This window comes from Anastrepha ludens, chromosome 6, assembly GCF_028408465.1.
Source record: "Anastrepha ludens isolate Willacy chromosome 6, idAnaLude1.1, whole genome shotgun sequence".
NCBI classification, from domain to species: Eukaryota; Metazoa; Arthropoda; class Insecta; order Diptera; family Tephritidae; genus Anastrepha; species Anastrepha ludens.
In genome coordinates, this window is record NC_071502.1 from 99,729,251 (window position 1) to 99,873,429 (window position 144,179).

At 36.7% G+C, this 144,179-nt stretch overlaps 2 protein-coding genes across 2 annotated transcripts; one reads left to right on the plus strand and one right to left on the minus strand.

Moving 5' to 3' along the window:
* Nucleotides 1-6,195: 6,195 nt before the first annotated feature.
* LOC128867194 (uncharacterized) lies at nucleotides 6,196-91,680 on the minus strand. The gene is made up of 5 exons (XM_054108296.1): nucleotides 91,402-91,680; nucleotides 38,409-38,531; nucleotides 33,233-33,914; nucleotides 32,632-32,969; nucleotides 6,196-8,234 (listed from the first exon to the last, which is right to left on the minus strand). The coding sequence occupies exons 1-5, from the start codon at nucleotides 91,678-91,680 to the stop codon at nucleotides 7,779-7,781; spliced, it is 1,878 nt and encodes a 625-aa protein (XP_053964271.1). The 3' UTR covers nucleotides 6,196-7,778.
* A 6,027-nt stretch (nucleotides 91,681-97,707) lies between these two features.
* On the plus strand, nucleotides 97,708-98,447 carry LOC128867195 (jerky protein homolog-like; the record flags this gene model as incomplete). Its single annotated transcript, XM_054108297.1, has 3 exons — nucleotides 97,708-97,759; nucleotides 97,834-98,174; nucleotides 98,232-98,447. Coding segments are annotated over exons 1-3 (609 nt in total), but the record flags the coding sequence as incomplete, so codon positions are not given.
* Nucleotides 98,448-144,179: the final 45,732 nt, after the last annotated feature.

Sequence of the window (144,179 nt, forward strand, 5' to 3'; positions counted from 1 at the left end):
TAAGTATTACATATACATTTATGTATATTATTTATATTTGATTTTTGTGGTTTTTGTTTTTTGTTTTTTGTTTTTTCAAGAAAAGATTACGTAATATATCATATAAGTATAAGCATATATATTGAGTAAATATTATGTATGTATGTATACATAGAGGCATGTATACGGGTAACATTTATTTAAATTTGATTTGCTTTGTCTTCTTTTTGTTTTCTCTTTCTCTCTTGTATACATATACATATGTACTAATTTTGTGTGGCTGATGTGTTTTTTGTATTTGTAAATAAATTATTGACGACTTCAGACTTCTAATGAGTGTTATTGAATGACGTATGTCAGTATGTCTTAAAGTTGTTACATACATATGTACATATACATATGTATTTGTTGTAGGTAGGTAGGTATGTATATGTATATTTGGTTGTTGTTTCAAATTGAATAAATACGTACACATATGCATATTTGTTATTGTCCATCGGTTTACAACAATGTTTGGTTGATTTTAATTGAAATTTTTTAATTTTTTCAAATTTTTTGAATAGTAAATTTTTAATATATTTTTTGTTTTTTAGCTCAAATGGTTAATAAAGAAGCAAATATGTATGGTTTTTGTTTTCGAATTTTTTTGAAACACATCGAAATCGAACTTTTTTAATAGTTTTCAGATTTTTGGGATTTTTCATAATTTTTGTTTTTGTTCTTATTTTATGTACACGTGTTTTTATGTAATTAACATTGAACGCTTACGTTTAAAAATAAGTGCATGCGCCTTTTTTTTTTTGGTATTTTTTTAAATTTATTTTTCAATAAAATATTTTGTTATTTATTAATATTTGTTTAATATATATATCTTCTTTTTTTTTTGTTTCTAATTATTATTATTTAATTTGCACAAGTTTACAATATTTATTGTCGATTTTAGCATTCAATTTGCCTTTCAAAAATTGCATGACATTTTTGCTATGCCAATTTAGCATTCCTTCATTACGTTTTCACAAAAAATCAGTTTCCATTCCGTTCCGTTCCATTTTTCCATTTTTTATCCTTTTCTAAACTTAGCATAAAAGTAGGTTTTTATTGTATTTTTTTCATAACATTTTTATTGTCATTTTATCGGTATTCGCGTGTATTTTGTACACACGAGTATTATTGTCTTCTTCGCAGTATTGTCTTGGTGCCAGATATACATCAGTATGTATATGCATTTTTATGAAGGTAGCAAGAAAGAGCCATATTTCATTTTGTCTTCAAATTTTTGCGCTCTAAAACGCTTACTGATTTCTCAGTTTAGTTTTTAATTTTTAATTTTAAGTTTCTTTTTTCCTAAATTTATTTACCATTTTCCAGTTTACTTATGCTTAAACTGTTTTATATATTTTTCATATCCAAACCAAAAATCTTGAATTTGTAATTTCAAGTTCAAATCTACAAAAAAAAAAAACTTAAATTTCCTCTTCCTCTAATCGTTTTTCATTTCCTTTTGAAACGAAATAATCGCCATCTTTCCTCCAAAGGGATCGTGACTTTTTCAAGCACCTATATGCGCCTTGATAAATTCAAACCACTTTCCGCATACCACTGGTGCGCATGGTGAATAAGTTAACGAAAGCAGCAGTTAGTGCTGCTGTTCAATCTTCAGCTACTAGCACCCTAAATGTAGGCAACTAGTTTTAATTAGTCGTCCATGTGTATGTGCATATAGGTTATTTATATTTGATTTATTTATTTTTTAAAAAAAGAAGCATTTTTTTTATGCAAATAAAATTCATTTTTATGTAATCATAAGCGCAAGGCCCTAGCAGCCAGCGCTTAGTGCTCACATGCAATTTTATATAACAATTTTTAATTCTTACTCTTGTAAATAAATAAATAAATAAATAATGTATTTTCTTAAAAAATTAATATCCAATAGAAGAATCTAGCTGAATTTTAATTTGGATAATTTAGACTAATTTGAAGTTTTAATAAACGAGCATTAAATTAGAATATTTTGTGACGAATGGGTAAATATTTCTATGAAGATAAAACTATTTTTTTAAAATAAAAATTAAAATATTATTTATTTGTTTTATTAATTAAACATTAAATTATTTTTATTTTGAAATAAATTTATATTTTTATTTTTTTTAAATTTCAAAAAAAAACTAAATATTAAAAAAATTCTAAGCTGCACAATTAGCAGTCTTTTCCACGAAACACGCTATTTTTTGTATGCAGTTTTGTTAATTTTAAAAATAGACTTTTAATTTTTGAACTTTATTCTTTGTTCTAGTAATTTTACACATTCACCGTTATTTGCTAAATTTTATAATTTTTTTCTCAAATGGCTTAAAAATGTTTAGCTTAAAAATTGCAGCAAAAACATTTATATAGAAGCTTTTTAAGATATTAAATAGTTTTGGAAAATGTGAATAGTTTTTCGTTAGTTGTTGTTGTTGTAAAGAGTAATTACAACTAGAACATGCAATATGTTAGCAAAGATAAGTAAGTTAGATATGGCATACATATAAAATGGTCGTGATCATGAAAAATCATGAAATGCTTGAGAAAACTCAAATTAAATGCTGTTTAAACCACTATTTTTTCACCACAATTACAGGGCCTTTTAAAAAAATTATATACTTTTTTTGGGGGACAAATAACGTATAAATGAATAAAAAACTTGTTGTGGCGATACGTTCGGATATATAGCCTTGATATTAAGTAAATTAAAAAAAAAGATTTAACACGTTCCCGCCGGCGCTGGTATTCATGGTCTTCACCCACAGACGTCAACGTTTACATCCTTTCGCTCTATCGGAAGCGATTGCAGGTTATATAAAACGAAATTTTTTCATAAGGGTAGCCGTTTATGGCTTCTCATCTCATAGGTACCGTCTAATAAAGTACCATTGGTGGTACACGCCGTCCCATGAAGCAATCTTGTGCGGGCCACCGCTGGTACCCGCCGCCTCATGAAGCAATCTTGTGCGAGCCACCGCTGGTCCCCGCCGCCTCATGAAGCAATCTTGTGCGAGCCACCGGTGGTACGCGCTGCCCCATGAAGCAGACTTGTGCGAGCCACCGGTGGTACGCGCCGGCGTGAACGTGTTAATATAAAAAAATCCAGCTGAAAGTGAAATTTTTTCAACTAAAGCTCTTTTACTAACTTAAGTGTGTGCATAAGAGTTATGCTGATTTTTTTTTTCAAAAATTTTAATTGACATATTTTTTCTGCAAATATATTTGAACTAAAAAAAATTTCGGAAAAATTTGCTCTCTATGAAAAAAACAATAATTAAAAAAAAATGCATTCATGAAAATGTAATATAAGAAAAATAAAAAAAAAAAAAGTTATTGAAACAACTTTTTATTTAAAAAATTAAAAAAAAAAATATTTATTTAAAAAATGTGTCTCTTATGCTGATTTCTGCTCAAAACATTGATTAACACACTCTTCGGAGAAATTTACTCTCCATGACAATACAAAAAAATATTTAAAAAATATAATACAAAAAATTAAAAACAATTTATTTAAAAAAACTATTAATTTAAAATTTTATCTTTTATTTGAGAAACATTTTATTAAGACTCTGTTTAAAAATTTGCGTACAGAGCTTTAAACAATTATACGAAATTATATTTTAGTAAATTATCAACATATTTAATCGCAATTTAATCACTGAATTTAATTTTTGTATCTTATGCGAACTTTTTCTAAATAAAATTAATTAACATACCTTTTCTGTAAATATATTTAAACTACAATAAAAAAATACGGAAAAATTCTCTCTTTATAAATATAATAATATTTATTTAAAGCTTACTTAGGTTACTTGGTTGGCAACAAGCCACGCATAGACCTTTTGGTCCCTAGCGATACCAGACGGAGTAAATTCAAATAAAAAAAAATTTTATAAAATTTAAATATATTTTTATTAAAAACAATTGTATTTAAATAAAAAAATGTAAATTAAAATTTTATTTATTATAGAAAAATTTATTAAATAAATTCAATTTTATTTTATTTATTTAAATCAAATTTTATTTTATTTATTTGGGTTTTTAAGCGGAAAGAAATTTTGTAGAGTGAAAAGAAAAATAGATTTAGAAATTTATTAAATTCACTTTCAATTTAAAATTTATTATTATTTATTTAAAATTGTATTAATTTTTATTTAAATTAAATAAAATATTTACTTAAAATTGCTTAAGCGGAAAAAATGTAGTAGATTGAAAGAAAATGTATTTCAAAATGTATTAAATTTTTTTTAATCTAAAATTTATTATTTTTCATTTAAAATTTTATCACTTTTTTTAATTTCAAAAACAAAAAAAATGTATAAAGTGAAAAAAAGTATTTAAAAATGTATTACAATTTTGTTTATATTAAATAAACAGAAAAATTTATTTATAGAAAGTGAAAAAAGTGTACTTAAAAATTTAATAAATTTTTTTTACTAAATTCACTAAATTTTGAAATAAAAAAATTGTTTAAAGTGAATAAAAAAATTATTTTAAAATTTTTTACAATTTTTTTCATATTAAATAAACAGAAAAATGTATTTATAGAGAGTGAAAAGAGTGTATTTAAAAATTTAATAAATTTTTGTTTAATTAAAAGAACAGAAAAAATGAGTAGAGTGAAAAAATGCATTTAAAAGTTTATTAAGAAACAGAAAATTTATTATTTTTCCTTTAAATTTTTATTAATTTTTATTTAAATTATATAAAATATTAACTTAAATTTATTAATTTTTATTTAAATAAAATAAAATATTTATTTGAATTTTTTAAGCAGAAAAAATTTAGTAGAGAGAAAAAAATGTATTCGGAAATTTATTAAATTTCTTTTTAATTTAAAATGTATTATTTTTCATTTAAAATTTTATTAAGTTTTTTTTAATTAAAATGCAGAAAAAACAAAAAATAAAATGAAAAAAAAGAATGTATTAAAATTTTTTTTATATTAAAGAAACAGAAAAATTTCATTAAAAAGAGTGAAAAAGTGTATTTAAAAATTTATTAAAATTTTTTTTATTAAAATAAAGTGATAAATCAAATATTTCATAGAGAGCGAGTTGAAGATTTTGTATACATACCTTGAAAAATTATACGAGTTTATATTTTTTTTAAATTGTAGTATATCATAAACATTTTTATTTATTTTTTTTTTTTTCATTTCTTGCACTAAAATTTGTTTTTTAGAAAAATTAAAAAAAATATAACAGCTTTGTATACTTTATTTATTATAAATAGATGTGTATATTTTTAAGAAATTATAAGAAAAAATATGTACTGACATCTCTAAATTAGTCTTGTAGCAGGAAATTCATCTAAAGAATTAAGAAGGTAACACAAATTCTTTTAAAAAAAATTATATTTTTTTATTTATATTATTAAGTTATTTCACATATACGCAATTTAATAATGTTTACTGATGTTGCAGTAAGTTCATGCATAAAATTTGAAAACCCAAAAAAATACAAATATTAAAAGTTTAATGAATAAATATCGTAGTCCATTTATGCTTTGCCAGATATGTCGAGTTATAGAATATGTATAGATATATTATATATGTAAATTGAAAATTTATAAATTCAAACATTTTTTTGTTTCTATTTTTAAAAGTATGTGTTAAATTTTACTTTTTTTTAATTTTTTTTTGTTTTTTTTTTTAATTTTTGTTTTTTTAGTTTGAGTTCTTGTTTCTTCTAGTACACGTTATTTCTGTATAGTGTATAATTTGTAGACTGCCATTTTGATATGCTGTGCTTTTTTATTGAAATCTTTTGTTGATATAGTACATACAATAGCCCACTCTATAGCAGGGAAGTCGAATCGTGCGCTTTAGGTAACCGGAAATTTATTTATTTGATAATTTTGAAATTTTACAAATTTATATTAATAAGTTTTTTGTAACTTTACTGTGATTTTCATTGCATTTTATTTTTTTTTTTTGTTAAATTTGTTTATTATTAAAATTTTGTATTATTAATTTTTTTTATTTATTTTAATTTTTTATTTATTTTTTTGAATTTTTGTTTTATTTATTTTATTTTTTTTATTAATTAATTAATTTTCTTTTATTTAGTTTTTTATTTATTTATTTTTATTTTTATATTTACTTTTTTAAATTTTTTTAAATTTATTTTTTTAATTTATTTATTTATTTTAATTTTCATATTTTTTTTTTTTAATTTTTTTATATTTATTTTTTATTATAGCTCTCATTTAACGCAAACGCTATATAATGCGCTTGAAGTGGCTTAGAACCTGTTTAGTTTTGGTTCGCCGTTAATCTGCAGTTTAGGCTTATCGCAACTACACAGCGACTTTCCAGCGCTTCAGCACAGCCAATGTGCATGCAAACCTCTGCAAATATCTGAACAATTGCATTTGCTGTTAAACTGTGTGCTTTTTAGAAGCTTGTCGCATTTTTTATTGTACTAAATTTCCAACAAACTTAATACTTCAAAACAAGCATAGTTTTAGCTCCAAAAAAAAATTTTTTGTTCCTCATTTTTAATATTTTTGATATTTTTTCACCTGTATATTAAAAGAAATAATCCACCTCCTTCTATGTTGACGGCCCTTACCTTTTCTTTTTTTTTAGAAACTTTTCCTCTAGCATAGCGTCGCTGCAATTTCAAATTAAGGTCTTATCTTCCATTACTCTGACCAAAATGCAGTGATGTCTGGCGACAGGGCACTCGAAATCATCTGTACGCTATAGCAAAGCTTGTGTTCCAGTTAAAAAGCGACATAAGTAGAACACAGGCTCCTTTATGCCCACACTTCCTTGCGTGTTTATATATTTTATTTCACAACACTGACTAGCTGTCGAAACCTTATCAAAATGAAATACACTTCATTGAAATGGGATGTGAGAAATTACCCCTGGAAGTATACTTCATTTCAATTTTCCCCTACACTTCAACTAACTCTCGGAACAAAAGAAAGTTTGAAACTGACAAAATGACGCCACAATATTATTTTTATTTTAAGCTCATAGCCGCAATCGTAATGGCCATTTTTTTCTTTTTTAATTTTCTCATATTCATACTTCCATTCTCATAGGTGCTTCTACCTTCATGGCCGATTGAAAAAAGAAACAAAGAAAATTGTTTGCATATTTTTATTCTCATAGCTGATGTTTGGAAACTTTTTCCTACTCCTATTTTCTTCCCATAGCTGTTTTAATCCTCATGACCAGTTTTGTTTTTAAAAATTGTTTTTCTATAAATTTTTTCACCCCCTGCGCTACAGTTCGCCCAACTTTCTTGCTATAGAGTGGACACACATAAATTTTAATATAATTGTTTTATTAATGCGTTCAACCACAAGTTTTCTTCCAATAACTCTAAACTTCGCTTGTGTGCTTGCGTTTATGTTTGTTTGTGTATTTGTTTGTTTTGGTGGTTGTTATTGTCTCTCATTTATTGTCATTTCACTTTGTTTAGCAAAACTTTCATATTTATTTTTTTATTTATTTTTGTTTACATTTCTTCAAATACACAATTATTGTCATTTTAACCTACGAACTACAATAAAATACTCATTTTACTCATTCGTATATATTTCGTTATTTAGTATATAGAGTACATATATTTTTATATATATTTTTTCTTTTGTGCTTCAAGAACTTTCAACTACTTCGGTAATATGTTTTTATTTTTATTTTGTTTTTCTTTGTCATCATAATTATTGTCATATGTATGTATATTTTTGTATTGTTTTTTTATTATTATTATTTTTTTTTTTGGTATTTTTTCCGAAATATTTTTTTTCATTCGCATTCAGTTAGCATCATTTTCCATGGAATCCGTGTCGGGTCGTCGAAAACTGCGACGATGCAATGCTGTTATACGCGGCGGTGTACCCCAGTGTTGTTGCTTGCCGAAACTCGAGCTGCCCGCACCGGCTGATCTGGTACGCGCTCGATAGGCGCTTTTGTTGTTAATAAACCGTCTAATGTACTTGTTGTTGTTGTTGCTGGCACTGTTGTCGTACAGGCTGTTGGCCGTTGAGGCATAGGCGATTGGTGGCCGATTGATCGATGTCGGCAGCGCGTTGCTCACTATGCTGCTGTGCGCACCATCGGTGTAGGCGTAGGGGTAGTGTTTAAAGGATTGACGGCCGCGTATACCGGCAGCACCGCCCCAGTGCACTACTGGGCGGTAGGGTAGGAAACAGCGTTTACAAACGGCTGCGATGGGTTGACGCAGTCGCTCGTGTGGGGGGTAGTATTCGACCTGTTGCGTTAGATTGATTGTTTGGTGGTAGTAGTAGCGCGTTGCGTTGTTGGGAAGAAGAAGAAAATAAATTTCATTCAATTATTTGTTGAAGAGCATCGTACAAGTGTTTCGAACTAAGTAGTTAAGTTTTTATGTAAGTAGACACACGTTTAATTATTTACAAAATGACAGCGAAAGCGTTTGTTTTTGTTTTTACAGATACAGCCACAATCTAGCTACTTCACAGTTAAAATTTACATAAAGACATACGGACACTTAAATATATAACTACTAACAATACAGTGATAATTTTTAGTAATTGCAAAAGTCACATAAGTACATAATTTTCAGTTAAACTTAGTTAAATTCAGTTAGAATTTGTAGTTTGACCATTTTTTAAAAAATTTGTGGAGGTGAACCTCATTCTTATTGATTGTATATAGGGTTGTTAGTATTCGACGGACCCATCTTTCAATCCTGTATCTTTTGACAGAGACGTCAGATCGCTTAATGACATACCAAGTTGGAAGCGTCAGTCCAAGCAGATTTTTATCATGGAACAGTACACGCCACGCGAGCGCTCCCAAATTATTGAAATTTACATTCAACAAAAGAAGTCAATTGTGAAAACTCAACGTGCGTATAAAAAATTAAATAATGTGAAAAGTGCGCCTTCTAAGAACACCAGTAAACGTTTGTACGAAAGGTTTTCGACTGGTGATGCCGCCAAGGCGATCGGATGAGAATATTGCTCTTGTACGGGCCAGTGTTGAGACGTCGCCAAGGACATCCCAAAATCGCCGTTCTCAGCAGTTGGGCATTGCTCGGACGACTTCACAACGAATTATCCGCATTAATTTGCATTTATTCCCTTATAAGATTCAATTGACGCAAAGATTGTTGCCTGCGGACAAGCCTCGTCGATTGGAATGGGCCCGAAAAACACATGGGTCCGTCGAATATGGGCAACCCTGTACTAAACAGTTGCATTGAGGGGGAGGAAAAAGTATGCACGAACAGTTCGAAGACCTTGCCTACGCAGCTGATATATGCCTTTTCTCCGTCAAACACATCGGACATGCAGAACAACCTTGCCAGGAATGCACAACTAAAAATAATTCACGAGAAAATGAAAGCCATGAAAATTCGTTCGACGAGCAGCCGCCCGTTCCTCGTGAATGGTGATCAAATTGAGAACGTTGACATTTGCACTTACTTGTGTAGTTCATTGCCGATGTCGATAGTGCGAAACTAGACGTTATCGCCAGAATAAATAAAGCACAGCTTCGAGCTATCTGGTCGTCGCGCATCCTCAGCTTACACACAAAATGATGGTCTTTTTAGTGTAATGTACTAACAGTACTCTTGTATGTATCGAAAACATGGGAGCCAAATGGATTGAAAACACAACTTTCAGAATTCACAGCTGTGTGAACAGATCTTCACGCAGGATAGTGAAGATCTGGTGACCCAACATCATGAGTAACGACGATCTATACGAGAGGTACCAAATTCAACCGGTAGATAAGATGGTAAGACTGCGAAAGTGGAGGTGGTTTGGGCATACGCTTCGCAAAGACGCAAGTGAAATCTGTCATCTGAATTGGAACCCATAAAGAGTTAGCAAAGTTGAACGTCCAAAAATATCTTGGAGGGAAACGGTCTAGAAGAAAGTTGAAACGTCAGGAAAAACTTGGGACGAAATCAAGCAAAAACAGAAACGGATGCAGGTGTTTTTTTGAGGCCCTATGGTCCAGTGGGAGGAACAGGAACCGATGAAGATGATGATTATGAACCTCATCAAGATATCCGGAATAGTAATATATATTGAAATATTGAAAGAAACTCCATAAACCACCTTAATCGAAAAGTTTTCGGAACAGCCGCCAGCTGACGCCCTAAGCCAATTAAGTTGAGTTCTGTTTTTGTTTTTTTTTTGTCACGCTGCCACATCGCTAATTAACATTTCCACGAAAATTTTATCGCCATTGCTTGAAACTTGAAAAAGTCACGCCGAAGTGAGTAAATGGTGCCAAAATCTTAAAAATGCTGGGAAACTGTTTCGGTAATAATCCTCTAAAGAAAACAGCCGTTTACGAATGGCATGAACGCTTCAGAAAAGATCGTTAGTCCATCGAGGATGATGAACGTAGTGGCAGGCCGTCGACATCGTAAATTGATGAAAACATTAATAAAGTGAAAGAAAAGTTGATCAATACCAGTAAATTATCCAACGAAGAGTCGGCAGAGGGCTTAAATATTACTTATAGATCAGGGCATTTTAGTTAATCATTTGGGTTTGCGGCAAAGTTGGCTCCAAAGAAACTGAATTCCATGCAAAAAAGGGAGCGCGTTGATATCGCTAAAGACATGATTTTCAAGGCTGAATTCAGCAATAGTGAAGGTGAGACGTGTGCTTATGTACATTATATATATACGAAATAAATCAACGCCACCATTACTCAACTCCTAAACAACGACTGATTGGACGAAATGAGCGAGCAGAATTCTGTTTGGTGCCGTGTGAGATGCTTTTTGAACGGCAGAAAAGAAAAGGTTTTCTGCAACGCATCGTCACTAGAGATGCAAAAAGGATCTATTATGATAACCCTAAGCGTCGGAAATGTTGGAGCTTGCCAGGTGAACCAAGTCCATGGACAACGAAAAAAAATATTCATGCTTCAAAGGTTATGTTGAGCATCTGGCAATCGTTACCGACTGCAGCTAATGCGTTTGAATCGACCCACAGTGCGGCCGATTCCCAAAAAGCTGGCCAAAAATCGAAAAAAAAAGTTTCTAGATAGAGTTTTTTTGTCTTTGGGTTGGCTACAGTAATGCCTTGAGTAGTGAAAACCGTTCATAGCAACGTCCTGTACCCTAAGTATCCTCTGTATTTTCAGTCCCAACGTGGCCTTCGTTTGAGCATCGTATTACTGTCGATGAATAGTGAAAGTTGTACACATTTGAAAAATTTTGTAATGGAGTAAATTGAACAAAACCAAATGGAATCATCTTCGGAAGGTTAGTAAAATACGAGAAATCTTTAGTACATATCAGAGAACTGCACCGGTTGAGTGTAAAACATTCATACGCTTCGCTTGAACAAAAAAACAGGCCTTTGCGTTCAAACGATCGAAGTTGTTCAAATAAGTTATTGTCATTGTTTATTTCAGCTCAATCAAATCATGTGCTGCGTTTTAGCTCTCCGATGTTATCACCAATCGTCTTCATAGCAGCCGTTTCGGGTATTTGCTCGTTCGGCTGTACATTCATTTTTTTGTGCAAGAATAAAAGGGCTATAGAGCCAAATGAGCCGGCTTGAACACGAACATAGCAAAGTAAAAGCAAAATTTTAAAGCAAAACCTTTATATTTTCATATTCGTTTTTTTTCTTAAAACTTATAATAATCGTTTGACATTATTTTACAACGGCTGAAACCAACTAATCCTTTCTAATACGAAACGCAATTTACAGCGTACATTGTACGCCAACGCTCGTTTGCTCGAACATGTGCTATTTATAATAATGACAATTACTTCTTTGAACAAGTTTCATCGTTTGAACGCAAAGGCCGATGCTAATTCATTCAATGCTGCTTTTTGTTCAATGATCATTAGATCATACGTGTTGACTGAGCTGAACTACGCGGTCGCCTGCATGAGCTGACTGCACTTGACCAAATATATTGGTTCAATTGACTGAATGTGAGCAAGAAATTTAGCGTATGAACAACTCAAGAAAACAGTGAGCCATGCAGGTCTCTGGTGCATATCAATACCTCGACACAAAATTTTTAGCTGCAGCAATACGTAGATAAATTTTTTTCAATTTTTTTTATAAAATTTGAGTTTTCAAACTGTACAGTAATACAACGCCGTCATATGCTGCTTTGAAACCTATTAAAGGTTACTCAAAAAAGTAATGGTTACTGAATAAAACAAGATTCAGCTGCTACCACTTGCTAATCAGCGACCCCGAAAACATATAAATTTACATGCATCTTGATTATGTTCTTGAATATACGCTATTTCACGTGAGGGGGTGGCCAATAGAGGTGGAAGGGGGTGGATTTTCAAAATTTTAAGATCAAATTCGTAATCAGCGACCCCGACAACCCCCGAGTAAGAAATTTTGAATCAATTACTTAATTTTTTGAGTTTTGGCCAGCTTTTCGAGAATCGGCCGCACTGTGCGACCTCTCAAAGAAAAGCGGCCGGAATGGAACGGTAGGTCAAAAGTTACTAAATCGGTCCAGAAATATTTAGAGGAACTGAATTGGAAAATATTCTCCTACCTGCTGTATTCCCGAGACATTGCAATTTCGGATTATCATCTGTTCCGATCAATGCAGTCAGCTCTTATTGGAGGTCAGGGGACTTTTTACCCCGGAGTTCTCAGAGAGGCCCGGACTCGAGAGTAATTCGAATTATATGAATTAGGCATAATTCGAATTACGAATAGGGCCCGCATTTGCAATTTTCCCCTGGGGCCCGGATATGCTTTCTACGGCCCTGCTTATAGTAATCGTGTTTAACAGGAGGAATGAATTGTAGCAGGTTCATCATGTCTCTCCATTTTTCCTTTGTCACAGTTCTACCTTTAGGTTATAATAAAGGCTGATCTATGTTTTTCAAACTTTGCGGTCTACCCACTACAGATTTTCTTATATTAATGGCTTGAAATTCTGTATCTTCATTATAGTCTCATTTGAATTGTATGAGATAGGGTTTGGACCTTTCTAATTTTATCCAGCATATTTTAAGCCAAATTACTGGAAGCCCTGTGACGATTACTTTTCTGTTAATGATAGACTTTTCTAAAGGTTTTGTTGACAAAAAATCTTGGTGAGTCCTTTGGATTAGATGAAAAGGCGCTTTCTTTTTTTTTAACATGTTTTGTTTATATGGTGCCACTCATCTGGTGAAAAAATGTTTTGTTTTTCGCACATGGCTCAATAATGGCAAAATCTGAGTCATTGGGCAAATAGCTGTGTCCACTTAACAACAATTTCATGTCAATTGGTTCAGCTTTGATTTCCGTGCTTTGAACAAGTTTCAATAAACTGAAGACGGTTTTAATATTTCTGTTTTGACCGGTACACGAATCCGAATGTGTTATTATTTTTTCGAAGTTTGCAGCGTAAGTCTTTATGTACTGAACCGATTTATATTAGAGTATGGAGTTAAACGAAATGGCTTCTGAAATAAATTACTTATTATTCAGTTGCCAAAAAAAAATTTGCCATTTAACTATGCTAATATTTATTATTCAGGAAAGTTATCAGGTCAGTCCATAAGTTCGTGCGTATTTTACCCATAATTTCACTTTTGTACGATTTTTGTATACAAATAATTATTCGCGGAATATAACGGAACTATTTATATTTTCTATATCAAAGCATTGTGCATTCAACAAGTGATTTTAATCGCGAATATAAGCACGTGTTGTTAAAAAATAAAGTTGAATCTTCGAACGCGTTTAAGAGGCAATTTTGTATTTTTTTTATAAAAGTGGTAAAAATGCAGCAACTGCTGCTGCAGAAATAAACACTGTTCACGTAGAAGATACCGTGAGTGTTAGGACTGCGCAAAAGTTGTTTTTGAAATTCCAAAGTGGTAACTGCGACGTGAAGGATGCACCGCGCGCTGGTCGTCCTGAAGTCTTTAGCCCCGACACCTTGCTCGAACTCGTGGAAGCTGAGCCAATTTTGATAGTCGATTTGATAGCTCAGAAGTTAAATTCATCGCATGAAACAGTTCACAGACACCTGGTTCAGTTGGAAAAGGTTTTAAAGGTGGGAAAATGGGTTCCGCATAGACTTTCCGTCGCAACCTTCAGCAGAGAGCGAATGTGTGTTCTCAGCTGCTGCAAAGGCTTGAAAATGAAATTTTTTCGTACCGTATCGTTACTGGTGATGCAACACAGGTCCTTTACAATAATCCTGTTTGCAAACGCCAATGGTTAGATAAAGATGAAACACCAGAACCGACCTCTAGAGATGGCCTTCACCCCAAGAAGATTATCCTGTCTATTTGATGGGATATGCCGGTATTGTTTATTATAACTTCTGGAACCAAAGCAGACGATAACTGCTTATTATTATTCCCTTCAGCTATCAAACCTGAATGAGGCACTTAATAAAAATCGACCGACGTTTAGTGAATAGACGCAAAGTTTTGTTTCACCACGACAACGCAAGACCTCATACCGCAAGGCAAACATTAGGCAAGCTGAACGAGCTCGGATGGTAGCTAATGCCGCATTCACCATACTCTCCGGATATTGCACCTTCTGATTATCACCTGTGCCGTTGACTTCAATCCCATATGAGTAGCAAGAACTACTCCTCAAAAGAAGCTATAAAAAGGGATATCGAAGCGTATTTTGGCTCCAAGTACAAACATTTTTTTGAGCAGGGAATTAATTGGGAGATATTGTAAATAATGAAGGAAAATATATTATTGATTGATAAAGACTGCAAACATCTTTTTATTAATTTTAAAAAACTCACGAACTTATGGACTGACCTGATATTATAAATATAAAAAGTTATGACTATACCAAGGGCTTTGACACTTAAATTTAAGATTTTTCAAAAACTAGAGTTAATCGATGTGTGCATTGAGAGGCTCAAATATCAATAAAAATAGTGTACCTTCACGAATTTCCCTTGAAAATATAAAATTTGTTTGTGTTATTTAATTTTCAATTTGCATTTAGACTCTTTGCTTTTGGGTCAAACTTCAACTGTCCCTTCGCCACTCCCACATAAGTGTCGACCCAAGTGAAAAATGTACATTAAACGGCTTTATCTTTGCGCCACAGAGACTTCAATATACACACATACATATACATACATATACAGATGAACAAATATTTAATTGTTTTACTTTAAATTAATTTCATACTATTTACAAAGCGTATATCCGTAAGTTGTTATGTATGTGAATGTGTGTGTGCATGTATTGTTATGCAGTATGCAGTTATTTATTTAATTTTACATGTTAAAAATTTATGTGTGCACTTGTACGATAATTTACGTATACATACATACATACGAGCATGTTTTTGTGTGAGTGCAAATGTGAGACATTAACGGTATTTTAAGCATACTTATGTAGATTTGAAAGTATGTGTGTGTGTGTGTGTGTGCCGAATGGCCACTACAGCCGAGTGTGCTTATAGGTGGTGGTCTCTCCGGTGTTCTGGTGAGTGTAGACAAGGAAATGGCACAGCCAGAATGCTGGGGAAATTGTTTTTCTAATAGCGCTCGCTCGCCCCCCGCAGGCAAAGGCAAAACCTACGAGTGCAAATCTACTTTCCCATAAAAGCCATCTGCCGTGCGGAGACGTCATAAAATTGTACGGACCTCCGTTTGTAGGAAAACAACCTAGACACTCGCCGCAAATTGGAGGCTGTATGTGCCACATTATTATACATTATTGTTATTGTTATTCCGTACGTGTGTGTGTATGTTTGTGTTTGTAAGCTGAACATATTTGCATAATTTCATACATGTAATATAGGTATGTGCGTGCTTATGTGTGCGTAAGTGCATACATTTTTGTGTGCGAGACAATCCGCAGGTGCTATTCTTACGCGTTGCTACAAGGACAAGTACGAGTATTGTATTTTAACAGCTTTGAGACACACAAATTCTAAAAAAAGATTATTTGTTCTAGAGAAGCGCTTAAATATTATGTTAATTTTAGCTTTATGTAAATTTTTCACATTATTTTAACTTTGTGGATACAGTTAAGTGTGTGCATATTAGGCCGGGTCAGTTTTTTTCTTTCTCGTTTTTTTTTAAAGGCTGGAATGAGGAAGGAGTCGCTCTACTGGGAATATTTTCTTGTGCATGAAGAAAAACACAATCTCGCTCTGTACTTTTCGCTACGACCACATGGTTTTCGCTTCATGGTATACACCCACCTACAACCAATGACGTTTTTATGCTTTGGTCGGTCCACCAACACCCACGTATTATTTTTAGTAAGCGAATCGAACTCTATTTGCATGGCTTCCTCCCAATATTCGCGCTCTGGTGAAGACAAAGTTTCTTCTACTGTTTCCGGACTCTCAGCAATGTAATTTAAAACCTCTATATCATTATACCGTCGTTTTGGCCTACCAACAGTACCTGTTCGTAATAATTTGGGTCTTCTTTGACCTCTTTTTCGCATAACTGCCGGGTCGTTTTCTTCCTCTAAAGAATACTCCTCATCATAATCGTCATTGTTTTCGAGTTGATCTTTAATAACACTTTCATTCTGAATTTCACCGCACTTGCCATCATCCGATGGAGATGACTCTTTAATTTCATGGTTGAAAGGTACTTCTTCACTAATATCTTCTTGTATCAAAATTGATTCCAAAGACGTTTCAAAAAATATGCAATCTTGAGCTATAACAATGCTTCGCTTATTTTGATTACAAAGTCTACAGAGTTTGATTGAAAAGAAACGAGCCTTATTTTTTTTAAGCAGTTTTATTAAACCTTTTGGCTTATATAACTAATATTCTTCAAAATAGGTCCCTTGAGCGTCAATACACCGCTAGTAGCGGTCCTTCCACTGCAAGAAACATTTTTTAAACTCATTCGCCGGAAACGCGTTCAGTTCGGCTGCAGCTTTCTTTTCAGGCGCGGGAACAAGAAGAAGTCCGGAAGGGACAGTTCTGGGCTGTAGGGAGGGTGGGGAAGCACCGGAACCCCCATCTTGGCCAATGCAGAGGTACAGAGGAAGGCGGTGTGCGCCGGCGCATTGTCGTGATCAAGGGTCCAACTGTTGGTGAGGTCGGGCCGAACCCGGGCGCGCCTACTTGAATCGTGGCGACTGGCTCGAGTGCCACCGGGCACTGGACAGAGATTGGTCGCCGTAAGCCTCCTTGTGTAGCCCAATGGTTTTGGTACTCGTTTTGTTTAGCTTTACGCAAAATTTGATCGAGTAACGTTGCTCCAACGATCGCTGCATTTTCGCCACTGCAAAATCCTAACACACTTTTAAAACAGCTTTCACGCGTGGAGCGATGTTGACTGCACCGCTGTTGGCAGCGATTCGGTTGATCGCTTGGCAGACGCTCCGCGCGGGAAGGCTCATTACTTTTCAATCAAACTCTGTATAGCCTTTAGCACTTCCGGCATAGCCAACAAATTTTAGTTTAGTGTCTCTTGTAACGAATTTGCCGCCCACAATTTTTTATGTGTATTAACTAGCTAGGTTTTGCGCGCACTGTAATTGTTGCCAATGTTTTCTAGTCACTTTTTATCCAGAGCGCCCTTGTAATCTCTTCGTCCGGCTTTTTGCCAAACACATATTCCACAAATCTTGTGTTAGTAACAGGCTTTTTACCTGTACCGACCACGTCGCGTAATTGTCCGGACAAAGTTTTTCTATATTTGCGATTGCACTCATTTTTTCCAAATCAACGGTTTAACGAAAAACAAAATCAATTGCCCAAGTGATCTGGGCCCATAACCATTGTAAGGTTATGTTACCTTAATATGTCATAAAATGAAAACGCGCGTGGCTGTTTTTCGTTTATTCCATTCAGTTCTGAGTTACCGGGTGTTAACAATGAAAGTCAATAAGAAGAAAATTCGGTACATTTTACAGTTTTTCTTTGATAAGGGTGAAAATGCCAGCCAAGCCGCTGAAATGGCGAAAGGTGTTTTTAGTGTCGATACTGTAACAGCTGATTATGAGCAATTTTGGTCTCGTCGATTCCGTTGAGGCATTTTTGGTGTTAAAAAAATATCAATAATGTCAAAAATGTCAATAAAATTGTAGAAATAATAGAAGTTGACTGGCTTGTTAATAGTCGTAGCATCGCTTAGGAGCTAAAAACTGATCATAAAACATTTTTAAACCATTTGCGTAAAATTTTTACGCAGAAATAATGACTGAAGTATGAATGAAGTAATTGTTGAAGGTTTTCGAAAAGGGCTTACTTTGAAGAGGTGACAATAAATTTGATTGAATAATAAATATTTTAAATTTTTGAAGCGTTTGAATAAAATCTTTTTCACGACAGACATTTCTTCAAATTGGAGAAGCAAAACTAGTCCGAAGGAACCGAGAAAGCCAACTCTGGAGAATAGGGGGGTGTCAAACGAGTTAGAGCCCTATTTCCATTAATAGTGCGATCACAACTGCTGAAGCGTGAGCCGGTGCGCTGGCGTGATAGAAAAGGGAAATCTCTCGACTTACTCGATTCAAGTGAATGCCAAACAAACGAAACAAATAGACCGATCTGGCTGAAACATGGTGTGTGTTCTTCTAAGAGTTGCCGCTAACTAACCATCTCCCTGAATTTGCGCGCACTTTTTACAAAGCATTGCTACTTACGACACGGTTCTTACAGGCGGTTCTACGCAACCGGAACGACCAGGATTTATATCCGGCCAAGAGTTCTCATTTCAGCAGCATTTTCCGTGTATGTATGGGGAATGTTTATGCTGCTATAATAACAACAACGACAAGTATAAACTCACTTTTAAAATATGCATTCAAAAACTTCTTTACAAAGCGTTCCGCATTGCGTTTAGTGAAGGGTCTCACCTCTTTCTGCCTCAGTTGTTTTGTGAATAGGCTACTTCTGAGATGATAGTAATTGACAGATACTTCATTAGCAGCCAGCTTGGCATGAAAAATGTATCTGCGCGATTTTAGCTGCTGAAGGCAAATCTCGGGTCATACAAGGTGAAGTCCAAAATAAACAAGACTGGCGTCATAAAAATGTTTTTGATGGCGCCATCTTTAAAATGAGTTAGTGCGTTGGAAATTACATCTCTAGCTGACTTCCAGAGAAAGCTTGGTGACATTCGGTTCAGTGGAAGCGAAGTTATTGCGTCTTAAGTGTCAGTATGTTTGTGTCATCGGTAAAAAATGAGTTTCGAATAAAGAGCTAATATCAAATTTTGTTTTAAAATCACTAAAACGTTTACCGAAACATTTGAATTTATGAAAAAAGTTTATGCCGATGATTGTCAATGAACATACGGACCGCCCAAAATCCGTAAACACCGAAAACTCCATCGAAATTGTTCGTAAACTTATCAAAAATGAATCGAAATCATCGTTGTAATTTATGGAATCGGAGTTGAATATCTCCAAAACATCGATTTATCGCATTTTAACTGATCATTTGGGCTTACGAAAGGTCTGTGCACGTTTCATTCCGCACAAGTTAACTGAGGACCAAACATTGCTCTGACTTCAACATTCGAAAGACCTCATTAAAGAGACGAGAAAAGACGACCACTTCCTTTACAACATTGTAACTGGTGATGAAACTTGGTGTTTCCAACATGAACCTGAAACTAAGCGTCAAAGTGGCGAATGGAAGGCCCCAGACGAGCTACCACTAAAACTATCGCGTTTGGAGACGTCAAAAATCAAGTCGATGCTCATTTGATTTTACGATTCCAAGGGAATTGTTCACAAGGAGCTCGTGCCAATGGCCCAAACCGTCCATGCAATTGTCTATCTTGGTGTTTTGAAGCATTTGTTGCATCGCATTTATCGAATTCGTCCCGAATACCGCGAAGGAGAAAACTTGCGCTTATTGCATGTTAATGCACCATCTCATCGATCCACTCTGGTGACTAAAAATCGCATTTTAGCCATCCACCTTTCACCGTATTCGCCTAATATGGTTCCCTGTGACTTCGACCTATTCGGAAAATTGCATTTGGTCATGAAAGGAAAACGTTTTGCGTCCGTAGAGGCCATCCAAAAGGCTTGTACCGACATGCAGAAGGACATTCCGGTCAATGACCTGAAACACTATTTCGAAAAGCTTTTAAGTCGCACTGTTTTGAATAACTAAAGTCGAAGTTATCAGAACAAAGCTCCTGTCGTTTCTATTTTAGCTCAGTCGTGTTAATTTTGGACTTCACCTTGTACGTCTTTAAAAGCGAAGGAATTTGCGGAGTCGTCGTTAAGCGCAGCCGGTATTACACGCCCACAACAGGCGATTCTATTTATCGATTATTGAAATGTACTGAACTTTTAAGTGTTTATGAAATGTTTAAAAGCGACTGTTGCCCACAATGCATAAACATGCGCTGGAAGGCCAATGTTGCCATATGGCAATCTGCACGGAAAATCGTAGACTTATGGGAAGAAGTATTCGGAGGAAAGACTTTCTCAATAGACTACACCATACGCAATGTTCTATTGATTTGAATCATTTGGACTATAGTTTTGGGTATATTTGTGCAGATATCTGAAGCCATAGACATCACATACAACCAAGTGAACAATTTAAAATATATTCCAGTCTGCAAAACTATTATCGAATCCAGTATTCTTGACATATGGCCTCAAATTTTCAAAAAAATTGTGAAAAATTGCTGTTCTAAGAGTATGAACTTCAAACGTCATAGTGTTGCCCGTATTCCTGAGATAATTTTGCAATAATAATACCTCCGACCTAACTACTGTTTAGAAAATTAAATAGCCCCTGCTTTTCATTTTAATTTTGAATTCTAAACCTTTTACACAACACATCTTGCTTTTATAGACAATTTTGTGGCACCGAAATAACTCCCATGTAAGTCTTCCAATTGGGTTCTGATGTCATGAGAACGAGTAAAATTCTTTCTCTCAAACCAGAGAATATTTTCAGATTTGCCAAGGAATCTGGAAGTTTCTTACAGGTCTAGCTCTCTCTATGGTTCTATTCTATCCTATCTCATTATTTTGGGTTACTTTTCTCCTTTCCTCCTTGACTGCCTACCATTCCACTTTCCAGAGCCTTAAATACAATTAGTGCTTTTGGAGTTACCAAATCTCTCGGTGCTTCTTGGCTCGACTTTTTCAAATTTCAATTTCAAGACTTCCAAAGAGGTGATGGTTAGTAATTTTTACGACCCGTCCTAATGTGCATGTATATATGTATGTTTTAATCTAAGACTAATGTCAAAGTACGCAATACAGCTTTTCTAAATGTAGCTGTGTGGGGGTGTGAAGAAGCGCAGCTGCATAGAGAGTAAAAATAAATATTAATCCAATGAGTATAAATAACATAAAAACAAATAAGCAAAAACAAATTTAAATTAAAAAAATTAAATGAGCTTAATAAGATACGATCACGATAAACCTCCTTGCTGAGTCTGCAGCTTCCACTTGCGCAGCTACCCAGAAATGATATCACTAAAGTAATGAAATTCGAAAAGAAGTTCAGAATTGAACTGGACGACTGGGTAAACGTGTCCTCGCTGCACTTGAAAAGAAACTCCAAAGAGTGCATCCTGCATTTGCACACAGATGACACGAAGACCCCAAAAGGCATAGGCACTGGAATATATGGCGCCAGAACCAAGCCTTCTCTACCGGTGGGTGGTTTTTCAAGCATTTTCCAAGCAGAGGTGTGCGAGTATGCCAAGTGTAGTGAATAATTTAGACAGGAATCTTCGGAATGAGCAAATTGACATGCTGAGCGACAGTCAGGTGGGAGTTTGCAGCAAGAATATTAATAAAACTTCGAAATTTAGAATGAGAGCGCAAAGCGAATGCGACTGATATAGAATACCCAACAGATGCCCAGATGTGTCGCCGAAAGAAGCCATTTTGAAACAGATCTCCTGTGGGGTTGACTGTAAACACGAACAGACCACAAGCAGGAACGCGTGAGGTAAAGCCGCATGATGAAACCAAACAGACGACAAATCGATATCGAGTAACGATATTGCAATTATCCGATGCCGCGTTGGTGACAATTCAATGGATGCTATCGATAGCGTAAAACCCCAATTCGTAATTACGAGAGGAACCTGGACGCAGGTACCTGGTGTTTTTAAAAGGCATAAACACAGCTCCACCTTGATGAAATTGCTTTTAGCAGTCCCAGCGTGGAATTCGGCCCAAAGGGGAGGAATGTTAAAGAGTTAGTGCGAGCATGCCCCCCATACCACTGGTGTGACGGCACCTTTGATGATGTTTCTGACATTTTCGATTTTAACCTCCTCTGAAAAAATTAAAACAAAGACAGGTGGCATTCAAGGCACACTGCCAACCAGTGAGAATAAGTCCTCACTGGTCCTTGAGTGTGTCGAGAAACTCAATTTGTTAGGAACGCGCAATCGTATCCGGCTAATTAGGGTCGCAGGACACAGAGTTATAACCGGGAACGAAGTAGCGGACGCATTGACAAGAGAGGCTGCGGTCTCGTTAATAATAGAACCCGAGCTCTTCCTTGCTATGGGTCGACATATCATCATGGAGATGCTTAGGAATGAAAAGCTAAGGCTATGGAAGGTTTGCTGGCACAAAATTATCGGAAATTATTATTATTATTTTTTTTTTTTTTTCGAACTCCATTTATTCCATACAATATGTCATAACAATAACAATAAGTACTATTTTTACCTACAATTTAAATAAGAATAGGAAATTATGGTGCGAAATTTTTACTGGGCGGGCTACAACCAAAAGTGGCTTAGATAACTCACAACCCGCCCTCTGAGGATGGGTCATTGTATATTACGCAGTCATCTCCATAGGATTGGGATATGGTCCAGTGACTCTTGTCGTTGCTGCGACCAGTCCCAGGAGACTTCAATGCACCTTCTCCTTGAACGCAACGCGGAGAAGGTTGAGACATCTCGGGCAATTGTAGCCAGAAAAAAGGTGCGTACGCTCAGTGCAACCCAGCTCAATCTTGAGTTTGATAAGGGAACTGGGTCTGGGTGGCGCAGTGTGATGAGTAGAGGGCACGAAAGACGACGAGGTTGAAGTGCAAATGTCAAATCAGATCTAATCGAATCGGTAGTTGGCTGCGAGAAATGCCAAGGTTCTAAATATTTGCACTACTTCCTTGGCATATGAATAGCCATCGTACCTTTGAATTGACGCCAAATTCTATTATATTATTATATATATTATATTATTGTATATACAGTGAAACCTCGCCTTGCGGACACCTCCAATAAGCGGACACTCCCATAACCGGACAAAAACTGAGGAACCAACCTATATGTTGAGTTTTTAGAACGAATTCCACTCTAATAACCGGACGCGGACACTTTTTCTCATTTTTTTTTTGTTCTAATCACCTCTCGAAAGCAGACGCGGACCTCTCGGTAAAATATATCACTGAACAAATGTGTAAAGACAACAATAAAAACCTCTCATAAGCGGACGCGATACTCTAACCCGCGGACACCAAAGATAGTAGATAAACTAAACACACGAATCTACATGCTGAGACATGTGAAGCTTTTAGCATGAAAAGAACAGAAATTTTTTAATAATTTGATTTGTGTTTTGCAAAACTTTTATATTGTGTTAATTGTTTCAATAAGGAAAATGTCACAGAAAAAGAAAATGCTTTCCATTAAGGAAAAAATGGAAGTTTTAAATGTGGTTGATAAGGAAAATTTATCTGTGCGTGCTCTAGCAAAGAGGTTAGTACTACACAACATTTTAAATATCTTTTCAACAGGTATCCTTTTGTTTTGCTTTTAAAGGTTCAATATTGGAAAAACCCAAGCTGCCACTCTCGTGAAACAAAAGGAAGATATTAAAAGAATATGGATGGGCGGTGATAACGTCAACAAAAAGAAAAAATTCTTAAACGCGGATGGCTCAAAAATTGACCATTTGAGTTTCGAATGGTTCGTTAAGGCCAGAAGCCAAAATATACCAATATCGGTATTATTATAAAAGAAAAAGCAAAAGAAATCGCTGGCCGATTAGGTGTTCAAAATTTTTCTGCGTCAAATGGATGGCTGGAGAAATGGCGTAGGCGTCATAATGTGACTTTCAAAAGAATATGGGGGAATCTTCCGAGGTTAATTTCGAGGATGTGCAGTAATTTAAACAAAAACTACCAAATATTTTATTAGGCTACAGCCCAAAAGATATTTACAACGCGGATGAAACTGTACTATTTTTCAGCTCTGAAGAATGAAAAATGCGTGGGCGGTAAGTTATCAAAAGAAAGATTAACTGTGCTATTGTGTGTAAATTTGGTTGGAGATAAAGAAAAGCCATAGGTTATCGGAAAAGCAGCATGCCCACGCGCCTTTAAAATAGGCAATATAGGAAGTTTGCCAGTAGATTGGAAGTCAAACCAGAAAGCTTGGATGTCTCGTGAAATTATATGTGAGTGGCTAGAAATGCTTGATAAAAAAATGGGCTGCCAGAAGAGAAAAATTTTATTATTTTTGGACAATGCTACAACTCACCCTCGAGATATTAAACTAGATAACATAAAGTTGATCTTTTTCCCTGCTAATACAACATCCGTTTGTCAGCCCCTCGATCAGGGTATAATTCAAAATTTTAAGTGTCTTTACAGATGCCATATAATCAAACATATTTTGACAAAATTAGGAGACATTCCAATGGGCAGACTTTCAAAAACTTTTGACATTTTGGAGGCTCTTTTTTTTATTAAATCTTCATGGGACAACGTAACGGCAGAAACAATTAAGAATTGTTTTTCGAAAGCCGGGTTTCAAAAAGCTCCGCTTGAATGTTATGACTTCGAGGCAGAGGATGATATTCCCATATCGACACTAGCGGCTTTGATAAAGATTTTAAATGAAAATCAGCAATGTCAGTGTACAGAAGAGTTTTTGTTAATCGACGAAGTTGTTAATACAGAAGACAATAATATTGACGTTGTCATTGACGAAATTAATACTAAGGAATTATCTGACGGAGAAAGCGAAGACTCAAATCATGTATGTGTCCAGGATGAATGTCAGATCAAGTCATATCCTGAAGCATTAGAACAACTGCGTCGCATTAAACAATTTCTAAGAGACGATATTACTGGTTTCCAATACGCCAAGGCTTTAGAATGTCATCTTGAAAACCTTTTTCTGAAACATAAACAGGAAAATCTACGACAGACTACGGTATATGAATTTGTAAAGCCTAAAATATAAATATGTTCAATAAAATATGTATATTCAAATGTGTAAATATACTCATTGTTCCCAATATAAAAATGTACATACATAATATTTTTCAATAAATATGAAAAAAACTGAACGTACCATAAAAAAACATAAAAAAAAAATACCAGTCTAACGGTTAGACGCGATAGAAGTGAAACCTTCTGTAAAACAAACTGAGAGAGAATGAGACGAAAGCAGCATTAGGGGCGGGATAATTATAGGTTCATTATAATATTGCTATAAAGTTCATATTTTATTTTCTTCATTTTATTATTATTCATCCTCAATGTTTTCAATTTCAACAAATGATACGAGTGACTTATGATAGCTAAAATATGATACAAATGCTTTGGTTTCGATGTTGTCAACATATCTTTGAAATACCGCGTCAATTGTTGTTTCAGTGCGATTGTTACACCTTTTTAAATTGAATGTTGTATTGAGAAAGTCAATTAAAGGAACCGCTGTGTCCAATGCAAAATTTACGTTAAAATCGCCACTTAAAATCATTGGAACTTTATCGTAATCTTTTCTAAGTATCCGCGATACTTCTGGTGTATACTTAATTAAATTTTCGTGAATGAATTCCGTGATGCTATTTATTGATTTTTTTTTCTGTCGATATTCGCGACACTTTTCTGCATTATATTATTTTTCGGCATAATTGCGGTAAATATTTAAAAATGAAAATATTTACGAATATAAAAATACACACGCGGTTGCTATTATGAGCGTCCCCAGCAAAACCTGCGTGACCGAAACTCTAACACAATTACATTTTTTTGAATGTTACAAACACATATGCACGCAGGTTTTGCTGGGGCGTGACCGAAACTCTAACACAATTACACATATGCACTCGTATTTGTTTGAAAATCGACTTTTTTTTTTTGGTTCTCCGTCACCTTTGGAAAATGTGTAAACAGTAAGCAAACTTTATTCAAATATTTTCCCTCATTTTTGCATCAGTAAAATTAAACAAACGCCGTAGCCGAATGGGTTGGTGCGTGACTACTATTCAGAATTCACAGAGAGAACGTCAGTTTGAATCTCGGTGAAAACCCCAAAATTAAGGAAAACTATTTTTCTAATAGCGCTCACCCCTCAGCAGGCAATGGCAAAACACCGAGTGTATTTCTGCCATGAAAAAAAGCTCCTCATAAACATATCATAAAATAAAATAAAATAACTGTATAAAAAAAATTTTTTTCTTGTGATTCGAACCAAGGATTTTGGATCGGAAGCTCACATTGTTAGTCGCTCGGCTACCGCACCATGCTGTCGGCGCTGGCCTAAAAGTTATTTAGTTCGTCGCTACGTTTATATCAACATATAATATAACGCTTCGTAGCCAAGAGTGTCGCTTTTTTCGTTTCACTTTTTCTCAAATCACTCCCAACTATTCTAAAGAAGTTTTCACTTCAAAATTGTTTAAAGAGGTAGGATAGTAATTTTAACTTAGAGTTTTTTTTCAACCCCCATAAGCGGACGAAAATTGTGGAACCGTGAGTGTCCGCTTCTGGGAGGTTTCACTGTATATATATTATTATGTATTACAAATAGGTTTTACAAAAAAAAATAAAAATAAAAAAATCTCATACAACAATGTTCGCTTATTTTACAGCCACTGCACCGCACATTTTTCTTGAACAGTATACTCGTACTCGTACATCGCGTTCAAAACTCACAACACCCGCCAAAGGTTATAAAAAATAAAAATCCTCCACTACATACACATAATCGAATAATACCACTTATCCTTCATCCCAATCAAGCTAACCACTGGTTGGAAACATAACTAAGCCAGCGTAAAATTCTTTAAACCTGTTTCGGACAGGAAATCATTAAACATAATTTAAACGAGTCAGCCAAAATGTAGGCAACGCTTTATACACCAAATGCGCACTGCAGTGAAAAACCACTGGAGGCTGTGAGCGGAAATCGGTTGCCAATGCAAGAGAACTACAGCCACTAACCCGCTCTATAATTAACTGCAGCTGCACGCTGCCAGGCAACTGCTTACAATGTGAATGGAGAAGAAGAGCAAGAACACGGAAATGAAAAAGAAAAACCTGACAATATACGCCATACACAAACGAGTGAAGTGTGTAAAGGAAACAAGAAAGAAAAAAAGAAAGAAAACTAATTCAAAATAAGCCAAAATAAGGGGCAGCAAGAGGGGCGCGTGACTTTGTTAAACTTGTAAAGCAAAAGCGGGCTAAAACGCTCAGAAGTTTACGGTAAAGTGATTTAGCTTGTTTGACAAATTGAAATTAAATTAAATGCAAAGATGTTGGGAAAAGGTGTTTGCTAGAAAATAGAATGGAAAACTTGCGTCTATTTGTGACGAGTAAATGTAAGTGTGATGCATGTGTGTATGAGTGCGTAAGCAATCGCTGGCAGGTGTATTGTAAATTAAAGTTTTGACAGTTGCCGAAGATGTGCAAAGCAAACTTTTCTATTATGGTGGTAAGGGTAGGTGTAGCAATTGACAGCGAAATATATACAGATATATACGCCTATGTATGTGTAGGTATATACATACATACATATATAAGACTCTTAGTAGACACGCTGTGCAATTTTTTATATCTACCGCATTAAGTAATTGAAAATTTGCAGCTTATCTTTGAAATTCTATGAACTAAAAATTCACTGCGTATTAAATTAACGATAATTCGCTTAATTTAAAATATTTTTTGCATTTCTACTTATTGTGAGTCACTGTAACTTTCATTACTTTCCAATTACTCAATTTACTATACCAATACTCACATTAACCTCATTGTAATTCTTCTGCCGCGAAATGTGTCAATAATACATTAAAATCATTTTGCCTTGCCCATTTGGCAATTACTATTCAATTAAAGTCAATTAAAGTTTGCCAATGGCAACGCAAATTTGTTGAAGTGCAATGATAAATTTCTGTCTGGCAGTCGCTAAGTCAATGAATACGAAATGCATGAGGAAATAAGTATTACAGATATCTCATTTAGCAATATGTTGCAGACATTTTGTTGCGCAACATTGTTGACAAGCCCAAGTTTTTGGTAGCAACACGTATCTGGATGCTGCGTTCGACTACAGTCAAGCAATTGTCGCCGGATGTTGCACTTTACTTGGAAAGAGCACAGCTCTCAGCAGATATTTGACTGGAACCTAAGAAGCAATTTCGACCAAAGCAACAAAATTTAGAAGGATACCGGCAAGATGGGCCCGCTGCAAACGATAATGAACTAGTGAAAGTAAGAAAGAATTTGTTTCCTTGTAAAATTCAAACCAAGCCTCAAAATACTTCACAGATTTGCGAATGCGTTTGAAGTTCTACCAGATAATTTCTCGAATGGTAGCAGAGCTAGGTTAGGTTTGGTTAGTCTGGTTGGCAATAAGCTACGCATAGACCTTTTGGTCCCTAGCGATACTAGATGAAGACCGACCTCTATGAATACCTAAAGCTTTTGGCGAATCTAAGCAGCGCTGGGAGATCCGCTTTTGAGACGTCCTCCAGACCCTCAAACAGTGGGACTTCCAGACATTTTAGACGCGTTTTTAATAAGGTCAGACAAACGCGCAGAAGTTGTTCTAAAGTTTCCTCAACATCCTCTCTGCATTTCCTGCATTCGTCCGTGTTAGCAATCCCTATCTTGTACGCATATGCAGCCAATAGATTGTGGCCTGTTAGCAAACCTATGATAGTTCTGCAGTTCTTTCGCGAGTGCGTAACTACGAATTGAGTCAGTTTTTTGTCGTTAGTTGTACACATAACTTTTGCTGTTTTGCATGTGTTCAGATTAGTCCACCTAGCTTCCACTCGCCTTTTCATGTAGTTTTCCATTTTATTGTATATTGTATTTAGCGGTTTTGGTATTCCGTTCTCTTGTTCAAATGGTAGTCTAACAGCACTTTTTGCTATCTCATCTACTATTTCGTTCCCCATAATGTCTTTGTGACCAGGTACCCAATAGATACGCAGCCTACTGTTTGCGGCTAGCCTTTCTATGGCCTCTTTGCTCCGTCGAACATTTTTGGACTTTATACAATATGAGCTTATTGCTTTTATTGTAGGCTAGCTCCGCGGCTTTCCCCACAGCAAAAATTTTCGCTTGGAAAATACTGCTGTGGTCTGGCAGCTTGATAGGCTGTCTTATCCCTAGTTTTGAGCAGTAGATACCCGCTTCCACTCCATCTAAAGTTTAAGAGCCGTCTGTATAGATATGAAAAGTTCTATGGCCAGGCCTCATGCCTTTGTGCCATCCCTCCTCTTCAATTATAAGGCGAAACCTTCTCTCCCAACTAAAGTACGGAGTCACGTAGTCCGTGCAACCTGAGCTTCACTTTCCTATTGAGCTGTGTCCGAAGGTTCTGCAGGTGAATACTCCAGCAGCCACCAACCTCCTCGCAAATTTCGCTGCCAGGTTTTCCGCCATAAGGACAATAGGTGGCATGCTGAGTATCATTTCCAGCGCCGCCGTTGGAGTGGTTTTCATTGCTCCTGTTATGCACAGAGCAGCGAGTCGTTGAATCCTTTCCAGTGGCATTAAGTATGTCAGTTTTCTTGTCGCAACCCACCATACTAAGGCCGCATACAGCAATATCGCTCTAACTACTGCCGTGTAGCACCAATGCATCTAGCAGAGTTCGAAACCATACTCAAATTAATTTTTGTGTCAGACAAAGCCCATTTAATCATAAACAAGCCCTGAAAATTAGCGAAATTGTTAAATGTGATATATAAAATATTCTAACACCTAATTCTCCATGAGAGGAAAGTTTATACTGGCAATGCTTTAGTTAAAATTTTAAGATACACTTATTTCCTAAGCTGTTTGGCCCGTCTAGCCACACTATATGGTACCAAATTTTTTCACCAGGTCTAAGTGCAATCAAAAAGTATGCAAAACGAAGTCCTCAATTTGAAACATTTTACCCCGCTCTTGTACTCATATATTCGCGTCTATATTTTTATTCATAGAGAATATTTTCAAAAATAAAATAAAATAGGTCCCACGAAAAAATGTTTCTTTATCAAGTCGGAACCTTTTCTCCCCGGCCTAGTGCTCGCATATTTGTGTCACGCTTTTGTGATGGAGTACAAATTAAAAAATTTAAGTGGCAAAACAAAACAAAAAATTAAATGTTTTTCTTTATCTCGCCGAAATCTTTTCACCCCGCAAGAGTATCCATGTATTCTTCTCTATATTTGCCTCTATCAGGCTGGAAACCTTTCCACCCTCCTTTGTACCGTATATTTGAGCTATACACTTTTCAAGGATAATAAATTGAAACTCAAAATGCAAAGAGTATACAAAAACAAAAAAATTCTTACCGCGCCCTCGTACGCTTTAATCCATTTTTAAGGAAACTTTATTGTAAAATAAAATAAAAAAAATTAAAAAAGAGAAGTTTTTCCTTATCGGGCAGAAAACTTTTCATAAAGCCCTCGTGCGCATATATACCTTTATTCATGGAAAAGTAACATGAAAAAAATTTAGAAAAAGAGCCTAGTAATATTAGGCTGCCCATGGATTTTTGAAAGAGAAACTTTTTACTGGCCCCTCGTACGCATACATTAGCGTATTTTAATTTTTATGGAGAATTCATTGAAAAGTGAAAAGAAAATATCCGAAAGAATAATTTTTTTCTTTATCCGCCTGGAAACTATCCATCCCACCCTCGTACTAGTATAAATGTGTACATAGTTTTGAAAAGAGATATTGAAAAATTATATGAAAAATCCAAAAAACTTGTTTTCCTTTCAGGTAACAAATAAAAAAAAAATGTTTTTCCTTATCATGCCGGAAATTTTTTATCCCACACTCGTACGCGTACATTAAGGTCTATCAATTTTTATCGCGAATTTATTGAACAATGAAATGAAGAAACACAAAGTTCTTTATCAGGCCGAAAACTTCCCACCCCGCCCTCGTACTAGTATAATCGTATACATCATTTTTGAAGAAATTGTATATGAAAAATCAAAAAAAATATTTTTCCTTTCAGGTCGGCAATATTTTACCCCACCCTTGTACCGGTATATTTGTGTCTATGCATTTTTTGATTTAGATTATATTGAATAATAAAATGAAAAGTTCTTCACCTTATCATTCCGGAAACTTTTTACTCCACCCTCGTACGCGTACATTAATGTCTGTAAATTTTTATCGGAAATTTATTGAAAAATAAAATGCCAAAACCCAAAGAAACATTTTTGGAAAAAAGAGGAAACTTCTTCATCAGGCTGACAACTTTATATGCCACCCTCGTGCTAGTATAATAGTGCTCATGCAATTTTGAAGGAGATTATATTGAAAAGTTATATGAAATCTCCAACAAAAAAAATTTTCCTCTCAGATCGGCAACATATTGCATCTCCCTCGTACTTGTATATTTCTGTCTATCTAATTTTGATTTATATTATATTGAACAATAAAAGGAAAAACTTAAAAAAAAATGTTTTCTCGTTCAAGTCAGCACAACATATTACCCCACCCTCGTACTTGTATATTTGTGTCTATCTAATTGTGATTTATATTATATTGAATAATAAAATGAAAAACTTAAAAAAATGTTTTCTCGTTCAGGTCAGCAACATATTACCCTACCCTCGTACTTGTATCTTTGTGTCTACCTAATTTTGATTTATATTAAATTGAATAATAAAATGAAAAACTAAAAAAAAGCTTTTCTTTATCATGCCGGAAACTTTTTACACCCCCTACGTATTTGTATACTTCTGTTTATGCATTTCGAAGAATTTTATATAGTTTGTCGTGATTTTACATTCAGGATTCTTTTAATGCTAACCTAAAAGCACAGCACAGCACAGCTATGAATAGTTTTAGAACAGATTTTCAAACATTATTGACATTTATTGCCACATTCCGTAAAAAGCAGCGCTTAAAAGAGAATGCAGTAAAACTATCTACGAGACGAAAGTAAATTTCTAATATTGTATTAGAGTTACATGCCAATAAAATAATCTTTACTACTCATACACGTGCACAACCTACGCTTCCTCTTACCACGCACAAACATACATACCTACACAGTTATTCGATTTAAATTTTTTTCTTGTTTTTCTATTCTCTATTCTCTATTTTTTTTTTTTTTTGTTTTTTAATGCACTACACACGTAGATGAAGAATAGTTTAAGTAGGCAGAATAGGAAAGGAATATGTACATATATAAGTATAGTGGCATGTAAAAAATGTAAAAGTCAAAATGGCAATAAAATAAAAGTGCATGACATAGAGTGTAACGAGTTTGTGAACGAATGAAGTGAACATAAGAGGCAAGTTTCAAATTACAGGATGCTTCTAGACAGGACACAGTAGAACATAATGCGACCATCATTCGAATCAGCATCAGTGCAGCTACATGTTTTACGAGGACACAGTTCAAACGACTTTTTACGAGTTACAATTAAATTCTAGGTATTTATGTATGTATGTAGGTAGGTTCATCAGCAATTAACACACAAATTCACCGCCATTTACTCATACAAATTGCCTCGCGCGCCCAGAGCGACTAAAACGAACGCCACCGCCACCGCCGCGGACACCACCGCCGCCGCTCCCATAGCCGCCATAACTGCCAGTAGTGCTGCGTAGTGCACGATAAGAAGGTAAGAAGCCTGAACGATAAACGGAACCAATATGTCGTTTCTGTTGTGGCGGTCCGTAAGGGGGGTCAGTGTCTGGTGCCTCTGTAAACTCCAATGAGTTCTCATCCTCCATGGGCACTTTGTCCGGTTCAATACTGCCAATTAACGCCATAAAATTCGCTTCGGGCGATGGTTGATTATTTTCGATGCCAAAAAGTTCGGGATCTCTGGTGGTATCTTGAGACGAATGTGCATAGTGGATATATATTGGATTGTATATAGTTTATAATATATTACAAAGTATGTAAATGTATTGTCTAATAATGTGATAAATATGCATACATAGGTAGATATGTGCGTACGCGCATATATTTACATATTTTCAAGCCGTTCAAGCTAACTTTCACTTATTTACACTTCTGCGCTAACTTATGGGCTCTGCCTAATTTACAATCCCTTCCTAGTAACACAATTTTACGCAATATTTTTCCATCACTTACCTAAGAAGCGTTTTTGTGCGCGTCCAAAGTCACCCCAATCCAAATCAGCATAGCTGGGATACAACCAATAGTTGGGTACAACATCGACATAATCTACTTCTCTACCAAACATATTTGCTGGCAAGTAAACCTCATCCTCATCACGTTTCTGTTGTATGCCATGCACCGGTGAGCCCTTCAATGCGCCAATATTACGTTTCTCAGCCGGTGAAATGGTTGCCTGTCGTCCGTGTGAATTATAACGTGCCACAGCAGCCATATTGCGTTTGCTGCCATCGCCTTTGGTAAGCAGTCCGAGTCGTGCAAGTGTAGCCAGATTGCGTTTGCCATTCTGTGGCAACTGATAGTCACGTGCTAGTGTGCCGATGTTGCGTTTGCCGTAGATGGCGAAGTCACCGCTGCGCGCCAAAGCGCCCACATAACGCTTATCTTCGTTTGGCATTGTTGGATCGACTTCGTCAGGATCTGGTAATGAGGGCAATTGTCCATTCTTGGCGAGTGTTGCTAAGCTGCGTTTGGGATGTAACATACCTTGGGCGGCCAAAGCGGCTACGGAGCGCTTGTCCTCGTCGAGGTAGTCATAGTCGACGGCTTCCGAGTTGGTGGATTGGTCGTTTTCATTGGCGGCAGCTAGTTGACGTTCGCGTAGCAAATTACGCAATTGATTACGTAGAGCGGAGGCCTATGGAGGAAAGAGAGTGGAAGTGAAGAGAAAGGGTAATTAAATATTAAGCAACTAATTTATATAAAATTATATATTTTAACATAAACTTGTCTCTAAACAAATTTCTGATTTCTTAGTAACTGCGTGCAGAACGAAAATCTGCTGGCTATGCGTCTTCAAAAATTTCTTTAAAAAGCAGATTCAGGCTTGAAATTGAAATTTGAAAATGTCGAGCCACAGAGCACCAGGAGATTCGGTGGCTCCTAAAACACTCAGACTAAAAAGCCCATTGTATTTGAAGCTCTGGAAAGGGGGTAGATAGTCAAGGAGGGAAAGAGAAAAGTATGAGAGAAAGAGATAGGAAAGAATAGAGACAGAGATATGGATAGTTAGTCCTGTGAGAATTTTCCAGATTCTTTGGCAAAAAATTGTAAATATCCTCCAGTTTTAGAGAACGAATATTACTCATTCTCATGACATCAGAACCCAAAACTCGTAGCCGTGCTCTAGCAAAGGCAGGACACTCACAGAGAAAGTGCTCAGTGATATCCGCCTCCTCCAAGCATAACAGGCATACTGGGTCCTCATTGATTCCAATGGTGGTCCTATGCTGACCCCATGGGTTCTGTCCTGTAATGATACCGACCATCAACCGAACGTCTTTCCGTTATTTATTCGCTGTATTAGCAAAACTATGCTTGAATGAGTATAAAAATGCAGAAGATTGCAGCTCTCGCGGCTTGAAAAATGAGTTAATATTGCTTTTGGGTATGTAGGCCTCTTTGATTCGCCAAGAATAAATGAAGCAACTGGTATAAATAAAACTATGTGGATAATGCTGGAAAGTGCTGCCAAAAATTACAATTGTTTGTGAAAATAGTAGGTTATACCAGTTTTATGAGGTATAACCATACTTGCTAGCAGCAAATCTTGCTCCATAACTTTGCTGTAGCTTTCACATGCAAATTTTTCATCTAGTGGGCAGCGTAGAGAAGTGGCGAATCGAAGAGGTCTATAGCTACATAACCACACCGAATCTCAACTCCTACTCAACATACGGCGACGCCGAGCAACATTTGCAAGAAATTCAGTCTTTATGTAGGGCATAAATATGAAGATTTGAGATAAAAGATGTGGATATTCCAGTTAAGTACTAACTAAAGTATGTACTGTTCGCCCACGAAGAGACGGGACAGTCTTTTAAAGCAAGTTTATTATTGCATTATAAAAATTATTCTGAAAGCAGATGCAATTACCCAATTAAACATTTGAAGGAAGAATACTGAGAGAAATACTGGCTCCAGTACAAAAAGAAAATGGTCTCTAACGCATCAGATATAAGGAACTCGTACAAGGTGCAAACGTCGTGTGGCTTATTAAATCACAGGACACCCGATGGCTAGGACATGTTTGCAGAATGCCACATGAACGAATGCCTAGCAATGTTTCGGATGCATGGTGAAAAGCGAATAAAGCTACCACAAAAAAGCTAGTTAGACGACGTTGACGGCGATCTAAGAAGCATAGGGCCGGCCAATTACCGCAGTATGGCTATGGGCCGAGATGCATGGGCTAAAAATTGTGGACGAAGCTAAGGCTCATACCGAGCTGTAGTGCTATGCATCATGATGATGATAAACATTCTTTTTCTTCTTGATTGGCGCCATAAGCGCTTAAGCGATTTTATAAACATTACCGAGCAGAAATTCCTTCAATAGGCGGTTGTGAGTTGATTTCGAAATAAACTACGTAAAAATTACTGAAAATCAGAAACTGGCAAAATTTTCATGATTTAAGAGTGGCCACTTAAAATATTCAGAGCCTTCAGGGGGAGACATTCTTGGCTGGTTTACATCCTTGGATTGTTTATGACCACCTCCGCAGACGTTCTTATTTGAATTTTTGCCTAAAGTAGTTGACTATAAGTCTAAGCTGCATTTGCTGTTTATTGACTTTGAAAAAGGCGTTCAACAGCAACAATTCAGAAAGCATCTGGTCTGCTCTGCGAAAAAGAGGTGTCCCAGGTAAGCTGACTGCTCTGATAAGGGGGACCTACAGAGACGCGAGCTGCTACGCCTTGCACAAAGGATTGCTTTCTGAGCCTTTTCAGGCGTTGAGAGGTGTACGACAAGGATGCATATTGTCATTAATGTTACTTCTCCTTGCCATCGAGGACGTCATGTGCGCTGCTTCTAGTAATGAAAATCAGCATACAGATATTCAGCGGCAGATACCTGAATATATACCTGCTTTACGCGGATGATAACTGCTTACTATATTAGCTTATAAACTTTGCGACCTGAAACTGCTTACTCAAGCCATGCAGGAAAAACTTCAAGGTACCGGCCTCAATATCAACGCTATAAAAACGCAAGGGCTGCATCTCACTGAGGTCATACCAGAGCCGGTTGAAGTGGGCACACTGCAGTATGTAGAGAAATGTTGCTACCTTGGCTGCATGGCCACCCTCGAAGGCGACTCTGAAGTAGATGTTCGGTGTAGAATTAACAAAGTTATTTCGCCATTTGACATCCTCACGCCGTTGTATCAAAATAACAATATAAGCATACCAAATTGCGAATATGTAACGCAAATGTTTAATCCGTCCTCCCTTATGGTTGGAGACTCTGCAAGCGTTTGTCAACCTCCTAATATAAGTTAACACATGAAAACCCTCACCACCGTGACACATGAAACCGTTTGCTGCAGGGCAGACGATAGCTTAGGAATTCTGCCAAAATGCAAGCGCGTGAACTGGTCGCATCAGCGTATTCCCACGCCTTATGAATCCAAGCTTACCTGCGAATGCTACAAGCGCAACCTGAACCAAGAATGCCAGCGCGAATGCTACAACAACAACGTAAGCGCAATCTGAACCAAGAATTCCAGCGGGAACGCTGCAACAACAACGCAAGCGCAACCTGAACCAACAATGCCAGCGGAAACGTCCACAACAACAACGTCAACGCGAGCTACACCAACAGCTACACCGTCGCCGAATTGTGCCATATAAGTAGGTGAAATTATTCTTAAGTACTCAGTTGTAATTAGCTCTTTAATAAACCAACAGCGCATAGCGCTTAAAAAATAACTTAGTGTTTTCAATGAGCACATAGTGCTCAATAACCACAATAATAGTTTGTTTCAATGAGCACATAGTGCTCCATACCAACAAACCATAATTTATATCCAACTCGAACCTGCTAAAGCTAATCTGCTTGACGTGTCAATTGAAATTCGAAAAAGTAAGTGGCAGTGGATAGGAAATACGCTTAGAAAAAGTGGTGATAATGTTGCTGGGCAGGCCCTACGTTGGAACCCTTTCCAATAAGCTGGCCGGGTGGGCCATGTACCATCAGATGAAGCTCAACAGAAGCTGAAATGAACTCTCTTGACCTTTCATGGAACGAACTGGGATATATAACTGAAAACCGTGTCCGTGGCGAAGAGGCGTAGTTGACGATTTATGCTCCAATAGGAGTTAAAGAAAAAGTACATTAATATAATATAATGATTTATTAGCTCTAATAATTCTACTGTAGCCAAGCCATTGCCATTCGCTCTGTGGATGTGAAACATTAAGTAATAGAAAAAGGGGTTTCTACCAGCGGTCCCCTCTTCGCCGGCAATAACAACTTTCTCGAGTATATTTCTGCAAGGAATAAGGTCTTTATAAGATGTCTCTCGGAGACACCTGAAATTACACAAATTGAAAGAGAAGCTCGTCGAAATAGCTTTCCACGTTGTCTGTATTTGACTGCTCTATGCCAATTGAGGCATTTTTTCAAGCCTAGGTGACCGATTTTCAGTGGTGGTCAAAATTCTTAAGTACTAAATTCAATATACTAAATATTGCTAGTATTAAAAACTTAGCTTATGGTGTTTACTTCTTATTGTCGAGTGCCTTTTTGTTAGAAAAATAAATGTTATTTTTTTCATTTTCATTCATCTTTACTTTCAGTTGTCACTTGAAATACTGAACCCGACCAATATCACTTAGCTTTTTACCGCAGTAATGAAGAGAAAGAAGAAAAAAGGACTAAAATTTAGGCAGAGAATACTGTGGGCATTATTGTGTTTCCCCCTTCTATTTTGCTCTGTTAACAACTAAACCCTTTCAGCTCGATTAATAAATTGTTAAACTTTTTGCGCGCCTTAAATTTTCTTTGAGACATTTTTAAATAAGCAAGATTTTTTCTCTCCCTCTCTCTCTCTCTCTCTCTCTGTCTCCTGTCACTTCCATCAATGAAGAAAAAATCAATGAAGAAAGCGTGTGCAATTTCGAAATCAAATACATTTGTTTAGGCCATCTTGAATCACTGCATCATCCCTTTGCTCATTGAAAGCAGAAAGATTTCCGCTAAACATAAAAGTTCCATAGGGGAAAAATAAGAGAAAATCGAATAAAATAAATAAAGAAGAAATACAGAAAGACAGGCACTCCACTCACCCTCATTATATAATAAACAGCTTAACAACAAGAAAATGTACACGCGCGATATTCGTACTTACATGCAATTGATATACAGGATTTGGATACACAAGCTGATTTATCATCGAATCCAGGTCGTAGGGTGGGCCAGCGGGACCGTCAGCGTCAACGGTAACAGCCTGAACTACGCACTGTTGTTGTAGCTGCAAAATAAAAAGCGGGAGAAAAATACAAATACAGTAAATTGATTGTAGGAAATAAGAAAGAATAAAACGTTGAGGCGAAAGAAGTGGGCGCTTGAGTTAGTGAGTGAGTGAGCGAATGTGTGAGTAGTTGAAGGAGCATTTAAGAAGGGTAGACGAGTGGGACGAATAAATGTGCAAATAATAAAATACTCACTGTGTGTGTGCTTGTAGAAAGAAAAAAAAAAGGTTTCTGCAATAAAATGCAGGAGGTAGAAAAATAAATTGTTTTGCGCAATACAATAACAACAAGTGGTAAAAGAAGGATAGCGCAGCTCAAGTTACGCCTGTTAATTTAACATGAATGCGCAACAAGTAAACGTTGCTGGTGCTGGGATTTGAAGTTTAAATTGGAAAGTGATATTAAAATTCCTTCGATCCGTTTCTCATTTTTCATTTTTTATTTGAATTTTTCATCCTTTTTCTCCCCTTTTTTCTGTGACATCAAATGAGATGCCATATCGATAATAAGGCAAATTATAGTTGTGTAGCTGCTGATTGGAGTGTTGGTGAATTGATTTGCGGAATTCGCCTGGGTCATGACTTCCTAATTAACTTTAAGGCTGAATTGTTGTAGTTTTTTAATCTTCTTACTTAAGAGTTACGACACCTAAGGCCAAGTAATGTCTTCTCTTTCAGAAAAGGGATTATTTTCGTTTTTATTCAAAAAAGGCATTCCTCTTTTCCTTTTCATCTTCAAGCTATTTTGCGACACGTGAGCGTAATGTGAGAGGAATGCACTTATTGCTTCTCAGCAATTGGGATATTTTATATCAAAGACTTTGCAGTTTGTTAATTAATGACGACTAAATGTGAGTTGGCGGCCCCCATAGCCGAATGAGTTAGTGCGTGGCTACCATTCGGAGCACACAGAGAGCACGTAGGTTCGCATCTCGGGAAACACCAAAATTAAGAAAATGTTTTTTCTAATAGCGGTCGCCCTCGGCAGGCAATGGCAAACCTCCGAGTGTATTTCTGCCTTCAAAAAGCTCCTCAAAAATATCTGCCGTTCGGAGTCGGCTTGAAACTGTAGGTCCCTCCATTTGGGGAACAACATGAAGACGCACACCACAAATAGCAGGAGGAACTCGGCCAAACACCCAAACCGGGTGTACGCGCCTATTATATATATGTATATTATATATAAATGTGAGTTGAAATTGTAATAGTAACTTTGTGTATCAGCGGATTTGTGTCACTACTGGCATTCATTTTTTTTTTTTGTTTTTGCTCCTAAGGCAAATCTGGTGGAAGCAAAAATAATTGCTCCGTAGAGCAAATAATAAAAAAGGATTTGCAAATAATTTAGCAAAGTCTGGGTAATAGTTTAAGCTTAGTTCAAAATATATGTTTCACTAAATTATTAACCAAAAATTACATTTTTTAAGGCAAGATTTTCTAATTAAAGTTCTGATCGAAAAATATTTAAAAAAAGTCAATTTAATTAAAAATTTAATTTTTTTAAAGAATTTCTTCAAAATTTTTCTCTTAACCAAATTCTTTGTAAAACATCAAATTTTTAATACATACAACTTTTTATAAAGGGTGGTTAAGTTTTAAGGGCCGGTGTTGATTTGGAATAATATGCAATTTTTTTAAGAAATTATTATCATTTCTCTTTATTATGATAATATTGGTATAGCTCAATTACGCATGAAACAAAATATCGGCCAAATGGCGATGGTCCAAATTTTCGATGACGCTAAGGCGTAATTGAGGTTTTATGCCGTTAATGTGCCGAATTATTTCATCCTTTAGCTCTTGAATTGTTGCTGGCTTATCGACGTACACCTTTCCTTTCAAATAACTCCAAAGAAAGAAGTCCAACGGTGTCGTTGACGTTTAGGTGTGGTTCACATTCAACATCGGCCCTTGAAATTTAACCAAATCTTTGAAAAATGGCGCCATGTTTTCCGAGTGACTTAATAAAATATCAAATACTACTTTTTAAGTTTATAAAAAAAAATTGCGCAAATTTTTCAAATTTAGATTAAATTTTTCAAAATTCGCTAATTTAAGCTGGGGTCAAAGCATAAAAAAAAAATTATTAAAAAATTCAAATTTTTACATTTAGATTTGGTAATTAAAGTTTTATTCAAAACATTTTTTTTTTTTTAAATATTTATTAAAATATAAACTTTTTTAAATTTTGATTTATTAATTAAAGCTAGGTTCCAAATATATTAAAAAAAAAATTATTAAACAATTTAATTTTTTAAAAGTATTTCTGCAAAATATTTCTCTTTACCAAATTCTTTTTAAAAAATTTAATTTTTTAATAAATGAAATTTTTTCTACAATTATTAAAAATGGCGCTAGTTTTTCCGAGTGACTTGAGAAAATATCAAATATTATTTGTTGAATTTATAAAAAAAATTTTGTAAACTTTTAAAATTTAGATTTGCTAATTAAAGCTTGGTTCAAAACATATTTTAACGAAATCTTTTATTAAAAACTTAAATTTTTAAAATTTTGATTTGGTAATTTAAGTTTGGTTCAAAACATATTTTTAATATGCTTTTTATAGAAAAAAAATGAATTTTTTTTAAATTTTTTCGCGTTTAATCGTTTTTTCATTTATTTTATTAAATATTCGATAAATGTTTGGAATCATAATTATTTTCGCAACATTTCTTTTTAAATTTTTTTTAAATTATTGGTATTTTTTTTATTTAATTGTGCGTGTGTTTTGCAATTTTTAAATTTTTGTCTCATGATTTAAGGGAACTGAAAAAAAAGTTTAATAATTGGAAAAATGTTTTTTTTTAATAATTAAAATTTGAAAAAATTTTTTTTAATAATTTGGGAAAAATGTTTTTTTTTAATAATTTGAAAATATAATTTCATTAATTTTCATAATTTTTTTTATAATTTTTAATAATTATAATATATTAATAAAAAATTATGAAAATTAATGAATTTTTTTTTTTAATTTTTTCAAATCTGTTTTTCCTAACTTGTTGCAAATTTTGTAAATTTCGGATAACAACTTCGAAAATATGTTTTACATAATTTTGTAAAAAATGTTCGTTAACATTTTTCTGTATATTTTTTGAATCCTGATTAAATATTTTTTTTTATTTCATGTGAATTGCTAGTAATATAAGCGAGTTCCAAATAATTTTTTGTTTATAATTACAAGCTAATTTTGCAAAAGTATTATTCCTTGAATTTTTAGTTCTTCTTAAATGTAGAATTTTCTAAAGCTATGGTTGATGTTTTAGAATAATTTTCACTAAATTTAAAATAACTTGGTGAATTTGGCAAATGGGAAATCTTGTGTATCACTAGTCCAAAACGTATGCAGTAAACGCATGCACTATTTTTGTTATTACATATAACACTGGTTTGCGTTATTAATTTCATTGTTATCGCACAAAATCTTAAAATGAAGCACAAGAAGATTTCCTTAATTCTTCCAGCATGGAGTGACCATAGAAAATTTCTTAGTCAAACAATGGCACTAATTTCTTCCCAGACATAAATATGAATGCATGCATATACTTCCCTTATTGTATTATTACATTTCATACAAACATTTGATTGGCATACACATATTAATGCCTGTCACTCAATGAGCTGTGAATTATTTCAAAACTATTGTAATTAAAATCCACAAAGCTGCATAAAAGCAATCATTCAACCATTCCTTCATGTGGAAGATAATCTTTCTCAGATTTATTTGCAAACTCGATAATATGAAATGATATGAAAACAAATTCGAGATTTTTCAAACACACACACTAACATATGAGACATATTGGCACGTATACCCATATACAGTCACATAAAATTTGCACAATTCCGCTTTTCAGCTCGACGCATGTCACTCATACGCACCGATGTCCAAAGAAAAATACGACAAACCTCGGTGGTGCTCATAAATTACTTGTGCAATAATGTTTGCATTATTGAACATGCAGCATACACAACATTATTACTTGCTTATGGAAAGTAATGAATAATTTTGTGAAAAGGTGAAAATATTTAGTTTTATTACGTGGATGCTTTTTCCATATCAGAAGCACGCAATGGAATGTCGTACGCGCAAGTATATGCAAGCAATAAATAAATATAAGAGAAGTGTCAGCGGCAGAAGAAGAGGAGAAAAATGCAAAGAAGAAACAACAAACTGACAAACGCTGACATATCAAATAAACGGATAATTCACATTAAATTTTATTAAAATTCTACAGAGAAGCCATGGCGAAACATGCACTTGGCGCGCATGGCGCGTCATATACGAGCGTACATGTGTGTGTGTGGATGCGAGTGCACATGTGGCAATAATTCACAAGCTACGTTCGCTTCGTTCGCTCCTGTCTACGTGGGCGTAAATAGCGCAGGTGCTCCGTGGCGTATGCTTTCGCGTATTGCCCACATTTATTTAACATAGGAATGCGTGCATACATATAAAAGTGTGAATGTATGTGTTGACTATACGTGCACACAAATATAGATATATACTGGGAACATATGTAAGCCGCCAACTGCATGTCATAATGGACAAAGTGAAAGAGAAAACGCCTCGCCAATTTGATATGTACGTATCTATGCGAGAATCTTTTTATTTGATATTTATATGTATATATTTTTTAGCTTTTTTTTGTAATGCTAACGCAAGCGAGCACGCGTGAATAAGCATTTATTGTCATTGCCGCCATTCTCGGGCGTGACAGTCTTCCTTTTGTGCGGGTCCCTGTGAGTGTATGTGTGTGTGTATGCATTTCGAGAAGGCCAATTTAAGTACGTGAAATTAAAAGTAGGCGTTGGTGTAATTGTTAGCCGAAATATGACAAACAAATTCAACGAATACCAAAAACTACAATTGAATTTATAATTGGAAAAATGTATAATTGAAATTTAGAATTGAAACAAAGATATATATATAAAATTGAGTTGCTAGGGTGGCAAGTAGTAGTGCGCAACCCCTGGTATTGCTATGCATACCTATAACCAACTTTAAATTTTATAAAAGTATTTTCTCTTCTGCCAATACTGTTCCGCTTTACGGTTCAGAGCGAGCTCACAATGTAAGACTGTCACACATGGGCATTCAACCATCTTAAACTCCTGTGCGGATATACCCAGTGATTGTGAGTATCCCCCTCCCATTCTTTGCTTCGAAAGGAATTTCTTAATGGCTTGGCTGGAATGGCTTGAAAAATATGCATTACCCAACATACCTCTTAAGATCTTCTACATGGACGAATCTAAAATAGACACCGGTGTAAGATCAGGGTTATACTGCGAAGACAGTGAAACCTTTTTATCAATGAATCTTTTAAACTACTGGATCACTGTAGTGTTTTTCAAGTGGAAATAAACGCTATTCATGAAGCCTTAAAATGGCTAAAGATAAACAGAATATGATCAACAGATATCTATATCCAAGCGATATCTATATGGCCAAACAAGCTCATATGATCTTATAGTCGGTTCCCGGCCACAGAGATATACCAGGGCAGACCAAATTGCAAGCGAAGGTACCTATATGCCAAAGATAAGTAATTTTATTGAGATACCTCTCGCAGCTTGTAAGATTCTCATTAAGGACGCACTAATCAATTTTGCAAATCAAAGATGGATTAGCGTTAAAACCTGTGAAATTGCTAGGCAAACATGGCCAAGGTTAAATCTACGTCTATCCAAAAATATTACAATATAAAACTGAGTAGACTTCAAATCAGGACCTTAGTAGGGGCCCTCACAGGTCATGGTCTCATAGGAAATCATGCAAGGAGATTACGCGTTTACATGTATGATTTCTGTCACAGCTGCAGGAATCAGGAGGAGTTGGAAGCAACTCAACACCTCTTTTTGCACATGCCCGGCTCTAGCCAGAAGCAGGAACTGATATGATGAATATAAATAAACTGCACACTTTAGCTATGAACAACCGCTTACGCTTTGTCAAAAGCTCAGGATGATTCAATATGGAAAGGAAAATGTAGTCCAGCCCTGCTCACAACGGATCCACTTCGTGCTCTAAGTGGCATCGCTGTCTCTATGTGCGATGCGGCTGCCAAACCTAACCGAATCTAACCTAAGTATTTTCGCATTCCAGTTGAAAGCTGAAATTTCGCACTGCCCTCAAATTTATTGCTATTTGAAATTTAAAATTTTTAGAAAGTAGACTTTGTGTATGGCTTGCGAGGCTATACCCTCGAACGGACTGGATATAAATGCACCGATGACTATTTTATATACAAGCGAGTGCACTGCTGAAGCCATTACATCAGCTGCGTTTGTGGCTGATTGTACTGTTGAGCCTGGAACATCTTTTGGTGGAGTTGTACTAAGCTTCTATTATTAAGTTTGCAGAGAAGAAGGCGTATGCACAACATTTTTAGATAAACCCGTACCGGAGTTGGTGGCCAATTTAGTTTCAGAGGATTAGATGCAATTTTCAAAAGTGTCACAACTACAGAAATGTCAGATGTCAGATGGCACGAAAAACCCATAGAACAGCTATTAAACGGATAGATGAGTTCAATGCTTCTAACCCGCTGCATATACATATCTTATAAAAAACCTGTATATAAATAGGCAAACTAGAAATAAAGATAAAAAATAATTTTCTTTGCATTCCTTTTATGGTAGAAATTTGTATATTTCATTTCGTTCGAATGATATCTTGATGCTTAAGGGAAGAAAATGTATCAAATTTAAACCTACAAAGAGAAAACATAAATTCAAAACTTATTCTATTGCAAATGTGTGAATGTGGCCCCTAAATGTATGCCTTAATATTGATACTGAATTAAAGAAACGCGTTGAGCAGCTGTTTAAGTACAAGATTTAGATTGAGAGTAATACTAATAGGAGAATAAAGGAGAATATGTGGATGAAGAAAATTAAATTAAGGTAGACTTAAATGCTTGATATAAGGGCAATTGAGAATATGTTTATGGGAAAAGTATAGAGATAAAGATAAAGATAAAAATCGATGAGGATAAAAATATAAAGATAAAAGCAAAGTAGATACCAAAATATAGATCGATATATGTAGGTATAAATCTGAAGATACCGATATAGAGATAAATGTAAAATTGAATTCTAATAAAAAGACGAAATAATAAAGGGATTTCCTTACATGATTTAAGCGAGTTGTAACAAATCCATTATTTTCACGGTAAATGGCTGTAAAGATAAATATCTTTTGCCGCTTTTAGTTTGTTTAATTCAGCTGTGAGTTACTGGATGTTAACAATGGAAGTCGACAAAGAGAAAATTCGGTAGGCGAAAATGTAAGCCAGAAATTGTGAATGGTGCTTATGGCGCCGATATTTCACAGTTAATTACGTGCAATTTAGGCTCCATCAATTCCGTTCAGGCATATTTGATGTTAATAAAATATCAAAAGTGTCGTATATGTCGATAAAATAATAGAAATAATCGAAGTTCACCAGTATGTCAGTAGCCGTAGCTTCGCTGAGGAGCTAAACATCGACTATAAAACAGTTTTAAACCAACTGCGGAAAAATTTTACGCAAAAAATGATTTTCTTTTTCCCCAAATCAATATTTTCGGTCACCCTATCCGAATGCGTTGGTGCATGACTTCCATTCGGTGGTTCATGGGCTTGAATCTCCGTGCATGCAACAGCAAAATGATAGACAAAGTTGTTCCTAATAGCGTTCGCCCCTTGCCTTGGCAGATAATGGCAAACCTCTGATTGTATTTCTGCCATGATAAAAGTCTTCATAAAAAACCATTTGCCGTTCGTAGTCGGCTTAAAACTGTAGGTCTGACGACAGCAGTGTAAAGCCAATGAGCAACCCTAGGTTTAATTCCCCAGATCTTACCTAAAGCTCTCTTACAGGCATGAAAAGCCAGGTTCACTTTTCTAACTCTTTCTAAGATGTTTGACTTCCAAGTCAGTTTCCTATCTATGTTAAGTCCCAAGTACTTGGTTTCTTGCGAAATCAAAGGAGCTTCCCCCTTGAGCATAATTGGACTTAGCTGAGGGATTCTGTGTTTCCTAGTGAACAATATGAGTTGTGTTTTGTCTGCGTTGACTCCTAGACCACACTTTTCTGCCCACCTAGAAAGTATATCTAGAGCATTTTTGTATTAGGTCTCTTAATGTAGATGCAAATTTATCAGAGACAGCAATAACAACATCGTCGGCGTAAGCTATCCCCTTACAGCCCACCGATTCCAATATTTACAGAAGTTTATTTACAACTGCGTTCCATAAAAACGGTGAGATGACTCCACCTTGCGGTGTACCTCTACTTACCAATCTCCTGAGCACCGATTCTCCTAGTTTAGCTTCAATGATTCTGCTATTTAGCATTTTGCCAATGAAGCCTGCCAAGCCCGGTTCTACCCCAAGATCAGTAAGTGCTGCAGTATTTACCCCCCTTCGACAGTGTTAAAAGCCCCTTCAATATCAAGGAAAGCGGCTAAAGTAAATTCCTGTTTGTGCAGTGAGCTCTCTGCCGTGTAAATACAGTTATGTAGAGCTGTCTCTACCGCGCCTGAAAGTATGTTGCATGTTGTTCTTTATGCTTATCAATCCATTTGCCGGACACATCAAGGCACTTCGCAATCGGCTTAAGGGGGTAGTATGGTATTTTTTTTTTTTTAATTTTTTTTTTTTTTTTTTTAATTTTTCTATAACATCTTAAGATTATTGTGTGAAAGTTTGAAGTGCATTAGAGTAAAATTGACAAAGACACAAAGGATTAAGTATCTACCTCTCCAACCGGATTTCACGCTGCCGAAAATAGCTACCTAATCTTTAAACGCGTTTTTCTCACACTTGCCTTTTTTACGGTCGGTGTCCACTGTAGATTCATATCTACTGCACCGATTCTTTTCAAATTTGGTTTTTTTGTTTCTTTACTATATTCACGAGGTAATGACGTCGAGTTTTTTTTTTTTTTTAAATTTTGTCATATTTTAAAACAACAAAGTTTTCAAGTTTTTTTTATGAAAAATCGGTGTTTTGACTTCAAAGCGCTTTAAAAAATTAAAAAAAAAAAAAAAAAAAAAAAAAATTCGACGTTGTTACCTGCGAAACTTTATTAGCTGATGAAATCAATTTGGTTTTTTGATTTTAGTTGATCCAGTAATGAGTTCTGAGGGACACCGCAATAAAACTTTTTTATGAGACGTCCGCGAAGATTCGCTGCCACCAACTCATTTCTTCATAAAAATCAATGAAAATTTCACACAATATTCTTTAAATATGACTTTATAATGAAGTAATTTTAAAATTTTGAATAAATCAACTGTGTCGACAAAAAAAATTTCGAAAAATATGCTTGTTTTACACCGAATTAACCATACTACCCCCTTAAGAAGCGGCGATTTAATCGTGAGCACCACTTGAATAACACAACTTTGGTTTACATCACGCTCATTCACATAAAAGGGAAATGCTGGTGAGCCGCACCACGTTGATGTGCTCCAACAGACCCGTGAACCATAAATTTTGATTAATAGACACGTGCTCTCGGTCTCCCATTCTCCCTAAACTAATTAGCTTAGAAATGCAAAGTTATCATTGGTAGAATAAACTTTATCATGAATTATTTGACGCTTTTGTTATCTACAATAGTTATATGCTTTTATCACCCAGATCACGCAGTTTGACTCTGCTAGTATTCTCAATTTTTCTTGTGGAATCGACTAAAGTGCCATAGGAGACAACAAACTCGTATGCCATGCTCGTAGGTGCCCTTCATAGAATATAAAAAAAGCTCCTTGGTTTCGCTTGCTTTACTTCATTTCGACTCATCCTTATTGGGCACCCCTATATTTGATGTGCTAAATCCACTGAAGGCTCTTTACGATGACATATAAATAAAACAATATCGAGCAATTAAGAGCAACAGTCAAATAATATCAATTTGCTGCATGAAATGTCACGGCATCCACACGCACACACACACAGGAATGTATAAAAAGGCGTAAATTATGTTGAAGCAACTGGAAAAATAACGGCAAGCAAAAGAAAATTGAGGAAAATAATGTCGATTGCCGAAAGCAATAACAACTATAAAAATGCCATAAGAATGAATTCGAAATTAAATGAAGCAAACTACGCTCAAGACTTTGCTGTGCTTGTATGTGTGTGTGTGTGTTGTTGTTGTGGCGTAGGACCTCAGATGGCAAAAAAGCATTAAAATTAATGCTTGTGTATGCGTGCACATGTCCATGTGTATTTGTTTGCTTGCGCGCTGCAATTAAGCACCAATTTACTTTGGCAGAAGTATCAAAAGTTGAAGAACTACTCGGCTGGCTGGGTGTGGGTGCTGGCCAAATTTATTTTCTTACTGTTACCAATTGAGCGCACAAATTGTTTTCACATTTGACATCACACCCACACACTCCAATACGTTTTACAGATTTTTTACGCATTTTCATTATATTTTCTTCTGCCAATTTGTCGAAGTTAAAGGTAAACAGCAGCTGGTAAGAAATATTTCGAAAATAAAATCAAACCAATAAATGCAGACTTTGTTTATGAATTGACTGGAAAGCGTATATTGGCATTTGTTTACTTATCTGTGTTACAGAGTTGTTGTTAACGGTGCTCTAACGTGCCCATGGCTTTATTTTCAGACGTGCAATAAACTGAAATTATTTTAATGATCGAAGTCAGCGACGATGGCAGGGGCAAAAGCAGTGGCAATGTGGCAGTGGCAAAAGCAAAGTAATGTGGCAGTGGCAGTGGCAAAAGCAAAGCAATGTGGCAATGGTAGTGACACTAGCAGTGACAATTTCGGTGGTATTACCACTCCCACTTATACCGTCGTCCGCTTTATTTCAAAAATATGCGCTCGATGGAAATGGAAATGGTGTTTGTTTAGTTTTTTTTTTTTTTTGTGGGTTTGCTGGTTTTGGCTGTAGCGGGCAACCACTGCAAGATGGAGAAAATGCCTACTAGGCATATTGACTTTTGCAACAGTTAACCTTCAGCATTCAACATAAACAAATACCACAACAAACTCAGCACCATCAACAAGCGACCAAGCTGACTCCAACTGGGAGGGCAGTAAATTTGATGGTGAGGCCACAAGCACTATGGACTCTGTACTTGCGTAGAACACATCGTTTTTACAGTCTGGGACATAAGAGTGTAGCCACAACTGATGGCAACAAGTTAATCACTGCTCTGTTAATTTACTTCGGTAGAGCGAACTACGCTGGTTGATGTATTACACCAAAAATTGTTGTTCAATTCAGCTAAAGTGTGGAAGCTTAGCGAAATGGTTGCTGCTTGCATCTTCCTCTTTTTGACCATTTTTTCTTTGCAGCACTCAAGCCGCCCTAATCGGGTTAGCAAAGTTTTTTCACTGCCGCCACCCGCAGGTAAGGCATCGAATAATGCGTTCAAGGCAGTAGCAATTCTATGCTTTCGGCGGATATGACCCAGTCAGTGGGTCATTGAAGGGCCTCAAGTATCACTAGAACTGCCTCAAGTTGTCCATTCTATGATTGACCCTGAAGTTTGGTTGATACAAATATGCTATGAGGTAGGATTTGAAGTTTTCGAGAGCATAAATTTGTGGAAATTTATAAAACTTGGTGCTTTAGCATTGGCGAATGCAGCAAAAGCCATCCCTAAGTGATCCCTTCTGTTGCGCAGAATTCTGCACTATTAAGTAGACTTATGTGCTTCAAAGGTTAGGTTAACCCAGAAATTACCATTCGCCTCAACATCTTTTTGATGTTTTTCAGAAAACGACTTTTCGCATGAAGCGGACTTTTACTGACAGACAGGGCAACTAGGTGCTAGGGAGACTTTGGGCAAGCAAAATTACTGTAGCTGCGTTCGAACAATCTACGCCAGCGTATGCTGAATACTGAATGTATGACTGTATGAAGTGGTTTTCTTCGCTCTACAAAGAGCACTAAAGAGACTTGCTAGCCAGTTTTTGGAACACATTTTTACAACATCATTCAAACTGCTAAAACCTTCGATAAAAAATCACATACGATTTCAGTAACTAACTTGGCATTCCGTGGTTTTCATTCGATCCTATTTAATACACAGAAGCAGCACAGTAGTTATCGCCGCGGTTTCCTCGAAATAGTTAAGGGGTTACATACGTCCAGAATTTTCAAAAAATCGATTTTTTCAATATTTCGAAAGCATAGCATCTTAAGAATATACTGTGAAATATTCATGCGGAAATTCCCAATATTATAGCTTCTACAGCCCATTAACCAGGTAGAGAGCGGTCCGCGCGCTCCTGTAACTCAAACTTTAAACTCGTTTTTCTCGAAACTACTTTTTACGGCACGGCCTGCACGATAACTCATACAGTTTTTAATATTATTTTGTGATGCGGTTTTTCTTTTTGAAATATTTGGAAGTTTTTTCTCTATAGATTTCATTTTTGATATATTTTTTTTTTTTAATTTTTTAAACATAATTAAAGTGTGACATTTATGACGTAAAATGCATACTTTTTTTTAAATGCCGTAAATTGCAAAATTGTTTGAAATTTCAAAATCCGGCCGACAGACCGTAACAACAACTTTATTTTACAAGAATTTGTTTTACTTTTTGCAGATCCATCAACATTTCATGGATAAATGATGCAGACCGTGGAGCAACTTTTTTTCACTGTACTTTGGGTCACGTGATTTTCATATACAGTATCGGACGAAACATTTGCAACTAAAATGTGGGCAATGAAAACTTTCGATTGCTCAGCCGTTATTTGTTTGGAACCTGTTAATTTCACTTTATTTGTAATAAAAGATGTTGATTTACGTAAATAAAACAAATTTATTCAAATTCAACAGTTCATATCTTAAATTTAAAAATCAAATATGTCCAACACCTGTATCTAATAAGACAAAACAATTGCAACTAAAGGAAATCAGTAAACTATTTTTATTAAACTTAGTATTTCGTGGCAAAACCATTGCTCTGAATAACGGCTCTGCATCGTCTCGGAATTGAAGCTATCAAATTGTCAACTATCGTTTGTGGTATATTTCTCCATGCCTCACGGGGCTCTTTGGAAAAATTGGTCAGTATTTGCGACATTAGTCCGATCTATTTTCTTTTTTACTATTTCCCATAGGTTTTCTATAGGGTTAAGATCTGGGGATTGTGGGGGCCACTCCATTACGTCCACTTTATTCCTCTGGAACCATGATTTCAGGACCTTCGCCGTATGCTTCGGGTCATTATCCTGTTGGAAGACCCACTTCAAGCATTACCGAATCCATAATGTCCCTGTAAACGTACTGGTCCATTATGCCCATAATACGATGGAGTGGTCCCAAACCAGCAGCAGAAAAGCATCCCCAGACCATAATGTAAGCACTATGCTTAACAGTCTTTACACAGTATGATTTTTGAAGACGCTTGTTACGTGGGCGTTGAACGTAGGATACGCCATCACTTCCGACCAAATTAAATTTGGATTCGTCGCTGAAAAGAACAGCTTTCCACTTGCTTAATGGCTAATCTATGTGATCCTCTGCGAACTGCAATCGTTTTTGTTGGTTACGCTTACTAATAAGCGGCTTCTTTGCTGGTCGGTACGTCCGTAAATCAGCTTCAGCCAGGCGACGACTGGCAGTTTTTGAGCTGATTGGTAACCCAAGCTCCTTTACCAATTGGGGGGCACTTCTAAATGGATATTTTTTTACCTCTCTCGCTATCAGTTTGTCAGTTCTTTCATCCGTTTTTCTTGGTCGGCCTCCTCGATGCACCACCGCGATAGTTTTGTTTTTTATAAAGTTCGCATTAATTCGAGAAATTGATGACTTATGAATATTATATTTTATGGATATATCTTTCTGGGTCATTCCTTTGTTATATTCATCTACAGCACGCGCGCGTAATACTTCACCGAACTTATTTCGAGCCATTACTTCATTTAACTCAACTTTACAAAAAAAATTGTGTTATCGCCACAAATTCTGCACAAAACTGATGTTCACAAATTGACACGATTAAACTAAACTCAGAACAGTTAGAAAACAAAACCAAGCTCAAGCATTTTTACCGTTATATAGCTAAGCTCACAAGGTTGCAATTGTTTTGTCGCTCATAGTTGCAAGATAATTTAATTTTTTTTTAAATACAGCTACAAAAAGGAAAGGATCTTGAAAAGATTTTTTGGAAAATATTACTCAGATGCTCTAGTATCCATAGCGTGAAATTGAATTGCAATTGAGTGAAGAATGACATTATGACAAAAAATAAATTGAAGGCTGCATTGCAGTTGTAAATGTTTTGTCCGATACTGTACATACTAATTTTTGTAAAGAAAAATGAAAATAAATTGTTTTATAAAGTTTAAGTACTAATAAACAATGCATACATTTTTTTATATTTATTTCTATTGTTAATCCTTCTAAAAACAGTTTCCTTTTTAGCGCATTTTTGACGCTGCTGAACGTATGTAACCCTTAATTGCCATCTCTGGTGTACTTCAGGGTATAAGTTTAAGACCTTTGTTATTTGTTTTGTTTATTAATAGTTAATAATAATATTTATTCGTGTTTTTCCTTCACTAAATTCGCTATGCTGATGATCTAGAAGTTTATGCTGAAATAAGAAATTCTAGTGACTCAGTTGTCCAACCGTCTGAGCTAAATAATTTATTTTCCTGGTGCTTTATGAATCGTATTTTTCTTAATATTGAAAAGTGTCGTAAATTCACAGTCGGCTACGGCGACCGATGAATCTATATTTTATGTAAAAGAAAATAAAAAGAACAACTTAGAGCTTGAATGAACCGATTCCTAAGTTTATAAGCCACTTTTTAATATTATTTTGGTACAAATTGATGTTGAATCAATCAGAAAATGTTTCAAGCAAAATGCGTTGTGAATATGTCAACAATTAAATTCTAAAAATGCTACGCTAAATATTAAATTAAGTTCAGCAGCGCTTAACTTTAGTAGTTTTCATTTGAGCCTAAATAAATAAATAAATCTATAATATAAAAATGAATCGCAAAATGTGTTGGTAAGCGCACAACTCAACAACGCATGGACCAATCTTAACAATTCGCGTTTTAAAATGTTCCTGGAAGTCCAAGGATGGTTTGTACGGCGAGAAAAATTCGAATAATTTCCGGGAAACCCCTAGAACAGCCCTTTTCTTTTTTCCAAACAAATATTGCGCCTTCATGTGTGCGTATTTGCGGTGGAGGATCTAATGAGTTCACACAAAAGTGATAATATCGTGAACCCGACCAAATTAAAAAGTCAAAAAATGTAAGAGCTATAGATTTGATTGGCCTCGCAATATTCTTTCTTTTGTTTCAGTTTCAGAACGAGTTAAGGAATTAGTTCATTCACAAATAGTTAAGTAAATTCTAAAAATAATCATGCAGGGCTGAACAAATCCAAATATATTTTAAGAATAACAAAAGACGAACATATTTCAAGAAGAACAGAAGCTAAGCATATTTTACAAGATCTACGGAGCAATCATAACCCATTTGGTGGTGCAATGATTTTATTAGCAGGAGATTTTCGTCAAACATTGCCAGTGATTCCACGACCAACGCCAGCTGATGAACTCAATGCATGTTTAAAGTCCTCCAATTTGTGGAAACATGTCCAGGTATTACGTTTAAGCAAGAATACGAGGGGTGCCTTTTATATTTCGGGATTTGGCAACCCTGGTGTTGCAATCTAGCAACTGACAGCTGTATCGCAAAGTTTGACATTTTTTGGCTTTTACGTACTCAGAACGTTTCGAAATACCAGCGCTATTTGTGTTGTTTACAGTAACTTAAAAAATTCATCTCGGTCCAAAAATGGAATTAAATCGTGAACATTTTCGTGCGATTATTTTTTACAACTTTCGACGTGTATTAACTCAGCAACATTGCATGGATGAACTTAATTCATTTTTAAACGCGATGAAGCTCCATCAAGGACCAGTGTTTATCGATGGTATGGTGGATTCAATCGTGGTCGTAGTTCTCTCCAAGACGAATTTCGTGAAGGTCGTCCAAAATCAGTTGTTGTTCCGAAAACCATTGATGCTGTGCGCGAACTGATATTGCAAGATCGTCATGTGACCTATCGTGAGATTGAGACAATCTTAGGCATTAGTGGGACCAGCATACATTCAATATTGCATAAACATTTGACTTTCAAAAAAATTTGTTCGCGTTGGATCCCACACAATTTGTCAATCGCTCCAAAAAAGGCTCGTGTCGATTGGTCGAAGGAAATGCTCAAGAAATACGAGCTTTCGCGGGGCTTCGAAATACGTCTATGACATCGTGACAGGTGGCGAATCATGGATTTACGCGTATGAGCCCGAAAGTAAACAGCAGTCGACTGTATGGGTGTTTCAAGATGAGCCAAATCCAACAAAAGTTGTTCGCGCACGAAGCACTTCCAAGCAAATGGTCGCCTGTTTTTTCGGAAAAACCGGACATGTCGCAACCGTACCACTAGAACCGCGCAGAACAGTAAATTCTGAGTGGTACATAACCATTTGTTTGGCAGTTGTCTTCCAAGAAATTAGGAAAACCAATCGCCAAAGACGGATCACTCTTCACCAGGACAATGGGAGCTCTCACACATCGCCTCAAACAACTGCATTTTTGAGCACCCAAAACATCGAATTAATGGGTCACCCGCCGTATAGTCCCGAGTTGGCACCGAATGACTTCTTTCTATTCCCGTGCGTAAAAAACAAACTGAGAGGTCAACGTTTTTCGACACCTGAAGAAGCGGTTGCGGCATTCAGAATGCATGTTTTGGAGGTACCTCATTCAGAGTGGCAAAAGTGCTTCGACAATTGGTTCAAACGCATGCAAAAGTGTATAGATCTTCATGGAGAATATTTTGAAAAACAATAAAGTGATTTTCGATGATTAAAATTTGTTTTTATTCTCTAATCCCGAAATATAAAAGGCACCCCTTGTATGCGTGTCCAGTTGCAAAATGACCAATATGGAGACATATTCTTTAAACAACTCATTGACATTGGTAATGGCGAATTTCCTATAGACACCTTGACTGGTCGCATTGACAAAGTTTTTGTCAGTTAACTCGATCAAAAGATTAACTTATTCAAAAGGTGTTTCCAGATGTTGCTCAAAATTACAGAAACCGTGATTGGTTGAGTGAACGGGCTATATTGGCTGCAAAAAGCATAGATGTAAATGAATTAAATTTCAAAATTTAAGAACAAATTACAGGCGAATTGAGGATATATAAATCAGTCGATTCGGCTACAAACCAAGATGATGTCGCCAACTATCCGCTTGAATTTTTAAACTCGCTGGATTTATCAGGATTGACACCTCATAATCTTCAATTAAAGGTTGGATCGGAAGTTATAAAAAAAAAAAAAAATAATTGGCGCGTACACTTCTGTTAGGTGTTTGGCCGAGCTTCTCCTCCTATTTGTGGTGTGCGTCTTGATGTTGTTTCACAAATGGAGGGACAGTTTCAAGCCGACTCCGAACGGCAGATATTTTTATGAGGAGCTTTTTCATGGCAGAAATACACTCGGAGGCTTGCCATTGCCTGCCGAGGGGCGACCGCTATTAGAAAAATGTTTTTATTAATCTTGCTTTCCCCGAGATTCGAACCAACGACCTCTCTGTGAACTCCGAATCGCAATCACGCACCAACCCATTCGGCTACGGCGGCCGCGGATCGGAAGTTATACTATTGAGAAATATCAACCAACCGCGTCTTTGCAACGGCACACGGTTAGCGATAAAAAAATTATTGAGCAACGTGATAGAAGCACCTACACTGAAAAGAAAGTATAAAGGAGTAGACCGTTTGACACCACGCATCCCAATGATTCCGATTGATGTGCCATTTGAATTTAAACTACTAAAGTTTCCAGTGCGGCTTGCTTTTGCTATGACCATAAATAAGTCCCAGGGGCAATCATTCGCTGTTTGTGGTAGTAATCTAGAAAACCCATGTTTCTCACATGGTCAATTGTATGTTTCCTGTTCCTGTGTTGGAAAACCATCAGATTTGTTTGTATATTCACCAGGTAATCAAACAAAAAACATTGTATATCACAAAGCACTACAATAAAAATAAAACAGATTTTTTTTAATAATTATGATTCATTTGATTTACAATAAAGCAATTACTGAAAATATGAACGAGACTGATTTAATAAAACACGAACGGTCAATTATTGTTCAATTTTTATTTTATCTCCTTCAAAGTAATCACCATTGGAGGCGATACACATATGCCAACGTTTTTTCCAATCATCATAGCATTTCTGGAAGGCCGATTTCGGTATGGATTTCAGTTCCTTCTTCGAATTCTCTTTTATGACTTCAATTGTCTCAAAATGTTTTCCACGGAGCGGCAACTTGAGCTTGGGAAACAGGAAAAAGTCACATGGAGCCATATCAGGCGAATACGGTGCTTGCGGAACGATATTAACATTATTTTTGTTCAAATAATTGCGAACAAGACGTGATGTGTGAGCTGGTGCATTATCGTGCTGCAAGAACCATGACTTGTTGTCCCACAATTCCTTCGTTTTAAGACGAATGTTCTCGCGCAAACGCTTTAAAACGTCTAAATAATATTCAGCGTTAACCAATCGGCCTTATGGAAGGAACTCCGAGTGCTCCACACCTTCGTAATCGAAAAAACAGTCAGTATAACCTTAATTTTTGAGCGACTTTGGCGTGGGTTTTTTGGGTTTCGGCTCCTCCGGGGAGCGCCATTCCGAAGATTTTTGGGCTGTTTCGACGTCGTACTCATAAGCCCAAGTCTCATCACCAGTTATGATGTGCCGGATGTCCGTATCAGTCATGGCGAGCATTTCCTTAGCGACAGTTTTGCGTTGTTCTTTTTGAAGAAAATTCAACAATTTTGGAACAAGACGCGCGGACACTCGTCTCATGCCCAAGACATCATGAATAATAGTATGAACGGATCCATTTGATATGCTCAGCTCACTAGCTATCTCTCTTTCGGTCACACGGCGATTTTCAAGCACAATTTCCTTTACTTTTCCGATGTTTTCGTCGTTTTTCTGATGTTGCTGGACGACGTTCATGAGGCAAGTTTTCAACCGATGTACGGCCCTCTTTGAACGAGAAAACCCGTGCACGCGATAGAGCAGAGTCCCCATAGGTTGTCTGCAACATTTTTAAGGCGTCTGAAGCCGAAATTTTGTTGGAATAACAAAATTTCAAACAAATTCTTTGTTCAACTTGAATTTCCATCGTGCAATTCGAAGAACACACTCGACCTTGACTTGTATGTGACATATCACGCTGAAATTTGCCATATAAGCTTATAACAGTCCTACTATCCAACAAAAAATTTATTTTTGCCATATGTCATCCGCGGACCGTTTTATTGATAAAGTCTCGTTCATATTTGAGCAGAAGGTATATGCGTTAATTTCATTATTCTTTATTATATTGGTTATTAACCCTATGTTCATAATCATAATAATAAATACTTAACTATCTCTATGCTTTGTCAATGAAGCACCCACTTTATAAATATTTGTCACCGTTTGGTTCCATTATCCCTTTAGATTATTTTTCAATCAGGTTTGAACCTTTAGTTCCCCTTTTAGTTTGAAGCCCTCTGGCAAACATCCCAGTCGGGGTTTTTAGTGGATTCCAAAAGGCCAAAGTTCGTGGAAGCGAAGATACTTAAGTCACCCGAGCTAACCCTTTTCTTTAATTCTCCTCAACAGAACCGTCACCATGATGATAAGGCGGTGTGTGAGGGTCAGCAGAGTAAAAACGACTTAAGGTCGAAATATAAACTGCCACATTCAAAATCTATTTGACAGAACGAAGTCTGTCGGGTCCGCTAATAAATAAATAAAATAGGAGTGAAAAGTACGATTTCTGGAAGAATATAAGAAATATCTTTTTTTTTGGAATATTTTTTATTCAAAAATTTACTACTATACTTTTACTACTACTCTTCTACTAAACGTTTCATTGAATTTATAGCCCAAAATGATTTCATTCCATCTTAGAAGTGCCATTTTTACTAGTAGTAAATAAAAAAATTAATATTTTCATTTTTCTATTGCAGTGTCCGCACTCTTCTGCCGCATACTGTACTTGTGAATCAATAATATGATTTTACTTTTTTTTTGGGTTGGCGGCTGTTTTGATTGCGCGCCAGGTCGACATTTTCATTTCACTGCTGCTAGAAATAACAGAACAAACAACAAAACACCCACCCATAAGCACAAAAGAAAAAAAATAATAATGGTTTAGCTATTGTCACGTACATGAAAACCAAGGCTACCGTACTAAGTTTGGAATTTTATTTATTAAATCTTCATCAAGGGAAGTGGGATGAATAATGAATACTAATATAAATGTCTATCCGGTGTACAAGTAGGCAAGTCACTAACACACTTACATGTACTAAATTTTGTCATGCTGTATATAAATATGTACACTTGAGCTCAAACTAATAGCAAGGCGACATATTACAATGTTTTAACAATAAATTTTTTTTTTCCGTTTTTGTGACAAAAAGCCCATATAATTTAAAAATTTGTACAAAATTCACAAAATTTAAAAAAAAAAATGTATAAAGTTCCGAACTTTTTAGTATGCACGTCCTATTCAATATTAAAGTCCATTCATTCTATAAAACGATAATTGGGTCTTGCGTTACTTGCGTTACTGCTCATGAAACCTGAGAGATGCGTAAGATGGATAGAGGAAAGTTTAACATTAGTTGAGCGAAAAATCCTACGCCGCATCCTAGAACTGGTTCGGACAGATCACGTCAACTATCGCCTACATGAAAACGATGATGCCTAGCTGAGCTAAATGACTGCCAAATCGCCGACTGCATAAAGCTTCAGCGTCTAAAGTGTCTGCATATGTTCTGGGGATGGACCCAAACGAAATTGTAAAAAAGAGCTACAATAGTAAGCTGGACCTTGACGGCCGCCGTAGTCGAATGGGTTGGTGCGTGAAGACGTGCTATACGTTCGAGTCTCCGTGGAACACCAAAATGAATTAAAAGTTTTTTCTAATAGCGGTCGCGCCTCATCAAGCAATGGCAAATCTCCGAGTGTATTTCTGTCATGAAAAAGCTCCTCATAAAAAATATCTGCCGTTGGGAGTCGGTTTAAAACTGTACGCACCTCCATTTGGGGAACAACATTAATACACACGCCCCAAATAGGAGGGGGCCAAACACCCAAAAAAGGGTGATATTTATAGTAAGCTGAATGTGTTTTATAAAAGGAGTCGCCCAAGAAAATCCTGGATTGACACCGTTAATGATAAGAATGTTTATGCTGCTACAACAAAAACCGTTTCCACCACAGTCGATTCTACGTTACCGAAACGACCCGAATTTATATCCAGCCAAGGACTGTCACTCCAGCAGCACTCCCCCTATGTAAATATGGGGAATGTTTATGCTGCTACAGCAACAACAACAACGCGAAGAGCTTTGGAATGAAAAACTGGAAAATTTCTGCAAAGGATCGAGATTCTTGGTCAAAGTGATTGGGGAGCGCAAGGTTGTGCATTCTTCAGTCCGGGATCACACCAACGCCGCCAACAAAGCGTATTATGTACACCTTAATTTGTTCAAATCCCGGCTCTCTAAAACTACAAAGCTAACTATGTATAAGACCCTTATCCGACCAAGCTTACGATCGTATGGACGTGAGGTATGAACATTTAAAGTAGCTAACTGCGCGCTGATTGCTACTAGCAAGGAAAGAAAAATATTAAGAAAAATGTCTTTGCAGGAAAATGAGAGGTACTCACATCTACATACTTTCAGATAGCCAAGCGGCTCTAAAAGCCCTTCTATCAACAACTGTCACCTCTAAATTGGTAAATGATTGCCTAAACCTTCTCAACACGTTAGGAAACCTCAACATAGTAACACTAGGCTGGATTCCGGGACATGAAGGACATGAGGGAAATGAAATGGCTGATGACCTTGCAAAACAAGGAGCAAATATGCAACTTACTAGTCCTGAGCCTTTCTGTGGACTCACAAAATGTCACATTAATGAATTCCTTAGGAAATGGGAAGTAAGGAAATTTGCTGCACACTGGCTAAACTGTGCCGGTTGCGTCAAGCCAAACTATTCCTAAGTCCCAAAAAAGGAATATCTGACAAGCTACTCTCACTTAGCAGAGTAGATCTGCGTCTTTTAACAGGATACCTTACAGGTCACTGCAGCCTGAGGTATCATCTAAATAATATTGGTCTATCTAAGACCAATCTCTGCCGCTTTTGCGAAATGGGCATAGAAAGCTCAGAACCTGCGCTTTGTGAATGTCCTGCGTTGGGCAGACAGAGACTTCATCACCTTGGTGGTATCGTAGTATCTCCATGCAATCTTTGGAACAACAAACCTAAAATTGGGCTAAAACTTTTAAAAAGCCTAAAACTCTAGAGTTAAAAAAATAGGCCTTTCACAATAGATCAGCTCTGGTCGCAGTGCGTAATGACCTTCTAATAAAAAAAAGAAGAAAAACGTTTGGCCCAATAAGAATGGATGATGGTACCTATAGAATCCGGTACAAATCCGAACTAAATAATTTCACTCAGAACGAGACAGCAGTGATGGCTAGATCATGTTACCCGTATGACTACTGGCCGTGCCGTGCAGAAAGCCATGACAGGAAAGCAAATGGGCGTAAAGGTCTGAGGCAGACCGAGGAACCGATAGATAGACGCAGTGGGAAACTAGCGCAAGGACTTGTGAATACGTAACTACGCAGCAAAAGCTCAAGATCGACCCCGTTGGAGGAGCATTGGAAGAAAGCTTTGACGCACCCCGGGCTGTAATGCTGTAAAAGAAAGAAAGAAGGAAAGAATGACGATGATGATGATGAATATTAGTGCAACAAAGTGCATGTCTTAAGTCACCCATAAATCGCTTTGATTTTTTTTAATTTTTTCCATACAAAAGACTTCCAAAAATGTGCTGTAGAGTTTCTAAACATTGTGTGCAAAAACAAAAAAAAAATCGCATAAATAAATAAAATGGAATAAAAAACAAACAAGTGAAAACTTGGTAATTCGTCGCGCTCCTATATTTTGAATACATTTGTATATAAGTATATATACATACATATATACGTATACATGCCCATTACCCATAGCGCAACAAATTTGTATCAATCATTAATAAAAAGTAGCGGCAAGGCTTCTCACTTTCGCCCAATTCCGTTTATTTAAACATTTTTTTGTGTTGATATTTTTAATCCAATATTAACTTTACCAATTTTCCATTGTTGTTTGTGTTCTATTTAGGTAAACAGTTTATTTTGGATGACAATGACATAAAGGCCACTGATTGAAATCGAATAATAGCTGCTGGTCTATTGATTATTTGATTAACAAAATGCCCTAATGGTTACAAAAGCTTAGTGGGAAAGCAAAGGCGACACAAAATATTCATTTCAATTTAGTAATTTTTATTTAGGTAGCTGTGTTAATGTTTTTTTTATGAATTATTGTGCGTATGAAGGTGTGGCTGCTAAGAAAAAAAAAACATTATGAGGTTCATTTAGTATAAACGGCATGCTTTTAAGAATTTATTTCGATGATACTGATGATGTTAGTTTATTTAGCAGATTTTCATATAATAACGCGGTATTTGGGATATATTTTTCTGCATCTTCATTAAAAAATATTGAAAATTGAGCAACTGATAGTGAATTTGTCGAGGAGCTTCGAAAAAACATGGTTTTGCGGTGGGCATCATCATTCGCAACTGCATCATCTGGAGTCAAAACACGTCAACTGGGCCCCGAAATTTCCATCAAATTACCGATTTTAAAATCAAATGCATTTTTGGATGGAGACTTTGTCACATAATAATTGCTGTGAGTTTTTTTTGTTTTTATTTTGCTTTTTGTTTATGTTATCAACAATTGAATTTTTTTGCATGATATTCTTGTAAAATCAATATCTCAGAAACTACAATTGATAATTTGATGAAATTTATTGCGGTTACCGAACAATGTTTACTCTATCGATTTAACGTTCATACACTGTGTATTTGCTGAAACAATAATTTTTAACAATAATTTGTAACTGTAAATGGACAATATTACAGTCAGATTAAGCGCACAATCTCACCTTTAATAATCTGTAAAAAAAACTTTATTCATCCAATCCGTTCTGAAGCTATTGAATTTTTTGCTTTACTCATCAACGAAATTTCGATCAAGAACAATGCAATCATTCCAGCGCCGCTCTAACATTTCAAAATCACTTTTATTGAATGATTTATTTTTGCCTCAAAATGGGCCTCAGTTTCAGCGATAAGCTCTGCATTCGAGCGAAATTTCTTGCCGGCGAGCATTTTTTCTCGGTACGCCAACAGCCAATTGTCCATAGTAGTTAATACTACTTACTCATACATATCGTTTCCGCTGCGGCGATTGCAGTGTTTTATTGAAACCAAGTGGGTTATTCCTACTCACCAGTGCGGACTTCGAACAAAGCACTCAACAACAGTGCGGGTGTAAAGAATCACAAGCGTAATAGAAGACACAAACGGAAAGAAAAAAGTATGCTCTTCCATATTTCTCGGTGTTGATAAGGGATGGCACAGAGGACTACTCTAGCGGTCGAAAGAATAGCTTAACTTTGACCGATTTATTTTCAGGGTGCTAAAGAAGGACAAGCCGGATTTCGGCAAAACCGATCCTGCATTAATAACATCAACACTATGCGAGTGATAATTGAGGAATGTATTGAATATAATACCACCCTATATATGACATTCGTGGATTATGAAAAGGCATTTGACTCTGTGAAAAGAGAATACATATGGGAAGCCTTAAATAGGTTAGGTATACCGAGGAAAATCACAAATCTAATTAGAAATAGCTGCAATGGTGCGAATTGTAGAGTTCTTCACAATGGAAAGCTCAGTGAAGCTTTCAGAGTCACTACTGGAGTGCGGCAAGGGTGTTTCTTGTCCCCTTTGTTATTTATCGTTGTAGTGGACTGGATTTGTCAAATATTTGACTCTGTAAACCGTGGAATTACCTGGAGAATGAACAACAGTCTCGAAGATCTGGAATATGCAGATGACGCTGTTTTACTCTCGCATTCTCATCAACACATGCAGATGGAATTAAATTTTCTTCAGTAGGAGTCCGCCAAAGCAGGACTCAAAATTAATATTAAAAAGACATTGCAGACGTTGACAGTTTTTGTTACTTGAGAAGTACGTTCTCCATAGACGGTGGTGCGAAAAGTGACATTTACAACCGAATAAGGCACGTAACGCTAGGCTTCGAAATATATGGCGCTCCAACAACATCAAAACTTGCACAAAGGTTAAAATTTTTAACGCGTGCGTTACGTCTGTGCTGTTGTACGGATCGGAAACTTGGCTTGTGACATCGGCAACGAACGCAAACGCAAAGCTGCAAGCGTTTATAAACAGGTGTCTGCGTAATATGCTTAAGATATGGTGGCCAAGAGTTATAACAAACGAGGAGCTCTGGAGAAGTACGCACCAAAATAGCATCAACAGAGAAATAAAGAAAAGAAAATATGGATGGATAGGGCATACTCTGCGAAAGCCTTATGAGGAAATACCGCATGGCGCTTTGACTTGGAACCCGCAAGGAACGAGAAGAAGAGGCAGACCAGTGATGACTTGGCAAAGGACTATCCGCAATGAAACTGGAAAATCGTTTAAGGGGGGCCTCTACTGTAAAACTTAAAAAAAATCGATTTTTTACTTTTTGTTGAAACATACTCAGAAACAACTCCAGAATGTTCCATGAAAATCTTAAAAAGAAATCTTGAATAGTTTTCAAGTTATAAAAGTTTTAGCAAAGCAGGTATAAACTGAGCGCTCGAGCGGTTTACGGTCATATGCGCTTGATCAAGAGATAAGACGTTCCCTACTCCAACCTTCTACTTGGTTACCCATGTCAGAATATCTATAGATTCTTTTGACCTTGAAAATGCTCATTGAAGAGGATAATGAAATATTAAGAGCAGACGAAATGTTATATAGGGCAGGAATAGCTGATTAAGCTGTAAGTATGAAAAATTGTTTAAGCGTGTTTTTCTCGAAACCACGTTTTCAAAATTGCCCACATCACAGCTCCGTGAAAAATTAACATATCAAGCTCAAACTTTGATAGTATATTTTTAACAATATTTACTAGTTTTTAAAGCTATGGTGGGAAAAAATTTATTATTTATAACCCCTTTTTTAATAACAAAATGACAACAAAAAAATGTCGATTTTTTAAAAAACTTCAAAAATTTTACAAAAAAATTTTTTTTTTGCAAGTAATAGGCTTAACAACTAAAAATAATGATATATAATAAAAAAAATTTGGTTTTTTTCATTTCAGATTTATTTTAAATGCGCGACAGTGTGGGCAGATTTCAAAAGGCGTTTCGGGGGAGCGGCTGTACAGCTGCCATTTTGAAATGAAAATAAATTTAAAAAATTTTTTTGTACACTCAAGACCTGTGTTTATGTAACCCTAAACTGTTTTTTACTAATTAAATTAATACAAGTATGAAAACAAAATCCATGAAAATTTGATTTTTACAGTAGAATCCCCCCTTAATGAACTGAGATTTATGTCTAGAAATAGAAATGTTTGGAATACTTTTGTTGAATCCTTAAGCTCCTAAAGGAGTATGGAATAATAATAATAAAAGAAGGACTAAAATTTCTATTTAAGGAGTTTATTTAATACAAATCGATGCCTAATTACAACCCGAGCATAAACTTAAAGTTCGAAAACATTAAAAAAAACTATTTTGTAACCTAAAATTATATGCGACAAGCTTTAGAAATGCTTCTTTCAACATCTTTCATACATCAGCTTTTCACCAAAGTTGAAAAAGAGTATCCATCCAATGTTGGTATTTCATGCCAAAACTACAGGTGAAGGAAAAGTTATGAGCTTTTCCTGCTAGACGCGTATTAAGTAAGCCATATCTTACAAAACGTATACTGCAGCATGCCACACTAGATGGGAATTTAAAGCTGGCATAACACTTCAAAAAAAGTTCTTTTACAGTTTTTTGTTTGGTGAAGCCAATTGTGTTTTACAATGGCTCAAAATGCAAGTAAAAAGCAAAATCGATACATATTCAAGTCCTACAACAGCTAAGGCGAAAAGTCGGAGAAGACAGCAAAAAAATGTATGAAGTTTAGGGGATACAACAGTGTTGAATGCTATAGCAAAGCGTTGGTTCCAACGATTTCATTCTGGTTATATAGATTACGAAGCTGTTGCTTGCCCTGCTAAGCCAAACGACAAAAATGTCGATCAAACTATGGCAGTTCGATAGTGGAGTTTAGCTGCCACTTTTTCCATTAAACAGAAAACTGTTTGGAAGCACTTGCATGAAGATAATTCTAACTAAATTAAATTCATCATCGCAGTAATGCGAAAGAACTTTGAGAACTGTAGCTTAACTAGCGGCCGTCGTAGCTGTCGTGTGTTGGAGCTTGACTACCAGTCAGTAGGGCCTGAGTTGGAAACACCAGGCCCGAAATACTAAATGATAGAAAAATGTTTTTCTAATAGCTTTCGCCCTTCGGCAGGCAATGGCAAACCTAAATATTAAATATTTACTGACTGTCTATCGCAGTAATCAGTTTTTTTGGTTGCTTTTTAATTCCTAGTTTTCCAAATTAAGGGGTCCTGGTGGTCTAGAACTTTCAAACAATCGATATGTTTTTTGACATTTCGAAAGTATAGGCTTTTGAGAATATACTGCCAAATTTTTTGGAAGAATAATCCCAGTATTTTCGATTCTATAGCCGTATTAGCAGGTAGAGTCAGATTCGTCACGCGGCCACTCTCAAAACTTTAAACTCAATTATCTCAAAACTACTTTTATCGGCCTGGTGTTGTCAACAAAAAAAAAAAAAATAATAAAAACTATTCAATTGAATTGTCTGAAATGTTGTACATCAACATCAATGGCTATCGCCCGTACTAGAGTCATATTATTATTTCAATTATTTCGTATTTTTTTTATTAAAAAACTAAAACAACCTGATTTTTAGAGTGTCAAATTCAAAACCGCGCCATTTTGTCAATTTTTTGTTTTTTGTAATCTAGGCGGCCGCCGTAGCTGAATGGGTTGGTGCGCGACTACCATTCGGAGCACACAGAGAGCACGTAGGTTCGCATCTCGAGAAACACAAAAATTAATATAAGAAAATGTTTTTTCTAATAGCGGTCGCCCTCGGCAGGCAATGGCAAACCTCCGAGTGTATGGCTGCCATGAAAAAGCTCCTCACAAAAATATTTGCCGTTCGGAGTCGGCTTGAAACTGTAGGTCACTCCATCCATTTGTGGGACAACATCAAGGCGCACACCACAAATAGGAGGAGGAGCTCGGCCAAACACCCAAAAAGGGTGTACGCGACAATTATAAATAAATAAATCTAGTACGGGGTATAGCTACAGTCATACTGAGATAAAGGAACAACACCAGGAGGGTCAATTGCAGCGCCATGTTTAAAATTATTAAAATTAATTTTTTTTTTTTCATTTTGGTATGTAAAAGAAGTTAAATAAAAAGCCTGAAATATTTAAATATCATTTTTCACTTTTTTATTGTAAAAAAAATTTCCTGAAAATATCCTAAACTTTCGAGCGCTTAAAGACTCTCTTCTGTATTAAAGTATACCCAATAAAAATGTTAGCTTAAATATTGTTTATGCTTCCCTTCTGCACCTTCTTCATAAATATTGTTTATTCTTCCCTTCTGCACCTTCTTCATAATTTACCGAATGTACAGGTATGCAGCATTCCGCCCTGCAGCTGCTTTGCAACTATGTAGGTACACATTTTTTCTCACACAAATTCCATAAAGTTCAGCGGAATGCACAGGAAAGCTACTCAAATGAATGCTCAGCGAAATGAGACAAAGCAAGCAAACAAAAACAAAAAAGCAAAGGGGAAAATATATAAAACTACAACAAATAATAAGAAATAATGTGTGCTGGTAGAAAACAAGGCGTGTCAGCGTGCTGGCGGAAGATAAATGTTACTCATACGCACCGTCGCAACCTTCGTAACAGTCCGTATTTCAATGGAAGAGAATTTCAGCAAGAAAAATGTGACATTTACTGGTATTTTTTTTCTGTTTGGTGTATTTCTGTTTTGTTTTTAATACTTCCACGAGCATCATGAGGGCGCAAAATTGTAAGTACTTGTCAATTTATGTGAGATTTAGGAGGACATACAAATAGCGGTATTAAGAGGCTGATACCCGTATGAGCGAAAATCTCCAGTAAATACAATGCAATAATGAAAACGGAGGATAACAACATGAGGAGGATTTTATGCGATAAATCTCCTCACATGTGCTTAGTGTACGTGTGCTACTACTACACAAGTGGCTTACTTTGTATGTGTCTGTGTATACGTGTACATTTTTTACCTTTGGTTTTCAATATTAATAGGCAGCAACAGCAAGCAGATTCCGTTTATACTATGTATTTTGCCATTGCTTTTTGATAGATTATATTATATACTACATATATTTGTATGTGTTGGTCAAAAGTATAATCGCCTAAGTCGACTTATGTCAAACTTTACCTTATGTTATTGTATAAATAAATAAATTTGGGAAAGGAGAAGTTGCATGAGATCACCCGAGATGGGCGTTTTTTTGGTTTTTTCAAATTTGTCTAGCATTCAGAACCAAAAATTTATTTTTTTGCTAAAACAACAAAAACCAAAAAAAAAAAAACTCGGGTACGTACTCCTAGAAGTACTCTGCAAAATTTCAAAGCGATTGGTTTAGTAGATTTTGAGTTATGGCGCATACGGGCTTCAAAAACCAGAAGTTTCAGAAAACCACTTTAAGCCACGACTTAAGTCAACCTTTACCTTAAGCTAATAATAAAACTAAGAAGAAATACTTATGCGAAAGCTCTACCAATAATCGGAATCAGTACTGCAGGAATCAAGAAGAGGATCAGACAGCGATGGTCTAGTCTTGAACGCTGCAGGACTGGAAAGTATTTTGTGACAAGGCCGAAGAGAAAACTGCCGGACTTTCTACTAAAACCTGGAAGAAGCGGCGTTCGATTGATGGTCGGTATTATTACGGAACACAGTCCATGGCGTGAATATATGGCCTCCATTGGAATCAATGAGCAGCCGATTTACCTGTCTTGCTTGGAGGCGGCAAATGGCACTGAGCATTTTCTCTGTGAGTGTACCGCATTTGCTGAAGCAAGGCGGCGAATTTTTGGTTCCGATGTAATGAGTACAAGTAAAATTCGCTCTCTCAAACTGGAGAGGATATTTTGGAGGATTTGTCAAAAATGCTGGAAAGTTCTTACAGGTCTAACTACCTCAATTCGTCTATTCTATCCTGTATTTTTGTTCTGTCACTTATCTCCTTTCCTTCTTGGCTAGCTGCCCTTTCACTTTCCAGAGCTTTAAGTACAATGGGCTTCCTGAGTGTTTAAAAAGTTACCAAATCTCTCGGTGCTTCTTGGCTCGACCTTTGAAATTTCATTTTAATTTACTTAAGATATAATATTTCTTCCATTAATATCAAAAATATAGGATGGGCCATGTATATTAAAATTTGCTTTTTGAATCGGCTATAAAAAAAAAAAAACGAATCAATATTTTTTCAAACTTGTTGCTATATTTTGAAGATTGAACATTGTAACTTATGAATGAAAAATAATATCACTCAAATGACTGCCACGACTGGCTTTACAGAAGGCCATTCGATCAACCCAATTTTTAAGCACATTTTCTATTGTTTGGGCTCCAATTTCATGAATGGCAACTTCGATTTCGTGTTTTAAAGCATCAATCGTCTCTGGATGGTTCGCATAGCATTTGTCCTTAACGGCTCTCCACAAAAAATAGTCCAATGGGCTTAAATCACAGCTCCGAGGCGGCCAATTGATATCGCTATTTCGGCTAATTATTCGGTTTTCAATAACGGTAGCCAAAAGCTCGAGTGTAACTTTGGCAGTGTGACAAGTTGCACCGTCCTGTTGAAACCAAATGTGGTCCATGTCGTTCTCTTCAATTTTTGGAAACAAAAACTCGTTGAGTATGTCACGGTAACGCTCGCTATTTACTGTAACCGCGGAAGAAGAAGAAGACTCACCACTTTGGAAAAAAAAGTTTTCAATATTTCCCAATTTCTTAAATGTCAAACCTTTAAATAAATTATGAACACATTTGACATGTCATTTGTGTTACCATTCTCAAAAAAATAGGTGGTTCAAAAAGCAAACGCTATATGGCCCACCCTGTATATTATCCAAACCATTTGCCTACTGCATAATATGCAAATCGCACCATTTTATAACATTAGGTCCCAAAATACGTGCACATGTAACCGAATATCTGTGCACAGAATGTGCCGATTTAGACGGAGTTTTTTGTATTTGAAAGCTAGTCTCACCTCAAAGGTTCTTTCAACATAATTTGCATAAATTTGCAAAAGAGGCGTGTCTATAAGCCCAAAATTCAAACTCAACCGATTGAACAGCCGATTTTTTTTCATAAAGCTTTGAAATGTCTATTATGAACTTACATTAATCAAATTCAGCAACTATCACCAGTTACTATTAAAAATTGAAAATCAAAAATCAGATTTTTTCAAAAAATCGTTATATGTTTAAGTGCGCTCGGGGCCAAACTTCATTAAGCGGGAGCGCTTTGCGCGCTTGAAAAATGTGTGATCGCTGATTTCTATGTATTTTCTATATTTCTGTATGTTATCGTATTGCTCAGCACTACTCTTTCCAATATAATTTGCTTCAACAGCAGATCAGCGCATGCTAAATTTGTGCTAGAATACCAAATATAAAGCATTTTTCACCGAAAGCTTGCGTTTCGACTTAGCCGATTGTTGCTTGTATCCACTGATATGTTGCTGTTCATTGTCGTAAAATACCTATTCAACATGTGGCTACAAGTACGTATAGATGCGAGTTTATGTGTATGCTCACTTCACTTCTCCACTTCAACCACAGCACACCTTGCTGTATATTACGGCGTCTAACAACTTGGCACTTACACGAGCTCCGCACTTGGGCTGCTAACAACAGTGAATACGAAATATCGGGATGTATGCGACAGCAAGCAGCCAAGACGCGCGGTACCCAACAAAAGCCATTCACATAAACAGTTGCTATTGTTACGTTGCTACTCTTTTACTCCTTCATTCTCGGTGTCTATTGCTCTTTCCCCCCTTTATCTTTGCACCTACGGCTATTGTGCTGGCACTTTTGCTTATCACAACTCGCAGATGCAGCCACCTTCACATTTAGTATCGCATTCACATTCCAATTCAAAGTCTCCTTTCCAATTCATAGTCTCCTTTGCCTTGCTCTCCATTTGCTCCACAAGTATTATTTGTGTTGTATGCTGCGTGGTGTGGTGTGCTGTGCTTGTATGTATTTAGTGCGCTTGCCAAGTAAGTATAACATGTCGACGATTTCATTTAACCAGCAAATCTTTAAGCTGTTAGTTGTCTCTTGTAATACTCTCAGCTGTCGGCATATGTCGCAGCCACATGCGAGTATGCAAGTGCGGGAGTAAGTAGGTAAGTGAGTGCGTATGTCTGCGCTGTCGTTATGCTTCTTTGTAAACTTGAGTATTTGATTGTTAACTTGTGTATGCTCCCTTGTCACTGCTGCCACTAAAGCAACCACCACAATTGCAGTTGGTTACAAATACACAATTATTGTAAGCCTACAGGCTGAGTTGAAGTTTAAATAACACGGCACACCTAGTTTCAAACGAGAAAACTTGCATGAAATCCTTCAGAAAAAATACAAAGTTATGTTAGTGGGCGCAAGAACCCTCAACCGTGGCATGGAATGGAAATTTATAGTGCCATTAAGCTTAAAAAAAATTTAAGGACATAAATCTTCAACCTAAACAAAATGATTTTCGTGAAGCCACTTCGTCACCCTCACTTTAAGAGTCCACTAAAATCAGCACTATTTGTTAACCAAGCGGTGTGTGACACTAGAAACTTCCTTTCTAAAGTCTTAGAAAAAAAGTGATGAATGTGAAGGTAGCTGTATTTTCGAAAAGTAGTAAACAAGAGCGCTGTTACAATAGCACCAGCACCAGGAGGGAAGCAGACAAAAGATGGTGTGAAGGTGTAAAAGAGTGAAAGAGTAGTAACGTAAGAATACCAACTGTTGATGCGAACGGCTTTATATTAGCACTGTCGCAATGAAAGCACTAAGGACAATAACACACATACCCTTTGCATGAGAGAAGACCAAATGACGAAATAAGACAGATTTGTGAAGTATCAGAGAAAGCAGAAAAAGGTGGAGAAATCATGTTTGCAGAATGTCGAGCGAACGCTAAGCAAGAATGACGATCAATGGATGAATAATCCACACTAGCCCACTAGCCACCCGGGTGGGCCACCTAAGAGATTTCACGAATGTTGGACATCCGAATCCACGGAAGTGCAGTAAAAGTAAGCCAAATATAGAGAATTGTTTTAAACAGGAATTTTCCTAAATAAGCGAAGAAAAAGGAGGCTTTTACTGGGTATCGCGCGTCGTGGCTGCTTGCTGCTACATAAATTCAATATTGAATTCTTAGTTGGCAATGTTTCCAAAGCGCCTGAGTATTCATGACCTTTTTCGGCGAACTAAAAAGTAAAAATGTCTATTATAGAAATTTGTGTGATGTTATCTGCTGATAAGACAGATTCTACGCCAGAGAATGAGGTTATTCGCAAGTTGTATGGTTCTTTAAGCCTTGGCAACTGCCTACTTAGTACTGCCATAAGTTCTGTTACAAGTTAAGTCTGTTATAGAACTTTTCTAATGAAGTTAGTGTTATTTAATCATGAAAATACAAAAAAAAAAAAATTTCCATTCTAAACCGTCACAATTTGGTTTTACACAAGCCTTCAAACGATTAGGTCATTCAGCTATTGCAGCACGCACGGTTTGCATGGATATTGACGTGACTGCTGGAACCAAAGATTGTTTGCGACTCTCCAAATTTCTATGAGCTCCTTGACAGGTCATGTTCTCCAATTCAATTAAGTCCAATGGATTCAGATCTGTACTTCCAGAAGGCCACTCTTCTGCGGCTATGAACTCGGGAATATTATTTTGTAGCCACTGCTAGATGGTTTTTGCCTTATGGGCTGGAGCGGAAACTTGCTGGAAGATTTAACGCTTTTCATAGAAGAGAGTACCACTCAACTGCTTCTCCACGCGTTCTAAGACATTCTTCTGGTACATTTTTGCCCCGGTCTTAACCCTTTTCCGCAGAAATGAAGAGATGTAACGCCTTTACAAGACACTGCTAAACGCCACACTGCACCCTCTATCTCTCTCTCTCTCTTAGCTTCGCAGTCTGTGGTGTACCATAGCTTCATCAACAATCCTCCAAGTCCAATTCTGTCTCTCACTTTCCTCATTTCTCCAATTATGAATGTGCATCGCTTTTAAGTCTGCTTCTGTCTCTTGGTCGGCCTCTCTTTCTTCCTCCAATTGGACGCAAAGTAAACGCCGTTTTTTTGCGTCTTTCGTTGGGCATTCTTATGATGTGGCCGATCCATCTAGTCCGCTGCGTTTTAGTAAAACGTACTACATTTTCACCATCAATATGGTTTTAAATTTCGTTTTTGTAACGGATGTGAAACGTTCCGTTTTCAAGCCGAATAGGACCGCAGATTTTTCGGATTCCTCGCTGCATCCATGGAACAATACTTTCTGCGCCTTTAGAAGTTTCAACAGCGAAAATTGTCTCATCAGTGAAAAGAATATTTTCATGGCCGTTCACCGCGTGTCAACGAAGAAGCTGTTTGCATCTGTCGAAACTTATTTCCTGCAAGCGCATTTTCAAAAGATGACCAGTTAAGCGATGGAAGGCTTTCACGTGGAGGTCATCTCTAATTAGGCCTGACATGGATCTGGTCGATACATTCATTTCCCCAGACACGTTTTTCTGCTTTCTAAGGGGATTTCGATGGAACGATGAGCTGTATGAGCTTTACGACGACATAGACATAGCGCAGCGAATAAAGATCCAGCGGCTACGTTGGCTGGGTCATGTCGTCCGAATGGATACAAACGCTCCGGCTTTGAAAGTATTCGATGCGGTACCAGCTGGTGGTAGCAGAGGAAGGGGGCGGCCTCCTCTGCGTTGGAAAGATCAGGTGGAGAAGGACTTGGCTTCACTTGGTGTGTCCAACTGGCGCCGGTTAGCACGAGAAAGAAACGACTGGCGCGCTTTGCTAAACTCGGCCAAAATCGCGTAAGCGGTTATAGCGCCAATTAAGAAGAAGAAGAAGGGGATTTCTGCGAATTCGTAAATCCCATTTGCACGTTTACCACATTTATGTAACGCAATCACTGCAATGCGATTTTCCTTTCCTCTCCACTCCATTGTTAACAAGCGAAATTCGCCACGAATCTGAATAATTTGTGAGCAGTACAATGCAAACGAACAAAAACAAAAAGAACGGAACTGTTTTCTGCGAATTTGTTCTCGCTGTTGTAAAATTTGAAACAGAATTTATGGCAAGACTCAGTATGTCGACCACTATAGAACAATGAGCTTAATGGACTTTACACCGGCATAATCATAGATTTAGTTTAGGTGTGGAATGTCAGCTTGCGGAAGAGCTGTTGAAAAACTAGTCGTAACATTCCAATCCCTTGTATGCAGCAGGCTGTATTTTAAAATTTGTGTAGCTATGTTTTTAATTCGTATTCATTGCTCTTGCTTTTGTTATTGCCATTGTAAGAGTATGTAAGTATTTTTGTTGTTGGGACCGCCGAAGAAATATTCTGCGAATTTTACACAAAACACTTTTGATATGGGGATTTTAATCTATTTTAGGCCTCTTCTTTTCGCCATGCGTTAGCAAGTGGCGAATAGATGAAGCAACTTGTATTAATGAGCATATCCTGGCAACGCTGGAATAGAGCTACCTTGAATTACATGTGTTTGTAAGACAGTGAGTTATATCAGTTTAATGAGCCACAGCAATACTCGCTAGTGGTGAATCTTAATCGATAACTTTGTTGTTGCTTTCGCATGCACATTTTTCGTCAAGTTAATCGAGCATAGCGAGAGCGATCAAGGAAAAGGCGAATAGAAGAGGGATTTTATCATTTTGTAGCTGTAAGCGAGCAAGCAAGTTTTTTGTGGACACAAAATTACACTTTTTTCTTTATAAAAAAATTTATCAAAACAATATATTTAGTTATAATTAATATAAAATTTGAGGTACATGCAAAGGCCAATATGTTAAAGAATTTTCCTGAAAATTTTTAAGTTGATATCTCGATTAGTTTTTGAGTTATATTCGACAACGCGGAAAAAACGTCTTTCGAGAAAAACGCAATTAAAGTTTTCGGTCTTACTCATCTTGCGTGCAACGCTCATCACTTCACTGACTTTATTGGTACTTTTTAGACTTTCTATTAAGCTTAAAATATTGGAAAGATTTTCCTTAAATTTTAAATGAGTTTTTAAAGCAAAAAAAAAGTGGAAAACAAATTTTAAAGTGCTGGAGGAGCTGCCCCCCTTAAATCAATGGTAACAACCTCAGTGACTAGATTTACAGGATTACTTAACAATAAGAACTAAATTAAATAGAAAGCTTATTTGATAAATAATAGGACTCCATAAGTGACTTAACCAAAGCCTTCGGCATCGAAAAATCAAGATCAAGAATTCTATAAAGCCGATTACCCTATTCAAGTCTTCTTGAAAGACATGCGAAATTGAAGTAATTAGATCTGAGAACTCAATATAAAATGGATTATAAGAGCGAAGTATCTTCTTACGAACATTGAAACTTATTTGGCTGAGTAGATCTGAATAGTCAGAGGTGCCAGAAAGATTTATTAACATTAAGCTTCGAACGGCTCGTCGGATCTCAAGTGATAAATGATTGATAAGCATGCACCCAGCACTGCAGGATGCAAGGGACTATCAAAGTGTAGAGGCTGAAGAGCTAAACGTACCAACTTGCATTGAATTCTTTCACTTCTAAGAGAATGTGAGGAATGCATCGGATTCCAGATGACGGATCCATACTTCACCTTCGCACGGACTAAAGCATTATACACGATTTTTCTAGTGTATTGGTCTTTAAAATGACTAGCACAGCGTCGCAGAAAAGCTAAGTCAGCATATGGCTTTCGGAATAATAGAGTTAATAAGGATAACGAACGTGAAAGAGGACTCAAAAATTATACCAAAGTGTTAAATTTCACTGTTTGAGACAAGAGTTACATATCAAATATAAAAAGTTGAGGAAAGAGAATCCTCTGGACTTGGCAGACGGATTGTGATAACACTTACTAGTATTAAGATTTAGTTTGTTTTGCAGAACTCTATCATTCAGAGGGCACACTTCTTCCTGCAATAGCAATGTATCTGATATGGAGGAGATTCTGCGAAAAAAAAACAAATCATCTGCATGGAGACAATATTGAGAATAGTTGAAACAAACGACCAACATCTTTAAAGAAAAGTTTAAATAATATTGACTTGCGGTAAACCAGAAGTTGACAAAAATATAAAGGGTGGTTAAGTTTTAAGAGCCGGTGTTGATTTCGAATAAAATACAATTTTTTTAGGAAATTATTGTCATTTGTCTTTATTATGATAATATTGGTATGTCTCAATTATGTATGGAACAAAATATCGACCAAATTGCAGGCGCGACCTCGGCGGTCCACCTCTATCCGATGGTCCAAATTTTCAATGACGCTGAGGCATAATTCAGGTTCTATGTCGTTAATATGCCGAATTATCTCATCCCTTAGCTCTTGAATTATTGCTGGCAACGGTTTCAAATCACATGATCTTGACGGCCAATTGACATCGCCGCGACGTGAGATTATTCGGTCATCAAATTTTTCGCGCAAAAGAGCCATTGTTTCGTTAGGGGGCGTCCATAAATTACGTGAGGTGTTTTTTTCAATTATCTGACCCTCCCTCCCCCCTGGTGAGATGTCGTGAGATTTTATTCTCACGTGAGATTTTTCAAAATGTGGGTTTCTTATGTAAACGCGTTGGATTGTTATTGTAAAAAGAAAAAAAAAATTGCTTCGTGCTTTTATTTACGACTAGTTAAGACTAGTAATCAATATTGCTGAGAGTTATAAGTGTAATAAAAATTAAACAATAGAAGACTTAAATCGTAACTACTGCGATTAAAAACAGAATATCTACTCTAATTCAGTCCATGGAGAATCATGCGCGGTTTCACGAGAGACTATTGGGACCAACATGTCCATATGATTTTCAGTAAAATCATGTGCTCCTTCAATTTCGTTCTAATCTAGCCACTCTAAGCCGTTGACGCTTGCGCACAGTAACTCATTAGCTCGTCTTGTGACAATCCGTGAGGGTCGCACTTTGCGGAACATACGCGCTTGCTCAGCTGGTGCAATGTGAGCTGCTCTCCTGTGCTCTGCAGCTCTTGTGATAGATGCGAAGTAAATACCGCATGTACTGCAGCATATTTTCTCTAAATCATCACGTATACTTGGGCAATAGAGATCAATAGGCGTGCTGATGAAGGCATTCAGCGGTTGAATCGGTACGCGTATTAGAAATGGAGCAAATGATTTTCCGTCATGTTCTTTAAAGTCCGGAATTGTCAAACGTCAACCTGAGTGATAGGGCGTTCGGCTCATAGTGGCGCGAAAACAACCGACGGGCTACACTATACCGCAAATTCAGATTAAATTGAGCTATTTGGTATAAAACAAATATGGTGGTTTGACAATAGTAATGTATAACGTCGAAGTATGAATGAAATTATTTTCTTTCGAACGAATTAGTGAATGATCTTAATCATACTACGATTACGCTTGAGATTAAATCTTAAGCATGTACAATTTTTTTGTTTCAATCAGAAAAAAAATTGCGTGATATTTGCCGAGACCCCCCCTCTCCCCAACGTAAGATTAGATGAGATTTGACTCGACCCCCTCCCCCCCTTAAACATCTCACGTAATGTATGGACGTCCCCTTAGCTGTGTGACAAGTGGCACCGTCCTGTTGAAACCACATATCGTCCACATCCATATCTTCCAATTCGGGCAATAAAAAGTTCGTTATCATCTCACGATAGCGAATACTATTCACAGTAACTGCCTGACCGACCTCATTTTGGAAAAAATACGGCCCAATGATACCGCCAGCCCATAAATTGAGTTAGTCTGAAATTGAAAAATATCAAATGAAATGCGGAAAAAAACTTGACTTCAGTATCGGCCCTTAAAGTTTAACCACCCTTTATAGGATTCAGTATTCCCAATTTCATCAAATAATATTATTTTTAGCTGGTATGATTTCAGCCTTAATACAACCGAGTAGAAGTCTGCATACTCAAATTTCCAGAGGTGTATTTTGTGCAAGAACGCGTCAAATGCGTCGAAAAATCAACTTGAGAAAAATCGAAAAATCAACTCTTAAATTCAAAGGAACAAAATAAAGAGAAACAGCTAAATTTGTAACAATAGATCTTGCACCAACAAATCCAGACGGACAGAGATCAATTAATACTTTGATAGCAAATGCTGGACCACTTTCGCAAAAAGTTTGCAAGAGGTCGATAATTTAGATATAGACCTATACTCTGAAATTGCAACTTATGCGTGTTTGGCTGGCTCTTGACTAATTTATTTAATTTTAATTTTGCTTTTATTTTTTTCTGTTTTTAATTTTTTTTTTTAAATATATAGCGGGTCTTATCACTAAAGCAACAAACTTGTGTGACTAATTTTGTGCTAACTTTATATGCGACAGAGCGGTACATTAGTCACTCGAAAGATGTTTTTGGTATCAATTAGTGTTTTCTATTCTTTGAAATAAACTCTAATTGCATTAGGCGGCTCCAACTACCATCAGCTTCTTTCATACAGGAGAGAAGCAAATCATTAATCGATAAATTTGCTTGGGTGAAAGGCAACAGCAATACAAAATTACTACTGTAAATAACTGAACTATTGAAACTATAAAAATATAACATTCCTTCAATTATTCTCTTTTTTATTTGTTTTTTTGTTTTATTTTGCAATACCACAATAAAAATAATATTTTTATTTGATTTTATTTTTATATAATTTCCTTCTTTTTGTTAAAAATTTAGATGCATTTAATTTTGCTTTTTTTTATTTTTCTTCTTTTTGCTCAAAATCTCCATGCATTTAATTTTATTTTTATTTAATTTTCTTCTTTTTGCTCAAAATCTCCATGCATTTAATATTATTTTTATTTGATTTTATTTTACTCAATTTTATTCCTTTTGCACAAAATCTCCATGCATTTAATATTATTTTTATTTGATTTTATTTTATTTACTTTTATTCTTTTTGCTCAAAATCTCCATGCATTTTGTTTCATACCAGTTCAAGTGACTGTATACAGTTTGGTGAATAATTTGCCTCTATTATTTTTACCAATTTCTGTTATTGTGGAAGTAAACAACATTTTTGCTTTGGATAAAATTTATAAAGCCAAGCCAGTTTACCGCAATGTTATCAAATTCAGCGGCAATATAAAATGATATTGATTTTGATGCACACTCACATGTCCACACACACAGATGTGTTTTGTTTGTTTTATTGAACTTAATAGCCACATAAAAAGCCATTTGCTTTTCATCAGCACTCGTAAGCCAAATTCGATTATTAACAAGAACCATAGAAATAATTAAAGCCGCTGATTTGCCATTTAAATGAAAACGTGAATGGCGAATTTCTGCAAACATATTTTTTTGCCTCATTTGACCAGTTTGGGCCTTGCCTTTTCTCTAATATGGGGTATGCATGTTGAGATTTTATAACAACCAGACGAAGAGGAATGTCTTAGAAAACATCTTTTCGCACATTTGTGCAACTCTTGGATACGTGAAACAGAGTGCAAACTTGGGTTACTAGCTGATATGCTGCGTCAGGCTAAGCCACACATAAAAACATTGAAAACAAAAAATCCTACACTAACTTGTGTTGACGTGGGTTTAACAGATATCCAATAAAATTTAGCGCTCGTGAGCTCAATAAATAATTTTTTTTTTTTTTATTATTTATAAGTATTTTTTTTGCACTCAACTATATCAATTACGTTCCAGGTAATTGTAGCAAAATTTTTAATTCCTCTAAGTATAATATTTATCTAACAAAATGATTTCATATGCATTCATTTAGCACACTAGGGTGTCTGACCAAAAACTAGTTTAGCTTAACCACAGGAATTATACAGGATGGGCCATACAGCGATTGCTTTTTGAACCACCTATTTTTTTGAGAATGATAACACAAGTGACTTGTCAAATGTGTTCATAATTTACTTAAAGGTTTGACATTTACGAAATGGGACGCTATACGCTTGAACAAAATTGAGAAATATTGAAAACCTATTACCAAAGTGGTGAGTCTTCTTCTTCTTCTGCGGTTACAGTAAATGGCGAGCATTACCGTGACATGCTCAACGAGTTTTTGTTTCCAAAAATTGAACAGGATGACATGGACGACATTTGGTTTCAACAGGACGGTGCAACTTGTGACACTGCCAAAGTTACACTCGAACTTTTGGCTACCGTTTTTGAAAACCGAATAATCAACCGAAATTCCGATATCAATTGGCCGCCTCAGAGCTGTGATTTAAACCCGTTGGACTATTTTTTGTGAGGAGCCGTTAAGGACAGATGCTATGCGAACCATCCAGAGACGATTGATGCTTTAAAACACGAAATCGAAGTTGCCATTGATGAAATTGGAGCCCAAACAATCGAAAATGTGCTAAAAAATTGGGTTGATCGAATGGCCTACTGTAAAGCCAGTCGTGGCAGTCATTTGAACGATATTATTTTTTATTCATAAATGACAATGTTGAAACTTCAAAAAAGAAAAAAAAAATTGAAAAAATATTGATCAATTTTTTTTATAGCCGATTCAAAAATCAAATTTTACATGGCCCACCCTATATAAGTATTTATATTAAAAATTAAATATAATATTATTATACCTACATATGTACACTAGGATGTTCCATGCAAGAAAAAAAATCGTTACTAATTTCCCAAAAGGCATTATAATATTTACAATTTTATATTTTAAGACTTTTCCCAAAACAGCTGGTGGTAGTAGAGGAAGCAGAAGACCACCTGCTCTGTGTTGGAATATTCAGGTCGAGAAGGACCTGGCTTCACTTGGTGTGTTCAACTGGCGCCGGTTAGTACGAAAAAGAAACGGCTGGCGCGCTTTGTTAAACTCAGTCAAATTCGCGTATGCGGTTATAGCGCCATTTAAAGAATTTTAAATTATAATTTTTTCCAAACATTTACCTCAAATGATGGCAAAGTAAAGAATAAAGCTTAAAAGGGCTGCATAAAAATGTTTAAAATTCTATCAACGGCATCAAAATATAGAGAAATTTTCGCAGGTAACTTCCAGCTCACGTAAATCTTAACATTTTGCTGCAATGTTTTGGCAAAAGTCTTAGACGTTAAAAGGCCGTTGGAAAATTAGTAACTATTTTTCTTTGTGAATGGAAGGAGATGCCCCCTAATGTAAGTACATATCGTCCCCTTAGTATAACAATAGCCTATGTGCTCACAGGCTATTATTTTTTTTTTGCATTTTTGGATTCTCCATCGTCGATTTTATATGTGGTCAACATTTTGTGAAATTCTAGTTCCACAAAGTGGGTCAAAACGTCAGTCAAAAAATAATAAATATTTACAGACATGACGAGATTTAAGTGAGAGCTACTTTCGACAAAAAGTTTGAAATTCATTTTCTCAAAACATCAAAAAACTTATAGGCTATTTTAATACTAAGGGGACGATATAAATGCGTGTTTTTTCAAGCCTCATTCCCGTTTTTTTGTGTTGAAATTTTCGCATTTAGTGCCCTCACTTAGTAATTTCGTATATATGCATGTATGCATGTATATGTGCATAAATACATATACCTATATACGTGTGCACATATTGAATCACATCAGCTTCCTGGCTTATGTGTCAACTCAATCTGTCCACGCGATGATAAATTATGCTTCAGCAACTAAACGTTTCGGCGCATTCAAGCGCAAACAAACACATGCATGTGTACACTAATACTTCCGCGCAACTACTCAGCACATATTCTGGTCCATGTACTGGTATTTGATGGAAAAAATTATACTGGTCCGATAGTAACTAGTATTGTACCGGTTGCAAAATGACCATATAGTGGCATGTGTAAAACAAATTTTATTCTATTACTATAAAGAAGAATACTTCAAACGTGAAGCCTTCACTAAATACAAATTACACGAATATGAATGTCGATAGAGTCAGTTAACAGCCTTTTTGGTCCATTATGAACCAGTCCATCAAGAGGTGTGTTGTTCATGCAGCAGCTGACTAGTTTGCTTAATGGTATGATGCTAATGCATAGAGTAAAAATTGAAATTTCATACGAAATTGGTTAGGCTAAAAATACTAAATGCTAGCATTGGAAAACTATGGAAGAGCCACCACTTCAGTTACCCAGCAAACTGGTACTTAGGTAATTCAGCGATAGTTGGTTTGACCGCAGGGTTGTATTGTTCTCAAACGCATGTGTGCAGATTTATTAAAAGGGCTTACGAGCATACATACATACATATATGTAAATATATACATACGTTATATTTTATACATCAATACTTCAATTTAACACATATACTCGTACACATAGACACGTACGTGTCCCCGACTGGAAACTGGCTTCTATAGTTGCAAAGTGTATAGTAGGCATCGCGCTCCCTTTTTTATGGAAACTTTGTCGATCACATGTCATTATAGTTATAAATTTCTTACTGCCAGGCACACCAAATGACCTGTTGGCACAAAAGAAAAATTTACTATTCATGGTGCGGCTTGTTATTCCTCACAAGCTGCTGTGGTGGTGCTTTTTGCGTCTGCTTCACATGCTAATGTATACATATACATATATTTTTCATTTTCTTCTTGAATGCCACTGTGAGCGCCTAAGTAATATTGGCTGACCCAGCAAAATACGCTAAGTGAGAAGCCTTCCCTTTTCTTGTCACTGCCAGCGGATGCCTCATTATTTGCTTTCAACCCCGAAGATAGGGTAACTAAAAATGATTCATAAATTGGAAAGTTGCCTCCATCCAACTGTTGACTTTGTTCCGAAAGTATAAGATAGAAATACTGTAATATAGCAGTTAAGGCAGATGAATGTAAGCACCTTCTGGCAATACATAAATCGGTCTCTTGTATTACAACACACGTCACTGTCGGTTGGAATGGCTTTGCAGGAATCATTTCTTTGATATGAGCATACTTCCCATCAATAATATCACTTTTGAAGCGAAAGACGAATAGCATTTGCCAATAGTTGCCGTTTTCTACACGGTAGGGAAATTGAGAAGCGAAGTTGCTTATCAACGAAAAAGGGCTATGCCCAACAAGTCCGTCAACATGTCCACCCTTTTACATGTCGGAGGAACTGGAATAATGCAGAATTGAGATGAGAAAGCACTAAAAACATTAGAGCTCTGATTCACAGCTGAAAGTAAAGATTCACTTCAGGTTCATAGTCGTAAACTCATTTGTCCATCCCATTAAAAATTCGAATTCATAATTTCGTTCCTAATTTCTCTATACAGATTCTCAAGCTGGCGTGAACACTCGGAGCGCTGCTGCTTCTGAAGTGGTATGAGCATTCTTAGCACTTTTCTTTCGCAGACTTTAGATATACACAGCAAATCATGTAGGATATTCAAGACATTTGTAGATGTTAATCCAACCCTTTCTGCGACTTGTTGCTTTTCATAGCGTCTTCCGGAAGAGGTTTTTTCACTTTATCTACTGCTTGGGAGGATATCACCTCATTTAGCTGACTTGAGCGCAGTTCATCGCCAATTGATCCTTCACCTTGGAGAAATAGGAACCTTTTATAGAGCCTTCATTTCTTGGAAAAAGTTCCTGTAAGCCAATGGCTTCTGAAATTTGGTAATTCTCACTGCATAGTGAAGAATCTGAAGAAGCAGAGAAACACGACAATCGACCAGGCTAAATACGATACAAGGAGACATGAGAGCTGCTCCTTGCTGATGTGAGGATGCAAAACAGAAGAACTCGGCGCATGAGGACAAGGAGGGCCGACCACAAATTGGCACAAGGCAACACGAAACTAAATTTTGTCCAAACCTGATATTTTCTTCCCATTTGATGTATTCATACGTTTTTGAACCAATTTAACTACAATTTAGTAGTTATACTTTTATTAGTGCATATTTATATTCATATTATTCTTCTTAATTGGCGCGATAACCGCTTACAAGATTTTCGCCGAGTTTAACAAAACGCGCTAGTCGTTTATAATTGGGTACACCATGTGAGGCCAAGTCCTTCTCCACTTAAACATTACAACGAAGAGCAGGGATTCCTCTTCCTTTCAGAGCCGGAGGGGACGACGTAATCCAGTCAACACCTAATTTAATAGGTGAAAAACGCTCTGATATCCTCTGCCACCGCTCCATTCCGGGAACTTATTGACTATGGCTGAAAATCATATGACTAGAAAATTTCTATTCAATTGAAAAAATCAGTGATAATATGAGAGATATTTTAGAAAGATGTTGATTTTGCTAATGCTTGCAGTTTTCTCCAGTCACCCTGTGAGGACTGCACTGGCCTTGATTGAGGTTGTAGTTGATTGTTGTTTTACTAATGCGGCTGCTGCAATCATTTGCGATGTGCGTCTAAATATTTTTTTCCACAAATGGAGGGACCTACAGTTTTAAGCCAACTACGAATGGGCAAATGATTTTTTATGAACAGCTTTTTCATGGCAGAAGTAAGTTATCCATTGCCTACTGAGGGACTACAGCTACTAGAAAAAAATGTGCACTTCAGAATGGTAGTCATACCCCAACCCATTCAGCTATGGCGGCCATCAAGGGCGAAAGCACTAATTTTTTAATCGCGCAGAGAAAATCTTAGGCGAAAAGATCGAATAGCTACGAGATTTCATTAAAAATTAGCATAAATCACCAGTAAAACACATTGACATGGAACTGGGGATTGCTCATATAATTGTGCATAAGTACGAGTATACCTATATATGTTTTGATGGAGTCGTTAGACCTTCCTAGAGTTCCTTCGCTAGCTCAATTTACGTTAGTATCAATAAAGCCGACAGATGATGAAAAAATTGGTTTCACCGGTGTGTGAGAGTGTGAGGAATTTCGGTCAAAAAATATTTTTTTTTACTACATCATTCTTGGTATTCACCTGGCAATCTGCGAGTATAACAACAACCGTGCAACAACCGCCGGCCCATAAATCGCACCAAACAGTCACTCTTTGTGGGTGCATTGGTTTTTCGGCAATCACTCTTGGATTATCATTCGCCCAGATGCGGCAATTCTGCTTATTGATGAATCCACTGAGGTGAAAATGTGCCTCATCACTGAAGATGATTTTCTTCGAAGTGCGCGATATGCATTTTGATTTGAACGCCCGTTTTCATAATAAGCCTGAATAACTTTAACGCGTTGCTCTATTGTGCATTTTGAATTAGTCTGAAATTGAAAAATGTCAAATAAAACGCAAAAAAAGGCTTGACGTTTAGGTGTGGCTCACATTCAACATCGGCCCTTAAAATTTAAAAACCCTTTACTTATTTCTGTGAGGTAGAAAGAATTTTTTCAGAGAGTACACTCAGCTAGAACATGATTTTGAGTTTCGCCATGGCTGCCACATCTGCGACATATGTCTGCCAGAGCATTGGGCTCTCTGGTGACGTACTTTACATAATTTCGCGTGGATACTACTTCATCTTGCATAGCAAATATAGTACTTTCTGTTTCCGTAAAAATTCCATTACTGATTAGCCATAAGTGCGACAGTTTCGCGTCGATATGCGGGCTTTTCAAGTCCCTGTAACATACGCCATGTATGTGCATTCATTCAACTTTGCCCATTTTTGTTGTAGTGTTGCTACTGTTAAACTCATGCATCATTCTGAGAGGTGTAAATTTGTCAACAGCTGCACTGACGATATGTTGAAGTGCAGAGTTTCCGGCCCTTTCATATAAGTAAAATCTAAGTCGGCCGCCGTAACCGAATGGGTTGATGCGTGATTACCATTCGGTGGTGCAAATCTCAGTGAAACACCAAAATTAAAAAAGAAAAAGAAAAACATTTTTCTAATAGCGGTCGCCCCTCGGCAGGCAATGGCAAACCTCCGAGTGTATTTCTGCCATGAAAAAGCTCCTCATAAAAATATCTGCCGTCCGGAGTCGGTTTAAAACTGTAGGCTCCTTCATTTGTGGAACAACATCTAGACGCACGCCACAAATAGGAGGAGGAGCTCGGGAAAACACCCAAGAAGGGTGTACGCGCCAATTATATATATATATATATAAGTGTATATATAATTTCTAAGTTTCAGACAGCAGTGTACCAACGTCAATTGCACTTCTACCCCCTTCTTTCCTAGGCAGTGCAAATCTCAACACAGAGCTTTTAGGATGATGACATTTAATGTTTAGTCATTATTGTCCGCATCATGCGTTTCAAGCTGTTCAGTTCAGTTGCTGACTATTTTAATATGCCAAAAATTTACATATTCTTTTTTATTAATTTTATTCTTGTTATGTTTTTATTTACTACTTTTTATTTTTATTTTTCAACAGATCTATGTATTCACCTTCGCTTGATGTCCCTATTGATAACACAATCAAAGCATAAATATTTAAATTAATTTTTTGAAAACTTTCCCATTTAAAAATTTAAAACGCTGTCGAAAATTTATTTAATGAGAAAATTAAAAACTATATTTTATAAGTACTACATAAAATTTATAGTTTCACGTGCATATAAACATTTGCCTGTGTATTCTAAGTTATCTATTCCCGAAACTACATTTGACGATGAAAGCAAAGCGTCATGAACCGATTGAAGCCACTCCAGCCGCTGCACAGTGCGGCCGATTCCCAAAAAGCTGGCCAAAAGTCGAAAAAAAAGTTTCTAGATAGAGTTTTTTTGTCTTTGGGTTGGTTACAGTAATGCCTTGAGTAGTAAAAACCGTTCATAGCAACGTCCTGTGCCCTAAGTATCCTCTGTATTTTCAGTCGCAACGTGGCCTTCGTTTGAGCACCGTATTACTGTCGATGAATAGTGAAAGTTGTACACATTTGAAAGATTTTGTAATGGAGTAAATTGAACAAAACCAAATGGAATCATCTTCGGAAGGTTAGTAAAATACGAGAAATCTTTAGTACATATCAATACCTCGACACAAAATTTTTAGCTGCAGCAATACGTAGATACATTTTTTGCAATTTTTTTTATAAAATTTGAGTTTTCAAACTGTATAGTAATACAACGCCGTCATATGCTGCTTTGAAACCTATTAAAGGTTACTCAAAAAAGTAATGGTTACTGAATAAAACAAGATTCAGCTGCTACCACTTGCTACCTTGCGACCCCGAAAACATATAAATTTACATGCATCTTGATTAAGTTCGTGAATATACGCTATTTCACGTGAGGGGGTGGCCAATAGGGGTGGAAGGGGGTGGATTTTCAAAATTTTAAGATCAAATTCGTAATCAGCGACCCCGACAACCCCCGAGTAAGAAATTTTGAATCAATTACTTAATTTTTTGAGTTTTGGCCAGCTTTTCGGGAATCGGCCACACTGTGCGCTGTGACCGACATTCTAAGCAATATTCTTTAAAAGGACAAAAGCAGTTAGTTGGTTAGATAACTAGCAGAAGCATGCAAATTTGTGTGTTGAAGCAGAAGGCTTGCTTATTTGTAAAAAATTCATTCTGTTTACACTTTGGAATATACATAGATGAGCTTAAATTTTTTTGAAAGATTTTTTGGAACTACAAATTTTGTATTTTCTTGGGCTCCACGTTTGTATTAAAAGCCCAAATCCGTAGTCGATTTGGTATATTTACCACAGCGGTACTCTTCGAGTATCTCCAATTCTATCAACTTGCAGGCTACCAGCTGGATAGCTGTGTAAATATTCACAACGACACTACGACAGCCACTGTTTGGCAATGCGAAAAACTATCAATCATTCACTTTATTTATTTGTTTATTTTTTTTACATCTATGTGCATGATGTGGCATGTGGCATGCTACTAAAATTTACAATTTACATAAATACCCGTTTATACTTAGTTCAGCGTAAATCCTTTACAGCTTCAACGCGACGTGTTTCATATGAAATACGCCAATGAATGGAAACAATAGCAACAAATTATTCTACAAATATATAAATAAAATATCACTGCGTTTTATGCTAAATCATGAATAAAAGATGGATTGTTGCAATGAATTTGCTACAGTATGCAACATGGGTGCGAGTGGCGCGTTTGTGTAAGTATATGCACATATGTATGTATATACATATACACGTACATACATGCATACATATGTAGTTGCATTGAAAATGCAGTAGTCCACAGCGCGTGATTTTAAGCGAATTTGCGTGGAAATAAATCGAATAAAAGAAATCTTTTTCAGTGGCATTAAATGGAAATCTGAATATAAAAAATTTTTTTTTTTTCAGCTATGGAATTATATGAGAGACTAACATTTTTTAAAAGAACTACTCGTAGAATTAAGCTTAAGCATATCGCAGGTTGGTAAAGGAAAAAATTGTTTTATATGAAAATATGTTTAAAAGAGAAAAGGCCTTAATTAGCCATTAAATTGGAGAAGAGGAATAAACCCAGACTAAGCGCTTGCGAAACTATCAATTGTTTCCTGTGAGGGAGTGGGCAAAGAGCTTTGATAGTCCAAATTACGGGGCACAATCAATAGGTACGACATATGGGAACCATAGGCATAATCGATTATCCCCGGTGTTAGAGGGCCGTTTGAGAAGTACCTGCAAAAATAAAAAATAATTAATTGTTCGTTATAAACCTTTTTTTATTTCTCGACATAGACTCATTTGGGCTTATAGAGTTCCATCAACGCTCTTCTAAGTTGTTGCCTCCTTCCGAATAACAGGATTTGTTCAAGTCTGAAAATTCACTTCTGCAATCACCTCCTCGTTTGAATAACATTTTTTTCCCGCTAGCCATTTCTACAAATTAGAGAACAAATACTAGCGCGAGGGATCCAAGAGAGTCAAATCTGAAGAATAGGGACGAAGTAATACAAGTTGAAACACTATTTCCATTAATTTCGCGGCCACAACTGCTGACGCGTCAGCTGATGCGTTGTCGTGATGGAAAAGGAAAACCACTCGACTTCCTCGATTCAAACGAATGCCAAACACAAGAAAATATACGGATCTGGCTGAAACTTGGTATGCATTCTTTCGAAAGATCCTACTAATTAAATATAAACTCGATGCGCGCCAGTAGTGCCATCTTTCTGACTATGCACGCACTTCTGGTACATCGGCACGACCTTGTTACATATTTTTTTGGAGGATGAAAGTAGTATTGGGTTTTCAAATAAAAGGTGTTATTTTGTGCCACACAAGCAACGAAACCGTTGATCTTTTACGGGAAAAGTTTCTGGATCGTGTTATCTCTCGAAGAAGTGATCACAATTGGCCACCGAGATTTTGTGATTTAACACCTTATGACTTTTTTCCACGTGAAAAAAGGAGATCTACGCCAACAGCCCATGGGCGATTCAAGACCTTAAAGATAGAATTCGTGAGGCTATCGAGGACATAGCGCAGCCACTTCGCAATTCGGTTACGGAAAATTTCATTAAAAAGATATTGTCCTGTAAGCGTGGCCGTGATGGTCATTTGCTTGATGTTATTTTCTACTATTAACGGCATGTCTACCTCTTTATAATGAAATAAACATCCGTTCATTTGTATTAAAAATAGCATTTTTCTTTGACATAACACCTCTGTTTGGAAAACCCTATACATAATATCTTCTCAGCTATCAGCTATCCGGTTTCGCCAGTCTTAAGTGGTACTTTTTTGCATCCATTTCCCTTGACAAAGTGCAAAAATGCATAAGAAAGTCTGAGAATTTCGCAGAGGAGCAATGAATCACCGCCAATCCTGTCTTTTCTATACCTCAAATCCTTGCTCTAGTCCATAAATGCAATGGGAAATGTTGCTTGATTATTTGGAAAATTTCCGGCCTTCCACAATTCCATTCTAAGCACCAGTTTCACGAGACACTGGTCACTGGGTGCTCGCGCAGTCAGCTGGGTGCGTGCCTGCCGTAGCTGTAACTCATCAGGCGCATAAGAAATGGTAAAGCATCTGCTCTGCAGCTGTTCTGCCATATGAAGGACTATAAAACTAGAGTGAAATGTCTGGTCTAACCTTAATTTTATAGTCTAACAGCGCTGAGTAGTGAAATAAAAGCATTGAATCGACTTAGGTTTTGAAAATCTGCAGATAAGGTTTAGTAGAAATAGGTGGTTTTTACTTTGAATGCTTAGGTAACACTTTTCTCACTGATGCGTTTCAGTTTATAGCGAGTTGAAGTAGAAGGCGGCTAAAACAGGGATGTTATCACTCCTATGGTCTAGCGTAAGTGCACTGGCTTGCCATCCCAGAGGTTGTGGGTTCGAATCCCACGTAAAGCACGTATGTAATAAATAAAAACCTTATCCTTCCAATCCTTACTCCCGCACAAAAGTCAGCGCATTACTTGCATTGTGGCTGCTAAAACACGCAAAAAATAAAAAGAAAGAGACACAGTCACACGTTGCGTCAGTGGCGCCAGCAAGAGGAAGCGGAGAATCACGGACGCGCAGACACACCAAATTTAGCGAAGTCCTCAACCATCTGTGTGATCCTTCTGGCAGAAAAATGTGAAACGCAGATGGCACTCTAAACTGTTAGAAGGTGTTGTTCCTAAGAAAGGACAACTGGGCATTCCCACTATTTAGGACGGGGTTTTTTTTGTTTTTTTTTTGTATTCATTTTTATTGTAACTAGTTAACAAAAATAAACTAACGAGCAATTTTCTTCGGTTTTTGTATAACACAATTAATATGATAGTGCTTTGCACAAAACTTGCAAAGCAATTGTTTACTGCACGAGGTGGTGCGGCTTTTTGCGTTTCAGCCTTACAAACCATTTATGTTGGTCGGTGAGGGCGGAGGCTTCGTTGTTAACATGATGAGATAGCCTATTTATACGAGATAGGGCATATTTTTTAATTACGACGGCAACCAGGGCGCGTTAGTAGCGCATCGCAAAATTTTATTCTGGAACCTTTGGATTTGAAGTATGTTGCTGGAGCTTGATCAAACCCATAGTTGTATCCCATACGTCCAAATTGGTTTTAGTATTTGCTTGTAGAGAAGTACTTTATTGTATATGGATAAAGCGGATCTTTCACCCATAACCCAATACATGTTTCTGAATTTAATGTCGAGTTCTTCTCTTTTCTTCTTTACGTGAGAACTCCATCTGAGTTTGGTGTCAAGAGTCATACCCAGATATTTAGCCGTGTTATGATACAGGATTTGCACTCCATTTATATATAGTGGAAGATATCTTATTTTATTGTACGTGAAATCAATATGAACGGATTTGGTTTCATTTAGTTTTATACGCCAAGTAACTGTCTACTCATAGATTCTGTTTTTGAAGATTTGCAATTGACTCAATTTGTGTATTTCGAACTGACAAGATAGCGGTGTCGTCTGCAAACGTTGCTATGACGCAGTTCTGATTGGTAGGCAAATCGGATGTGAAAACTAGATAAAGGATGGGCCCCAGAACGCTACCCTGTGGGACACCAACTTTAATTTCTTTCAGGTCAGAATACGTGTCGTAGTATTTAATTCGAAAGAAACGATCGGATAGATAGGATTTTAAAATGTTATAATATTGAATTGGTAATAGCTTTTTTATTTTGTTGAGAAGGCCATCGTGACATACCTTACCGAAAGCCTTGGATACATCTAGGAAGACAGCCGAGCACATTTTTTTCTTTTCGAAGGCATTTTCTATAACTTGAGTTAGCCTGTGAATTTGATCGATTGTCGAATGTTTTGGGCGAAAGCCAAATTGATGCGCTGGTATCAGATTCCTCTGCTCAATAATATTGTTAAGGCGTTTGGCAAGTAGATTTTCCAATAGTTTTGACAAAATGGGTAGGAGAGATATAGACCGATATGATGAGACGTCGTGTGCTGGCTTTCCTGGCTTGTTGACCATGATCACCTCGGCAGTTTTCCAGAATATAGGGATGTGTTTCAATCTGAAGATAGCATTCATAATTTTGGTTAATTTAATTAGAGTAATTGGTGCGAGTTGTTTTAGGATTTCCCCGGAGATGAGGTCAAAGCCAGGTGCCTTTTTGGGTTTTATTTTTTTTATTTCATTCCATCACTCAGAATCCATTACTGTTCCTCCAGTGTTGAGGTAACATGATTCCATTTCAGCCGCTCTTGATACGTCGTATGGCTTGAAGATATTTTCAAGGTACTCGGAAAAGGTATTAGCTTTCTCTAAATTGGTGTTTGCCCATGTGGTATCTGTTTTTCTTATTGCTGGATATTGTATAGCTGGTTGTGAAAATCTTTTTGCGCATTTCCAAAGTGAGAAATGGGTGTTGTGTTCATTTGTTAGCCCTTTTAGGTAATCACTATGAGAGCTCTTTTTGAAAGCCTTTATCTTTTTAGAGAGTTCTTTTGTTATTTTATTTAAAGTAATTTTATCAGGTGGGGATCTGGATTGCTGCCATCGTCGGCGTGCTTTGCGTTTTTCTCTAACCATTTCTTTTATTTCTCTAGTGTACTTATGTCCCGCTGAGATAGTTCTTATAACTGGGGTAGTGCGCCACGCTGCGCATTGTACGCTGTTTGACAAGTTCAATACTTCATCGTCAAGAGCCTCATTACTATTTATTTTTGGATTGTCTTTAGCATCCGACAGTATCTTTCTAAAGTAATCCCAGTCAGTGTATTTATTCGTTAGTGTAAATTGTTGTTCCTTGGTAATTACACTTTTATGTATTGTTAAATATATTGGAGAATGGTCCGAGTTTAAATCTAGTCCACTTTCTATGCGCATATATTCTGAAGAAAAATTTCTGGTTATGAAGAAGTCTATAAGATCAGGCATCTTCTGTGGATCTGTTGGCCAATACGTTGGTGCTCCAATAGAAAGTGTGCTACATCCAGTACTTTGGAGCGCCTTGTATAATATATAATTCTCTGCCTTTTGTTGTGATAACTTTCGACCCCCAATGGGTATGCTTAGCGTTAAAATCCCCGCCCATTATGAATCCATGTTTGTGGTTATTGATTAGCCGCAGGTATTGATCACATGTGATCTTATGTCTTGGAGGGCTATAGACTGCTGTAAGTGATAAATATCTACCGCAATTAATCGAAATGGTTATCGCTTGAAATTCATTTGTAGAGAGTCTACCGTCTTCAAAATGTTTTATGCTTCTTTTTTATAATGATTGCAGCACCTCCACGTGCGCAGTTATTTGGTGGTATGTATTGTATGGTATGTCACAAAATTTGATAAACTAAAATATGATTCCGTGGTAAAATGAGTTTCCGAAATCAAACAGATGTCGAGTTTTTCAGAATTGAGGATTATTTCAAGATCATTTTGATGCTTCAGTAAGCCGTTTGCATTCCATAGCATAATTTTAAAAATATTGGTCTTTGGGCTTGAGCAAAAGTTTTTTCAAGTTTTAGTAGCCGCTTTTCAAGTGCTAGCGTGAACTCATTTTGTTTTGTTAGTCTTTCTAGGATTTGAAGCGGCAGGCTAATCACCTACCTCGAGTAGAGTGAACAAGAAAAAAAAAACAAAAAAACACTCCTCTACTAAATCTCAGAAGAAAAACTAAGCACACAAAAATCAATTGGATTTCATTAGAATTTTTTTCTTATTTGATCGAGTGAGTTCTTAGCATCAGAAATGTCGCTAGCAAATTTTAGTATAGCAGCAGGAGTAGTGAAGGGCTCTCTTCTCTGTTCTTTACGTTCACTTTTTTTAGTACTGAAACGCCTCATATTAAGCGCTAATTGAAGCCAGCAACACCAACCAATTAATACAACTAAGTGGCTGTTAAACTGACTTGTGGTATTTTTAATTTATATGCTCATCTAAAAGTATGCAACACTTGTTTCCAAAAATGTTTGGCTACCCAAAATTGTCAGAACTTTTCCTTTTGCCCCCCTTAAATTTGTAAATTAAAATTTTACAATTTCCTTTAATTTTCCAACGTACACGCAGGCGCTCAAACAACATCAGAACAATGGCACTTCAGCAAACTGTTAAACAAACAACATGCTGGCAAGCATATACACAGTAAAACAGTAAAACTGTACAGCACACACATACAAAAACAAATTCAAATGCGTTTATCTACATTTCTGTCGTATAATTTTCCCTTTGTCATTTATCTTTTCTGCACGGCTATCCTTTGCTATTTCAAATTAAACATGATTAAGTGCTTTTCTACTGCCTCCGGTTTTGCGTAGCCTACTTTTGTGCGCCCACTTTGCATACAAACGATTCGACGCTTTATGTCTTTACTACCATCCAGTTGTCCATTTCTTACTCACTGCCTTCATTCATTCAGGAATTCATTAATTTGAGCTCTATGCCCGCGCACACTTCAGACGCCTTGTTTGCGACATGTAGATATACAATTACGCGCACACACACATGCGTACTCATATATTGTAATTTGTGGCTTTTCAACTTTCTGTGGCCTCTACTGTTGGCCGCAATGCCCTCGCCACACAGATGCCGAAAGTTGTTGGTTGGTTGGTTGGCTGGTTTGTTGGGTTTATCAAATTTGAATGTTGCCAACTGTTGTTTGCAGTCTCAGTAGGTTATGGCATTTTGTGCCACTTTTTAGTGTTATTTAATTGTTGAAATTGGCCTTGGTGGTGTGCGTGTGTAAAGTGCATACGTTTATTAAGCATTTAGGAGACTTTGATGAAATTTACTGCCTACAACGGAAGTTTGTAATCAATGTGATTCTAATTAATACTTATTGCCAGTTTTCATACCTAATTTAGAGAGGTGCGTTGACACGTTGGTTTGTATGTATGTATTTATGCACAAAGAATGGTTCTGGTATTTTGGTAGTAGAGGTTAGGAAGAACGAGCAACAGTTTTCGATTCGGAAGGTGACTTACCTCAGATTGACTGAATTTTCGTTTCCAAAAATCAATCAGCTGAACTTCGACGACATTTAGTACCAACAAAGTACCGCGCAACTTGCCATACAGCGCGCTTAATAATCGATTTATTGCAATATTCAAGCCACCATTGACGCCACCAAGATTATTAGAAAAAGTAGCCAAGAATTGGACTGATCGAATGGCCTAAGTAGCTCATATTCAGAAAAAAATGCCATGAAATTATCCACAAGATTATAGTAAAATAAATTCAACAACATTTTTGTTTTTATTTACAGATTTCAGTGTTCAAGCTCTTAAAAAACACACGATAATTGAAGTCATGAAACTCAAAACCACAGAAATAAAAAAATGGTGCAAGTACTGCTAGTTGATATTGTAGTTTTCTTCTACACTGGGCCAATATATTTGCCGTATGAAATGAACATTAAAATCCTAAACTGTATTTTGTAATGTATGTATTTTTGAAACAGCAGCCATTGGGTACAAACTAAAGTGAACGTCCAATTTTCCGAATCTAATTTTCATGAAACGCCAATACTCTGTAATTCAAAAGCACTAAACGCTCTTCAGTACCAGCGCCAGAAATGAACGAAAATTCACGCGAAAGTTGTTTTCTGAGGACTGAGGACTAAAAGCTCTTCAGTACCAGCGCCAGAAATGAACGAAAATTCACGCGAAAGTTGTTTTCTGATCAACACTGGGGCAGCCAGTTGAAATACAACTAATTTCTGTGAATACCATAAATTCACAAAATTCACTTTTTTGTTACACTTTTTTTTTTTTTTTTGGTTTTTTTGCGTGGTGGACTCTCGGACATCAGAAACGTGTTCAGCTCACAAAATTACATGCGAAATCAAATTCTTATTAAGTGTTGACTCTTTCAAACTAATCATCACCATTGTAGGCGTCCTCCTCGGCCTCACTTCATCATGTTGGTCTCCTTGCGGCGGGGATGAGGCTTAAGTGGTGAGCGCAAATGAGCTAGCAAGAAAATGTTCAGCGCTAGACATAGCAGAGGCTCTGGTAGTTGCTACTCCATTCAACACAATAAAAACATGCATTGCTTCACACTACTACGCTTTAGCTGAAAGAAGGTGGACGCAATTAACGGCATACACTGCAACACGAAAAACATGGCCGTCGTATAGGCCAAAGAACGAATTACCTGTTACGATGCTCTCACTCAAGCATTTCACGTTTCACTGCAGCCCTTACAGGTCATTGGAAGGTAGGGGAGCTTGCAGCCAGGCTTAGCGTTCCTTTTAATCCTATCTGCACTACTATTTTTTTCACTATTTACTAGTCTTTTCCACTATTTATGGCCTGGGTCTAGCTAGAGCAAGACTTTGCACTTTCGGTAAGCCTTTCTTGCAGCAAATTAATGAAATCTCAGAAATAAATATAAAATGTTGGCTTCTATACTAGGATCTCAACAAAAATTTTGAAACAAAAAAAATGACGGGGCACAGCTGCTTAAACGTACCTCCTTTAATATGCGCCGTGGAATGTACAGCCTCTTGTAATCAACCAGACAAGAAATGTTCGTTAAAATAAAATAAAATTGATCAAAACAATATTTTTAGTTAAAATTAATATAAAATTTGAGATACAAGCAAAGGCCAATATGTTAAGGAATATCCCTGTAAAATTTTAAGTTGATATCTTGACTACTTTTTGAGTTATATTCGGTTGTAATTTTCGGTTATAATTTTCGTTCTTACCCGACTAGAATTACAGTGAGGCATGCCGAAGAATCAGTTAGGCCCGAATTAGGCAGGCCTTTCTGAGGCACGCCTCACTATTACCTTACCAGGCCCACGTTAGGCAAGGCAAAGATTGGCATGCCAGAACAATACCAAATTTGGTTGTGGTCACGACAATCTGTGGCAGTGTTTCACTTAGGCATAAATTGGAATCCCTAACTGATTTGTAGAAGGGCATCCGGAGTATTACCGAAGTTCGGTTTTTCGAACCTGCGCCTAATGAGGCAGATGTGTGGCGATACCTTTCGGGACTTGGGCCTAGTTTGGTTGCCTTATGAGGCACAAATTTGGAATGCGGTCTGCCTTATTTGCGTCTAATCACCGCCTTACCAAAATTTCTAGTCGGGTACTCATCTTGCGTTCGACGCTCATCACTTCACTGACTTTATAGTGGCGTTTTAGACTTTCTATTAAGCTTCAAACATTGAAGAGATATTGTTTAGATATTAAATGAATTTCAAAAACAAAAAAAAAAAAACAAAATGGAAAATTTTAAATTACGGGAGGAGCTGCCGCCCTTAAGACATTTTCCGAAATTAAACTCTTGCATTGCTGGCCTGCTTGCATAGTTGAAATTAATATGAAAATTAAATTACTGCAATCATAAAAATCCCCCTAGTAATTAGAATGCATTTAGCAGTTTTTTGGTGTTTTTAATAAACATTTCTTTATTGCGATTAAAACCAAATACAGCGCACGCTCGATAACGTGAACGCTCTAAAGCGCGAACACCCCAAAACGTGAACAGTCATTTTTGTGCATTGACTACTCTAAAACGTGAACAAACCCAAAAAGCTCTATAACATGAACAATAAACGTTATAATTATTTGAATGTAGTTTACATTGATCTCAAGTAAATCTGAAATTGGGGCATCCCCTTATTATAAAATAGGCATTTTATTCGTAATTGCATGTAAGGAGTAAAATATTTCCGTCGCGGTTTGGTTTTGAGAAGAGTGTTTCGTCTTATGCTTCTGGTGAAAATGAGTTCTAAAAAACCCGAGTGCTTGACATTAAAACAAAAGGTTAAAATTTTCGGTTTTTTTAAAAGGCTCATCTGTGACGTTTTAGCAAAGAAATATAATGTTGGTAAATCAACAATTTGTAACATCAAAGCGAAAAAGCAAGATATTTTAAAATGTGTAAACAACACGTATTGTGGACCTGGAAATAGAAAAACACTGCGTTTTTCAGAGTTGCCCAAAATGGAGAGAGCTCTTTATCGTTGATTTATCCGAATGCGAGATAAAAACTGGCCTGTTGAAAGAAAAGGCAAAAACAATGCATACAAAATTTAAAGAAAATGAAGCAAACTTCTTCGCTAGTGATGGATAGCTCCAAGGATTCAAAAAGAGGTAAGCTATTCGCCTTCTTAAGATATCAGGCGAAAAACTGTCTTCGCAACCTCAGCTAGTGAATCCGTTTAAAGAAAAACTTAAAGCTAAAATTGTCGAATTGGAGTTGTGCAACGATCAGTTATATAATGCTGACGAGTCGGGGTTATTCTGGAAACTTTTGTCAGAGAAAACGTACGAATCAAGTTTGGAGAAGAGAACCCCAGGAGTAAAGTGCGAGAAGCAGCGTATGACGTTTTTATGTTGTTCAAACGCCAATGGATCCCACAAGCTTAAGCTTTTGGTAATTGGAAAGGCGAAGAATCCACGCTGCTTTAAAAACTTTCAGTGTCCCACCGACTATAAGAGCTCGGAATCCACCTGGATGACGTCGGCTATTTTCCAGCAATGGTTTCATGAGTCATTTGTTCCACAGGTGAATATTCCTTTTAAGCTTTGTCCGATTTTTAAGATTAACTGGTTGTTTTTTAAGGTTACATTGTTTTTAAAGGAGAAAGCCTTACCAATTAAAGCTCTCCTCCTAATCGACAACGCTCCTTCTCACCCAAATGAAGCTAAACTGTCAACGGAGAATGGGCAAATTTCAGCAATGTTTATGCCACCAAACCTTACTCCCGTCATTCAACCGATGGATAAGAACGCAATAAAAATCACTGAGTTGCATTACAGAAACATCCTTCTAGCTTCAATAGCAGCGACAAAGTCTGATTTGCTCGAGTCGTTGAAAAAAATTAAAATGTGAATTTAAATGTGAAAAAATATATCTACTTAGTCTTTTTGAGCATTCCAAAACGTGAACACTTTTGTTAACGTGAACTGCCTTGGTTTGAATTAGCTCAAGGTGTCGAGCGTGCGCTGTATTAGGTTTAATTAGCCACGAACCTAATTAGGGTTTAGTTTAATTTTTTATGCAGCTTTTTTCACCACAAACATTTTCACGCAGAATTGCAGGATTTATAGGTTTATTACACGCTAAATGTATCACATGGGCAGAAAAAGAATTTACTTAAATATTAGTAATAAATTATATTAAAAAAATAAAAATCGCGGTGTGAAAAAAAATATTATTGTGACACTAAAATTTTAATATAATTTTCGTATATTTTTTTATTATATGTACAAATATTTGTACATTTGAGCATCACCAAAGCAGTTAAAATTACTTTAATATAATTATGTGGAGAGCAGAATATATTGCCAGCAAAAACAAATAAAACAAATACGCGCGTGCCTAAATAAATTAAAAAAAAAATGTTTTATCAAAAAGCATTTTTTTTTTATTTTTTTTTACTTTCCAGGAATTCGCTGCAAATATTTCAATATTTATCAACTACCGGAATTATGAATTAAAACTCCTGCCTCAACACATGCACACTTATGCCCTACTCACTGCACCCCATATCAATCACCCACTTCCCTACATGCGCGCATTTCCGATAATCCCACAGCAGCTTTTATTGTGCAATTGCATTCGCTGACTTTTTAAATGCATTGCATTACATATTAAATAAAAATTTACCGAAGTAAGTGTATCGTAATTAAAAAAAATAGTATTAAAAAAAGATAAAAAATACGTAGAATTCACATTGGCCGACCGCGCAGAATTAATACGACGAGTATCTATTCATATAAAATGCACAGCCGGCAAGTCTATGTATATTGAGTTCGGTGGTTGAACTTGACGAGAGCGGGCGTGTGCTTAAGTGAAGAAAATAAATGAATAAATAATTAAATAAATAAAATAAAAACCTTATTGACTAAAACAAAAAATCAACCAAAAACATTATGAGTCAAGAAGATAATAGCAACAATCCGTATGGATTATTGGAAAATGATTCAAATGAATTGTATTTTTCCGAGAATACAGAACAAGAAATGTGTACAAATATTACTCATTTAAAGCAAAGTGAACCACAAGGTGACCTTAACTTACAAAACACAATCCACAACACTCGTGCTAGTGATAACTCTCGCTCTAAAAACAATGTAAAACAAATACTAAAAAGAAGAAAAGAGCAAAGAGACGAGCAAACCGACGAACATCGCGAAATTGAAGACGGTAATAGTGAAATTCAAGCCCTACTGCATGCACTTACTGCACAGGTCGCTGAACTAAAGGGCATAATAGTGAATCTTAACTCTGAGAAAGCCTCTCCCATAGAGGAAAACGAACAATTAAAAAAGTACGCAAACGTCAATCAAAGCAAAGATCATCCAGATAATACTATGTCAGAAGAAGCAAGCAATCAAAATGAAAGGGAGCACAATTTACCCTCTCTTCCCACAGTAGAGAGCCGCATACAGACAATGGAAAGTTGTCCAAAAACAACGCTTAAGTTGACAAAATCCAAACTATCAAGACGTGAAATTACAAAAAAGAAAGAGAACCCGCCTGCGTTTATTTGCTATAATATCAATCAAAAAGAAATGACAAATAGCCTACTGGAGTTATTAAAACACAAAAACTTTGTGTTTAATATTATCAACAAAAATGTAACACACATAAGTTCATGTGCCATGAATGACTACAAAAATATTAAAACTTATTTAATAGATAGTAAAGTCAATTTTTATACCTACACCCCCAATGAGGAGAAACCCTATTCAATAATTATTAAGAAACTCTCAAATATTTACGAACATGACGAAATAGTTAGTTATCTTAAGGACTTAAACCTTGATATTGAAATTGTAAAATTATCGAAATTCACAAATAATAATTGGCTAATTCAACTTAGCCATAAATCTAACCTGTCCGAATTCTATAATATTAGATATATTCTTAATTGTAAAGTTAATTTTGAAAAACTAAAACCAATGATACCCTCACAATGTAAAAACTGTCAACGTTATGCACACGTGGCAAGTAATTGTTATTTACCCTACCGGTGTGTTAAATGCCTACACAATCATGGCCCTGGAAAATGTAAAATACCGCTTAAGGAAAATAACCACAAGGAACACGTTTATACGAATAGTGAGACAGGTCAGTTAGTTAAGAAGATAGGCATCCCAGTAAGTTGTATAAATTGCAATGAGGAAGGTCACACTGCCAACTATCTAAATTGTCCCAAACGCTTGGAAATAGTAAAACGTATGAACGCACGCAGGTCGCAGGGCGCAAATAAAATTCCAACAAATACAACAATAACAAGTAATGTTAATACGCGTATACGAGTAAATTCACCTTCATACGCTTCGGTTATGCATGGAAATGAGCCTAAAAGAATCATAAAAAGCGGTAACACTAAAACAAAAAATTTAACAGAGACTAAGCCGTTTGATAATGTTAATAGTGAATGTATTAGATTATTTGGTTGCAATATTTCTAACTGCATGAAAAAAATTGCAAGCTTTTCAAAAGCCTATAAACAGTTACGTAATGATGACGAAAAATCAATGGCCCTGTTTGGGTTACTAACAGAATTAAGACTCAACAATGATTAACAAAAATATCAAATGCATACACATAAACGTGAACTCTTTGATATCAAAGGACAAAAGGCACACTACTTTAACCTATTTTTAAATAAAAAACACAAACCGGATGTAATACTAATAGCCGAACATCGCCTCAATCCAAGTTGCTTGCGGGCAACTTTGGGCAATGTTGGTATACAAAATAAACAAATTTTTTCTTTCGAACAACTTTTAATGATTTTTACTTAGTTTGAAAAATTAGGTATGATAATACAAAAAACAGTTTTTATTGTTATTACAGCAAATGTGGAATTGGCATTTAAGGCATTTGGACATTGGGGTTCCTGTCGTGCACAATCTGCGACGTCCCTTTTCACTAAAGACTACCCAATGTTCCATTTTATCGTAACGCTGTGAGACTAAAGGATTCGGTTGGAACCTGTATTTTTTCGACTGTTGGGAAGACACGCTGCTTGATGTAGAGCCCAGGGATACTATCGAGCTAGCTCTTTCAGCATTCGACGGTCGACCTTTCCTTTTTCCGAGCGAAGTAGTGGCAGTAAGCAACCCATGGGCAATTTCTAGTTGAAATTTTATTAGAGGAATATGCTTTTGCCTCGGGTTTATCAAGTTTAAATGCTTTCTATAGAAAACCCAGCGTTTGTAACGGATGTTCTGAGCAACAACAATCGCAGGTCTTGCAACATCAATACAAGCTTTTTCCTTTGGATTTCAAAGTTTACATATACCAACAGGTTCGATGCTTTCACGCGAAGATATAAGTTGAACTGGCTTATTGTCAAACCACTTGACGCATACAATATTATTGTTGATTTCACATTTCATATCGAAAGATGCCCTTCCACGCTTTTTTAACTCAGCATCTGAAAGTGGCTGGCAATTGCTTATGCGTTTTTACGTACAGTTCCTGTTGCAAATATGCCCATTTCTTTCAACGAGATCAGAAGGCTTACTGACGTAAGCCAATCATCGAAATAAAGCTTAAAATATTTGCCCTTGGGAAGACCTTTGCCAAATATAAAACTATGTCCGAAGATAGGCCCAATCCATAAGCAGGACCGGTACCTTCACCAGCATACAACGTAAAGTCGTACACTAATCCAGAGGTGCCAGCACGCGTAAACATTTTCAGACCCCATTTATGAGGCTTACCAGGGTTGTATTGTTTAAATGACTATCGATCTGTAACAAAAATTTACACTAAAATGTTCATTATGACATTTATGAATGTACCTATACCTTTGAACGCAATGATTTGTTGGTCAATGCTTTGATGTTCTTCCCAGGCTACCTTTCCCAAATTTTCTTTGAGACTGTCTAGTAAACGACGTATTTTGTACAACTTGTCATTAGTTCAAATCGCCTTTTTTGGATAGTTTGTGTTATAATTAAAATGTATGTATGTATATATAGGGCCCGCCATCTATCGTTACGGATTTGAACTAGGTATTATTTGAAGAATGGTAACACTTAGCTGTCATCTGATTTGACTGAAAATTAGTTTTATTCTTCCGCTGAACGAAAATGGTTGTGTATACGCTCAAAGAACGCTGGGAAATATTGCGACATTATTTTGAAAATCATGGTAATGTTGCAGAATGTGTACGAAAATTACGTACGGCAATGGGAAGAAGAAAAACACCGAATGAAGCGTATGTGCGTTACTTTGCGAAAAAAGTAAGAGAAACTGGGTTGCTCATTGACAAACCAACGCATGACCGACCAAAAACCGTGCGTACACCCGAAAATATTGCTGCTGTGGCCGAGAATGTTCGTGAATTACCAGGAACATCAGTTCACCGTCGTTCTTAACAATTGTACATTTCGGAGACATCATTGAGACGAATTTTGTGTAAAGACCTTGGTATGACGCCGAGGCACCCATATGAATGAAGTTAACCGGAAGGATTGTACTTCAAAATAAAAAAAAAACAGTTTGGAAAAATATGGAGTAGTTTCTTTTTTATAGCATTTTTAATTCCGTAAAGTTATATGGCGGACCCTATATATAATTGGTGCGTACACCTTTTTTGGGTGTTTGGCCGAGCTCCTCCTCCTATTTGTGGTGTGCGTCTTGATGTCGTTCCACAAATGGAGGGACCTACAGTTTCAAGCCGACTCCGAACGACATATATTTTTATGAGGAGCTTTTTCATGGCAGATGAAATGTATACCTTTTTTATTCTTTTCAAACTTTCATTGAATCTGTTATAGCGGTGAGATTTAAATCTTTTGACAATGCCATTTTGAGTGGAGGCAATTTTAAAAAAACCCATGTAGAACAAAATACCAATATAGCGTTTAATATTTTCAACAGTGCATTTGAGCTCAATGCCGTGTTCTTGCAGTGGATACAAATCTGTTTGGACTATTAAAAAAAGTGAAGTGCAGAAATATTCTACTGCCGTCATCACATCGTCGACCTTCAAAGTATTTTCTTCCCAACTGGTCTCCGAAGGTACAAATGGCCTTTTTCTCCATTTTAGTGTCTTGGAGTCAACTTTTTCAAAGCAATTATCAGCCAAACAAGATTTCGGCTCACATTCTTCTGCAATCACATTTTCGAGAAGGTCAATCTGTACAGTTGCCCCTCTTTGCACGATCCCTTTCAAACTCTTCTCTAGCACTGCAGAAATGTCATCCATCTAATCTTCACTTACGTCGTCAGAAGAGGCATTCCCATCAAAGTTAATAATACTCTCAATATCATCATCCGAAAATCCTTTTTCTTTCGGTCTCATAACTAAGTACAAAAATATTTATTACCACAATGGCCCAAGGTTGTCCACAAGCAGCATTGCAACTTTGAAAATTATCAATTATCAATTATTAATCAAATTTAAATTAATTTTCGTAAAGTTAAATCTTTGCTAAAAGACTTGGCATATAAACTTTTTAAATCCTTTCATTGTTATAAAAGTTACTCTCTCACTTTAAAAACTCTTTTGAATTTCACAACAATATTTTCTGCGCTGCACTTGCTGTTTACCCAACATAACTTCGCTAAATGATGTACAAACTATTTACCAATCAAGCGCAACGTAACACGAAATGAAATTGATAACTGCATTATAAATTTAAATAAAGCCATCGATGCAGCTCTTAACTCAGGAGCTGTTCCTAAAGTAGAAGTGCGAAAGTGCGCCATCGTGGTTTTATAAACCTACCTGATGATATACTGGATTTAATTTCTGAAAAGAAACGATTACGTCGCACTGCGTCAAGAAGGAAAAACACTTTGACAGCTACAGTATAGTGCGTAATATTAGTAAGATAATAGAAGAGCGTAAGCGAAGAAAAATACTGGACAAATTACTTTTCCAATATACACATGAATAACAAAACATACAATAGAATTAAGGGATTATGTGGATTAAAAAAGTGTCAAAGATACCAGAACTTGTAATAAATCAAGAGGATATTGATATTCACTTCCCTTTCGCAAACCCGGCTGGCAACAGAAAACTTACATAAAATAAATGCATTAGCGTAGAAATTTGAAGAAATATATCGCCAGAACCAACAACTCGGAGTTACAAATTTTACAGCTCATGTCGAAAGTAGTGCATTAGAATTAACTAACACAGCCAATAGCACATTTTACGAACGGCATAACAGCCGATGGTGAACAAACTGCAGTTGAATCTCGGTGCACTTTTATAAACACGGAGAAAATCGGCAAAATCTTACGATTAAAAAATAATAAAAAGAGCTGTGGGGCAGACAGTATCTCAAACTTTTTGCTAAAGAAAACAACAAACACTTTTTGGAGATTCTTAGCAATTATCTTTAATCACTCACTTAATACAGGCCATTTCCCACTGGAATGGTGAACAGCAAAAATAAAATGCATTCCAAAACCCAAACACTGACTTTGTAAATTATAGGAAGATTTTTGGCTTGAAAAAATAAAACAACATATTGAACAGCGACATGTCTTTAAAGATTATGAATTTGGGTACCGGCCATACCATTCAACATGCCACGCACTAACATTAAAAAATAAATAAATAATTGGCGCGTACACTTCTGTTAGGTGTTTGGCCGAGCTCCTCCTCCTATTTGTGGTGTGCGTCTTGATGTTGTTCCACAAATGGAGGGACCTACAGTTTCAAGCCGACTCCGAACGGCAGATATTTTTATGAGGAGCTTTTTCATAGCAGAAATACACTCGGAGGTTTGCCATTGCCTGCCGAGGGGTGACCGCTATTAAAAAAATGTTTTTATTAATTTAGCTTTCACCGAGATTTGAACTAACGACCTCTCTGTGAATTCCGAATGGTAGTCACGCACCAATCTATTCGGCTACGGCGGCCGCCGCACTAACATTACTCTCTGATTTTATTTGTAGTAATTTAAGGGGGGGCTCTTATCACTGGCTTCAAAAACAGGTGTTTTTTCTCAATGTTTTTTCGAGGCGAAAAAAGCGACACACAGGAATAATCTTTTGCATTTATTTCAAGGCATGATTGAATTTTTTAATATAAATAAAGAAAACAAAATGGCTGACATATGAGGGATCTCGCACAGCTTCTCGTTGCGCGCCAGTAAAACGGCGTAGTTTTCACCTGAAACTCAAAAGAAAAATATTGTCTTATTCAGAAGGCTTTCCCGCATATAAAAAACTACTCTTGTATAAAAATATGAAAAAATGAACACACAATTAATTATTGAAAAAAGTGTTTTCGCTATTTTTTTTTTCAAAAAAGGTGTTAAATAACATTAAAAAATTAGTTTTTTTTTTGTATTTTGTTAGTTAGTTAGTTGCGCATTTTAATTTTCTGTATATAGATTATCGGTTTGAAAGGAAAACTTTCGTTATTTTTTTTTTAATCTTACACGCCATTTTCAAAAACATGGTTTTGAGAAGAGTGTTTCTCAGTTTTCAGAAGGTAGACAGAATACTTACACGAGGGACGGTACACTGGCCTGTAACTCCGAAATCACTTTGAATTCCCCTACAAAATTTTGAGGGCATTTTTTCCTATAATATATCTATCGATGTTTTGAAGCCGACTCATAAGGGGCGACGACAGGCGACGATCCCATTTAAAATGTACAGAAAGTTCAACTTCGAAAAAAATCTTTGTATAATGTTGTATATTTATTTAAAAGAGCGTTCGTTTTATGTTAATGAAGGTATATTTAATTCTTTGATGAGAGACGTTAGCTCTTTGTTGGGGCCAATTTTCTATAACAACTTCTTAGCCGATTCGCCTGACCCACCATTAAGTTCCGAAATTAATAATTGCAGTATTAAAGTGCTCATATACGCAGACGATAACCGAAGCCAACGAAGTCGTTAACTCATACTTAAATGAATTAAATACATATCTACTTTCACAAATGGAAGCTAAAAATAAACTTCAATAAAAGCGAAACAACTATTGTTAGAGGAATACGCAAAAACGTATATCGTAAATAACTGCTCGTAAATATGAGCCCCAATTTAAAATGAATGGACTCAACATAAAAAACAAAGAACAAATTAAATACTTGGGCGTAATTATCGATAGCAAGTTTACCTTTGTAAGACATGTAGATTTCATTTTGACAGAAGCAAAAAAAATGTTCTTTAGCTATTGTAATTTAGTAAGAAGGCAGAGTGGCCCATCGAACTGCATTAAAATAAATATTTACAAACAAATAATTAGGGGGAACGCCACTGTGAAAATTCAAAAAAATCAATTTTTTTGTTTTGCATAAATTGTTAGTATAACTACTCAAGAAAATGCGGTAAAAATTTTAAAGCGAAATTTGCATTATTCCCGATTCTATGCTCACTTAAGTGAGCGCCCGTCGGTTCCGCCTCGTAGCGCTTACGATATGATGCTTTATTTCAAACGTGTTGCTCTCGAAACGACCTTTTTTGATACGGTGGCAACGATTTCTCAAAGACTAATGAACCGATGTTACTGCATTGGCTAGCCGATTTTCAAAATTTTGAAATAACTATTTTTTTAGGCCTGTTGAAAATCAAAAAATTGGTGAAAAACACTCAGCGAAATTCAAATCACCACCATTTTGTCAAAAAAAAAAAACAAAATGCTGCGTACAACGGTAGTCACTATTGTGTAGATTGATAAAATTTTTGGTTTTTTGATTTCAGATAATTATTCATTGCTGTATCGCTGCCACCAGATGACGTCATTTTTTTAACTCGTTACGTTTATTTACATAAATTTCTCAATTTTCAATATTTTTTAATAAAAATTTACATCAACCTAGTTTAATACATATATCATATATTGTCTTTTGTCCGATCCTCGAATAATCATTCCTACTTACAAAAAAAAATTCCGAAAAATCGACTATTTTTTGACCCCCCACAGTGGCGTTCCCTCTTAAGAATTTGTAGCGATCCCAACCGCCAACCTTTCAGAAGTGGTACTTTTCGGAAAAGAATTTCTAATAAAAGTTTATATGAAGAATGTAAAATATCACGCATAGACTTTTTCTTACGGAAATCGTCAGTAAGATTTGTCAAAGGCAAGGGAAATATCACTCTACCCCCAACAGAAAAATATTTTTCACCAATATATTTAAAAATACTAAAAAATAATATATGTTACATAAAAATTGTAAAGCAATCTATTATCATAGGCAATACAATACTTACAACTTCAACAATGAAAGTTTAGTTTACCAGGTGTATGCCTATGAAATGAGACTTTTTTCAATTTCAAACGTTTATTAACAAAAAATGGTTACAAATTTAATCTTCAAAATAATAGCCATCGCTAGCGACACTTTTTTCCCATCTCTCAGGCAATTTGTGGAGGCCGTGCCAAAAAAATTGGCCGTCTTTGTCCGCAAACCAATCATCGAGCCATTTTTTTGCTGCTTCGTGAGAATTGAAGCGCTGCTCGGAAAGTGCGTGGCCCATCGATGCAACCAAATGATAATCGGAAGGCGCCAAGTCTGGTGAGTAAGCCGCACTAGCGGTTCCCAATCGTATGTCTCCACCAATTCCCGGGTTGCTCTTGTTCGATGTGGCGGTGCATTGTCATCAAGAAAATCATCAAGAAAAATTACTTTGTGACGCCGATCGGCATATTCTGGGAGTTTTCGGTGTAAAGCGCTGTTCAAATCGGCCAATTGTCGTTGGGAGCGTACACCGTCAACTGTTTCATCTGGTTTTAATAGCTCGTACCAAATTATACCACGCTGATCCCAGAAAACACACAGCATTGCCTTGCGGCCGAAGCGATTTGGTTTGGCCGTTGTTTTTGGCTTGTGGCCGGGCGGACCATACGATCGTTTACGATTGGGATTGAAGAAATACACCCATTTTTCATCACCCGTAACGATTCGATACAAGAAAGATTTCCTTTTGATCCCGGAGGGCAGCATTTCACAAGTGGTTTCACGATGACCGCAAATCGTAGTTTGAAGGCACGAAATTCGACATTTTTAAGAGCGCCAAAAATGCATTGTTGTATGAAACGTAACAAACAATGAACTAACTTTTGTTGACAGATGACACACGAAAAAACAAGACATTTGGGAAGGTTTAAAAATATTCCTAGTGACATCTATGAACTAATAGCTGATAGTCTCATTTCATAGGTATATATATAGTATAACATTGATCAATTTATAGCCAAATAAATTGCAGAAGTTTAATATAAGTTATCTCTTTTTTAAGCCGTTTTCAGGAGCACATAAATAAGTTTTAAAAATTATGCCAAAGACACACAAAATAATAATCATAACCTATTGTATATATCAAAAGAAAAATACATTTTAAACTCCTAGATAAATACAAATGTGTGTTAGGAAAACGCTAAACAATCTAATTTTATCATAACTTTGTAAACTCTTATGTTAAAATGATTTTGGGCAATAAATGAATGAATCAATAAATGAATGAATGAACGAATATTCGCCCGCACTTCTGTCGTGCAGCTTTCAGAAATATTTGCATACGCACACGCACACACACACCATATCCCTATAAGCACTTTTTCAAGCCATTTAATATAAATTGCATTTAAATATTTATTAACTTCCCCATCATTCGTTGAAAGCTCGTCATACTGCCATAACCATCAGCGACGGAATTAATGAATGTAAAGGAATGCAAAATTATTGCGTCCATTAAAAGTTGGCGAATGGCGAGTGAGGAGAGATGGAAATAATGCGACATGCAGCTTAATTGCTGAGTGAGGGCGGGCAAGAGTTAATTTCGTTTTTATTATGTTTACGTTTTATTTTATTTATTTTTTCAAGACTTACAATATGTGGACATGTTAATATTTATGTAGGCAGATATGCACATAAAGGGTCAGACAAAAATGCCTCTAGCGAATAATTCCTAGAAGGTACCGCTTTAAGGTCATCTTGGCATTTGTTATGGGGGGAAACCGGTTTAGATCGATCAAAAAATCGATTTTTTTATTGCATAAATCGTTAGTATAACTACTCAAGAATATGTGGTAAAAATTTTAAAGCGAAATTTGCATTATTCCCGATTCTATGAGCACTTAAGTGACTGCCCGTCGGCTCCGCACCGTCGCGCGCGTTAGTTAGAACGACGTTTTTCTCGAAACTACTTTTTTCCAACTGGTGGGAGTTCCAGCTTAAAAAGTTACCAATCGTTCTAAAATTTTTCGGGATTTTTTCTTTAGTCAATTCTAATCCATATGAACCTAATTTTGGGACTATATTATTATTTGAAATATGGTTTTTGAAGCAAAATAGATGAAAAAATATGGTATAAAAAAACTACTTTCTGTTCAGGCGCCTCAAAAGCATGCAATTTTCAATATTTTTTTACCACAATTAGGTTGATATTCTTAGGAAATATGTTGTTAATAAAAACAAAATTGGTTTTGATTTCAGAGAAAAATTGCAACTTCAGGAATTCCCACCAGCAAGACACTCGGATGGCGATCGTCCATGGACAGCACGCTCTAACGCCACTATGTCCCGCGGAAATAGCTTCAAAAAAATTTAAAAGGGCACCTAAAAATATACATAAAATATCCGATAAACTTAAACAATTTCTGATTATTCCTTCTTTGTTCAAAAAATTCTCGAAAAACATCAAAATTTGGGCTCCTAAACCGGTTTCGCCCTTACGTAGACAGATGTAGAATTCTACACGAGGAAATGATGCGTTAAAATTATTGAAATTTATTATAAAAATGGTCGATCTTTATGAGCCACATATCGGAAAATTGAAGTGAAGTTTTTGTTGGCAATAATCATCCTGATGAATCAACAATTCAAAGGTAGGTAAAAAATTTCCAGCAACTGGGTTCGTCAAACCAAAAACTGGACGTTCTGTTCAGAATATTTGCCACCGCAACGCAAAGTGTTGCTGAACAACTTGCAACAACGATATATATTTCATCGATATCAACATTTTCAGCATTCAAGAATCGATTGTTTGGCTTATTTTACCAGTAGACGTGGTGCTCATGGTGGACATTTTAATTAATGATTATTAAGAGCCATATTTTGAATACAAATACTGAAACCTTAAATAATCTAAATTTCTAAAATTTTACTTTAAAACAACATTTAGGGGCATCTTGTGAAAGGCCCTTTATTATATATATTATTAATTTTTTACTGCTTGGCAGATGTTTATTTCTGTTACAGCGGATGCGTAAGGATATTTGCGTGAAAAAGTTATATTTATTTACTTGCGTTTAATTTGAATTGAGACTTTTCGGAAAGCAGACGTTTTTCTGCAAATTCCAAAAACTTTTAAAATAATTCAATTCTAAATAAATTTACATCTTTTTAGTTTCATGAATGTAATTTACTTGAATGAAACTAAAAATATGTATGGATATATTTCCGAGTTCTTTTGAAATGTACCCAGCTTCTAGTGAAATGCACTCGGAAGAACGCAAAAATGAAACACTCCCTGGTGCCTTAACTTTACACAACATCAAAAAATGCAAATTTAAGCAATCAAAAACGGAAAATTTAGTTAGAGATCCGTATATTTATAGTAAAAAAAATGTACTAACAAAGTGGATTGGCTGCCTTGGACAATGCGAAGGTATAAAATAATTATTTTCTAAATACCCAAAGAACATTTTTGCAATTTTTATTAGATTCTGTGGGCCAAGGTGTGGAGGTTGATAAGTTTGCAACTGCTGGTAATTATCTGTGACTTATTGTTGGTATGAAAAAGTATTTCTCTAAGAAACGACTTTTGAAACTTTTTTGAACTTTTAAACGGTTTAAGCATGCATGTGAAAAATAATTTTGTTTTGGGGGATTTCAGGAAAAAATATAGATTATTTTAAATATGAAAAGTATCTCATAAAACCCATTTGCCTCTAAGGGTCGACTTAAAAATGGCTCAAATAATTTCAAAGATGTATAGGGCGGGAGAGAAGGAGAACGTTGAGCACTTTCTCTATAAATGTCCGCGTTTGGCAGCCAGATGATTAAGGTCACTGGGTGTTCCGTTCTTCGATAGCCTGGGGCAGGGCGCCAATGTGAGTTCGAGAGTCCCGAACAACTGTCTGGCGTAGACGTCAACAACCTAATAAGGTTCTCAAACCACACAGACTGTATATAGTCATGCCGTAAATAACTGGTAAACAAGTTGGCAACGAGGGTGAGGCAACAAATGATGCGGAAGCGCTAGTTGGATTCTGGAAGTATCACCACTTTAACCAACCAACCAAAACCCTTGATATAATACTTGCTAGACTATTATTATATGTGACAATACATTTTGAAGGATTTTCAACAGAACTCATTGGTTTAGGTAATTAAATTGCGTACTGAAACCAGTAGGTGTAATTTTTTGAAGTGCAAAGAATGTATTCCTGCTTGTGCTTGCAAAAATTATAAGTCTTGCGCCTACAAAATGTCATGCGCGGGAAGCATCGAATTGTGATTTTGCATGGCCGAAATGATTTATTTTAAGCTGCGTGAAAATTTCCAAGGTATGAAATCTATTTGATACCAGCAAGAAATACGATAAATAACTACGTTCTGAATTACTTTGTTGTTTGTTTTTTGCTAATACTTATACTAATACCCACAATGTCCTACATGAAATTTCACCCACTATGCACTTTATTTAATTCTATTATTATAAGAAGCTTACAAAGTACAATCACATATTTACGTACATTAATTTCACGTCTTGGAATACAAAATATTCTAACAGACGACACAGTTAGCAATCATTTAAGTGTGGATGATTGTTGCTAATTAAGTTCTCATGTTTTGTTGCTCTGCTGCGAAGTCAATCAAATAGTTGAATCAAAATTCAATGCCCTTTTTAAGCCGGCACGCAACTCCTCATCAAAAATTTAAAACGCGAATATTATATTTAAGTCTCAAAATGGCAGGCACTTAATCATGTGCCCATCAACATTAGCATTTCCGTAGGATTGAAATGAAATCTTTAATGAATGTGAACAATGAACTTAACCATACGAGATTCTGCTGAAATTTCAAATGAATGGCAGCTGCCTATCCTGCAATTTGTGCCACAAAACTCTGTTCAAACTAACTTTTCTCCAATGACTTTTGCTATTTAAGGATGTGTGCTTCTCTGTCTGCCTACGTACATGCAAACATATATTCAACTACATAGGTAGGGTAGGGTGATTCGTTCACCATATAGGTACATAAAAAAAAAACAAAAAAGTTAAACAAAGAAAACAAAACAACAAAAGTAAAACAAAGAAAACAAAAAAAAGAGAGAAAAGGTAAAACAGAGAAAACAAAAAAAAAAAAAACAAAAAAAGGAAAACAAAAAACAACAAGTAAAACAAACAAAACAAAAAAGAGTAAAAAAACAAAAAAAGGAAAACAAAAAAAGGTAAAACAAAGAAAACAAAACAAAAAACAAAAAAAGTTCAACAAATAAAACAAAAAACAAACACAAAAAAAAGTAAAACAAGGAAAACAAAAAATAGGTAAAACAAAGAAAACAAAACAAACAACAAAAAAAGTGAAACAAAGAAAACAACAAAAAAGAAAAATGTAAAACAAAGAAAGCAAAAAAACACACCAAAAAGTAAAACAAAGAAAACAAAACAAAAAACAAAAAAAATTGAAACAAAGAAAACAAAAACAAAAACACAAAAAGAAGTAAAACAAAGAAAACAAAAAGAGGAAAACAAAGAAAACAAAAAAAACAAGGTAAAACAAAGAAAACAAAAAAAAACACTCAAAAAAAGTAAAACAAAGAAAAAAACAAAAAACAAAAAATAGGTAAAACTAAGCAAACAACCAAAAACGTGAAACAAAGAAAACAAAAAACAAAAACAAAGTAAAACAAAAAAAAGTAAAACAAAAAGAAAAAAAAGTTAAACAAAACAACAAAACAAAGAAGACCCAAAAAAGTAAAACAAAGAAAACAAAACAAAAAAAGTTAAACAGAGAAAACAAAAAAAAGTTAACAAAGAAAGCAACAAAAAAAAGGAATAAAAAAGAGCACAAAAATAGTAAAAAAAGCAAAAAAAAAACCGGTATTAATTTTCCAAATACAAATCAATAGTGGCAAAACAATTAATGTAGTTTATTCTAACAAGAAAGGGGGGTTAAGTGTGTTTTGGTTCTATTATAGAGGTAGGGCACACAGAGGCGACTGGCAGGAACTGCCTAAAGCCTAAAGACCGACCATTGTGGTAATATTCCACTCCTGCACGAGGTGCCCCTGCTTTCGACCGAAAATGGCGGATCTAGAGAGGCAAACTCGAAAAAACCCGTAATCACAGGTGTTATTCGTACCGTGCCTAAGTGATGAATGGCACTACGTCAGTGTGTCTTTTAACGGTGACCTCCAGATACCGGGCGCCCTCTGGTTGTAATTAGCCTTACCGCAACACCGGGGCACTGTTGCGGCTCGACCTCCATTCCCCTTTACTCGTGGGATTCACTTATGTCTGAAACTAACGATAAAAACGAAAACAAAGAAAAGGCAACAATGCCTTCTACAAACCAGGTCAGCAGTGACCTTTCGGCAGCTACTGTCGAACAACAACAACTGCCGCAGGCAACAAAAGGCAGCGAATGCCCGACCTCTGCCATAGCGCAATTAGAGATGGAAGTCGACGAAATGGACCTAGGGCCCATCGGGAAAACTTCCGCTTTATCACCAGAGGAAGAGGAGAAACTCTTAACTTCTCCCTCAAAAAACACAAGTTCGGCTAAGAATGGAGCGGAAATGGAAGTGAAGCTGCGGCTCAGCGGTGCCGCCAGAAAGCGACTCAGGTACCACCTGGGTAAAGGTCACTCCATTGAAGAAGCGCGACAACTAGCACAGCAGCCAATGAACTTAAAGCGTCAGCGCTCCAGCAGCACCACCCCTAAGCAAAGATCTCCCAAAAGAGCTAACTTAGTGGAAAGGACAACTGACCCATCAGAAGCCGAAAGGGCAAAGGCAGCAGTGCCTAACCTGGAGGTGAAAGAAGGGACGGCTAAAATGTCCTACAAAGATGCTGCATGTAGCACCAAGCTGGGTATCATACCACCTGATTATCCGGCAACGATATGGCCTACGGATAAACTAAAGGCCATTCAACACGCTATCCTGGACAGCATAAGGAAAAAGCAGACTGGTGGTGCCAAGCCAATCTTTAACAGCTGCACCTTCCGCGCAGGATACATAGTTGTCTCATGTGGCAACGATGAAACAACTGACTGGTTAAAGGCAGCAATGCCTAAACTTGAACCATGGAAAGATGCGCAAATTAAGATCGTTTTAGAAGAGGACATACCAAGGCCTTTGATCTTCACATGCCACTTTCCAGAACTGGACAGCACATCCACAGAGGACATCCTCAACCTCCTGGATGGGCAAAACTCTGGCCTGAACGTTCAGGAATGGCGGGTACTACGTAGAGTACAAAAGGGTAAGGTGACGGAGCTAACCATCGCAATCGACCCCATCTCCGCCATTGTGATCAAAAAACATCACTACTGGTTGAACTATGGGTTTAGCACAGTTCAACTTAGAACTAAGGCCAAAACCACGGAGAAGGATGCTGAACCAGAAGCGCCCAAGCCTCCCGCATTGCAGCGGACCGAGGAACAACCCTGCACTTCGGCATCGGCGATCGCAGCAACCGCAGTGAGCGTAACGCAAACTGATGAGCAGCCATGTTGCTCTAAAGATGCGCCACACGCCACCAAGCCTGCACCAATGTCAAGTGCTCAAAGGGTAGAGGAAGGCATAAGAATGCGACCCCCGCTTCGTGCCGACAAGAAAAATAATGGTCCAAAGAGGACCAAAAAAGGCGAGCGTCACTCTGCTGAGGAAGCGGCCTTGCTGGGTAGCAACAGAGGCAAGAGAAAGGCAGCCAGTGCCAATAAACAGAGGCGATAATGCCACACGCTATCCTAAGCAACAATAGAAGGCAACTCGGATGCCTTCAATTAAACCTCCACCATGCAAAGGCTGCCTCGGCTGAACTAGCAAGGAGGTTTAACAAACAAAACTTGGATATAGCTCTAATCCAAGAACCGTGGGTACGTGACAGAGTCATTGAGGGACTCCAAGATGTTAATGGTAAGTTAATCTATGCCAACAATGATCGCCCTAGAGCGGCAATCTTAATTAGCAATAATTTAACTTTCATTCCCATTTCGCAGTTCACTACCACCGATCTCGTTGCGATCTGGACCAAGGTGCCAACAGACAAAGGCGAGCACGAGGTAATCATTGCCTCTGCCTACCTTCCAGGAGATGAGGAAACTGCTCCAACAAGGGAACTTGTAGCCCTAGTCAACTACTGCAAGGAGAACCACCTACGCTGGATAATAGGATGCGATGCGAATGCCCATCATACGATATGGGGCAGCACAAACATCAATGCGAGAGGTGAGTGCCTTCTTGAATTCTTACTTAGATATAATGTATCAATAGTAAACCGAGGCAATGAACCAACATTTAGGAATGCAATAAGGGAGGAAGTACTTGATCTTACCCTATGCAGTCCAAATGTACTATCAGAAGTCTCAAATTGGCATGTGTCCGGGGAAGCATCAATGTCGGACCACAGTCTTATCAGGTTTGACTTAGGTGCTACCTTACCGCACATAACAATTTACAGAAATCCAAGGAATATAAATTGGAATGTCTTTCACTTTAACTTGGAACAAAGTGCTAACTACTCTAAGCATCACCTGGTGCTTAAATCTGAGCTTGAGATGGAGGCAAATGAACTCCACTCAAACATTACGTCTGCATTTCATGAGAGCTGTCAGGAAAAAGTGAAAAAACCACGAAGGGATGTCCCCTGGTGGAATAGTACGCTTTCAAGACTACGCCATGAAACCAGAGTATTATGGAATAGAGCTAAACAAACAGGGGACTGGGTCTCCTACTCAAGAGCTCTAACCAACTTCAACAAAGAATTGAGGAAATCTAAGAGAGCTTCCTGGAGGGACCACTGTGATAAGATTTCAAATCTTCCTAATGCTATCCGCCTCCAGAAAGCCTTATCAAAGGATCACTCAAACGGCATATGTACCCTGAAAAAGCCAGATGGTAGCTACACTAAAAACCCAGAAGAAACTAGCCAACTTCTACTGGACACCCATTTCCCGGGATGCCATGCTTTACATGAGTCCACAATGTTGGTAGAACCTACCACTTATGCTGGCAGGGAGGACCTAAAGCTGGCAAATAAGCTATTCCATGAAAATCGGGTACAATGGGCTATATCTACATTTAGCCCATACAAATCTCCTGGACCTGATGGGATATTCCCTTGCCTTCTGCAAAAGGGAAGCCAATACATTGTCCCTACTTTGTCCAGACTATATAAAGCAAGCCTATTGCTAGGTTATATTCCTACGAAATGGGCTGAGGTAAAGGTCGTATTCATTCCAAAGGTAGGGAAAAAACCCGAACAATTGCCCAAGTCATACAGACCGATTAGCCTTAGCTCATTTTTCCTAAAAACAATGGAAAAAATATTGGATCAGCACATACGGGAGAATAACTTGGTTAATTTCCCACTGCACCAACTTCAATTTGCCTACCAACAAGGTAAATCTACTGAGACTGCAATACACAGTCTGGTAACCATTATTGAAAAAGCTATTGAGTCAAAACAAATCGCACTTTGCGCTTTTATTGACATAACAGGAGCTTTCGATAATACGTCCTATGAGGCAATCAACAATGCCCTATCTCAAAAGGACGTACCTAAACCCATCAGACGATGGACTATATCGATGCTGAAATCCAGAACGATCAGTACAGAATTAGGAGGAAGAATAAAGTCTATCAAGGCCACAAGAGGTTGCCCGCAAGGGGGAGTACTCTCTCCTCTTCTGTGGACACTAGTAATAGATGAACTTCTCCACAAACTGAACAACCTAGGATTCCACACCCAGGGCTATGCTGATGACCTGGTAGTATATATAATGGGCTGGCATGAAGAGACCATCTCTAACCGCATGCAACAAGCCCTTAACATAATAAACAAATGGTGCACTGACAAAGGGCTCTCTATCAACCCATCTAAAACTGCGCTAGTGCCGTTCACCAGGAAAAGGAATATCAACATCAAATGTCCTGTCCTGAATGGATCGACTCTACAACTCTCCACAGAGGCGAACTACCTTGGTATCAACCTTGACAAAGCGCTTACCTGGAACTCGCATCTTGAGAAAGTTACTGTAAAAGCCACAAGGGCATTCTATGCCTGCACAAGGCTTTTTGGTAAAACATGGGGGCTCAGCCCCAGAATGACCTACTGGACATTCACTACTGTTGTTAAGCCTATAGTCACTTATGCTTCCATAGCATGGTGGCCCAAAGTTAAGCAACGAAAGGCGGCAAGCGATCTTAACAAATTGTACCGCCTCATCTGCATCGGTATAACAGGAGCAATGAAAACATGCCCAACTGAAGCTTTGGGCGTGCTCCTAGGTATACCACCGCTTCCCATCTTAATTGAAAAAGAAGCAAGATTGAGTGCCTTAAGACTAAAAGGCAACGCCGATCTTAAAAGTGGAGATATGAGAGGACATCTAAAGATCTTAGAAGACTTTCTACACACTCCTATACTACACAGGGTGGATACAATATCTCCCAAACCCATTCTCTACAGAAACTTCCGAATTATTATTAATGAACGAACAACTTGGAGAACTAATTCTATCAATTTCAAGCCTGGATCTCAATTATGGTTCACTGATGGGTCCAAGCTGGAAGATGGTAGAACAGGGGCAGGAATCAATGGGCCTAAATTTAAAAAATCGATTCCGATGGGACTCTACCCAACAATTTTCCAGGCAGAAATACATGCCATTGAAATATGTGTGAGAGAATGCCTTCGCAGGAAAATGAGAGGTACTCACATCTACATACTCTCAGATAGTCAAGCGGCTCTAAAAGCCCTTCTATCAACAACTATCACCTCTAAATTGGTAAATGATTGCCTAAACCTTCTCAACATGTTAGGAAACCTCAACACAGTAAATGTAGTCTGGATTCCGGGACATGAAGGGCATGAGGGGAATGAAATGGCTGACGACCTCGCAAAACAAGGAGCAAATATGCAACTTACTGGTCCTGAGCCTTTCTGTGGACTCACGAAAAGCCACATTAATGAATTCCTCAGGAAATGGGAAGAAAGGAAATTTGCTGCACACTGGCTAAATTGTGCCGGTCAGCGTCAAGCCAAACAATTTCTTAGTCCCAACAAAGGAATATCAGACAAGCTACTCTCACTAAACAGAGTAGATCTGCGTCTTTTAACAGGATACCTCACAGGTCACTGCAGCCTGAGGTATCATTTAAATAACATTGGTCTATCAGAGACCAATGTCTGCCGCTTTTGCGAAATGGATATAGAAAGCTCAGAACATGTGCTTTGTGAATGTCCTGCGCTGGGCAGACAAAGACTTCACCACCTTGGTGGTATCGTAGTATCTCCATGTAATCTTTGGAACAACAAACCCACAATAGTGCTAAAATTTATAAAAAGCCTTAAACTCTAGGGTTACAAAAATAGGTCTTGCACAATAGATCAACTCTGGTCGCAGTGCGCAATGGCCTTCTAATAATAATAATAACAAGAAAGTAGGACACAAGAATCTTACAATAAGCAATTCACAAATCCCGTTAGACACCAAAGCAAGATACCTTGGAATGACTATTGACTCCAAACTTCTCTGGAAAGAACATATTACGTAGAAAAGAAATTAGGTAAAAAACAGATTCCGACAACTATACTGGCTACTTGGCAGGCGCTAGAAACTGTCATTGCTGAATAAAACCCTTTTATACAAAACTGTGATTGTGCCAATCTGGGCATACGGCATAGAAATCTGGGGAACTGCAAGTAAAACTAACATTAACATTATTCAACGACTACAATCAAAAATACTCAGAACTATAACTAATGCACCTTGGTACGTCCCAAACGAAGATATTCATCGCGACCTCAACATCGACACAGTAGCAGAAATCATCTGCAAGCGCACAAATTATATTGTCCGTTTAATGAACCATACAAATACTGGCATGCGACCACTCCTATCAACAGAAACGGCAAACTCCAGGCGGCTCAAACGACCAACCCCAACCCAGCTGACAACTAGAATAATTTACAGCTATGTACATACACTTGTGAACTCACACAAAAACTGAACCAAAATGTAATATTGATAATGATTAATGTTAATACTCGTATAATCCAAGCTGTAGAAAGAATTACTTGGTGTCATATGACAGGTGTAATTAATAAAGGAGGGAAAAAAAACAAAAAAAAAAATTCCATCGGCATTATAAAATTTATTATATTTTAAGACTTCCACCCAAATATTTCGCAAAAGTATTAGGATTTATGTGTGCTTGCCCGAATTGAAAGTACCACCAAAACTTTCATTATTTCGATTCAGTTGATATTTATAAGTTTTAACAATTTTATATAGAGTTTTTAAGCTTGAATAAACTCTTCTCTCTAAACTCTTGTATTTGAGGTACACTTTTGGAAACTAATATTTTTAAAAACTAATTTTATTTATAACAAAAACTCGATTATTTTAATAACAAAAATTTTCCAAATTCTGCCACTTTTTTACGAGGCACCCTAATGTAGGTTTTGTGGTTTTCGATTGCCTGAAAAGTATCTTTTCTCAAAAATGCACTTAATTTTCGGGCAAATCTGATTGATTGAAATGTAGCCGGCAGCTGTTGAAATTTAGGTCAAAAGTTTCAAACAGAAAAGCTTGTGGGCGACTTGAACGAGTGTGGATGTTAACTGATGTTTGTATGTATGTATGGATGTATATATGTGTACAGCACAAACTGGTTTCGTGCGCCACTTATTCATACAATTCTGTGTATATGTGTATGTTGTGGGCCTTTTTGCGAATGTGCATGTCTCTTCGTTTACCCTCATTTATCTTATCATCGGGTCGGTGGGTGTGCAATATACTTTTACGAATGAAATCAATCAATATTCGTGTGTGCTATTCTCTCGAGACGTAACCGTAAGATGCCAATAATAAAGTTGACGAAAAATAAAATCAGCAAAAAACACACACACACACAAGTTGGTCTAGTGGAATCAAAAACCATATAACAACAGCTTTCAATGTGAGTTTATGTTGATACAAAACCAAAACCGCCTACTCAAATAGGGGTCATAAAATAAAAGAACATAAGGAGAAGAATAGAAATAAAAATAAAAAATGTGAGCAAAAAAGTTATTGAGTTACCGCAGGCCAAACGCACAAAACGTACTCGCATTTAATTAAATTCAAATCAATTTTGCTGATTTGCACTTATTGATATTAACTTGTTGGATACGTATGAAAATACACGTTTACAGGCTAGGCTAATATTTGTTGATGATATTTGTTTGTATGTATTATATGTACATACCAATATTTACGAACCCTTTGGTTACCATTGGGAATGAATTACCTGCTAATCAAAACAAAATCCTCAGCAAACATGAAAAAAACGAAAAACAAGTAAATGAGGAGGCAGATCAAGCAACGCGGCCGAGCTTCAATTATGGACATGTCATTATCGCAAATGAGGAAGTTAGCAAAACAGTGATAGAAGAACAACAACAACCAAATATAAATATTATAACAACAACATTAATGCATGAATAATGGCAACAGTCTCGCAGTAACAGCTACATGAAAAGGCACAACAACAAAATAATAACAACAGCAGTAACAAACGCGCTCATAATCCTTTTGATGTCTTCACAGCTTATCAAAATTGGAGCGCACAACGAAAAGGTTGCTCATACCACACGTTGAACTGTCCAGCATTACATGGAAGTATGTATGTGTGTACATAGGTACTTAAAGCGCGCGCAAGTGCGCGTGTATGTGCGTTCGCCAGACGCTGAAAGCCACTTGAACTTATACAAACACATTTACGCTATATAAATAAAAGTATATGTTTGTTTGTGTGTGTGTAAGCTCGAAAGAGGGATGAGAGTCAACTTAAAGCAGCAAGTGGAAAAATTGCGGTTCTTCTGTAGTAGATATGCGCGAGCAAAAGCAAAAGCAGCAGCAGCAGCAAAAATGTTGCTTGTGAATTTTCCATCACTACAACTGCGAGTACTAACCGGGCGTGGGTTGTAACGTTAAAAATGCAGCAAAGCAAAACAAAATTGATAAGCGCAAATAAATTTGCAAAGTGAAAGATGTCAAATTGTGTATGCATGTGTGTGTGTTGGCGTGTCAAAATATTGAAATAGCGAAATGTGTTGTCTGTCGTGGGTGCGCGCGCGAGTGAGCGACCGAGAGAGTAACAAAATGTGGCAATAAAATATGAAAGCAGCAAAATTTAATGAAACTAAGTAAGCACGAATGCACAAATACATGCTTAAGCCCCTGGAAGCGTTTACTGCTTGCTGTGTAGCGAGATAGATGCTTAGCACAAGTTAATGTTGGAAATAAATGAACAAATTTGGCAACACTTGTCGCAGCAGTTGTGTAGTTGGTTGTCTGCTTGTTGCTTGATTTTATTCTATTTCCATTTCTTGTTGTGTTTGTTATTTTTTTTTGCTTTTCGTTTAACACTTAACAAAAGTTGTTGGAGGGGGTTGGAATAGCACGCCACAAGCAAGCTGTTGACAAGAGTTGCTTTGTGGTGGCGGTAGTTATGTTTTAGTCTTTTTTTGCTTTTCTAGCAAATTCGCTGCGGAGTTTTCAATTACAGATAGGGGAAACATAAGCAAACACAGAAGGGAGGTCTGCCACGGAAAAATAGAAGTAGAAGAGAGGTCTGCCAAAGCGAAGAGTAGACAATACTTATTTTCAGGGGATTTTGGCCCTATAAATGAAGTGTTTTTTAGCTTTTTACGCCCTTCTTAGTTGAGGTCCTATATTCCACTTTGGAGATATCTAACTCTTAAAGCGATACATAAACGAGTGGGTACTCCTTTGCAAGGTTTTTAAGAAAAAGTATCTTTTTATTCGCATAATGGCTTCATGTGACTTCCTTTTTTTTTTTTGAGAGCTCCCCCACTGCTCGCTTAGGAGATAAGTAGCGTTCTTCCATGGCTTGCTCTTACAACATGAATCCGATGTAAAATCCAAAGATGTGTTTCGTATTTGATCGAGCTTCTTCTCTAATTTATGGTGTGCAGCGTGTTGTATTGTTCCATGAATGGAAGAACTTACAGTTTAACGCCGCTTCCAAGCAATGGATTTTTATTTATTTATTAATATGAAATATAAATAATTACATTGCAGTAGTAAGGCAACTAGCATCTGGGGTTATTGGCCTGCTTTTTTATAAGGAGCCCTTTGACAAAAAAATATTCGCGTAGGCTTGCCATTAGCTATCCAGACGTGGCCTCTTTAGCAGAAAACCTTTTCTAACATTTGATGTTTTAAACACACAATGGGGTTCTAACTCAAGCTCTACCGAATGGCAGTCAGGCACAACCGACTACGCCGGTAAAAAGGAATGGCTTTGTAGGTAGGTAGGTAAGATGGCAAGAGTACCCCAGGTACACTTCAAGTAGCACTTACTTGCAGTTTTGATACCATAATGTGGACCACTACTTGTGGAAGGATTTATATACATATACAATATAATTTCCGCGCACGTTCTTTTTGGGTGTTTGGCCAAGCTCCTCCTCCTATTTGTGGTGTGCGTCCTGATGTTGTTCCACAAGTGGAGGGACCTATAGGATCTGTAAGGATTTACGGGAGAGAAAAAACCGTCTACAGCCATCCAGTGCTGTTGATGTAGCGGAGAAAAGCTGATCTAGGCTAGAGAATTTCTTCAACTCATCCCCAAAGGGCACGCTAAGGAATCTCAAGTGCCTAGCCGCCAGAGCCGGACATTTGCAGAGAAAGTGTTCCACAGTCTCTTTCTCTGCAGGATCCCGACAGCTTCTGCAATAGGGGTTGTACGGAATTTCAAGTTTCTCCGCATTAGTACCGATCACAAAGTGACCAGTGAACACCGAAATGAGTTTGGAAATTGAATAGCGGAAGATTCCCATTACCTTAAGCGTTTTGTTTCTATTGTATTGAGGCCATAGTGTTTTTGAAATAGCACACGATGAGACAGTCCTCCATCTGTCTTGTCCTTTTTTTTAGAAAGAAATTGTGTAGTTCGCTTTAACGATGTCAGAGAGGGGGACAGCTGAGACCGGTTCTGTCGATTCCTTCCTGGCAAGCTCGCCGGCAATTTCATTTCCATCTATATTCCTTTGCGCAGGAACCCAGATAAGGGAGATGTTTCCTGCTCGATTGAGATGTTTGAGTTCCTTCTTACAGGAGTTCACGTGGAGAGAGCTGCAATACGGCGACGACAGGGCCTTGATTGCAGCTTGACTATCGGAAAACATATTAATGTCGAGTGGCTATGTAAAATACAGAAATATATGGAACAATGGGATGTGCACCGAGATCGTTCGAGCGAGTATCCAAGTTCTACAGGGAAGTACCAGAAGTGCTTATTTCTCTTTCGAAAGATAGTACTTTTTAGCTGCATATAAGGAAGCAATAGAAAGATCCATAAACTCTCTTGGGGAGCTCGAGATTTTAGCAAAAGCTTTCTATGCCTTGAGCTGTATGGCTTTTCGAAAGTAACTTCAGATGCTTCGCTACTTCCGGCAATAAGGCAACGGTCTTCACATCGGAAGTCTCGGAAGTCGCTATACTTAAAGTATCAGCGTGCATAATTGGCGAAAGGTGGCGTGAATATAAGATCAAGGTTGTGGTGACAAAGAGGCTGTTTTGAAGGCCTTCAAAACCACCCGCACATCTTCAAAAATAGTCCAGGAATGAAAGTTGAGATTGACCTTCACTGCAATGTGGAATGAGTGCCAAAATAAAGTGACGTTCAAGTCAAGAAACTGGCTGACGAAATGACAAGCTGCGGTAAGTTGAAGCTTCCAAGACACCGGAGCCAATTATAGAGTGGAAAATAGCGTGAAGAATCAGGTACTTCAAAGCTTCCAATAATTGAGCTCATAAGATCCGTTCATGCAATACTGACAACTGCAATACAGCCAAGTGTTTTCCTGCAAGGTGCAGAAAGGCAGCTAGCAAAATTTCCTCGCATACAGGGAAGGCGTAAACCACAAGCCATGTGGTTCAATAGGCAATTGATTAGCGCACAAGTATTAATACAGGATCACTGATATATTCGTCTTACACTGCAGCAAGAGTTAAGGTGTTCTGCTTTAAACCAAGTACTCGTAATATATATAAAACAGTTGTTTCAGCTCACTATGATGTCAAACAGGAAAGGTGTGAGCTATGGAGGTAAACTATGCTTTCTTGAAAGGACCCAAAAGGCTGGTAGCGAAATTCGCTCTCAGACAGGGAAGGCGCGAGCTACAAACCGCGGAACTTGACCCATGAAACGGTATATGGTAACTATAGGAATCATCGGCCATGCACTGGGTGCATCTTATTTGGAGGATATGGCTAGAACAGAGAATTTTTAGCCATTTTCTGGCCTTTGGCAATCGGCCGTATTTAATATAGAATCGACGAGCTGCGTATTCCTTTGCTCGAAAAAATTCAAAAAGTCTGCGAATTTTGCAAAGAGCTGATGAATTCCCATCCCAACTGCCTTTTTCTACTCGTTAAATCCACACTGAGCGCTTGAAAAATTCCTGGAGACAACTTCGATGCTTGCCTAAATCTTTAAATGAGTTAAAGAAACTCGAAAACATACATACACACGCACATTTATGTAACCACTTGCTCACTCAAGCATTTTAATTTAAGTTGATTATAAGTATGCACACATACACACATACATACGCGCATTCATATGTCACAGGATGCATTAAATTCTTTCTTCCATTTTCTTTCCCATTATAAGCTGTTTAATTTGTGTGTGTGTAGCTCCATAAATACAAATTAATGTTTGCCACAACCGCGCCCGTTCAACATTTGTTACTCTGATAAGCGGAAAATAGCAGCAGTAACTGTAACAAGAAGAATAACAGCAACAATTCCAAATATTTGAAGAATTTTCGCAGTGGAAATACTTTGTGAGTTGTAAGGAGATGTCAACAGTGCACAAATTAATGATTTGCGCTCCCTCTGCGTTTAGCGTATTTTTGGCTGCAGGGTGAGTTTAAAATATACACATTTTTTCTATTTAAGGGTAGTTGAATATTTTTCGCACTTCTAGAAAATTAGCATTTTAGAACCTGAAGTAAATTCAAATAACTTTGCTAAACTTTCATCGCAAGTTACTTCAACTATGTAAAGGTTTGGAAAAAGTTATCTACCGCAGGAATTAAATGCTCACAAGCTTATCAAATATTCGTTTAGGTATTCCGGGTATCAAAGTACGTATTTGTGATGAACAGACAGGCTCTCACGCCATTGCACAGTGGTCCGACCAGAAGGCGTTGGCGGACAAAATTCAAAAACTCATTTAATTAAGCTGAAAATATATATTTAGGGGTATTAAGGATCAGTGATGACGAATCTGACCTTAGTTTTAGCAAATTTTAAATTCATTGAATACTATAAATACATTTTTACTTCCGTAATTAGCTGGTGAGTTCATTTTTACATTTTTCACAACCCCAGAGAGTACCACGTGGAGCTTTACGGTAAGGTTATTCTCTCCTAATTTTTTTTGTTTTTAGATTTTTTTTATTTTTGAATTTGTTTTTTTGAATTTTTAATTTTTTTTTTTTATTTTTATTTTTAATTTTTAAATTTTTTTTGTTTTAGTTTTTAAATTGTTTTTGGATATTTAGTTGTTTCTTGTTTTTAATTTTTAATTTTTTTTTTAAGATTCAGAATCCTCGATTTCTGATGAGCTGTTTTCTGAGGCTGGATCATTTTTCAAATTTAAAAGCGCAAGAACTTTTTTTGAAAATGGTTTTGGCTTGTTTTTCGGAACCTTAGTTTTTGATATTATAACTACATCTGATGAACAAAGCAAAGCATTTAATAAATAAATCTGTCATTGTGTCAGTTCTCGACATTTTTCGTGGATTGTTTTGTCTAAAATTTTTCAAATCCTTATTGCGTGCTTCCTGAGCCTCTTCGGAGAGTTGGCCAATAGGCAGCAAAGCATGTTTAATAATTAAACTCCCATGAATTAATATTTTGTGCACGAAAGCACGCTAATATTCTAATCGGCTTATGCCCGTTCCTCCAGTGACAGATAAAAATGTTATATTATTATATATAATTTTATTGTAATACATTCATTGGAGAGCTACTGTCGTAGGGCACAAACGTCAGTATAAGTTTTTTATTTGAAGCGTAAACAACAATATTTTTACCACACTTGAAAATGTCGAATTTCGTGCCAAATAATGTGTTTTTGCGGGGAATTCTTCTTCATTATTTTAATATGAAGAAAAAAGCAGCCGAAAGTCTTGGTGGAAGTTTATGGTGAAATCTTGGTGGAAGTTTATGGTGAGCATGCTCTATCTGAGCGAACGTGCCAGAAGTGGTTTGCACGCTTTAATAGTGGTGATTTTGGCTTGGAAGACGAAGAACGCGAGGGTGCGCCGCCAAAGTTCATGGATACCGAATTGGAGGAATTGCTCGATCAAGATCCGGCTCAAACGCAAGAAGAGGTTGCAAAAACTTTGGGAGTTGATCAATCAACCATTTCCAAACGTTTAAAAGCCATGGGAATGATCCGAAATGTAGGCCATTGGGTGCCGTATGAATTGAAGCCAAGAGACGTTGAACGCCGTTTTATGGCATGCGAACAACTGCTTCAACGGCACAAAAGAAAGGGTTTTTTGCATCGAATTGTGACTGGCGATGAAAAGTGGGTCCATTACGACAATTTAAAACGTCGGGCAACGTATGGATACCCTGGCCATGCTTCAACATCGACGTCGGCGCAGAATATTCATGGCCTGAAGGTTATGCTGTGTATCTGGTGGGACCAGCTGGGTGTTGTGTATTATGAGCTACTGAAACCGAATGAAACGATTACGGGGGATGTCTACCGACGACAATTGATGCGTTTGAGCCGAGCACTGCGAGAAGAACGGCCGCAATACTCCGATAGACACGACAAAGTTATTTTGCAACATGACAATGCTCGGCCACATGTTGCACAAGTGGTCAAAACATACTTAGAAACGCTCAAATGGGATGTCCTACCCCACCCGCCGTATAGTCCAGACCTTGCGCCATCCGATTACTATCTCTTCCGATCGATGCAACATGGCCTGGCTGACCAGCACTTCCGTAATTACGATGAAGTCAAAAAATGGATCGATTCGTGGATTGCGGCAAAACCGACCGAATTTTTCACAAAGGGAATCCGTGAATTGCCAGAAAGATGGGAAAAAGTAGTAGTAAGCGATGGACAATATTTTGAATATTAAATTTGTAACCATTTTACGTCAATAAAGTTTCAAATTTCGAAAAAAAAACCGCACGAACTTATTCATAGTCCTATTATATAGTGTTATATATACATATATCATATTAATATTGTAATAATATTAAAAAAAATTTTGTTTTTTTAATAAATTTTTTTTTGTTTTTAGTTGTTTCTTAATGCTGATGGGGTCTGTGATGTCTTTTTCTGTCTTTTACACAAAATTGCATAAGCCATATGTAACGTTTTGCCTGTGGGTAAATGCACAAAAGCTACATTATTTTTAATTTGCGCAACTTTGCGCAACAGGTTTCAGTTTGAGATCATAGCTGAAATATGTGACTACATCACTAATGTTGATTTCAAGTGGACCGGTGTGGACCACTCGAAAAAATGATCTTTAAAAAAAAAATTTTTCGAAAAATTTTGAAATTTCAAAAAAAAAAAATTGGATTTTGTACCACAACTTAAGAGAATTATTACTGTTTCCGTTAATATATTCAATTATCTTCTTTTTTTTTAATATTTGGTTAGCAATCAAATGGTAATATTTATTTGCAGACATGAAAATGAAACTCTTGTATGAAGTACGATATGCATACAATTTCATGTTTAAAGTCAAAAAACTACAATGAAAAATTTTTTAAATTAAGTAATATTTTCAGGAAATCTGCCTTGAATATTTAAGAAAACATCTGAATTATCAAATTTTTATTTCAAAAATGTTGAAAAATTGAATTTTGTCCGGCCGCCGGACCACTGTGCATTGTTTAGTGTGAAATTCGTTTGATGCAATGAGCTTCACATAGTGAGTTGAAACAAGCTTTTTGTGTGCGCGTACTTGGTTAAATGGAGAACACCTTAACCTCTACTGCAGTGCAAGAGTTCCAGTGCTTCTTGTGTTAACAATAATTGTGCGCTAATCAATTGTTTATAGCAGTCCAATGGTAAGCGTAAGTGATGTCAATGCTTGCCTAAGCCATACATACTGATATTTTATAAAGCCAGGTTCCAGGTGTTTCAAGCATGCGCTTGCATTGACACTGAAGTATTTCAGTTTCCATCTAACTAAAGAGTTTTTCAATAAGGGCGGGTAGATGTAGAGAATGTCAATCGTGGCGTTTGCTGTGTGGCACCACAGTCTATCAAAAAATGGGCGCAATGTATGCAACGTTTGCGTTAATGAACACTCATTTTGATAATAAAGTTTTATCATTTGAACGTGCTGTTCAATCGAGTAACTTGCCATGATGATTTGGCATAAACAACTGAATAATAAACAAAAGATTTGACAGATGTCACCGAAACAAAATGGCTGCCACAGGGCACCAAAATCGACCCGCGCCAATTGAAAAACCCTTTATATACACAATGCGATATTCTTCTTCTTAATTGGCGCGATAGCCGCTTACGCGATTATGGCCGAGTTCAAGCGCGCCAGTCGTTTCTTTCTCGTGCTAATCGGCGCCAATTGGACACACCAAGTGAAGCCAAGTGCTTCTTCGCCTGATTTTACCAACGAAGAGGAGGCCTTCCTCTTCCTCTGCGAACACCAGCTGGTACCGCATCCAATACTTTCAAAGCCGGAGCGTTTGTATCCATTCGGACGACATGACCCAGCCAACGTAGCCGCTGGATCTTTATACGCTGCGCTATGTCTATGTCGTCGTAAAGCTCATACAGCTCATCGTTCCACCGTCTGCGATATTCGCCGTTGCCAACGTGCAAAGGTCCAAAAATCTTGCGTAAAATCTTTCGCTGAAACACTCCATGCGTCGCTTCAGCGGATGTTGTCATCGGGCATGATGAGAGTCTTGTAGAGTGTTAATTTTCGTTCGTCGAGAGAGGACTTTACTACTCAATTGCCTACTTAGCCCAAACAATGCGATATTATTTACGCTATATATTTATTTTTTATTCTTATCAAACACTTACACAGCGTGCAAACCGCATCGCCTTGGCAGGTCCTAATCTACCTCAAAATAGGCACACGTTGACTAGAGTTTTTGGAAAATGCCAACACCAACGAGATACCAAAACATATCACCGTTAAAAATATACAATAATTTATAATTTTCTGAAAAAGTTTAATCTGCCCAGACGAATTTGCCACAGCCGCTTTAACAAATTCATAAATTTCTTCCCATAAGGGGCAAAGGACAGCCGACCCCCGTCGCCGACATTGCAAGTCGTATTAGATTTGTATAATTATATTATATTAATAATAAAATAAATAAGTCAAATATTCATTAAGCTATTCCGTTGAAGAAAACAGTTCAGGTTAAAAAAAGTCAATCAACTGATATTAAGATAAGTCTTTTGATTTTCGAAGTGCACAGAAAGTGAGCAAATCACTTGCCTGTTTAGTTTTGTAGCTTTCGTATACTAAATTTATTCAATCTGCACATAAGCTGAAATAAAGCTGGACCATCTATGGTAGCTGCTCACCTGATGGAGTATAACTCCCGTCAAGCCCTTGAGGCGCAGCGCAACGTAGGTGAGCCAAAGTAGTCCTGAGTAGTAGAGTTAAGGGGTTCGGAGTAGTCAGAATTTTAAAAAAATTTTAGGTTTTTTTTCATTTACTTAAAGTATGATATCTTGGAAATTTTGTGTGAAAATTTGAAGTGAATTCAACAAATACTTTTCGAGTTATTCAGCAATAAAGAAAGGACACTCAGGCAGCGTTCGCAAAACTTTAAATGTGGTTTTCTCAATTATATGTTTTTGAACTTGATACTGCTTTTGAAAATCATAAAAACCTCGTGCCTGATCGAACGATTTTTTTTTTTAATTTTAATTTTTTTAAACAATTAATTATCGGTTTTTTTCTCGAAAATGTGAAAAGTGTTTCCTGAGGCCGCCATTAATAAAACTAATTTCTCTTGTCCGATTGATTTTAAATGTATCTTAAAGGACTTGTGATGATCACCGCAAGGCACTTCTGGAGAAACGGGCTCCCCACAAACAGCGATAACTTTTACAATTATTATTTTTTTTTTGAAATTTTGCTAAAGTCAGGTCGAAAAACAGGCAAGTAATGGCTGGCATAAAGCTCAAAAGAATTTTAAATCCATACACGAATTTCAAGAAATTGGATATGATTTGTTTCATTGCTTTTTGAAAATTTTAATGGCTATTGACAAAAAATATATTTTAAATTAAAAAGCAAATAATTCTTTCTTCCAACATACATCTAGATGGAGGTATCCACATATGAGTTCCCTGATGACTTTTGTAGCCACATACGATTTTCCGTAACTCCGACGTAAGTACCGTAAGTTATACATCATTAACAAGAAATTTCGATAATTTTTCCGTTTTATTAAAAAATCATAAAAACCTGAAAACTAGTTTCCCACTAATCAATAATGAAACCACGCTTATCTACACCCTGGAATTTCTAAAAATAGCCAGTATCAGTTGCTATCCACCCAAAAACCTTTGGCATTCAAATCAACCGCTACGAGTAAGCCACAGTACGAGTACTATTTTTAGAACTGCACGTACGAGTGCACAAGAAATATGAGATGCATTGAGAGTCAACTGCAGTGCCACTACAGTAATGATCTCAGGCTTAATGAAAAGTCAATGATAAATGTCAACTACTGTGCTCTTTACTCCCACACACATCTACGTGCACTTACATGTGTAACTGCACACATACACACACATGTTAGTTACCCATGCAGATGCGTCCCTTTCCGTTTATTCATTATACCGCCCAGCCTGCATGCCATGTTACCTATCATTGCCATGGCATTTCCAATTAGTTGCCATGTGGCAATCGCGTGTCCACTGCCGTGCATTCGAGGCTTTGGATGCAATTGAAGACCCACACCAACCACAACAACAACAACGAGTAATCATAGTGCTGTGATTGCAGTGGAAAATCGGCAGCAAATAATAGAAAATATTTAGCTGCGAGATTTATCTTGCCCTTTTCGCGCAAAGGGAGCGTACACAGCTGACATGCAATGCTGGAATATAACATAAATACAATATGAATGAGGACCAGCTATGTATGTATCATACTTGGGCAACTATGTATGACGCATTGTCGGAGCGTGTCATTTGATTTTTAATTACGTTTCAATCCCCTGCCAAGTGTTGGAATTTCAAATGCGATTGATGAATGAATGAGACGGAATCAATGAGGACGTGAGCGAAGGAATGCAAATAAAAACGACTGCCAAGTAGCAGTTGGCAGTGGCGAATAAGTATGCACCCACACATCTACGTAAATGGAAAAATATATTGCGCGCAAGTAACAAAGTCATCTGCGCTGGTATTATTGCAATATCACAAGTAAATGCCATTATTGGTGCGGCTTTTGTTATTATTGTCTGGGTAAATGTTGCTGTTGTCATTGGCATCGCTGTTGTCGTTACTTTACTTTTGCTGATGCTTGAGCATAGGCTGCAAAAAAGTGTATTGTCATCGCGAGCATGAAGCACTTCAAGGACACGCGAGAAGGTTGTTTGCAAATACTTGGCATTTTATCCTACATAAATACATACATGCACACATACGAGCATTAATAAATACATACATACGCACGCAATTGAAATCGATGGCATAGCAAATAGCTAGCTGAGATATTTTAAAGTGAGAATTTTCCAAAAAGTTGGAAAAGTTGCTAAACGGCTAATTTTACGGTACGATTGCTGTGCGCGTGTGTCACATAGCGAATCACCTGAATTCCTACCCCACCATTTGACATTAAAATGTGAGAGAAACTTCACTCTCGCGCGTTTAAAATGCCTGGAAGCCCCATTGTTTGAGGGTCTGTAGGACGTCTCAAAAGCGGATCTCCCAGCTCTGCTTAGATTCGCCAAAAGCGCTGACATCCGACATAATGTCTACTTTCGGTATTCATAGAGGTCGGTCTCCATCTGGTATCGCTAGGGACCAAAAGGCCTATCGGTGGCTTATTGCCAACCAGTCTAACCTAACCTAACCTGCACTCTCATGTCCAGGTAACTAGACATACTAAATTTATGAGTGCATTTTCGCTATGGAAAGAGTATTCTGAGGTCATAGCTGCCTTTTTCTCAAGCAAAATTTTTTAGAAAAAATTCCATTCAGCTAAGAAATAATTGCTACTTGACAGGGAAGCATTTTTCAACTGAGAATGTATATCAGAAATGTGATTAGGGGAAAGCGTTATTCTCATATAAAAAGGAACGCAAACGTTGTTACATGTTTCTTTTTTGTTAGACTTTTTTTGCCTTTTTATTTTGAATAACCTAAGAATCGGCTCGAAGCGACGCTTGGAGTGTTTGAGAGAAAGATTCTGCGTAAGATTTTGGACATTTGCGTTGGCAACGGCTCGTGCACTTTTGATGGGACGCCAACTGGCAGATGGAAAAGTTATCAGTGCTATAAGTTGCTTTTAGTGTCGAAATAAATATAAAAAATCTTAAACAAAAAATTAAAAAACCTTTTGTTCCGAAAAAAAAATGGAGAATTCATCGTCACCTCATTACACTCTCTTGAAAAATGATAAAGGCATCCACGATGGAGAGAATAATGAGATGGAGCCTATCGTGGTGCCGTTACTTTGCTCTCAGCGAATTTGACAATGAGTGACGTGATTTTAGCGCCAATATGGTCAGATTAATATTTTCGTAACTTGATTTAGCATTTTTTTGTTATTTAGTCTCCAAGTTTTAGTTATTTCTTCATGAAATTTTTGTAATATGTTCTAATTAAAATGTAATGTTTATAATTTTGTAAAATATACATTTTTTAAAAATTAGTTCAATAATTCACTTAGTTTTAATTAAATTTACTTTTTTTAAGATCTGGTCACATTGCCCATGATTGCGGTTGTTGTTGATGTTTATGAATATTCGTTTCTTTTTTGAAATGTGCGTTAATTAACCAAACGTTTTAACGTGACAAACTGTCTTTAAAATATGTGTTTAGTTTTAAATAAATGTGTTATCGAAATGTACAATTTAATATATGAGTTTTTTTGGTAAAAGAAACTCTTTTGTTAAGGGAATGACTTATTTGCTGTATTTCAGGTTATGTAACAAAATAAACTACTCTTTTTGTAAAAATGTCGTTCTGGTTTTTTCTGTATTTTCTGGTACTTTGTTGCTTATTTTTACTGTGAATACACCTCTTGATGCCCTATGTCCCACTAAGGAATGAGGACCGGACGAAACGATTACATTTCTATGGTTTTAATTCGCATTCAGTAAATTCAAACGCTTTTAAAAGGTTTTCAAGGTTAAGAAGAGTTAAGAGAAGAAGATTTAATATTCTGACATAACCTCAAAAGGGAAAAAGAATTAATTTTCACTTTCAAGAGTGACCTTTTTTAACCTTCCTTTGTTTAATAATAAATTTTTTTTAACTTACAGTTTCGGTAGCCTTAAATTAAAAACAAAAAGAAACAAACACCAAACTTTAAAATTGTCGCATTTTGAGTATAAAAAAGCACCAAATTTATTGTGAAGAGCAAATAGTTGGCAACACTGCACTACTTGGCAAACGTGACGTCACGCACTCTCTGATGGGCGCAATCTTCTTTCTATTGTTCTTGAAAGGCACCATTAATTGACGAATTTTGACAAGTTTTTCATTTATTTATTGTATTTTAATTTTTTTATAAAAATATAGTTCATAATACAACAAAAAGCACGAAACGCAAATTTCAAAATTGTTTACAAAATTTCCCAAATGTCAGCATATACACAGGCGGGCGCAAATTAATCATCCAATATTTTTTTTTATTTTTTAATTTTTTTTTTATTTAAATGTAGTTCATACAACCGCGCTGTTAGTTCTGCCTTCTCCAAGCTGGATAAAAAGGCAAAGCGAATGGGTCTGGTGGTGAACGAGGACAAAACGAAGTACCTCCTGTCTTCAAACAAACAGTCGGCGCACTCACGTATCGGCACCCACGTCACTGTTGACTGCTATGATTTCGAGGTTGTAAAAGACTTCGTTTATTTAGGAACCAGCATTAACACCGATAACAATATCAGCCTTGAAATCCAACGTAGAATATCTCTTGCCAACAAATACTAGTTTGGACTAAGTAGGCAACTGAGCAGTAAAGTCCTCTCTCGACGAACAAAACTAACACTCTACAAGACTCTCATCATGCCCGTCCTAACATATGGCTTACAGAAGCTTAAACGAAGACAACATCCGATGAAGCGACGCTTGGAGTGTTTGAAAAAAAGATTCAGCGCAAGATTTTTGGACCTTTGCACGTTGGCAACTGTGAATATCGCAGGCGATGGAACGATGAGCTGTATGAGCTTTACGACGACATAGACATAGCGCAGCGAATAAAGATCCAGCGGCTACGTTGGCTGGGTCATGTCGTCCGAATGGATACAAACGCTCCGGCTCTGAAAGTATTCGATGCGGTACCAGCTGGTGGTAGCATAGGAAGAGGAAGGCCTCCTTTACGTTGCAAGGATCAGGTGAAGAAGCACTTGGCTTCACTTGGTTTGTCTAACTGGCACCGATTAGCACGAGAAAGAAAGGACTGGCGCGCTTTGTTAAACTCGACCAAAATCGCGTAAGCGGTTATGGCGCCAATTAGAAGAAGAAGAAGTTCATACTACAACAAAAAGCACATAATGCAAATTTCAAAATTGTTTACAAAATTTACCAAAATTCGGCATGCACACAAGGTGGCGCAAAATTAATCAACCAATCTGTTTTTTTGTTTTTGGGATGCATCATTACTGCGTAAAATCGATAGTTTAATGAAATTGCTTATGAAATTTTTTCTGCATAGCTTCTACAGTCGCACCCTATAATAATATATTAATTGATGAACTTTTTAGGGGTTCTCTAAGAATACTGTAGATGATGAAGCCTCCTCTCTCTACTAAAGATTAGGCTCCTTCATACGATATTGATTTTGGTTGGTGCAAAAATATGTGTGTATTTCGCAAAATATTTCCATAAATCAATTATTTTTCATAAACAGGCAACCAAAGCAATTGCTTTAGCGGAAAATCGTATTATTGCTGTGCTTCTGCAACAATGAATGCGTAAATTCTCGTATCAAATGCATTTATCAGCCTCCTTTGTTAGTTTAGCTGTTTATTCTGGTTGTTGTGCGCTTTCTTCCCAAATGCGTACCTCGCAGCTGATATGCAAGTTTGCGTGTAAGCAATAAAGGTGAGCGCTCAAAGGGGAAGGAAGGTAAAGCAGGAAAGACGGAAAATACGGAAAACTGTGACAATAACAGTATCTTGCTTTGCGCATTGAGCTGAATGAAACCAATTCGTGCGAACATTGTGATGAGTATGAAGAAGTGGAAATGAATAAATGTGGCACATTCATATACATACATACATACAAAACTAGGTACGTGTATGGCTGGTGCTTTACAAGAAGGGGCACTTTTGTATATAGCACATAAAATACTTATATACAGGAAGTTTAATTTACTTTCAACATCATGGGCGAATAGCTCACTTTCAAGTTCGATATCAAGACTATCAGCTAATAAAACGCCTTCACGAAACTAAATAAAACGCTTAAGGCTTGAAAAAGTATTGCAAGCATTAAAGAATTATTTCCATTTTTCCAAATTTTTCAAATTTCTCAAATAGTTTTGACCCAAAGTAAATCATGCAGTGGCCCTGCTGTATGCTACTTCGATCAAGAAGTTCATAATTCCGGCAATCTAGTGAACCATAACCACAGCTTCCATCGTCAAGCTGTTCATATCGACGTGAACTGAGTTAATGCGGCCGCTGGTGTGCAACTTTGAGCTCAACAACTCAAAATTTAATGCTCCTTTCATTTGATGAGAATTATGCACAAAGATTTCGGATTATTTGCTTACAACGTTCCATCAGCCTGGCAGTCAAAAACTAACGACCATCTGCTTTGTTACTGCTTCACAGTTTGGGCCGAAGATCAGCTCGAATTGGGTGTCGAATTTAGTTAAAATACCAGCTGCCCGGAATAGGCTGAGCGGAGTTCGGAGTGAACGCATCGTTTGCTTCTTTTCAGACGCCATGTCAGCCAAAGATACGGCCGATTGTCGAATTTTATGAAAGCTATTTCGATGAAAGAACTTAAGCGTTTTCGCGTTTCAGCAGCAAACTGTGCCATATGGCACAGCAATTCAAAACGTGGTTTTTTCGCGTTAACTTCGTTAATCGCTGCAAAATATATAAAGGCGCAAGTGTTAGGTGTTTTCTACAGTACGAGATGTGTTTCGCTCAAGTAATTTGGAAGTACTAAGGGTTGAAATGACACCCAAAGTATTACCTACTTATTTGTTTATTTAGTTATTAATTTGTTGAAGTAAAAATTAGCTAACAAAAACAAAATGCCTAAAAAAGGAAAATACCCAAAATGGCTTACACAGATGTTTTCACAAAAAATGTAATAATAATCTTAATCAGTAAGAAGAAAATATAGCAAAACTTTGTAAATCAATTATATACCTATAAGGGGAAGCAAAGGCAACCTCAAAAGATTTGTAAGTAAAACCAAAATAATTTATTAGGGAACCAACAACAAAGTAACGAAAGTTTGAAGGAATTGGCTCTTCAATGTCACTATTCCTTATCTTTGTAACATTTTATGGAAGCCACTAAAAAGGATATATACACCAGCCAGGAGGCTACTTCTCAAAGCCAAAATCTAAACAAAAGCCCAAGTGGCCTTCGATTAACATAAATAAACTCATCGACATGACCAAAGGATTTCCAGAAAGTAGTGAACAACAGATAATAGATAGATAAGGAGAATAAACAAAAGAAGGTGGTTTAAGATAGCACTTCCCGCACTAACTGAGCTCGGGATACTCAATGAAAGCTGTGCTGTCACCCAGCAAGCGCAGGAATTTTAATGCCTCGGCGTTTTATAATTTTGATTATCAAAATTTGTATCAATGCTGAACTGTTGGATTAAACTGTAGAAATATCAAGCTCCTTCTATACTAATTTGTGGATTTCCACACCAAAAGTAATCTTCAACTAAGCCAGTAAAGTAGGTGAACACAAAATAGCGGGTCAATCACCAGACGAAAAAACACTGGGCGCTGTTAAGACTGGCGCTTAACTGACGCTGTTAAGACTGGGGAGGAACCCATCTTATGGCGAATCAAATGCAGAAAGTGGCAACGGATCACGAGAATGGTACTGGACTGGAATCCGCAAGAGATCGTGGTCGGCCAAAGAATACTTCAAGATGGTCGATGTTGCGCGAGCAAGCATATGCCGCTATCACATGGGGGGCAATAACAATAGCTGAGAATCGTGGAGTCGCCGATGGACTAGTTTTGTAGGGAGCGTAGTGAACAAGGGAAGAAAACCTTTTGTTTAATTATTTGGCCGAGAGTGTCGTTCTTTTTGTGAACAGCGTCTTGATGTTTTTCCACAAATCGAGGGACCGACAGTTAGTTCTATGCCGCCTGCGGGCCATAGATAATTTTTTATAAGGACCTTTTTTCATGGCAAAAATACACGCAGAAGTTTGCCATTGTCCGCCAAGGAGCGACCGCTATTAGAAAAAACTTTTTCTATTATTTGGTTTTTCATTTTCGGTGTTTCGGGTCCGCATATCAAATAACCAAGATTAATAAAAAAAGCACCACTTCAGCGGTTTTTAGAAGAATACAAAAAATTGTGTGGCGCCAAGATGCAACCAAATCTCAACCGAAGGGGTATCGATTTTTACGGCTTTTGTGCCAATGCAGTCAAAAATACAGTAATCTTATTGTTCGAGTCATATTTGCTGACTTTGGAAAGAAAATTTGAAGTTTTCGAATTATTATTTTGTGAGCTCAAGGCTGCACTAATAATAAAACAACACATTAAATTATTGCTTTTATTTATTTTTCGATACTTCAATTTTAATTAGAGGTCATCTTGAGGAATACTTGGTTGTGCTTGGTGTTAAAAAATCAGGTAATTTATTTCAAATGTATTACAGAAAAAGAACAAGGAAAGAAAATTGACAGAGACAAAGGTAGTTAGTCCTGTGAGAGTTTTTCAGATGCTTTGAGAAATCTGTAAATATCCTCCAGTTTAAGAAAACGAAAACTACTCATTCTCACGACATCGGATCCCAAAATGCGTAGCCCTGCTTTAGCAAAGGCAGGACACACACAGAGAAAATGCTCAGTGATATCCGCCTTCTCCAAGCAAGACAGGCACATTGGGTCGTCAATGATTTAAATGGTGGTCATATGTTGACCCCGTGGGTTGTGCACTCACGGTAATTAGTTCGTCACTGTTCTCACCAGTGGTTAACAGTCTCCAAGGAAGCATGGAATATATCCACTTTACAATGGTTTGATTAACTTCATGTCGTTCGGCCGAGGAACATATCGAGCCAAAAGTGGCAATTTCAAAAGCACGCTCAATGTTCACGAAGACGCCCATTACGTACTTTTTAGCTTCTAGCTCGGCTACAATCTTGTTAACAAGATCGTGTAAGGCTGATTCATATGATTTGCCATTTTGGTAACCGTGTTGATTCCTTCTAAGTGGACTTCTCGGCAATACCGCCACTCGAATATGTTTCTTCACCACTCGTTGTAGACTTTTCAACACGAACGACGTCAAACTGCCTAAAACTTTTTGCTAGGGAATAGTCGTCTTTTCCTGGTTTTCACATAAATATTATACTACTCTTACGCGTCGCCATAGGGATGGTATATGACTAAGTGCAAGACAGGCTGATTGAGGTCCTGAAAAGGATGTCTCCTCCTCTCTTAACCATTGCTGGATATATTCCATCAAGTCCAGGGGACTTAAAGTTTTCAAAGGAAGATAAGGAAAATCTTATCGATTCTTTTGTCACTATCCGACTAGCAATATACCAGCTGTACCTAGAGACTCCACCATCGCTACCGTTATTGTTCATGCCACTCTCTACTTCAGAGAGTGTTCTCCTACCTGGAAAATGGGTTTCGAGTACAGCATTAAACGTTTCCTACTTGGAAATGGTGTATGAACCATCAGGTTTTCGAATGGAATCCAGCCTTACTGAGCGGTCTAGATGAAGGACCTTACAAAGTCTCGCTGTTTCCCTCATTTCTTCGATGTTACTACAGAGATTTCTATAGGATTCAAGTTTGACTTTCCGTACTTTTTTCTTATATTCTCTCTGTGTAAGTCGATGATTGGCCCAGTCCTCTTCTGTTTTGGTCTTCAAGGCCTTATTAAGGCCTGGACCGTGCACGAAGCTTCGACAGTTCAGGGTTCCACCAAGGAACCGCTTTCCCCTGTCTGCTTTGCCTGAGTGGACACAGTTCCTCAAAGCAATTGATTAAAGTACCTTCTAATTTCTTAGTAGCATCTTCAATCATTTCTGCTGATTTGAGTTTTTTCAGGTTTGGTAATCGCTCTGTTACAAGCTCACCATACCTGTCCCAGTCCACATTTCGAGGATTCGTACCGGAAGGTATTGATATTGTGTCAATTCCCAGTCGGAATTCGATAAGACGATGATCAGAAAGAGAGTCCTCTTCCAAAACACGCCATCGGTTGATTTGATTTCCAACTGACCTATTGGTAAGTGTTAAATCAATCACCTCTTGTCTCCTTCTGGTCACAAAAGTTGGTTTGTTACCAGTGTTTTGGATGACCAAATCGGATGACAGGATAAAATCCAGTAACTTGAGACCTCTGGGGTTGCATTTGCTGCTTCCCCACACAATGTTCTGTGAATTTCCGTCACAGCCCACTATTAGCCCCAGATTATTGGATTCTGCGTACTTGACCACTTCTCTTAGCTCCCTCGAAGGAGGTGGCTGTAAAGAGTCGTAGGGTAGGTAGACCGAAACTATGATAGCTTCGACACTGTTCCCACTTTTCAAGTACTTTATTTTTGCAGCAACGATATCTCCGGAGCATAGCTCTTTTAACATCGTGTAAGTGGTACCCTATACTTTTAGAAATAATAAAAGAATTTACGACTGCAATATCAAGAAAGTGAAAAAATATTCGGTGCCACCACTTGCGGCTTTTTCTGTTCAGCTCGTAGTACTTCTTTAGCCGATCTAACTGGTCAACGTTATTCATGTGCATATTATAGTGGTGTATTATTTCAGGCTTTTCGATTTCTTTGACAGAACCATCGCTTTTGCGTTGTTTTACCTTTACAAATTTACTCGGATCATCAAAGTTAGATAAAACTGTAACCTCTCTTTTGTCAATCCACTTCATAAAGAGTATACCAGAATCACTAATTTGCCAATCATAGTCGCCCCGTTTTAACTGCTTACCAGGTCTAATATCGGTAGGAAGAAATTTTCGATTGGTTCGCACTGTTCCGCATCCATTTATTTACTGCTTTTTCAGTTCAAGAATCAAGTTGAACGAAGTGAAAAAATGATCGAAAAACACTTTATGGTGTTTCCCCCCAAAATCAGTAGTTAAGCCGAGAACGACCCGTTCTCCAAGTTTTTTTTCGACTAGATCTCCTTTTTTACCCGTATATAGTATATCTCGAACCCTGCTTAAGTTTTTTAGCCATTGTCATTTACACACGTAAATACCGCGCTGTGGTATACTTTTTGTACCAGGAACTTTACACACTTTCCACTAAGTCGTTTGATTATTTTTATTCCATTGGCTGAGAAATTAATTCATTAACACTTTATTTTATTAAAATTGTAGGAAACCGATACTGTACGTGCTTTTATTTACAAAATATGATAAATTCTGAGTAACACTTTAATACTTCAATATTCTACTCATTTTGCGTGTAAAAATCATATATATTTATCTCTTTCAAACACTTGTTATATTTTTTTTAGAAAATATAAGCTTAAATTTGTCTGTATAAGTGGTAAAAGAATTATACCAATGCGCATAAAATGCAGGAAAAACATTTAAATAAGTGGTATAAATTGTATACCAGCGCCCCGGAAAGAGTTAATGTATTACTTTAAATCGTAAAATTTATTTCAAGCAGTCAATAGTTCCGAATTTTGTATACCAGTGACTTCAACTATTTTCATGGAAAAGCACAAACGAATATTTTTGTACTAATCTGCTTTTCTTCTATTGAACGCTTTCTTTGCCTGAACAGCACTGCCGTGTATCAGCAAATTAATCCAAATACCACTTTTCTAGTACAAGATCCACTCTGATCTCAATTGCGTATTTTCAGCTGTACGCTCGCACTGAAAAGCTGCTGCTTTATCGCCTAACAAAGGAGAGCAACAAATTTTGGTTTGCCGTTAGAGAAATGAATTGCCTCTATCATGGCCAAATACATATTTTGCACTACCAGGAAATGCCTAAATAAGAGTCCTCTCATATGCATGTATTGTATACATACATACACACAAATGAACACTAGAAACGTTGTATGTGTGTGTGTGACAAATATCCGTTTAGCACCAGCTGAAAATATTTTAGTGCTTTTGTGATATCCTCAAACAATGGCACGCACAAGAGTATTATCCACATGCATGTGCAGGGGAATATGTGTACATACATACACACAACTATTTACATACATATATGTACGTACTTTATAGCGTTTGGCAAAATAGATAGCTTAATTTATTTGCTATGCGAGCGAGGCGCGCTCGGATTTCCTGGCATAACACTGTTGATGGGCACTCAAAGTGTTGAATGCGACACCACTAGCATCAACACTAATTGCAATACAGCAACACGTTTTTCGAATGTACACATATGTACGCGTATACTTGTGGTGGTATGGTCAAAGTCGACAACGCTGTACCAGACTTCCGGTTTGGGTTGTTTGCCAAGCAAAGCGTATCCACTTTACACTTCATTCTATAGAAGCCATTTTTCTGTGATGGCTTGAATGAACCCTGTAGGGAAAATTACTTGCAAGTATTGACTTTTTAACTACATAGGTAACTGTTTAAAATGCTAAATAATTAGCTGATAAATTTTGGCTGCAACTGAGCCACTATTTTTATCTCAACAGCAGCAGTTCTAAACTGTACGCCAAAAAATTGTTAGTCATTCGATATACAATACTTTCCATGGCAAGCATTTCTTTCGCATGCTTTCAGTCATCCTTATCGGGGATGCTTGTGTATTTAGAGCGCACTAGTGACTAGCTGAAGCTATATACCGTTCATGTCAGCATCGTTTGCACAACATCAGCAGCCATGTCATCCTTGCTGTACAGCTGTGCGGCTGTGGGTGTAGTGTGTGGGATTTCTGCCAAATGTGTTAAAGTAGTGCTTTTGTGTGCAAATACCCGTATATATACAAGTATGCATATGTATGCATGTATGTGCGTGTATGTGTGTCTAAACGTTTGCAAACTCAATTGTATGTGCATTTCTGCTCTTTTCAAGCGTATCTTTTCATTTCACTTTTTCTGTTTCACTGGCTACATTTTGATCAATTTTGCTCGCTTTCGCCGCAACGAAATGAAATTGAGTAGGAAGTAGTGGGTGGCTGACTAAAGGAAAATAATGCCATTGAGACACAAAGGATTAGGATTTGCTGAATATGCAACAAATTCTTATATATTCTTTTTGTTTTTTGTGCAATTCCAATAATATTCTTTGAATTTTTTGTTCACTTCTGTTTTTGATAGAGACACTCGTATCAAATATTTTCTCTTTTCGTACCTCTTTTGATGGAAATATTCTCAGTATTTATTCGAAAATGGTGCGATGGACTTTAAGACAGATTACTTTTCAGTATTTGCGGAATGTGAAATTATAACTACATACACGCACATATACATATATGTACATATATGACTGGTGTAAGTGCCAATATTGACAGAAGAAGCTACGAATGTTATCTTTTCATTGCCAAAATTTTATTAGCTATGTGCATTTATGGTCGGTAAGTTTTGAGTAGGAGCATTTGCTAAAAATTAAAAAACAGATTGCAATAAATAAATGGATTCAAATAAATGAATTCAAATAAATGGATTAAAAAAATTGCTTGTATAGGGTGCGCCATGTAAAATTTGCTTTTTGAATCGGCTATAAAAAAAAACGTATCAATATTTTTTCAAACCTTTTTTTTTATTTTGAAGATTGAACATTATCATTTATGAATGAAAAATAATATCGTTCAAATGACTGCCACGACTGGCTTTACAGTAGCCCATTCGATGAACCCAATTTTTAAGCACATTTTCGATTGTTTGGGCTCCAATTTCATGAATGGCAACTTCGATTCGTGTTTTAAAGCATCAATCGTCGCTGGATGGTTCGCATAGCATTTGTCCTTAACGGCTCCCCACAAAAAATGGTCC

Coding starts and splice junctions, on each gene's coding strand:
- LOC128867194 (XM_054108296.1), bottom strand. CDS start 91,680: ATGGTCAACAAGCCAGGAAAGCCAGCACACGACGTCTCATCATATCGG. Junction 32,970..33,232: donor CGCACAAAAACGCTTCTTAG/GTAAGTGATGGA, acceptor ATTCGTCTCAAG/ATACCACCAGAGATCCCGAA. Junction 8,235..32,631: donor CTGGGCGCGCGAGGCAATTT/GTATGAGTAAAT, acceptor CTAACGCAACAG/GTCGAATACTACCCCCCACA.